This window comes from Suncus etruscus, chromosome 5, assembly GCF_024139225.1.
Source record: "Suncus etruscus isolate mSunEtr1 chromosome 5, mSunEtr1.pri.cur, whole genome shotgun sequence".
Classification (NCBI taxonomy): domain Eukaryota; kingdom Metazoa; phylum Chordata; class Mammalia; order Eulipotyphla; family Soricidae; genus Suncus; species Suncus etruscus.
This window is the reverse complement of record NC_064852.1, coordinates 149,035,965-149,174,949: the sequence shown is the minus strand read 5'-3', so window position 1 is coordinate 149,174,949 and position 138,985 is coordinate 149,035,965. Positions and strand designations below refer to the sequence as shown.

General features: G+C 42.9%; 3 protein-coding genes across 4 annotated transcripts; 2 read left to right on the top strand and 1 right to left on the bottom strand.

The window, feature by feature from the left end:
- Positions 1-35,885: 35,885 nt before the first annotated feature.
- On the top strand, positions 35,886-50,707 carry CTHRC1 (collagen triple helix repeat containing 1). The gene is made up of 4 exons (XM_049772946.1): positions 35,886-36,047; positions 40,817-41,038; positions 44,373-44,589; positions 50,544-50,707. Exons 1-4 carry the CDS (start codon positions 35,886-35,888, stop codon positions 50,684-50,686), a joined length of 744 nt encoding a protein of 247 aa, XP_049628903.1. The 3' UTR covers positions 50,687-50,707.
- A 5,203-nt stretch (positions 50,708-55,910) lies between these two features.
- Positions 55,911-71,793, bottom strand: SLC25A32 (solute carrier family 25 member 32). 2 transcript variants are annotated; one of them, XM_049773916.1, is made up of 7 exons: positions 71,615-71,793; positions 64,296-64,446; positions 62,033-62,118; positions 59,850-60,010; positions 59,430-59,543; positions 58,520-58,665; positions 55,911-57,265 (listed from the first exon to the last, which is right to left on the bottom strand). In XM_049773916.1, the coding sequence occupies exons 1-7, from the start codon at positions 71,760-71,762 to the stop codon at positions 57,124-57,126; spliced, it is 948 nt and encodes a 315-aa protein (XP_049629873.1). In that variant the 5' UTR covers positions 71,763-71,793; the 3' UTR covers positions 55,911-57,123. The 2 variants fall into 2 exon arrangements, with proteins under 2 accessions (XP_049629873.1, XP_049629874.1); XM_049773917.1 differs by having other exon boundaries at positions 55,911-57,260.
- Positions 71,794-72,103: 310 nt separating this feature from the next.
- Positions 72,104-100,664, top strand: DCAF13 (DDB1 and CUL4 associated factor 13). The gene is made up of 11 exons (XM_049773904.1): positions 72,104-72,209; positions 72,699-72,904; positions 73,605-73,706; positions 79,383-79,472; positions 82,455-82,610; positions 86,154-86,231; positions 88,380-88,462; positions 90,669-90,833; positions 95,836-95,971; positions 98,105-98,268; positions 99,518-100,664. Exons 1-11 carry the CDS (start codon positions 72,140-72,142, stop codon positions 99,603-99,605), a joined length of 1,338 nt encoding a protein of 445 aa, XP_049629861.1. The 5' UTR covers positions 72,104-72,139; the 3' UTR covers positions 99,606-100,664.
- Positions 100,665-138,985: the final 38,321 nt, after the last annotated feature.

Here is a 138,985-nt window from a genome sequence, read left to right as displayed (position 1 = left end):
AATGTAGTCCTGATAAACCAGATATATTTCATATATTATGCCTTAAAATATTAAAGAATTTTCTTAATTTTGTTTCCAGTTAAGTATTGTGCCTCTAATGAAATGTTCTGACACTTTTGGGTTTGTCTCTACTTAGCGTTCTGTTAAGATATTAAAAAGAAACAACTATGTTTCTGTACTGTATGAAAAATGTAAATATCAACTTTACCACATTTTTTAACTTTATATACAAAAACTTTTGCGTGTGTTTTTTTTTCACTAATAAATATTCTCTCTGTGAGCATGGGTGTGTTCTGTAGTAATGTCTGGTCCTCCTGGCCTAAGAAGTAGGATCGCTGACTGTGGTCTACAACTAAGAAAACAAGCAGGGTCTGTCTGTTGTTTCTTGACCACACCCAGAGATGCTCAGGGGCCCCTCCAGGCTCATTACTAGGGAGTGACTTCCTGAGGTGGTTGGGGACCAGGCTCTGCTAGAGACCAAACTCAGGCCTCCCACAGTGTGTGTTCCAACGCTTTGTGCCATCTTCCTAGCCCTAGGAACTGAATTCTTTAGATTTTATTGATCACAATTTCTCCCCACTAGACAGCTACATCTGGGGTTGATAGGGTAAAGCAAAGGGAAGCCAGGTCCCTGTTTCACACCTACATTGAGAAAGTAAACAGCATCATCCTTAGAGCTTTGGGGCCACACCTGGTGGCACTCAGAGGTTACTCCTGGCTCTGAGCTCAGAAATTACTCCTGGCAGGCTTGGGGGACCTTATGGCATGCTGGGGATCGAACCCAGGCTTATCCTGGGTCTGCTCTGTGCAAGGCAAACAAATGCCTTACCTGCTGTGCTATCTATCCTTCCAGCCTCCACCTCAGAACACTAATGAGAGGAGCTGGGGTGGGGCCCCGTGGCTGAGTTCCATCCCCTGTGCACATATGAACACACACAATAGTAATAAATGAGCAAGAGAGGGAGGAACTGTCAGGCTAAGCTCTAAAAATGAGGAATCCAGGGCCAGAGCGATGGTGCAGCAGTACGGCATTTGCCTTGCATGGGGCTGACCTAGGACGAACCTGTTTGATCCCCTGACATCCCATATAGTCCCCCAAGCTAGGAGTGATTTCTGAGCGCAAGCCAGGAGTAACCCCTGAGTGTCACCGGATGTGGCCCAAATAAAATAAAATAATAAAATAAAATAAGGAAACCAACATATGCAGTATCCCACCCTCTGAACATTTAGTAGGAAAGGGTGGTTAAGAGGTTGGCTAATGGCTTCTAACAGCCTCAGGACCAGAGGAAGAAGTCCAGGACACAGAACCATAAGCCCTAGGAGTGACTTTCATTCTTTGTGACCTCCAAGAGAAACAATTGTCCTTCAAATTAGCTACCTGAGTAAACTGAAAGCATCTCCAAGCCCCGAACCATAAAAATATTTTGTTGGCCAAAATCAACATAATGCACTCAATCTGTGTGAAAACTGTTGGTTACTGGAGGGAAGGATGAATAAGAGGCAGGCTTGAGTAAAGGGGTCTTTCTAGTGGTAGGTTATACTGGAACTTCAGGGGTGCACATGGTGAATGAAATTAAGCTACAACCCAGAGATTCTTATAGTTTCATAAACCAAAAATGAATCCACCACTCATGCAGTAAAGGATTAATATTTGGGCCCGGAGAGATAGCACAGCGGCATTTGCCTTGCAAGCAGCCTATCCAGGACCTAAAGTGGTTGGTGTCCCATATGGTCCCCCGTGCCTGCCAAGAGCTATTTCTGAGCAGACAGCCAGGAGTAACCCCTGAGCACCGCCGGGTGTGACCAAAAAAAAAAAAAAAAAAAAACAAAGGATTAATATTTAAGACATATAAAGCACTGACAGAACTTTACAAGGAAAATAACCTACCCCATCAAAAAATGGGTAGAAGGGATGAACAGAAACTTATTTAAAAAAAGAAACCGAGAGGCTGAAGAGATAGCACAGCGGTTGAGTGTTTGCTTGCACACAGCCAACTCAGGACAGATGATGGTTTGAATCCCAGAATGCCGTATGGTTCCCCAAGCCTGCCAGGAGCAATTTCTGAGCTCAGACCCATGAGTAACCCCTGAGGACCACTGGGTGTGACCCCAAAAGAACCAAAACAAAACAAAAAAAGAAGCCCAAATGGCCAAAAGGTACATGAAAAATGCTCAATATACAACAAGTAGGACTTGGGCTTGTACCTCTACATCCCATGTGCAGAGCTAAGAGTAATCCCTGAGTACTGCTGGATATGGTCTAAAAGCCAAAAAAAAAAAAAAAAAAAAGGTTCAGTATCACTAACCATGGGGGTGGGGGAATGCAAATCAAAACAATGAGATAGTACTTCACACCAGAGAGACAGACTAGCACTCACAGAAAAACAAAAACAACCAATGTTGGCACCTATGTGGGTGGGGAAGCGACCCTCATTAACTGCTGGTGGGAATATCAACTAGTTCAGTTTTTTGGAAAAGCAATATGGACATTCCTCAAGAAAATAGAATTTGAGCTTTCATACAACCCAGCAAGTCCACTCTTGGAAATATGCCCTATAGGCCTCAAGACACAATAAAGAAAAGTCTCCTATGTTCATTGCAGCACTATTCACAATAGCCAGAATCTGGAAACAACTCAAGTGCCCTAGAAGAGATGAGTGCACAAAGAAGTGATGGTACATCTAATAAATGGAATAGTATGCAGTCTTTTTATTTTATTTTTTTAGTATACAGTCTTTAGGAAAAATAAATTTGTAAAATTTGCGGATAATATGGATGGATCTGGCAAGTAACATGCTTGAGAGAAGTGAATCAGAGGGAGAAAGTCTGATAGGGAATGATTGCATTCATTTTGCACTGGTGAAGGGGGATGTACATTTTTATGACTGAAACCCAACTACAGACATTTTTGTAACCATGGTGCTTAATTAAAGGTATTAATAAGCAACAACAAAAAGAAACAAGGAGGCTGGAGAGATAGCTTGGAGGTAAGGTGTTTGCCTTGCATGCAGAAGATCAGTGGTTCAAATCCTGGCATCCCATATGGTCCCCTGAGCCTGCCAGAAGCAATTTCTGAGTGTAGAGCCAGGAGTAACCCTTGAGCACTGCCAGGTGTGACCCAAAACCCAAAACAAACAAACAAACAAACAAGTAAATAAGAGACCGGAGAGATAGCATGGAGGTAGAGCAGTTGCCTTGCATTCAGAAGGATGGTGGTTCGAATCCCGGCATCCCATATGGTCCCCCGAGCCTGCGAGCGTAGAGCCAGGAGTAATCCCTGAGCACTGCCGGGTGTGACGCAAAAAATAAAATAAATAAAATAAAATAAATAAATAAACAAAGTAGAAAAATACCAATAAAAATAGGTGAATAATACCCAAAATACAATAGAAATGGGGAGAAGGTCCTGATCCTTAGTAGAAAGCTTGCCACAATTAGGGGGAGAGACACAAGAACAGAGAAGGGATTACTATGACAACAATAGAAGTGATCATTTGAGGGGCCGGTGAGGTGGCGCTAGAGGTAAGGTGTCTGTCTTGCAAGCGCTAGCCAAGGAAGGATCACGGTTCGATCCCCGGGCATCCCATATGGTCCCCCCAAGCCAGGGGCAATTTCTGAGCGCTTAGCCAGGAGTAACCCCATGAGCATCAAATGGGTGTGACCCAAAAAACAAAAACAAACAAAAAAGTGATCATTTGGGACAGGAACTAGGTGCTGAAAGGAGGTTCATGATGCCCCTTCAGTGACAGTATTGCAAACTGACATGTTTAAAGGAGAGAAGAAAAGTGTCTGTCAAAGGCAGGCTGAGGGAGGCAGAAGGAAACTGGAGCTATTGGTGGAAAGCAGAGGACATTAGTGAAGGGATGGGTGCTCCAATATTGTGTGACTGAAACTCAACCATAAACAACTCTGTAGTTTTGTCTCTTTCTGTGATTCAATGAAGTTCAAAACAAAACAAAACAAAATATTCAGGTGGTTTTGGATTAGTGGTATGAGGCAGTAACAAATGAAAATCTCCTGAAAAAGAAAATGTCTTTCTACCTACCAAGCAAAAAGACAATTCTTGAACAAGAACTCTCTATCATTAGGGATGGACCGGAGTTCCATCCCCAGTATTCCATATAATCCCCCAAGCCTGCCAGGAACAATTTTTGAGTGCAGAGCCAGGAGTAACCCCTGAACACCACCAGGTATGGCTCAAAACAAAACAAAAGAGACACAGTTTGTTAATTTCATGCACTTTGAGAAAAACAATGAAATACACAAAGGTTAAAATCCAGCTAACAACAACAACAGCAACAACAAAATCCAGCTAACAATACCAGTTAATGGTGGGATTCAGAGCAACAGGAGCTCAATTCATTGCTGGTGGGAATACAAAATGATCCCACCCCTTTTCCACAAGTTCTTACCCCACTAAACATGACCTAAAATCTGTCTCTCCAATCATCTGACCGATATGCATATAATGCACCTTGAGAGCAGGGTCCACTCTTCCCTTATTAAATCATAGGCACATCTAGTCATTTCCTTCCCAGGGCTAACACATCCAGGAAGGAGTTGGTGAGAAACATTTTGTGGTAAAGCCTGACAAGTATTTCCCAAGTGAGATGAAGGACATCAGCAGTGTCCCTCATGGGAGAAGACACCTTTCATTATGATGTGACAAAAGCAACACTTAACTTCTCATCTTTCTCCCCAAATCTACAGTCTCAGTTGAGTTCCAAGTAAAACGTAAGCCAAATCTCCATAGGTGGAAATTTAACAGAATACCAGAGATACCTCAAAGCTATTAGGAGCCCAGAGATACAACGTGATCTTCCAGGAAATGTATAGAAAATATATGTCAGTAAAAAAGAAAATCTGAACAAAACTTGAGTTATGGTTTAGTCATTTAGCTCACTGAAATGTTCTTTTATTATATGTTTGACCATCTCTTATCTTGGTTTTTGTCTTTGAAATCCCTGTTAGGATGGACACCCTGTATGGAATCTCTTGTTTTTTCCTCTTTTCTCTTCTTTTGTCCATCTGTTTGAATTTTTGTTACCTGGTTAAGAAAAAATGTCTCAAATTTGTCTTCTAAATTTCAGTTGAACTTTTTACTTTGAATTTTTTTGAATTTTTGAATCTTATAAAAAAATCACAGAACATTTTCTTTCTTCTTTTTAAATAGTCATGCTCTGTGGCCTGAGAAATAGTGCAGCAAGTAAGGCATTTGCCATGCATGCAGCTGACCAAGGTTTGATCCCAGCACCCCATATAATAACCCAAGCATCACCGGGAGTGATCTTTGAGCACAGAGCCAGGAGTAAGCCCTGAGCACTACCAGATGTGACCCCAAAATATACAAACCAAGAAATTATAATCTTATTTTATGATTCTTTTATGTATAAAGATATATATCATTTATTTTTAAAGGTCATATAGAGACTCTATTTTGTTTTGGGGCTATTGTCAGCTGTTCTCAAGACTTGCTCCTGGCTGTACTCAGGAATCACTCCTAGCAGTGCTTGGGGGTACCATATGCTGTTTAGTCCCATATGGAGGGATTTAAAACCAGGGTCAGACTCATACAAGGCAAGTGACTTAGTCCCTGTGTTCTCTCTCCAGTCCTATTTCTCACTATTATTTGGGAAGCCAAATTTTTGGGCCACTCCTATTGATGCCAGAGGTTCATATGGGGCTGGGAATGGAACCCAGGTCTCCCACATACAAGGCATGCACTCAGCCCATTGACCTCTGTCTCTCTGGCCCAGCTTCTTAACTACTCTAACAATTTGATAGTTGTTCTGGATTTTCTACATGAATTCTCTTTCCAGCTCAATGATAATTCCATCCCTTATGTGTTAGCTAGAATTTGGAACTAGTAAGATTAAAGCAGCAGCAGCAGCAGCAGGCGGCTTACTCCCTAGTGGAAGCCTAGAGAGCCTCATTCTAACATTGGAAGTTACTATATGACAGATTTCTTTGGTCTCCCCTTCTGTCTCCTTTATTGTTGTCTTTTTGATGTTGGGTTCAGGAGAAGGTTAGGTCACATGTTCTTGAGGTAGCCTTGCTAGTGATTATTCAGAGGATCACTAATTCCTGAGGCTCACAATTCCTTAGCACTTTAGGCTCTTCCTATCCAAACTCTACACCCAGTTGGGGATGAAGAGAGGGAACTGACTATAGGAGAAAGGGGTTGGTCTAGAGAGCAAATGTCTTCACCATTTCCCGTTCATCCCATTTGCCAGAGCTCAGATCCATACCTGACTGCAAGGGAGGCTGAGTAGTGTAAGCGTGGGCCCAGGGGAGGAGAAACCAATCTTTGAACAATGTATTGACCGGTAATGTTTCTGCTTACAAATGTGATCTTGCCCACACACTGCCTAATACAGGGGTCTCAAACTGGCGGCCCGCGGGCCATTTGCGGCCCTCCATACAACATTTTGTGGCCCGCGGCCGGCCTTCAAATATCGCAGTATTCGCGATTATTTGCTAACCGAATAATCGCAATAAAAATTGCATTAGTAAGAAAAAAATCGCATTAAACATTCGCATACCCTGAGCAGTTCCGTTCGGGGTATGCAAATGTTTAATGCGATTTTTTTTCTTACTAATATGATTTTTTATTGCGAATATTCGGTAAGCGAAATCCCTTATGCGGCCCTGCCTCACCCCGACTTTGCCTCCTGCGGCTCCCAGGTAAATTGAGTTTGAGATCCCTGGCACAATATAATGCTATTCTATAAATTGCTTTCGGGTTAATCCAGGTGGACCAGATGTATTATTTTAATATTATGTTGGATTTGATTCATTGCTGGTTTCTTTAGGAAAATGGCCTTTAGAGTATATAGTAATTTTCATAAATTATTTCCTGTTTTTAATAGCAAATTTTATAATAATCCTCTGGTCAAATGCAAATAGCAGTTTCTCTTTTTCAGTCTTTGATGCAAACAATTCATTATATCTATATTTCTCATTTGAACATTTGGATTGCTTGTCTTAATGTTTCTTTGCTTATTTGATTCTGGAGAAACCTGTTTTTTCTCTTAAACACACTCTTCTCCCACTCCCAAATCCTTTCATCTTTCTTTTCTTTTTTCTTTTTTTTTGGGGGGGGGGGTCACACCCAGCAGTGCTCAGAAGTTAAACCTGGCTCCAGGCTCAGAAATTGCTCCTGGCAGGCTCAGGGGACCATATGGGATACGGGATTCGAACCACCGACCTTCTGCTTGCAAGGCAAATGCCTTACCTCCATGCTATCTCTCTGACCCCATCCTTTCATCTTTCTAAAGAAGTTTGAATAAAAACTATTTTGCATCACAAAAAAAAAATCACTATATTAGTGGTGACAGTGCTGTATATAAAAATGACACATTCCTTTTGTTAACCAAGAAAATTCACCTAAAGTATATTATAATATTATCAAGTTACACCTTATTTTACCTAAAATATCCCTAGTTCCTTTGTATATTTGTTTACAACTTGGATTTACCCCAAAACAGAGATTGTCTTACATGTAAACTTGGGTGGGACTGGCTCAGGATAGCCTGAGCTATCTTATTTGTCCTTACTACACCCAGCAGTGGTCTTGTATTCAACAAAGAGGGCAGTTCTGGCAAGCATCTTGCTCTCCATATGAAGTAGAAGACTGCCAGACTACATGTGTTTCACCTTCAGCCCGTTTTCGATTATTTCATGTGCGACCCTGATGCAGACTCATTCACTTGGGGTGATTTTACACAATATTACACAATATTATCTACAATAAAAATTAGCATGCAGGGCGGAGGAGGGAGGGAAAAAATTAGCACGCGAGTGAAATTGTAATTTCATTTTTTTTTTTTTTTGTTTTTGGGCCACACCCGTTTGATGCTCAGGGGTTACTCCTGGCTATGCGCTCAGAAATCGCCCCTGGCTTGGGGGGACCATATGGGACGCCGGGGGATCGAACCGCGGTCCTTCCTTGGCTAGCGCTTGCAAGGCAGACACCTTACCTCCAGCGCCACCTACCCGGCCCCGTAATTTCATTTTTAAAGAAGGCAGCTCTAAAACCTCAACAGAACTTTCTGAAATGCCATCGTTCAAAGAGGCTTCCTACACCCATGAAATATATCATTTCTAAGCAATATTCAGAAACACAGGTCTGAAGCAATTTGTCATTGACACCGACCATCAAATTCCCAGCCTTGGTGCTTTCTGACTCTCTTTTCAGAAATCTATCATTGCAGGACATTTCCAGGGACTGCAGATGGAAACTTTTCCTTTTGCCAAGAAAGGCACTGGGGCTCTCAGGAAGCAAAGGATAGAATTCTTCACGACCACAAGAACCCCTGCCATCGCTTTTCTGCAAGGCAAGCATAATCTTTAATAGCTCACTGCCCACAGCACAAGCAAAGGCTTCGATTCCAGACGCTGATGCCTTAATAGTGGCAGCTGTGATCTGCCATGTGCAAAAGAATGTAACTTTCATTAAGTCCCAACTGCACATGCAGGACCAAGCAAACAGAGATGGAAAGATTAAAGTTAATTCAAAGCCAGAAACAGAATTAGACACAGCTGGTGGTAGAGTAAAATGTATTGAGGTCTTCTTCTTTTTTTTTTTTTTTTTTTTTTGAGGGGGTCCACACTCAGTGGTGCTCAGGACTGATTCCTAGTTCAGTGCTCAGGTATTACTCCTGGCAAAGCTTGGGATACTATATGGAGTCCTAGAGATTGAACCTGGATGGAATACATGCAAAGCAGTACCCTGCCTGCTGTACTCTACTATTTCTCTAGCTCCAAAATCTTTACTGGGGGAACATTAAGAAAGGGAGCAACAGGGGCTGGCGAGGTGGCGCTAGAGGTAAGGTGTCTGCCTTGCAAGCGCTAGCCAAGGAAGGACTGAGGTTCGATCCCCTCCGCGTCCCATATGGTCCCCCCAAGCCAGGGGCAATTTCTGAGCCCTTAGCTAGGAGTAACCCCTGAGCATCAAACGGGTGTGCCCCCCCCCAAAAAAAAAAACCAAAAAAACAAAAAAAAAGAAAAGAAAACAAGCAACAAAAGATGATTAAAAGTAGAATGAACCTTCTAGTAAAAACACAGTAAATAAATAATGGAATTGAAAATAAATGGGAAAAAATGCTGCTAAATAAAGATATAAACCTGGAGACTGCAAAGATAGTACAATGGGTAGGGCTCTTCCCTGGTTCAATCTTCAGCACCCCCATAGGGTGCCCAAACCCCACTAAGAGTAATTATTAAGTGCAGAGCCAAGTGTAACCACTGGGTGTAATACACAAACAAACAAACAAACATAGATTAGCAGACTAATCTGAGGTTTTTATTTTTCATCTCTAGAAGGAAAAAAGTCCAAGCCAGGAAAAACGTCTAAAAATAAATTTTCTGCTTTTTCCTCTGTAAAAGGAGGGAATAAGAAAGGCAAACAGCTTATACTCTGGCAATATCTTAGAAACATTTTCTCAAATCAGTTTCTAGAGTTCATAGTTTGTGATTTACATGGGAGACATTTGAAATGGACGCCAGATTCTGCTAGACTCTGTATAGAGTCTTTTGTGTTTGGGGTTGTACCCTTTGGGGCTCTTGACACACGTGAAAAATCTTTTGTGTGTCCAGGGCATCCAAGCCCTTTGGACCTTTCCCCCGGCTGCTCTATGTATGATCCTCCCCCACCACCACCACTTAATACTCTTTTTGCATTACACCTTAGATTATGTTCAGAAACAGGCACAAAAGTCCATCCAGAGTGTAGAACTCTTATCTATCTTCTTTGCCAGAGTCATGGCTGAAGTCAAAGTGCTGGTTCCGTGAGTTTATTTCTGCAGAGGCCTTTGAGATCGATGTCTGCCTGTTGGGTTCCCTTCACAAAAAACAGAGGCTGAACATTTAAACTGCAGTGATCCACCTTGGAAAAGTGCTCAGCCCAGGAGGCTTTCCCTGGTTGTTTCGCTCCTTCCGATTGGCCCCATCCATCACTCTTTCTCAGAACAGAAACCTCCAGAGCCCACAAACAGAGTGGACCCCTGGGACAAGCCATGCTGGCATTTTCAGCTGCTCAACTGCCACCTCCGTTCGTGCAGGCGCCCCAAAAGATGAATGCCAAGCTGTGTTTCCAGAGCTGGTTTGGCAAAGCTGGAGGCCCAGAAAAAAATTACAAACAACCCAGAACTGTTTCCTCGATGGACTGTGATCACTACCCTTTTGTCACTGGGCTCTGTTTTTCTAGGCTCGCCCCACAGACGCAGAGAGGATCACGAGTTTTCTTTGGCAAGCTATATCAAAACAGGAGTGGGAAGGAAAGGGGAGCCATTAGGAAGCCATCAGTCTGATGGGGAGGGCCTAGGCCTGGGAAACAAAGTATGAACCGCCCAGGATGGAAATTCAACCAATCACTGCTTGACTAGAGCGAGTCTCCAGTTAGTTTACATATTATCACACAAAACTGGAATTGAACCCAAGGTAGAATCGCTGTGAAACCAAGTTACCTTCTAGGCAGATCTGGAGTCCACAATTTTATACAGCAGAGCCTAAAGCTGCAATCTCTACCCTCCAAGTGCTTAGTGTGATGGAGGGGAGGAAGCCAGAAGTAGAAACACAGGGAAATGAAGAGAATGACATCTAAATGTTCTCGCTGGAAGCTTGCCAAGGTATTGTTAAACCTGAAAAAAAGGAAGTTGCAGAAATATGCAAACCACCCCCATCTGACAGAACAATAGTAAATGTTTTTTCTCTTTTGCTTCATAGATAGTAGGTCCTGGAATAACTTAGTTTCACTGTAGCTGAGAAAAATAAATTCAACCCATATTGATGGAATAGACATTCGAGGACTTGCTTTCCTTATATGTGATTTCTCTGTCTCTATCTCTCTCTATCTCCTTGTCTCTCTCTCATTTGAGGGCAGGCCCAGCAGTGTTCTGGACTTATTCCTTGCTTTGTGCCTCGTGATTTCAGGGGACCATATGCAGTGCCACGGACTGAATCAGGTCAACCTCACTCATAGCAAGAGCCTTTTAACCCCTCTCCTTTCTCTGCACTCCTGACCTGTCATTTCTCTTAAAGCTGTCCTTTACAAGAAACTGATGGTCACATTCAGTGCGACCTAAATACAGTGTATTTGACACCATAAATGTAAAGCAACCCTTAGCCTACCGAGCTATCTATGTGTTTGCTAGTGCCAAATGTGAACATGCTTATCTATATACCTTAGTGCAGAGAAGACTGCAAAAGGTGGGGACTTGGGCCACCCCACTGCTGTGTTCATTATGGGTAAGGAACAAATTTTATTATTTTATTAGTTGTGGGGGCCATAACTAGAGCTTCTCAGAGAGCCAAACCATGCCGGGAATCAATCCCACATTCAAATTATGTATTAAATTTGACTCTAAATCAATCATATCTAAGTTTTTATATGGAAGTGAGCCAGAGTCAACGTTAATGAAATCATGAGAATTAAACTTAAACAATCAAACTTAAAAATGGTGCTTTAAGCTGTTTTTCTCCAGTTGGTGATCACATTGCTTGAGACTCTCTTGTGCCTCCATCTTTTTCTCTGCTTCCTTCCCAAAATGTTCAGTGGTCCAAGAACCAGCCTGCTGGGCACAGGCACACACACACACACACACACACACACACACACACACACACACACACACACAATCAAGTCCCCAACAGTGTATATCAGTATAATAATCACTATAATTTGCTTCTATATTTACAACTTTGGGTTGAGAAACTGGTCAAGCACTTTTCGAGGCAAGTTAGCTTAGTGGCTGAGATCTGTGGGTCAGGAAGAGTTCAGGGCTTTCTGCCAATGGCAATTCAACTCCTGTTCCCTAGAAATTCAGCCCCTAGAGTGAAGGGGTGGCCCTGGACACTGGGGCTGCCTGGAAGGATGGATGGAGCCCACGAATATGAGAAGAATCTAGCTGCTTCAATTTGGCTCTGTTCTAGTAGTCAAAGACCACCCTCATCTGAATTTCAACAGGATGGGTAGATCTAAACTCAACTGGAGGGAATAAGTTTCTCATCTGGAACCTATTGCTTTGTCCCCTGCTTACGGAATCAGGCCTTCTTTTCAGAATTTGACCTAGTAGCATCTCTGTAGACCAGGGAAGTTGATTTTTCTCTCTCCATATGTTTGCCAAGAGCAAGCAACAACCTGAAATTGAAACCAAATGTTCTAATTGTATAAAAGTTTCTTCATTTTTATAATTTTTGTTAAGACTCATGTGAATTACAAGTCTTTCATGTGTAAAAGTTTCTAATGGAAATCCTATAAACACCACACACAAATAAGGTCTATGAGTGCCCTAGGGCATCCCCACTAAGTTCTGCTGCTGAATCTGCCATTCATCTCTAGGGTGAAGAGACAAGAGGGAGAGAGATCCCCCTAAATGGAAGAATATGTGCCTTGCATAGACGAGGCCCTGGTGTGAATCCAATCCCCAATACTGAACGTGTTTCCCCATATACTGCAGGGTGTACTCCCTGTTGACATTAGTTAGCATTGCCAGGAATGGCCCCTTTAAAAAGCAAAAACAGAAACAGAAAGCTGAAGAGATAATACAGCTAGGACACTTGCCTTGTATGTAATTACTGGCACCCCATAGAGTCAACCAACTCCTCCAGGTGTAATCCCTGAGCACAGAGCCAGGAGAAGGCCCTGAGCACCACCAGATATACCCCCTCCAAGAGAAAGAACAAAAAATAGACTACAGCTAGGTTGGAGCAATCTTACAGGGAATAAGATGCTTACTTTGCAGCCAGCCCTATTTGATTCAATAGTGCATCTGGTCTGTCAAGAATGACCAGGGATCACTCATGAGCACAGTCAGGAATAGCTCCTGAGCACTGCTGGATGGGGCCCAGTCACCCCATCCCAAACTCAAATATAGACAAGAAGAAAACAGAAGTGACTCTTGATCTAATTAGCACTCACACGAAGAACCCTGCATTTAGTGATCCCAGAAGTGATGTGGTTTGTCTATTTGGGAATAGTTTGATGGTTTCTACAGAAGGCAAGGCTAGTGTCCAAACTGGGTTGTTTTCATTGGCATGAGCTAAAGCATAAGCTACAGTCTCTCCTCATTTGGGGAATAAGAAAGTGGTAATTCAGCAGTTGTTTAATTCTGGTGGCAGGCCTGGAGTGTTTTCTCACTGTAATGCTGAGGTGGGGACTAGCATCTCCAGAACCATACAGAGAGGGTCATGGTGCAATCATTTCTTTGTAAGTGTGTGGATCAATGTTTGTCTTACCAAAACACCTAACCAATTCGGCTTTGGATCTGGAAACAGAAGAGGCACAAAACACTCAGAGTGCTATTAATTCATCCTTCACACTAATGGGGGATGTGAATTAGAGAGAGAGAGAGAGAGAGAGAGTAGGGAAGTGTGTTGAGGATATCTATATTTTCCTCTCAGTTTTGCTTCTCTAAAAACTACTTTTTATAACCCTCTCCATAGAAACCCAGGATAACAATAAGGCTCATCACTCCTCATACGAACTCTTTTTTTGTTTTGTTTTGTTTTCTTTTAAGGGGAACTGACCTAGCAATGTGCCCTATTCTTAGTACTATTGATCCAACCTCCCCTCACCTGAACTCTTAGAAGAATCAATTCAGGATCTCAGAAGAAACACCAAGCCTGCAAAACTCCCAGGTATATGAATCTTTGCGCTAAAAACTCTGGGGCCTTTCTCATAGTATCAGACTTCACCCACCCCATACTTCTAGAAACCTCAATATCCATACCTACATCCTACAAGATGCCAGGTAAATGGTCCAGCTTCACAACTAATTTCAGAAGAGACAAAAATACAAGCCTGTAGGGTTCTGATGAGGCCAATTCAAGGGTGGATAAGAGTCTCTTCAGCCCGTGGCCTTGCGGCCAAACTCAGGAAAAAGAGGGAAGACTGTTAGCCACAGTCTTCCACTCACAGGGAAGCATTGTTAGAGCAATGAACTTGGTTTATTGAAGGTAGGGACAAGGCTCTTAAGGGTAAACTTTAGGGAAACAGAATGTGGGTAATACAGTTTAGACATTACAGCAACATGATGGTATGCAGAGACAACAGTCACAAGGTACACGGCATCATTGATTTGGATGGTATGCACAGAGAGCAGTTACAATGCCCATGGCATCATTAAATCAGGATGCATGTAAAGATAGTGTAGCAATGCTCATGGCATTATTAAATCAGGAAGTATGTAAAGACAGCGGTTGCAATGCTTATGGCACCATTAGCCTAGACAGGTTGTTTGACCTGGATGACTTTCTCTTGCACTCAAAATAGCAGGGGCACAAGTCTCTAAACAGAGTGCAGAAATCTCCTTATTTCCCGGCCTCTCTCCCCACACAAGCCCACAGGTACACTGTGTACACAGATACACTGGTCCTCAGGTTGAAAACTCTGGGGTCTTCTCAGGAGGGGGGCAGGATGAGAATTGTCCCAGTTCTGTAGATCCTGAAGCTCCTGGAACACATCTAAATTCATAATACTGACAACCCAGTCAGAAGTATTAAGTATTACAAAGTAGATGAGAAACTATTATAGAAGCCCATTAAGGTCAATAAGTAAAAAAAACAATCACACCTAAAGGTTCAATTAGCAACTCAATAAATCTTCAGACAATGACTTTAATAACCCCACTGTGAGATAAAAGAATTTTCATACATTTTCTTTTATTGAAATATTTTTTCATAATACCACTTACCATTTTCTTGTAACAAGTAATAAAAATAAATTATTTTTATTTAAAAATAAATATAAGATAATAAATAATATATAAATAATAAAAATAAATAATATAATATAATAAATATAATTTATTTAAAAATTATTTTGTGCCTGCTAAGAGTCCAGGCTTGTGGAGTGAGTGGGAAACTGGGCACAATGGTGGAGAAAAGGTCACACTGGTAGGGTGATTGGTACTGGACACTGAAAGACCAAAACAACTGTATTAATGAGCAATTTTGTTAAGCATGGTATTTAAATAAAGTGTTTTTTTTTAAGTGTCATTTCAGAAATAAATCCCTCTTCTAGAAAAGAAATACTACTTAAGTACGGAACTAGAGAGATAGTACAATGGGTTATAGCATTTGCCTTGCCCATAGCTGACCTGGGTTCAACTTCTGGCAGCACATATGCTTCCGCAAGCTCTTCCAAGAGTGATATCTAAGTGCAGAGAGAGGAATAAGCTGTGGGGGTTAGAGCAATTTCCCCAGAATCCTGTATGGTCCCCTGAACCTGCCAGAAGTGATCTTTGAGTGTAGACTAAGGAGTAACCCCTTAGCTGGGTGTGGCACCTATTCTTCTTCCAAAATAAATCAGGAGTAAACCTTGAGCAACACAGGGTGTGACCCATAAAGAAAACAAAACAAAACAAGACAAATAACAAACCCTGTATTTTACATTGAATCCACCAGGAAGAAAAAGAAAACTCACAAAACATGCTCATCACAGAGAACTTCCCAGAAAACATGGATCCGTTGGTTTGACTAAACATGTCATTTTATATAAAAGGTTTCCAAAGCCAAGAAATGATTGGCCTTTAAAGAAAGTACAAGAATGAGGCATAAGAGCTCAGGGGTAAGCCAAAAAAACTCACAACAAGACATATCAAGAATTGCTGCTAAAACTCAGGAGAGAAAAGAAAAACATTCCCAGCAGCACACATAACAGTAACACTGTCCGTAACTAAGGCACAAACAAAATAAGTTAAGTTTGTTAGAAGTTCAAAGTGAGAAATTATGAGAAGACATTTCTAGAAAACAAAGAAATAAGCATTTGCAGAACAAATGTCTCCAAAGAAGATAACTGTGCAAAATCTAACTCTAGCCATCCCTTAGCTGACAGTTCTGGTTATTGGAAATTGAGGTAGCCTAATAAAAACAGGATCACAGAGACACCCACAGTGTGGAAAGGTGAGGGTTTCCCACTAGTAAAACTGGAAGCAGATGGAAAACTGACAGAGTGAGGGAGAAGAATAAGGGAAGGATGGCAGAGAAGGCCATGACCATCAACCCCACACCCATAACTCCTTTTTTTCTATGAAAACCATCAACACATGCCAGATTCCTGTTTGTTGTTGGAAAACTAGAAACATGTCCCCATTGTTGCAATGTTGATATTTAAAATATTTTAATATATTTTTCTTAGTAAGTAAACATATTTCTATGGAATTCCCAGTTACTTGTCTTGCATAGAACTATTGTAGCTATCACTGTTGTTCAATTTTTATTGTTGTTGTGTTTTGTGTGTGTGTGTGTGTGTGTGTGTGTGTGTGTGTGTGTGTGTGTGGTTTTTGGGTCACACCCGGCAGTGCTCAGGGGTTATTCCTGGCTCCAGGCTCAGAAATCGCTCCTGGCAGGCAAGGGGGACCATATGGGACACCTGGATTCGAACCGATGGCCTCCTGCATGAAAGGCAAACGCCTTACCTCCATGCTATCTCTCTGGCCCCACATTGTTGTTTATAGTCCCTTGAGTACTTCCAGGGATCAGTCCTAAGCACAGAGCCAGGACAAGGTCCTGGGCATTGCCCAAAACCAACCAAACAACCAAAAGAATGATTGAGGGGCCGGCAAGCTGGCGCTAGAGGTAAGGTGTCTGCCTTGCAAGCGCTAGCCAAGGAAGGACCGCGTTTCAATCCCCTGGCGTCCCATATGGTCCCCCCAAGCCAGGGCCAATTTCTGAGCACTTAGCCAGGAGTAACCCCTGAGCATCAAACGGGTGTGGCCCAAAAAACCAAAAAAAGAAAAAAAAAAGAGAATGATTGAACAGTCTGCAAAGTTCTACAGAGTAATAATCCATTTCACAGCACAGGTGAGTTCCTGATATGCATCTCCATGAAACTTAGCAGTTTGATGTATTTTATTATCTTCATAGAATTTTTGTTTTGTTTTGTTTTTGTGTCACACCCGGTGGTGCTCAGGGGTTATTCCTGGCTGTCTGCTCAGAAATAGCTCCTGGCAGGCACAGGGGACCATATGGGACACTGGGATTCGAACCAACCACCTTTGGTCCTGGATCGGCTGCTTGCAAGGCAAACGCCACTGTGCTATCTCTCCGGGCCCCTTCATAGAATTTTCAAAATTGTTTCTTGACAGATAAATAGTTCCTGCCTTCAATTTTGCTAAAGAACAGTGCTAATTCCTCCATGCATAAAATTTTCCAATGTGCCATGTAAAATGTTACTGATTTCACAAGATGATATTAATCTGTAAAATGCTCGAGTTCATCTTCTGCTGTAAATTGGCTTAGAACCTGGGTTTATGAAGTGATCTGTGTCCCTGGATAGCGGTGGTGGAAATAGCTGACATGCTTGAGACCTATACCGAATTTGAAGTTAAATATTTCAAGATGGTTCAGGGCAGCCAAGTCATTGCTGCTGGTATGCAGACATGAGTAAATCAGCAAGAAAAACAATTAAAACCCTTACTTGGGATATGCAGCTTGAAAAACCAGTGTATCTGTTGAATGTATTAACTATGACTCATGAACTACACAAGTTAACCATACCAAGGAATTTAATGTTTTGCTCCTACCTCTAGATATATGGAGATCTTGGGTTTCTATCACATCACAGAAACTTGGAAATGGATTCAATTTACCAGCCAGGACACTCAACATTCAAGCCAAGATTAGGCTAAGAATGTGCCCCTATTGGACTCAGAAAGTAGGAGAATCTCCCTTATCTCTGCTTTAACTTGGCATAGAAATGAGCAAAAAAGGAAAAAAAAAAAGAAAAGAGCTTTGATGAATCTCCCTCTGCTTTCTATTTTTCAGGGCTCTGACATGCAAGAAAGAAAGATTTATGCAGCAACTCACGAGGTGGCTTGGATTCTTGGTTCTGATGTGAAGTCCAAGAATATCAGAACAAATGGAATCCTGATGACAAGTAATACTGGAAAGAAAACTGGACTTTCTCCTCTTTTTGTGAACTCCTCAGGAGCCTCCAGACTATTCAGTTCATAGCTGTGTCTCCTCCACAGTGGAGGCAGCAGGGGCTACTCCCTGGTACAGTTAGTCTTTTCTAGCACATTCCTGACCTGGAGTGTCATCCCCTAGCAGGGAAAGAGGTGGGAGTATCCCTGAGGTCTAACCTTCTACAGGCAAAATGGTCCCTTTCTAGAGGGGAGTTAAAACACTCACCATTCTTTTCATTTATTTGTTTGTTTATGTTTTGGATTCAGCTTAGACAATGCTCAGGAGTTACTTCTGGCTCTGTACTCTTGTCAGTGCTTGGGGAACCAAATGGGATGCTGGGAATCGAAACTGGGTTGGTTGTTTACTAGACAAGCTCTGTACCATCTCTCCAGCCCCACATTTGCCATTCCTGCTGGTCAATGCTGGTGGGTATTTCTGCTCAGATGAGAAGAAACTCTGTTGTTAGATTCAATAATAAAAAGAAATAACTTAAGAGGTTGGACTAGTTGACTCTCCCACCAGCAGTGGATGAAAGTTCCTTTTCTCCCACATACACATCAACACAAGGCTGTCTTTGTTCTTTTTCACAAATGTCAATCTCATTGTTGTTTTGATTTGCAGTACCATGTATGGACACTCCTCAAAACAAATTAGGAATTGGGATTCCATACAATTCAGCAATTTCACTATAAAAAATTAAATTAGGGGCTAAAGTGCACAAAGGTAGGGCATTTGCCTTGCATGCTGCCAATCCAGGACAGACCTTGGTTCGATCCCCAGTGTCCTGTATGGTCCCTAGAGCCAGGAGCCATTTCTGAGCACAGGAGTAACCCCAGAGCGTCACTTGGTGTGGCCCAAAAAGCAAAAAGAAATAAATTACTTTCTGCTATGTGGAAGGAACTGGAGGGTGTCATGAGGAGTGAAGCCAGTCAGACAGAGAGGGAACAGATATAGAATGATCTCCCTCATATGTTGGCTAATAAAGAAAAAGAGTAGGGAGCAACAAATGACCAAAAGCAACAGAACCAAAGAGAAGGACTACAGAACAGAGCTTATCTGGGTAGAAGGACATATAAGATGAGGTTTTTGGACACTGGTGAAGGGAAGTGGACACCCTTATGGAGGGTTTGGTGTTGGAACATTATTTGATATGATTATAAATCATGGCACTTCAAATTGAAAAAAAAATTTATTTATTTATTTTTTTTTGGTTTTTGGGCTACACCCGGCGGTGCTCAGGGGTGACTCCTGGCTGTCTGCTCAGAAATAGCTCCTGGCAGGCACGGGGGACCATATGGGACACCGGGATTCGAACCAACCACCTTTGGTCCTGGATTGGCTGCTTGCAAGGCAAACGCCACAGTGCTATCTCTCCGGGCCCTGAAAAATATTTTTAAAGAAACAAAAAATGATGCTTGATTTAATGGATAATCTAAAAACTATGGCGGTGAACAAAGGAAGCTAGACAGAGAAGAGAGAACTACTCAAGACTAATTAGTCCAAAAAACCCAGTGGAGGAAAGAGACTAGTCTTGCCAGGGGGTCAGATGTTATACAGGCACAGTGAATGTCTCTCCACAGAATTTGGGGCACCTGTTACTTACACTGCCTTCACCCAAATTTCAGAAGTTGACATATCAGTTATCTATATCTATGCCCTCAACTGATAGCTATTGCTCTCAAACTCAATAATTAGTCCCTCCTCCCATTTTTCTTTGCAGAACCTCAGTTCTATGCTACTTGTTTTCTTTTTTGTTTTTTGGGCCACACCCGGTATTGCTCAGGTATTACTCCTGGCTATTTGCTCAGAGATCGATCCTGGCTTGGGTTCCATATGGGACCCCGGGGGATGAAACTGCAGTATGTCCTAGATCAGCTGCGTGCAAAGCAAAGGCCCTACTGCTGTGCCACTGCTCCAGCCCCAATGCTACATGTTTTCTCTTGATTTGATTAAGCTTATTGTGGCCACCTCCTGACACTGGTGAAAGATTATTCCAGGGGTAAGAATAAGAATAAGAATAAGACTAAGAAAGGGCAGTGGACTAAGAAAGAACAGAAAAGTTCAAATTCTTCTGTTCAAGAATTCACTCCTTAAAAATAACTTGCCTATTATTTTTATGTTTTCCTTCCTTTTTTCCTTTCTTTTCTTATACTGATTTTTATAGTCTCTAAAAGGACTCCTCCCATTTTTTGCTTGTTTAAATTTTTGCCACCCCTTTTTACTTTTTCTTTTTTTCTTTCTTACCTTCAAACAGAACCCCATAACTTGAATCATCTTGTTCTGCCTCACAAATTGAGGGGGGAATAATGGAGGGCACCAAGACCAAGCAGTCATATGAACATTGAGTAGAAATAAAAAATGATCAGACTTAAACACCAAATCCAAAGCCAACTACAACAGAATCGATACCTAATCTACAACAAGCTAGACACAGAAGGGATCACTTATACTAGCAGCGGGGGGGGGGGGGGGGGCAAAGGAGGGTCGATATAGGATGCATGCTGGGAACAGAGGTGGAGGGAGGACAACATTGATGGTGGAAATGCCCCTGATTTAATGTCATATGTACCTAAAATACTACTGAGAATGAGTTGTAATCCACTTTGGTCAAAATAAAAATTATTAAAAGAAAAAAAAAGAACTTGCCATGGAGACTCTCCTCTTCTTCCTCTAGATATTGTTGCTTCAAGGGGATCTTCTATACCAGCTGTCTTCTCCTTTGGGGACCTGATGTCATGGAAACAAACCCAATACCCCAGAGAGGCAGAATAGAGATAAGCAAGGAATCAGCATGGCTGATGATGTGATTGAATCCCTGAGTTAACCCGAGAGGGAGTGGTTCTCCTCTGAACTTCCTGTTAGGAGACAAAATTCATTTCCTTGTTGTTTGATGTTACTGATTTGAACTTCCATTATTGCTGTCAGTGTATTCACAGTTATAATAATAATGATATGTCAACCCCAGAAAATTAATTTCTTTATTGAGTTTCACCACGTTGAATTTTTCATTACTACAGTAAGCACCCTAACTGATGTGCCAGTGATATGTTACCATTATCTGCTACATGAAGAAGATTCGGTAATTTTTGGTGACATTTTTTTAAGAATGTATATCTATATATTCTTCAGTGACCTTACCAGAGTTAGATTATTTCCACCATGGAAGCTTGACTCTGGAAAATAAATTGTATTTATTTTATAATTATAAATGTATTATATTATATGTCATAATTTATAATAAATTATTCTGCAAAATAAATAATTACGAGGCTAGTGGAGGAGTTTTGTGGATTCAGTGCACAGAATCACAAAACGTGGAAACACTGAAATTAAAGAAGGTACAAGGGACAAGTCTGTCACATCTGGCTGGAAAATTGTGGTATGTTCTGCCAACACATCCTTGTAGAGTCGAAATATGGGCCCAGTGGTAACATAGCAGAGCTAGATAGAGCTTTCCCAGCTGAGGACAAGAAAAAGAGCTACAGTATTTCTAGCACAAAAGGTCTGACTATAACTTCCAGTTCTGCACTGACTCCCGTTCTGGACTGCAAGAAGCACTTCCCCCTGTCAAGCTGGGGTTCAAGTTGGCAAGGATGGAGAGCAACTTGAGTCTAGGAAGGTTTTGGTCACAGGATGATCCAGAGCTGTTAGCAACTGAGCTGCTGAGTCAACACTGTTCTGATTCATCCACTTAGGTTTAATTTTACTTTGGATGACTATTTTTAGAGAAATGCTATGTTCTCAGCTAAATTGAACAGAAGGTATAAAGAGCTTCCATATATTCGCTGTTTGACATGGGCATGGCCTCCTTCCTCATTGTCAACGTCTTCCAATTGATGAACATACAGTGACAAATTGTAACAACTGGAAATCCTTAGTTTATATTAGAGTTCATTCTTGGTGTTTTAGTGTCTATGGACTTTGACAAACAGATAAGGACCAGTAAGCTTTCTTAGAGTATTATACAGAATAGATTTATTGCTTTAAAACCTCTTTGTGGGGCCAGAGATATAGAAGGTATAGTGGGTAAGATGCCTTGTATGTGTTCGACCTGGGTTCAATCCTTATCATCCCATTTCTCCCTTGAGCACTGCCAGGAGTAATTCCTGAATGCTGAACCAGAAATGATGCCAGAGCATTGAAAGGTGTGACCCAAAACTAAAACTAAACAAACAAGCAATCCCTCTGTTCTCTAATGATCCTTTCCCAAGATCTACCCTACCACTCCTAAAAACCAATGATCTATTTACTGTCTTTAGAGTTTTAACTTTTCCAAAAAGCTGTTTCTCACTGTAGTCATACTATAGCTTGTAGACTTTTTCAGATTGACATGTTTTTTTTGTTTGTTTTTTTTTTGTTTTTTTGTTTTTGTTTTTGTTTTTTTGTGGTTTTTGGGTCACACCCGGCAGTGCTCAGGGAAAACTCCTGGCTCCAGGCTCAGAAATTGCTCCTGGCAGGCACGGAGGACCATATGGGATGCCGGGATTCGAACCAATGACCAATGCCTTACCTCCATGCTATCTCTCCAGCCCCCAGATTGACGTGTTTTGATGAAAAATTACAATTCAAGTTTCTCTCAGATTTGATATCTTTTGAGCCCAATATTTCATTGCCTGGACATAGTATATAGGATCTCTTCAGCCACATATGGAAGAATAACTTGATTTCCAATTTTGGCTTCCAGTTTGGGACAATCATGAATTGACTTATGAATGTAGATTTCTGTGTAGATAGAAATTTTCAATCCATTATAACTGATGGGCTTGCTAAAAAGCATAATAAGGATCAGTTGAATTTTTTAAACCATCCAAAGCTTTTCCAAAGAGGCTGTCCAATTGCATATATTCACAAAAAATGGGGTCTTCTTTCCTCCCTACCTTGGTACTTAAGTCAAGGGTGGTACTCATGTGGAATTTGCCTTTCTAATAGGTATGTTATGATTTCTTTTATTTTTTGGGGGGGCATACCTGGAGGCACTCAGGGGCTACTTGTGGCCCTGCACTCAGAAATCACTCCTGACAGGCTTGGGAGCTATATGAGATGCTGGGAATCAAACTGAGGTCTGTCCTGGGTTGGCCACATGCAAGGCAAATGCCTTACTGCTGTGCTATCTCTCCGACCACATGATTCCTTGTTGCTATTTGGGTTTGCATCATCCTAATAGGGTGTGATGAGTGACTTTCACATGCATATATGTTCTGGTGTATTTTTCTTGGGGAGGTGTCTATTCTGGTCTTTAGTATTTCTTTTTTCCCTCAGGGGCTGGTGCACAACTAGTGATAGTCTGGGATCACACCTGGTTTTGTGCTCAGGGGACTATATGTGGTGTTGGGATTCAAACCATTGTTGCAGCACCTGCAAAGTAAATGCCTTAACATCTGCACTCTCTCTTTCTAGTCTTTGAACAGGCATTTGAATTGGGTCGCCCATTTTTAATCGTTAAAAATATATTAAACTTCATTCTGGTGGTAGATATCAAATTAGATCCATTCTCTTCCCAACCTGATTCTCTCTCTTTCAGAGACTGTAAAACTATATGCAGGCAAAACTAGCATTGTCTCAATGCAAGAATGAGACTGAACATGTGTTATACCCACCCTATTTTTGAGAGAGACCTGGTCAGTGCTTAGGGAGTTTAGGGCCCAGTCCCAAAGCTACTTGACCAATCATCCAGGGAAGCTCCAGGGTGCACCTGGTATTTCTGAGGGTTCATACAGGGACTGGATGATTGCTTCTCTAACCTGTGCTAGCTATTTGGCTTCCTGAGTATTTCTCCACTGTTTTTTGGGAGTCATACCTGGAGGTGTCCAGGTGCTATTCTCAGCTTTATACCCTGGGAATCATACCGTACCAGGGATCCAACATGGCATGGTGCACACGAAGCCTGTCAACCACTGAGCTCTCTCTCCAGCCCCAAGTGTATTTAAGAATCATGGAATTCATGAAGAAATGTCAGGTAGCCATTTGACATTTTGGCATCATGGCGACTGGAGGGGAAATCTAAAGCATGACAATAAAAAATGAGAAAACCCAAACATAAACAATTAATAGATTGTCAGATTGTGGCTTCTCCTTACCATGAGACATTTGAGCCTAATTATAGCTCATTTCTATGGGAGACCTTATCCATGAGAATGAGGAACAGTGAGTTTAAGAGCAATAGTAATTAATATAAAAGACACAGGAGTGTCATAACTAACATCCATTTGGAAATAGCCACATATTAACTGAGTTTCTACCAGTGAATCAGAGCTGTCCTTCAGGAACCTGCAGACTGCAATGAGCATAGGAAAGAGTGAGAATTAAGAAAGTCCAAGTGTCAAATGATAAAGTATCAAGAGATAATAAAATGCCTGTGATAAAAATGACTGGCCTGAAACCCAGTTCCAGTGTGTGTGTGGGCATTTCCCAGGCTCCACCCATGATTAAGAGTGTTGTGGAGGGGATGGACCTTCCTTCAGATTAGAGTCCCTGGGACTGTGCTCAGGGATCACAACTGGCAGTGTTCAGGAAACCATACATGGTGCCAGAGATCATACCAGAATCAGCCACAGGCAAGGTAAGTTCTTTAACCCCTGTACTATATATAATTTTTATTGAGACCAATGTGAATTACAAATCTTTCACAGTTGTATTTCAGGTACATAGTGACAGTGAATTAGGGCCATTCCCACCACCAGTGTTGATCTCTCTCTGCCATAGTTCCCAGCATGCCTCCTATACTTCCACCCTTAGCCCCCTGGACTACTAGTGGAACAGGTCTCTTTTGTGTATGGCTTGTTGTAGTTTGGGTCTCTTAATTCTATTGCCTTTGACTTTGATTTGGGTATTTAGGTTTGACCATTTTTTAATTTCCACTCAATGCTCCTGAGACTGCTTGGCCCCTGGGTCTCCCATCCACTTTTTTTTTTCCTTTTCTTTTCTCAATTATAGGAAGCCATCAAAATATAAGGCCAAACAAGATGATTCATGTTCTATGATTCTGTAAATAAATAAATAAATAAATAAATAAATAAATAAATAAATAAATAAATAAAGCGGATGGGAGCCCCTTCTAGAAGCTATAAGTATAAATAAAATTAAAAGAAGAAATAAAAATAAAGAAAAATATAAATAAAAAATAAATAAATAACGGGGGGGCAGAAATGGCAATATTTTTTGTTTTTGTTTTTTTGCATAGGCACAGTAAATATTGGGGAAATTTTAAAGGAAATTTCCTTGGCCTAAGAGATACAGGGTGTCTCTACCCTTGAAGCATAGTGTCTTAAAACTGACCATAGGCTCCAGACATGTTGTTAAACCTCAAGGTCTTTCTTTATGGTGCTAGGAAATGTTCTGCTCAGTCACCGTTGTCAAAGTCAATATTCTGTAATGAGAGATCTTGGTTTTTGCAAAGATCCTAGGACAAAGCTTAGAATAAAGTCTTTCTTTATGGTCCCAGGAAAAGTGTTGCTCAGTGGCAGTTGTTGTAATCAGTCTTCTGTAATTAGTAATCTTGGTTTTTGCACAGATCCTAGGATGAAGAGTCTTCTGATTTCATTTCACTATTTAGTGGTGAGGTAAGGCAACCTACCCTTAGATCAAGATTGTTAGTGTTTTCTCATCATCAGGATGTCATATGAACCTACCCTGGCTCAAGCTGGTGCCAGCACAGTATTAGGTTCTCCCGAGGGTGGGGTGGGTTTGAAACTGATGCTAGGTAGAGATCTGCCCTGTACAATCTTTCTGAACAAATTCTTGTTTTCTTTAGGATAATGCCCATTTCTTGCTTCACATCACATTTCTTTGTTTTCCTTCCTCATGTCACTATTTTTCCCCTCTTTTGTCACAACATTATCTCTTGGATTGTTTGGGAAATATTGAAAATATATTCATTTGTTATCATTTATTAAATCTTTGATAGGCACAGGAGAAAACAAATGTCATTGTCTTGTTTTAATTTCCTTTACAATACTCTGACTTATAGTTAGTTTTGTTTTGGGCCAAACTTGGCCACACTCAGAGATAATTCCTGACTCTGCCTTCAGAAATCACTCTTGTGGGGCTCTAGATGCAATATAGGATGCTAAGGATCAAATTCAGGTTTGCTACTGTGCAAGGCAAATGCCCTACCCACACCAGTTCATAATCTGGCTTTGGATCAACAGAACCATCACTCCTATCACTAAAGGGGGCTGAAGGTACAATAGCTAGATTCAGTGGATTGTATGATGGGTTTGGATATGTGGAGGAGAAATCAGGACTTAGATATATTTGGTAAAACTCACTGTTTTAAGATATGATCTTTTAAAAAACAAACCTATTTATTTGGATTCCTTTTCTCATAAAACAGGCAGTTCTTTGTGCCTTTGAAAGAATACATAGACCACAGAAACTCATCTCAACTACCCAGAAATGACTTTAATATTGGCCATTTTCAAACACTGCTCTCCACAGCAAACAATTTAGAATTTGCTGAAGAGTCCTTACAATACAGAGTCTGTTCAGAGGCTGCTGATTTCAGAACTTCTGTACACAGTGCATAATGAAGAGAAGAAGAAAGTGGATACTTGAAGGTAATTTCAGAAAAGGAAGCAGTCAGGGACAAAGATCAAAGGGCTAAAGCACATGTTTTGCATGTGAGAATGCTGAGTTCGGTCTTTGGCACCACAGGGTGCTGGATATGCCCACACACACAGAGGGAAAAATGAAAAGGAGAAAAATTCAACCACAAATAAAAGCATGGAGCAAGTTATTAATCCAAATAAATAAAAGGGAACTCTTCCAGGTCCAATACAAATCAAGACTCAGCCTCCATCACACAAAGATGCCAACTACCAAATGTATGAATACAAGAGTGGAATCAGCTTAATCTCAGGCAAGGAAATTTCTATTCTTTAGTCAATCAACATCAATCAACAATTGATCTACTTTCATTCTCATAGAATGACAAAAATTCCCATCACTCTTAGATGGTAAAAATAAAACATGCCCAGCTTGAAGTGCTGGGATTTTTTTTTTTAAACTTTATTGATTGATTGATTGATTGGCTTTTGGTCACACCCAGCAGCACTCAGGGGTGATTCCTGACTCTGTACTCAGAAACTGCCTCTGGCAGGCTGGGGGACAATATGGGATGCCAGGAGTTGAACTAGGTCCCTCCCAGGTCAGTTGCATGCAGGCAAACGCCCTACCACTGTGCTATCTCTCCAGCCCGGGAAAATTTTATTGTTCTAAGAAAATGAATGTTGACGATAATTTTTCAGCACTTTTCTTTCTTTTTTGGGGGGAGGGGTAAAAAACTCTCAAGGCTTACTAGCTAGAGTAACTGTTTAATACAAACCCAAAGTTCCTGATAATCTAGGCACTTTATAATACAGATGAAGCAGGGTCGAAGAGATAGCATGGAGGTAAGGCATTTGCCTTGCATGCAGAAGGACAGTGGTTTGAATCCCGGTATCTCATATGGTCCCCTGAGCCTGCCAGAAGCGATTTCTGAGCATAGAGCCAGGAGGAACCCCCGAGTGCTGCCGGTGTGACCCAAAAACCAAAAAAAAAAAAATACAGATAAAGCACTTCCATGATTAGATTTTATTTTAGACTCTCTGTGTCCATGTGAGCACATGGCAGTGAAAGAGGGAATTCTGTCTTCCCTCCAGAGTGCAGCTACCATTAGTGTGACCCAGGGAATCCCCAGCACTGCAGGGCCTGAACAGCTCCATGTCCTCAGGCCCTTGTACTGAACTTCCAGTCTGGTTGACCTAGACCCATAAGAGGATCCATAGGCCTCTATAGTACCTCTTGGAAGCCCAACATTCTCACAAGAAAAATATTGTTTACAAAGATAGAAATGCTGCTGAAACAGAATTTTACTGGCAGGCAGTGATTACAGGATACTTTGAAATGAGCATCATCCACTGATTCAGAAAGATACACTCAGAGAACAAGGGACTTGAGAGGCAGCAAACACTAAGCAATTTACAGCTTAAGATCTTACTGGCTTTGCTTTTCTGCAAAAAGATATAAGATCTGTGACTGACTCCCAACACTACTATGACTAGAGTATGTTAATTGACCATATTAATTTTGCTACCTGTGGACCTGATTCTATTTTTGCGGGGGTAAGAGAGTGGGGAAGGTTTGATTAACACCCAGCAGTACTAAGGGCTTACTCCTGGCTCTGTACTTAATCCTTCCATTCCTGGTAGAACTTCTAGCCTATAATATTTGGCGGGGGATCTAAAATATAGATGAAAGGGCTGGAGCAAAATTATAGAAGGTTAAGGAGCTTGTCTTGCACATGGGCCGATCCCCAGCATTCCATATGGTTCCCTAAGTACCTCCATGAGTGAGCCCTAATGTAGTCGAGTCAGGATAACCCCTGAGAATTGCCAGTTGTGGCCCAAAAACAAAACACAACCAAATTTAAGATGAAGAAAACTCAACTGGATTGAGAGTAAAGTGCAGACGTGTGTAACCTGCATATCAATGGCTTTGCAAACTCAGATGTGTGTAAGTAAGCCTAGAAGAGCAGTGCTATTTCCCCAACATCACAGGGGTTGCATTTATCTGGGAGCTATATGAGAAAGGCCTCTATGTTCTACAAAGCATCTGCACCTTACCATAGATGGTCTCTGAGACACAGCTTACATACTTTCCAGTACCATGTGATGAGCTATGTGACTAAGTTTTTGTTGGTTTTTTTGTTTGGTTGGTTTGATTTGCGGACTACACTTGTCAGTGCTCAGGGGATATTCCTGGCTCTGTACTCAGGAATCATTCCTGGCAGGCTTGGGGAACCATTTTTAACTGAAACCATATGAGAGCTGGAACCTAAGTCATAGCATACCCTACCTGCTATGCTATAGCCCAAACCCAGGTCAACAGTGTACAAGGTAAATGCCATACCCACTGTGCATCTCTCCAGACCCATGACTGTCTTGTTTTAAGAGGCCTGAGTGTGAATCCAGGATTAACTCTTAGCTGAATTCCCCCATCTGGACCCCAAACTTGCAGAGAAAGGGATCTTCTCTAGTCATGCGGCAGCACAGGAGCAACTGCAGAGAGAATACAGATGCTGGCAACACATCTCTCCTCTCCAGTCTGTTGATTGTGACACACCATAGTCAGGCTGCAAAGAGCTTCCTCTGATCTCAGCCAAAAGGCTGAGAAGCAATTGCAAAAGAGCTTCAGCTGGATTCTAACTAAGATTCACAGACCAGTTTTCTGAGCCAGCAAACCCTGTGCAGCTGGTCTTAGAAATGGCCTGATTATAGCAGACAGCACTGGCCACACTGTCCTGAAATTATTAGCCTTTTATTAACAAAGAACTTGCTTTTTCATTTTACAGTGGGTCCCACAGATTATGAAAACAGTTGGGGCTACCATTTAGTACCATTTAGATTTTTTTAAAGGGCAGGACCTCTCCAGGCTCTGTGCTTAGGCACCATACCAGGGGAACCATCTGCAGTGCCAGGGTTCAACTTAGAGTTGTGGGCAAACACCTTCACCTTTGTTCTGTCTCTCCAGCCTCTATTTGAACCTTTGCATCTTCTAATAAAGGAATATAAATTCCCTGTATTTAGGCACTTGGTCTAGGAGAAAGGGTCTAGAACTTGTCCCCCAGTCTCTCCTGGGATCATTCCCTGGATAGCCATCAGCTGAACTCCTTGCCCTCAAGAAGCCCTGCTGGGTGACCTCAGGGCACTGTCCTCTGTTTCACTCTCTCCCAGCCCTTCCAGATACCCAGAGAGACTCTGCCTGTTTTCCCTTGGGCTCAGGGGGCCTGTGCCAGAGGAGGTTTGCTTTCTTCCAAAATGTAGATGACAGATTAAAGAGATTCTTACTCTTTTCTTTTTTTTCTTTCTTTCTTCTTTCTTTCTTCTTTTTTCTTTCTCTCTTTTCTTTCTTTCTTTCTTTCTCCTTTCTTTTTCTTTCTCTTTTCTTTCTTTCTTTCTCCTTTCTTTTTCTTTCTCTTTTCTTTATTTCTGCCTTTTCTTCCTTCCTTCCTTCCTTCCTTCCTTCCTTCCTTCCTTCCTTCCTTCCTTCCTTCCTTCCTTCCTTCTTTCTTTCTTTCTTTCTTTCTTTCTTTCTTTCTTTCTTTCTTTCTTTCTTTCTTTCTTTCTTTCTTTCTTTCTTTCTTCCTTCCTTCCTTCCTTCCTTCCTTCCTTCCTTCCTTCCTTCCTTCCTTCCTTCCTTTCTTTCTTTTCTTTCTTTGTTTTCTTTCTTTCCTTCCTTCCTGTGGTGACAAGCTTGTTTCATAATACAGTTCAGGTCTTTGGTTGGTTCAATATTTCTTCTCTTCAGACACAAACTTGTTCATGATTAAGTTTCAGTCATACAATGTACAACACCCTTTACCAGCACATATTTCCTGTCCCCAGGGTCCCTAGTTTTCTTCCTCCCCCGATGCTTGCCTCTGGGGCAGGTATTTCTCTCTCTCTCTCTCTCTCTCTCTCTCTCTCTCTCTCTCTCTCTCTCTCTCTCTCTCTCTCTCTCTCACTCACTCTCTCTGTCTCTCCTCCTCTCTCCTTTTTCTATCTCCCCCTCAATCTTCCTTTTTCCTTTTAGACATTATGGTTTGCAATATTGTTACTAAAGGTATCCTGCATATCACTTTCCCTCCTTTCAGCGCCCAGTTCCTGTCCAGAGTGATCATTTCCCACTTTTATTTTCACAGTGGTCCCTTTTTTGCCCTAATTGCACTCCCCTGCTCTTTGTGGCAAGCTTCCTACCATGGACTGGTCCTCCTGGCCCTTGTCTCTATTGTCTCTGTATATTAATACCATACTTTTTTTTTAATATCCCGTAAATGAGTGCAACCATCTATTTCTATCCCTCTCCTTATGACTTTCTATGACTCAGCATACTTCCATATTCATCCATGTATAAGCAAATTCAAGACTTCATTTTTTTTCTAACAGCTGCATAGTATTTCATTGTGTAGATGTACCATTGCTTCTTTATCCTCATCTGTTCTCATGCACTTGGGTTCTTTCCAGTTTCTAGCTAGTGTGACTAGTGCTGTGATGAACATAGGATTGCAGAGGGCTTTTCTACATTGTGTTTTTGGGCTCCAAGGTTATGTCCCTAGGAGTGGTAGTGCTGGGTTATATGGAAGTTCAATTTCTAGTTGTTTGAGGAATATCTATATAGTTTTCTGAAAAGACTGAACCATTCTACATTCCCATTGGCAGTGAATGAGAGTCCCTTTCTTCCCGCATCCTTGCCAACACCAACTAGTTGTTCTTGTTCTTTGTGATGTGTGTCAGTCGGAGAGAGATTTCTTGTGTGTGTGTGTGTTAGTGTGCACTCGTGCACTAACACACATACACACATGCGCGCGTACATGCAACACCTTTGTAGGGATATAGGGGAAAGAGACCAGCAGAGACCAACTGGGATTCCTCCTCCTACAGAATCTCAAATCCAGGGTACAAGTTTTTACTTGACTGCCAATCCCACCACATTTTTAAAACTATCTTTATTTAAGCACCGTGATTACAAACATGTTTGTAGTTGGGTTTCAGTTATAAAAAAGAATGCCCCCTTCACCAGTGCAACATTCCCACCACCCAACGCCCCTCATCACACTCCTCCTTCACCCTCTGCCTATATTCTAGACAGGCATTTTATTTCACTCACTACCATTGTCATGATAGTTGTTAGTGTAGTTATTTCTCTAATTACACTCACCTGTCTTTGTGATGAGCTTCATATCATGGGCCAGTCCTTCCAGCCCTCTCTATCGCCTCTGGGTATTATTACAATAATGTGCTTTATTTTTCTTAAATCCCACAGATGAGTGAGATTATTCTGTGTCTATTTCAAAGAAAGATTTCCTTTTCCTCTTTCTTTCTTTCTTTCTTTCTTTCTTTCTTTCTTTCTTTCTTTCTTTCTTTCTTTCTTTCTTTCTTTCTTTCTTTCTTTCTTTCTTTCTTTCTTTCTTTCTTTCTTTCTTTCTTTCTTTCTTCCTTCCTCCCTCCCTCCCTCCCTCCCTCCCTCCCTCCCTCCCTCCTTCCTTCCTTCCTTCCTCCTTCCTTCCTTCCTTCCTTCCTTCCTTCCTTCCTTCCTTCCTCCTTCCTCCTTCCTTCCTTCCTTCCTTCCTTCCTTCCTTCCTTCCTTCCTTCCTTCCTTCCTTCCTTCCTTCCTTCCTTCCTTCCTTCCTTTCTTTTTCTTTCTTCTTCTTTCTTTCTTTCTTTTTGGGAATCGGCCACACCCGGTGACTCTCAGGGGTTACTCCTGGCTATGTGCTCAGAAATCACTCCTGGCTTGGGGGACTATTTGGGGTGCCAGGGATCAAACCCAGGTTGTCTTGAGTCAGCCTTGTGCAAGACAAATGCCCTTTTGCTGTGCTATTGCTCCAGGGCCAAAGAGAGATTTCTTTTCTTTTCTTTTTGTTTTTTTCTTTTGGGGGGGCACACCAGGTGACGCTCAGGGGTTACACCTGGCTGTGGTGTACCCTAAGACCCACCCATTTCTGGGAGGGGTCTTAACCGGATAATAGGTGTGACCCTACCTGCAAGACCTCCCATTCCTGGGAGGGGTCGGGAAAAAGTTAGATAAGCCTGGGACGAAAGGGATTCGGCCCTTTTTGCCCCTTTTGCCTTTTCTCTCTTGGCCCGGCTTGGCTTCCTGGCTTTTGGATCTTTGGGCCGCATGGAGCCCAAAGGGAAGATGGCTAACAGGAGATAAGATGCAGGGCTAGCAAAATATAGCTGAATGCTTAAAAGGTTGACATAGGCCACACACCTGTGGTGGCTAGGGCATAAATAAAGATGATTCTTCCTGAAGCCTGCGTGTGAGTGATTTCACCTGGGCCTGGAACTCGCCGGCTGCATGGAGGTTGCAGAGCCATGTGGGCTGGATGGCATCATCCACCATCCAGCCCCATCGTTAATTATTTAATGCAACACCTGGCTATGCACTCAGAAATCACTCCTGGCTTGGGGGACCATGTGGGACGCCCGGGGATTGAACTGCTGTCTGTCCTAGGTTAGTGCATGCAGGCAGACGCCCTACTGCTTGTGCCATCACTCCAGTCTCAAGAAGGAAGATTTCTTATGGTGAAATCTGGATCATGGACTGCAGTGCTTGGAGGGAGCCCATGCTTTCTCCCTAGCACCACACGGTCCCCTGGACACTGCCGTGTAGCCCCAAAACAAAAAAGTGAAAGCTGGGGTTGGAGAGATAGTCTAAGGCTGTGGTCAGCAACCTGCAGCTCGCGACCCACATGCTGCTCTTTACAGTTTTAATTTGTCTCTTCTGTGTGCTGATTGGCCGCTCCAGGAGTCAGGATTCTGCTCCTAACCTCTGTCAGTGGGCGCCCTGTGTGCAGCCCCGGAGGCCCGCTCCACACAGCTCCAGTCGGGTCATGTGGTATGGGGGGGGGGCGTTACTTTCTGTCTGGCACCACAGCGTTGAGGCAGCATCCATGCTACAATACAGACTGAGGAGCAACAGAGGAGAGAGCCCTGGGTGGGTCAGTGGCTGCATCGTGGTGCCTGGTGAGTCATTGTCCAGCCTGGACTCCCCATCCCCTCCCCTGTGGGCCAATATTTGTATTGGGGCCCTGTGAGCCAGAGCTTCACGCATTTTTTTTTAAATCTAGGAGCCAGCAAAATAAGTTAGTCGCCAGCTTCTGAGGTCAATATATAACAGTACCAGTGAGAACTATTTGAGTGAACCCAGCTTAAAATATCCATGATGAGCCCCACTAATTTTATAATACTATTTACACACACATAAGATGCCATATATGCGTCATCCACAGATCCCCCCCCCCATAACAATGTGCCATCCTCAGTTCCCCCATAACAGTGCCTCATCCACCTATAAATACCAGTGTGTCTTCCACAGATAAATAACAGAGGATAAATAAATAACAAGAGGAAGCGTTTTGAAATGTTTTGCTTCCTTATTATCAGAAAGCAAAGCATTTCTCCTCAAGAAGGGTGTTCACTATCCAGAATTAACAATCAGGGGATTCAAAAACTATATTTCATGGTGGATGTTACTTCACATCTAAATCGGCTTAATCATAAACTACAGGGGAAAGGAAACACAAGTTTTTCGATGTTAGAAGTTACTTTGTTTGAAAACAAATGATCTGTTTTTGCTCAAGATTTTGACAGAGAAACTTTGATTCACCTTCCAAGCCTGTTGAAACATCACCAAGAAAATAATTCTGATATTGACATTACCTATTTTAAAACAGCACTTTTAAATATGAGGGAAGCTTTTCTCAAGAGGTTTCAGGATTTCAGAAACAGCAAAGCGGCATTGGCTTTTGTTAAAAAAAAAAAACAAAAAACCTCTGGATGCCATTGTAATATAATTAAATTTTTTCCCTTTAATATCGACGCTGGCAACTTTGAAATGCAATTTCTGGATTTAAAAAACAAGGAACAGTGAGCTCGAAATTTGAATGTCTTTGTGCTTATTTAGAAAGATTGGAGAAACACAAATGTGAACTTAGTTGACAGCACAAGTGATCTGCTTTGAAAGACCTGGAGAAGGAAGATAATTTGATTTTTAACACCTGGCATAGTATTCCTGACTCATATAACCAACTAAAAAAGCTAGCGTTTGCTGTTCTTTCCTTTTTTGGGTTTACATATTTATGTGAACATTCATTTTCAAGCATGAATCTTATCAAGAGTAAATTGAGAAATCGTCTCATCGACGAGAACCTGGAATAGTGCCTAAAATTAAAAACAACAACATACGAACCTGACTTACTCAAACTATCCAAGGAAATGCACGGCCAATGTTCACATTAGCGTTTGTGACTTTGTCAGTCATTGTCAGGATGTAATTTTCTCTACATTGTAAGGCAAATTTTATGAAATTCAACGTTATCAATAAATAATACCATTCTAAAGTTTTAGTTTTATTAGTTGTGTTATTTGTATCCTCCCGACCTATGTGGATACTTGCATGCAGAATATTCTCAATAAAAACTTATCGAAACTAAAAACAGTGTACCATCCTATGTATTTTCGGTTTTTAAAATGTAGGTCTCGGGGCCAGAGAGATAGCAGGGAGGTAAGGCGTTTGCCTCTCATGCAGAAGGTCAGTGGTTCGAATCCAGGTATCCCATATGGTCCCCTGAGTCTGCCAGGAGCAATTTCTGAGCATAGAGCCAGGAGTAACCCCTGAGTGCTGCCAAAAACAAAAACAAAAAACAAACAAATAAACAAACAAAAAATGTGGCTCTCAAAATAAATTTCAATCGTGGTTTTGGCAAGATTTGGCTCAGTTGAAAAAAAAAAAAGGTTGCCGACCACTGGTCTAAGGGTTTGGGCCTGAAGTCTCAGTTTCCCACTTGTGAAAGGGTCGTGCAGAATAGGCATCTGCCTGCCCAGGATCTCCCAGAGCACATAGTGTGAACGACAGACAGCGCGTGGTACCTGGGACTGAGCCCTTCCTGGGTTGTTTGTTTGGGTTTGGGGTTTAGGGGACCACACCTGGAGGTCCTGGGGGGACTATGCAATGTAAGGGGGAATCCATGGGGGCTCCAGCCATGCAGAGTAAAAGCTGATTAAGAGTGATCTCTGTCTGTCTGATCCAGCCCTTGGCACTTACTATGAAATAGTGGTCGTCCCATGTTGTTAAATGGATCCGATGCTGATGAAAAACGTCTGTTTCCTCTCCCCCAAAAGTCACCAGCCACCCCCTTCGCCCTCAAAGGGCTTTGCTGGCAGGACTAGGGGTGGGACCCCTTGAAGGCAATCCCCACCACCCCACGCCCCTGCTCCTCCCTCTCTCCTTCCTTCCCTCCTCCGTCTGGGCTCCCACGCCCGGCAAGGGGGTCTGGTCTGCCCAGGGGTGGCGGGGCGGTGCTGGCCATCAGCTCCAGCCTATGACTCGATGGAAACTCCGGGTTCGTGGGGGGCGAGGGGCGGGTGAAAGGCTCATTGATGCAGCTCTCGGCCGGGTCCCTGAGCACAACCAGCTCCGGCTGCAGCCCCCCGAGCGCCCCTATCCCAGCCCCAGCCATGCGCCCCCTGCGCCCCGACGGCCCCGGCTGGGGGCTCCCCGGCTTTGCGCTACTGCTGCTGCTGCTGCTGCTGCCGCCCCCCCAGCTGCCGGCCTTCGCCTCGGAGATTCCCAAAACGAAGCCAAAGGCGGCGATACGGCAGCGGGAGGTGGTGGACGTGGTGAGTCCTGGGGGGACGGGGTTGGGAAGCTAGGGCCGAGTCCCGGGAGGCATCAGTCCTGGGGAGGGAGGGAAGGAGGGGTGCTGGCCCACCAGCTGAGTGTCCCCTCGCTTTGTCTGGCTCTGTAAGGGAGAAAGAAAAGGACTGGGGCTCCTGGACAGGCATGCATGGGACCCCGGAATGATAGGCCACCCCGTGTGCTGCAGAGGCAGCCTGATCCCAAAAGACAGATATTCCAGGTGCTAATTTTCAGGCATCTCCATCAGGGTGGAGGGGTGCAGGAGAGCCGGATGGGGGGCCTTAGGGGAGGTCAGAAACTGGGCCCTGGAGCTCCCTGCTGGGGCCCCCAGGGTCTCATGTGCCATTGGGGCAGCTGCCACGTCTGCCTGCATGGGGGACAAGTAACCCCCCTCTGCACAGTGCCGTCCAGATCCTTGAAACTAAAGCCTGTGAGTCATGTTGGGTCATCTCCGAGGGCTGCAATTTTCCTCGGACCACAGCTGGGGCCATGAGGGGTTCAAAGAGCTGGAGGGGAAGGAAGGCCCCCCACTCCGCCCTTGTGTTATTGTGTTGTAGAGAAGAGTCAGGCCTTGCTTTTTAGAGCTTAAGGCCACCCGGTAGAGACATCCCAGGAACCTCGGGACAATTTCCAGGAGACCAAACCTAGGCTGCTTTTCAAGAGACCTCCACCCCAGAAATCTGGGGTGACCAGAGCAAGCACCTCACTCTCTCCCATGGTCCCTGAATGTGACATGTTTTGTCTCCCAAACCAATCTGTGCAGATAAACTGGAATCTAGGTATAACTAGGCATCTCAGAGAGGAGGGGTTTTTATAATTAAAAGCTGTTGGATTTGATCCTAGCATCCCATATGGTCCTCTGAGCACCATCAGGAGTACCGAATGCAGAGCCAGAAGTAATCCCTAAGTTCCACTAGATGTAGCCTCCCCCCTCAAATAACACAATAAAAAAAAAGTTGTTATGAGTGGCTGGAATGATAGTACATCAAGTAAGGGTATTTACCTACCATCCAACTGACCCTGGTTTAATCCACTATATCTCATAAGATTGCCCTGAGCTCACTAGTAATGATTCCTGAGTGCAGGGCCAGATGTAAGCCCTGACCACAGCTGGGTGTGACCCTAAAATATAAAAAACAAAACCAAAGCAAACAGAAACCTGTTTCAAGGGCTAGAACCATAGCATAGCAGGTAGAATGTACTAAGACCTCGCGAGGTTCAGGCTGGAGCAGTGGCTCAAATGGTAAGGCGTTTGCCTTGCAGGTGGCTAACTTAGGACAGACTGCAGTTTGATCCCCCGGCATCCCTTATGGTCCTCCAAGCCAGGGGTGATTTTTGAGCGCCTAGTCAGGAGTAACCCCTGAGCATCACCGGGTGTGGCCCAAAAACAAACAAACAAACAAAAACAAAAACAAAAACAAAAAAAAGAAAAAGAAAAAAAAGAAGAAAGACCGAGGCTCCTTCCTGGGCAGGTTCCTTGAGCCTGCCAGGAGTGATTCCTAAGCAAGGAGCCAAGAGCTCTGAGAGTGGTCCCGCCCCTAAAGTATTTAGAAAAAAGAGTTTCAAATTTAAGCATGCCGGTTGTAAACTAGTTCTATGTCTGATTTTTAAATTCTGGGAAGGGAAAAAGTTTTCTGCCTTATTTCACATGCCCCCTTGTGGGGTGAATGGACGGAGCAAAAGTTGACACTGTCATTTTGCTTCATAAGGCAGAAGGCACAAGGCATGGTTTCTATTTTAAGAGTCTGGATTGTTTTTTTAAAGGCTTTACCAAACATGCATTCATTTTATGAATCTGACCCTTTCTCCATAAAATGAGTCCCTTTCCCTCTTTTCCCTCCCAAGGATTTCGAGTAGATGTGGTTTCCTCACAACTCTAGTCTGATTTGCAAGCAGCCAGGCTCAGGTGCATCCTGGAGTTTGGATTTGGGTTTTGCCTGGGGAAAAACCCTCCAGAGTCCTTAAGAAAGTTTCAACAGACCGTATAAGCAGCTTCTTTGTACAGGATCTTTCAAAGCGCTCCTTTCAGCTCCCAGCGAGCGCTGCCCCCAGCTGGTGAGTGAAAGAAACCTCACAAAACCTCCTGATTTGGCATTTTACTCGTGTGTGCAGGTTTAATATTTTGTTTTGTTTGGGGACCACACCCAGAGGTGCTTGGGGTTTACTCCTGACTTTAGTGCCCAGGAATCTTGGCAGAATTCTGGGTGCACCAGATGGGGTGCCGGGGATTGAACTGGGGATGCAAGGTAAGCAAGTACCCTATCCTCTCTCCTATCATTCCTGCTCTGGGGCTTTATTTTAAAGTGAAATAAGGCAGATGTGGATTCAAATTAGATACATTTCTATAGTTTCTGAAAGGTGAATAAGATTAAAAGGGTGAATAGAAGTTCTCAAATATGTAATTACTGATATAGAGGAGAAGGGGCTTTAGGGCCATGCTTGGCAGTGCTAGGGACTACTCCTAGCTCAGCGCTTGGGAACCAAGCAGTGCTAGGGATCAAATGCAGGGGCCTCTTGCGTACAAAACCAGAGTTCCAGGCTGTTTGAGAGCTCTCTGCTGCTCTTGACTTTTGGGGTATACAACACTTTGTTGTAAGGCTGTGCTGTGCTCTGGCATGTCCAACTGCTACTGTTGACCCCAATAGCAGCACTCTCCTTCCATATGATAGTCCAGGTGTCTTTGACATTGCCAGTTGTTCTTTGACTAGTCCAGGTTGACTGCAGGCAAGGCAAACACCCTACCTGCAATACTATCTATTGCTCTGGCCTCTCTAGGGATTATCTTGGGGAAATCAGTCAGAAGAAGAAACTGGTTATATTCAAGAATAAATTTTTCTCATCATAATTGTTTTGTGACAGAAGGAGAGAGAAATAACTGTATAGGGCAGTGTTTACATAAAACTCTAAAAAAGATCACTCAATAACTGGATGAGGAAATGTTATGTAGAAAAGGGGCTGGTGGGTAGATCATTCTTGACCTAGAACCTAGAGAAGAGAATAGAGAAGGAAATAAATCAAGATGGGAAGGAAAAGTTGGGAAAGGGAAGTAATGGGGGGACAGGGGTAGTGTGATGTGGTGATATGGAAGAGTGGTATAGCTACATCCAAGCACAGACTTAGTAACACTGATAACATGAGATCTAAACTGCAACCCCAAACTTAGTAATGTGCCTGACAAGGAGGCAGATGGGTGTGGGGTAAGGGATGAGGGATGACAGAGCATTGGGAATGGGAGTTGACACTGGTGGTGGGATTAGTGTTGAAAAACTTTGCGCCTAACACTCAACTATCAATAACTTTGTAAATCATAGTTTTTTAAAATTTTTTAAATATCTTTCAAAAATTCATAGTCTAGGGCTGGATCAATAAAATAGTAGAGAGGGCAATTGCCTTGTATGCAGCCCGGGTTCAATTCATCCTTGGCATTCTATATGGTCGGTCCCCTCTGCACTGCATAGAGTAACCACTTCTCAATGCCAGATGTGGCCTAAATCCAAAAAAAAAAAATCACATTCCTTTATAAAATACAAGGTTCAAAGGAAAAAGCAGTATATTAAACTGTACCCACTTTGAAATACAACAATTTGAAATGCATAGGCTTTCAATGAGCAGTTGGAAAAAGTGAAAAATGTGACAAATAGGGGCCGGGCGGTGGCGCTGGAGGTAAGGTGCCTGCCTTGCCTGCGCTAGCCTAGGACGGACCGCGGTTCGATCCCCCGGCATCCCATATGGTCCCCCAAGAAGCCAGGAGCAACTTCTGAGCGCATAGCCAGGAGTAACCCCTGAGCGTCACAGGGTGTGGCCAAAAAAAAAATGTGACAAATAAAAGTTCTGTGTGTGTGTGTGTGTGTGTGTGTGTGTGTGTGTGTGTGTGAATTTAAAGTTTGTGGGATAAAAAGAACCAAAGCAAAAGATGAGACACTGACCTGCAAACAAGGCTTTAGGGTCTGACCGCAGGAGAGATGGGAAACAGGTACAGCTATGTGACAGTAGGGGGCAGGACTGGCAATTTGATGGCATGTTGTGGTGCAGCAAAACTGGACGTGTAAACCATCGATATACTGTGATACCTCAATAACAATGAGAAAATAAAATACAAAGAGCAAAGCCTGTGCAAGAAAAGACTCAAAAAGAAATCTCAGTATTTTAGAAATAATTTAAAAATCAATCCCCTAGACTGTATGTAACTCAGCAGTGGAGCACTTGCATTGCCTGAGTGAAGCACTGTAAAGAGAAAATCAACCCCTCCAGCCTGACTTCTCTAGGATTCTGGTCTCCAGAGATCTACAAACAAAGTGGCTCTGGGCTGGAGACACAATACAGCAGTTAAGGTGCTTGCCTTGTGCATAAGCGACCCCTGGCAGCATCCCCCATTCTCTGAGCCCTGCCAGGACTGATCCCTGACTTCTGAGATCTGAGCATTGCCAGGTGTGACTCCCAAAGCAGCCAAACAAGCAATGAATTTCTGATCACAGTGTGGCCATTTTTGCTAAGAAGTTCGTGTCTGGGGCCGGGAAGGTGGCGCTAGAGGTAAGGTGTCTGCCTTGCAAGCGCTAGCCAAGGAAGGACCGCAGTTCAATCCCCCGGCGTCCCATATGGTCCCCCCAAGCCAGGGGCAATTTCTGAGCGGTTAGCCAGGAGTAACCCCTGAGCATCAAATGGGTGTGGCCCAAAAACAAACAACAACAACAAAAAAAAAACAAAAACAAAAAAAGAAGTTCATGTCTTTACTTTTTTCTCTCTGCTACAGTACAACGGGATGTGCTTGCAAGGACCTGCAGGCGTGCCTGGGCGAGATGGGAGCCCGGGAGCCAATGGGATTCCTGGTACCCCTGGAATTCCAGGTCGGGATGGATTCAAAGGAGAAAAGGGAGAATGCCTGAGGGAGACCTTTGAGGAGTCCTGGACCCCCAACTATAAGCAGTGTTCCTGGAGCTCTCTGAATTATGGCATTGATCTCGGGAAAATCGCAGTAAGTTATTCTGAATAATTTTGGAGGTTAGCAGAAATCTTAGGGTTTTTAGAGCTGAGTGTTAAATCGACATGGTAGTAAATTTAACTTTGCTTATTTATTTATTTATTTATCACCTAAAATTGTTTTAAATTCATAAAATTTTTATTGATTTCCCCATGAGATACAGTTACAAAGTTGTGCATGATAGAGTTTCAGTCAATGTCCAACACTCCTCCCTTCACAAGGACACAGTTCCCACCACGAATGTACCCAACTTCCCTTCTGCCCTACCCTCTCTCAGCCTATCTCTGTGCTCTGTGGCAACATTTTTCTTCTCTCTCCCCCTCACCCCATTTTTTCCTTTTAGACATTGTTCACCTAAAACTTTTTATGAATAAAAAGGGGTCAGGTAAATGACTCAGTGGTAGGTACGTGTCTGCGTGGTTTGATTGTGGGCACCCCATGCCTTCAGAATAGACCTGGAGGCCCCAAACATTGCCAAGCATGATTCTTGCAACAACTAACGGGAAAAAAAAAGGAAAAGGAAAAGAAAAAGAAGAAGGGAGTTGGAGAGATTATTCTTGCCTTGCATGCATCAGACTGTAGTTGGACATTTATCCTTATGGGGGTGGTGGGGAAGGGCTACTACTTCTTTCTCATGTAGCATTACTGAGTTTAAGGGGAGTGGGTTTGAAGGGAAATCACCTGTACTGTCCGTTGTAAAGTATCCTGCAACACTGATGGGGAAAGATGATTCAAAATAGCCCATCTGACCATGCATTTTGATGCATTAAATGATTCAGTCACTTTGATTAGTGCTTGTTTTCCAAGTAATTGACAAGTCCCATAGAATGACTGGAGCTGAATATGGTTCTATTTTAAGCCCTTTCTCATGTTGATCAAGTTCTTGCATGGTTTCAGGATCCCAATATGCCTCTTCCTGATATAACTACTCTAGGCCAGTAGCAGTGATTTGAGTTTCTGAAAACTCAGCGAGTTAAAAATGTAGGCTGTTTCTTTCTTCCACTCTTTCATCTATACTTCATATATTTATTTTTCAGTGCCCAACAGATCTGCTTTCTGTGTAAAGGAACATACACAAGCTACTATAGATTTGATTTTCATATGTAATTTCTTCGTAAGCATTTTGTGAAAATGTTGCCTGATTCTTTATGCATCTAACATCAAATAAACAAAATAACCTACAATTAATTGAAAGAGGGCCCAGAGAGATAGTACAGAGGGTAAGGCCTTAACCTTGTATGCGGCTAACCCTAAATCTTCAACACTACAATCTGTCCTCCAACCACCACTAGGAGTAGTAGTCCCTGAGCACAGAGCCAGGGATACTGTCTCTGAACAGTATTTGGTGTGGCCCCAACTTCCTTCCCCAATAAATAAATGAAATAAACATCTGACATTGGTAAATGAATTGGTTCAAACTGACTGAGTTTTTTCTAAAAGTGGCCCTTTCACTACCAGTAACAGTATTATAAACCACATCACTTTAAAAAATACACAAATGGGCTAGAGCTATAATACAGTGGGTAAGGTCTTGCCTTGCAAGCAGCTGACCCAAGATCTGACCCAAGTTCAATCCTCAGCATCCCAGATGGTCCTCTGAGTGCCATCAGGTGTGATTCCTGAGTGCAGAGCCAAGAATAATTCCTGAGCAGTGCCAATTTTGGCCCCCCAAAATGCATAAAAATTAAATAATAAAAGTGGCACTTGAACTCTGAATTCCTAATATGGCTTCAGGTTTTTTTTTTTAGAAGGAATCATAATGGCGTTGACAGCCTTCTGTAAGTAAAAGAGTATAAAACCATAAAGCAATAATTTCACAGACTGGTCAAATGGAAGAAAGTTTGAGAATTTAGAAGTGTGGGGTTTTTTTTTCTTTATTTCTTTTTGTTTGTTTTGGGCCACATCCAGTTGTGCTCAGGAGTTACTCCTGGCTCTGTACTCAGAAATCACTCCTGGCAGGCTCAGGGGTCCATATGGGATACTAGGAATCAAACCGGAGTCTGTCCTGGGTTAGCTGTGTGCAAGGCAAACACCCTACCACTGTGCTATCACTCAGCCCCTTATAAGTGTGTTTCCTAAATAACAAGAACTTATTCTGTGCTTCCCTCCATTCTGTTTGCTGTGGCTCAGAAAGAAACAAGTCAAGAACAAATGTACACAGATTGTACTAGGCTAGCGTGGTCTTGACAGAGGGCAGAGATTCTGTTTTTAGTTTTTTCAACGTCAATAGAAAATACCCAGAAAAGATTCTAGAATGAACAAAAAGCAAATATGTAGGGTGATTAACCACCATTGAGGTAAGACTGAAAAATGGGATCTCAACAATTTCTTAGATATGATCTTAAGAAAGCTACAGTTGGATTTGTTTCAGAATCATCTGTTTATCTTGTAAAGAATCTCTTTCCCTCAGTAAAAAGGTCTGCTTTTAAAATATGGTTTAGTGGGGGCTGGAGAGAATCCAGTGAGTTAGCAAAACATTTGCCCTACATTTACCCTTTGATACCTGGAACCTTATATGGTTCTCCACGCTACTCTAGGAGGGATTCCTGAGTGCAGTGCCAGGAGCAAGCTATGAATGTCACCAGGTGTATCCCCAAAACCTAATTATAACAACAGCAACAATATGGTTTGGGGGTACATGCTCCACCGCATCTCAGCCTGAAATGTGTAATTCCTTTTATTCAACCTGAGATGTACTTTCCTCCCTGAAGAAGCCTATGTTTCTTTTGGGAGGCATATTTGGTAATGCTCAGGAGTTACTGTGCTCAGGAATCCATCTTGGCAGGCTCGGGGGACCATATGAAGTACCCTGGAGATGGAACCTGTTGTCTGCATGCAAGGCAAGTGGCTAATCTATGCACTATTGCACTGGCCCCCAAGTTCCTTCTTCGGTACCCCTACCCCCCTTTCATCGTCATATTTCTACAAATAAGTTTCTCTAAAAGCAAATTGACGTCACTGAAAAATAAACAAACAAACCGTGATTGGAGCAAAGAACAGTGACTCTTTGATTTGAAGGTGTCTTTTTCTTTTCTTTTCTTTTTTTTTTTCTTTCTTTCTTTTTTTTTTCTTTTTTTTTTTTTTTTTTTTTTTTTTTGGTTTTTGGGCCACACCCGGCGGTGCTCAGGGGTTACTCCTGGCTGTCTGCTCAGAAATCGCTCCTGGCAGGCACAGGGGACCATATGGGACACCGGGATTCGAACCAACCACCTTTGGTCCTGGATCGGCTGCTTGCAAGGCAAACGCCGCTGTGCTATCTCTCCGGGCCCTGAAGGTGTCTTTTTCATTAGCATGGAGAATGCTGACGAACAATGTCTGTGTATGCTAGGAATGCACGTTCACCAAGATGCGGTCCAACAGTGCCCTGCGGGTTCTCTTCAGCGGCGCCCTCCGCTTAAAATGCAGAAGTGCCTGCTGCCAGCGCTGGTACTTCACGTTCAATGGAGCTGAATGTGCAGGACCCCTGCCCATCGAAGCCATCATTTACCTGGACCAAGGAAGTCCTGAGCTGAACTCAACGATTAATATACATCGCACTTCTTCTGGTGAGTAGTCATGGGAAGGTTGGGTGCAGTTTGGAGAGATGGAACAGGAGATAAAAGTGCTTGCCTTACCTGTCACCAGCCACAGCTCCATTCCCAGCACTGCATTTAGTATGCCTAAGCACCTCAGGGAATGATCTTTGAGCACAAAATCAGGGTCAATCCTGGAGCCTCGCCAGGTGTGGCCCCCAAATAATAAAAAAAAAAATCCAGGTAGTAGGGTTTTCTGCAAATAATTCTCAGTTTTAGTTGAATTTCAGAATTTCCTGGGCATCTTTATAAATGAATGTTTGGATTCCATCCCTGATGAAATGGGTCAGAATGACCCCAGGGGGGCCTGAGCGATAACACAGTGGTAGGGTGTTTGCCTTGCATGCGGACGACCCAGGACGGACCGAGATTCAATCCCTGGCATCCCATGTGGTCCCCCAAGCCTGCCAGGAGCGATTTCTGAGCACAGAGCCAGGAGAGTGCACAGAGCGCAGCTGAGTGTGTCCCAAAAACTAATAAATAAAAGAATAACCCGAAGGTTCAAAATCAGATTTAAAGGAAATGTTGTGGCAGCTAACAATATGATAGTGAGATTTCTTTTTCCTTTAGTTTTGGGACTACATTCAGCAGTACTTGGGGGAACTCTTGGCAATGTGCTCAGAAATTACTCCTGGCAGGTTAGGAGGGACCACTTGGGATGTTGGAGATCAATCCTGAGTCAGTCACATGCAAGGCAAATGCTCTCCCTGCTCTGTATTGCTTTACCCCTGAGTCATGAGTTTTCTTTCTTGCTCACACTAAGATTCTGGAACTCTGAAGAATCCACATTGTTGGTCCTTCATTCTATTCCAGAGAAGCTGATCCAGAAGAATGGAATGGGGAGTGTGTGTGTGTGTGTGTGTGTGTGTGTGTGTGTGTGTGTGTGTGTGTGTGTGTGTGTGTGCAGGGGAGGGTGACCAACTTCTTCAAAATCGCCGAAGGATGGTCCTGGAGCAATAGTACAGTGGGTAGGATGCTTGCCATCCCAGGATGTTTGCCATGCATGCAGCTGACCCTGGGCATGACCTTCTGCACCTCAATCAGTTCTTAGATCACCACCAGGAGCAAATCCTGAGTCTAATAGAACCAAGAGTAGCCCCTGAAGATCATTGCCAGGTGTGGCCCCAAAATAAAAATGAATTTCTGCCTATGACTCCACTGTTTTACAACACCCCCCGGGGGGGGGGGGAAAAACAATTCAGAATGCTCAGAAAGCAGATTTCTGGGCCCAGTCCTTGAGAAGGGTAGAGATGGCATAGGAATTTATAAAAGAATTTATATTTTGCTCTGTACTTTCTAAACCTACAGTAGGGGAAAGAAGCATTCAAACTAGTGGTCATAATCATGGGTGAAAAATGTTGCTCCAATTTGCTTTTTATTGCTCTATTTTATGCTGGCCATATGCTCAGCAGTGCTCAGGGGTCACCCCTGACACCATGCTCCAGGGTCCATGCATGTGGCCTGGATTTGAACGAGGTCTACCGAGCCACAACTTCATACCAAAAGAAGAACCCTCACCTTTGTACTATCTCTCTGGCCTTTATTTTGTTCTGTTTAAAGTTTCCTTTAAAGAAGTATCTAAAAAACATACCCCAAAGTAGAATGGGTAAAAGGCCAACTTGAGAGTGTCCTACCCCATGGATGTCCCCAATATTAACTTTCTGAATTGTTTTGGGATAGTGAGCTGTGGGACCATAGACTGCAAGAATCATATCATTTCCCTGATCTCTTCTCTGGGAAGTAGTTCTTCAGTGGTTCTCAAGGCTTATTCCTGGCTCTGTGTAGAGAACACTCTAGGAGGGGCTCAGGGACTATAAAGGGTTCTGGGGATGTAACCCAACTTGGCTGCGTGCAAGGAAAACACGCAACTATAGCTTAGGTCCTGCTTTGATTTCTTCAGTTTTTTCCTAAAATTGTACTTATGAATAGCTGGGGCAAGAGTTTCTGCCACCCCTTGATCATTGTAAACCAAAAACATTCTATTGTAACAAGGTTTTAGGATTCAAGTGATACAATAAGTCAAAAGAAAAATAAAGCATATTTATTCCCAAGCAATCCAAGGACTCTTCCATATCTTTCATTATCCCCCCAGAAGACTTGAGACAAAAAGGAAAGAAGAAAGAAAGAAAGAAAGAAAGAAAGAAAGAAAGAAAGAAAGAAAGAAAGAAAGAAAGAAAGAAAGAAAGAAAGAAAGAAAGAAGGAAGGAAGGAAGGAAGGAAGGAAGGAAGGAAGGAAGGAAGGAAGGAAGGAAGGAAGGAAGGAAGGAAGGAAGGAAAGAAAGAAAGAAGGAAAGAAAGAAAGAAAGAAGGAAAGAAGGAAGAAAGGAAGGAAGAAAGGAAGGAAGAAAGGAAGGAAGGAAGGAAGGAAGGAAGGAAGGAAGGAAGGAAGGAAGGAAGAAAGAAAGAAAGAAAGAAAGAAAGAAAGAAAGAAAGAAAGAAAGAAAGAAAGAAAGAAAGAAAGAAAGAAAGAAAGAAAGAAAGAAAGAGAAAGAAAGAAAAAGAAAAACTAAAGCAAAAAAAAAAAAAAAAGCTTAAACTCCAGGGAAGTGAATGCCATTACCCAGCAAGTAGAATTGTTGTTGACGATAATGGAAACACAAGACCTGCTATTTTGCTTAGTTCTCTTTCTTTTGTCAAATTCAAAATACTTCTTCACTAAGTTCTTAGGTTCATGTGTAGGAAAAGAAGACTTGTGCCTTCCATCTGAGAAACAGTCTCTAAAGTAAGAAAAATATAGATACTAACAGTAAGAATTGGGTAAGAAGTAATATGTGTTTAGAGTGGTTAATGTAAACAATTTTCTCTTATGCTTCCTTCAAGATGTTAAAATGAGCATTACTGTCTTGTTATAACATAAAAGCTCTTGTGCCCTGGAACAGTGACCTATAAATAATGCATAAATTTCATAAATTATTCAGAGAAGCACTTCCCAAACATGCTGTGGAAAGTCATTGGGCTGATGTGCTATTATTGGATGTTGAATGTCAGAAGTAGTTTGCTATTAATGTTTTTGATTAAGACATATTTAGAATTGACCCTATAATGAAATCACCTTCCTTAGCACATTAATACATATTCTTAAGGGGAAGAAAAAGAGGATCTTAGAGTCTGATAGATAGTATAGGGGTTAAGGCACTTGCTTGGTTGTACTGACCCTAGTTTAATTTTCAGCATCACATATTGGCCCCTGAGCACAGCCAGAAGTGCTCCTTGCGTGTAGAACCAAGAGTAATACCCGAGTACTGCTATGTGTCACAACACTCCCCCCCAAAAGGAATTCCCTTTTATCAGTACAGGAAAATGCCTCAAGACTTTGCCTGTGTCCATTTGCATATATACTCATCTTGCCACCTTGGTTGGACTTTATTTGGGAGGAGTTTGGGGTAGGGACCACCCCTCCAGTGCTCAGGGATTACTCTGGTTCCATGCTCATGGGTCACCCCTAGAAGTGTTTGGGGGAACTTTATATGGGAATCAATTTAGGGTTGGCTGCATACAAGCAAAGACCTTATCTCCTGGTCCCCCAATTTATATTTTAGGCATTTAGCAATCTATATTCCAATAGTACATGATCACAGCAAAGATATTACTTGAGCTAAGTAACACTTAGGAACATGACATGATCATTGAACTCTTTCTGTAGAGCTGGCATGAGTACATGCTTATCTGCTATCCTGTAGAGCGAAATGAACATGTCTCTAGGCTATAAATGTCTGGATCTCTAGGGAGGCTGCATCTAGTGTCCCCTAGAATACATGATTGAATGATCTGGTGAACACTAGTGTTGAAAGGGACCAAACCAACAGCCAGTTCCCAGGATTCTACAGGCCTTGCCTTAGGTTCACTGATGCTAACTCACTCATGGAAGGAAGCAGGTGGCCTGTCATTCATCTCCAACAGTTGGAGGATGCTGATCTGGGAGGAAACTGGCAGTCACAGATTTGTATCACTCCCATGTTTGCACTCACTGTTCCCAAGAACCTAGCTGAGCTGCCTTTTCCACCTTACAGGTACAGACATCCAAAAGGGCCTATTATTTTTGTGTATCAAAATGACCACAGGGGACATCTTTTTAATCTAGAGAACCTTGGTAACATGGAGTGTTAAGTCAACTATTAGTATGTGAATTCCAGAAGTTCTGAGAAAAGGCACTTAACACAGAGCAGAGCAGAGAAAAACAATATGTATATTTATGCTTATTTATTTTTCCACATTGAAGAAGATGGAGATTCCATGCTTGAAGGCCTGGTATAGTGATTATGCTGGAATTATTTTTTTCTTTCTCTTGTTTTTTGGGACACACCCAGTGGTGTGTTATTTCTGGCTCTTTATTCAGGAATCACACTGGGTAGGCTTGGGGGATCATATGAGATGCTAGGGATTAAACCCAGGGTACAGCATGCACCCTACCCACTGTATTATCTTGCTGGTCCCTAGGATATATATATATCCTATATATATATAAATATATATATATATATATATATATATATTGGTTTTTGGGCCACACCCGTTTGACGCTCAGGGGTTACTCCTGGCTATGTGCTCAGAAATCGCCCCTGGCTTGGGGGGACCATATGGGACGCCAGGGGATCGAACCGCGGTCCTTCCTTGGCTAGCGCTTGCAAGGCAGACACCTTACCTCCAGCGCCACCTACCCGGCCCTAGGATATATTTTAATGCTATAAAATTTCTGGATCTACTTGAAGACCATCATATGTAAGTGATCTTTTTATTTTTTGAGTTTTTGGGCCACACCCAGCAGTGCTCAGGGATCACACCTGGTGGAGCTTGAGGGACCATTTGTGGTGCTGGGGATTAAACACAGATTGAACGTGTTTCAAACAAACATCTTATTCACAGTCTTGTCTCTTTAGCACTGCAGATAATGTTTTTAAAAAAGACTTGTATAGAGAGGCTAGAGAGGACTGAATGGACTGAGTGCATGCTTAGCATGCATGAGAAAGGGGTTCAAGTCCCAGAATTACATGGTTCCCTTGGCACCACTAGGTGTGAGCCTCAAACCCTCTACCCCAATATATATATTTAAAATCTTTTATCTTATCTTTTTTTTTTTTTTTTTTTTTGGTCATGCCTGGCAGCACTCAGGGGTTAGTTACTCCTGGCAGTAACTCCTAGCGCTCAAGGGGTTACTTGGGGACCATATGGGATGCCAGGGATTGAACCCAAGTTGGCTGAATGCAAGGCAAATACCCTACCTACTGTGCTATCACTCTGGCCCCTAAATTGTATAGCAAATCAAAAATCTTGGTTTTTATTTTGTTTATTGTTATTTGTTTGGTTGTTTTTTTTGGTTTTTGGGTCACACCTGGCAGCGCTCAGGGGTGACTCCTGGCTCTATGCTCAGAAATCGCTCCTGGCAGGCTCGGGGCACCATTTGGAATGCCGGGATTCGAACCACTGTCCTTCTGCATGCAAGGCAAACACCTTCCCTCCATGCTATCTCTCCGGCCAAAATCTTGGGTTTTAAAAGTAAAGACCTCTTTCATGCATGATCAATGAAACTGCACTTCAAATTCTAGGCCATTCTAAATGGACTCTGGTTTTATGATTAAAGCCACAGTATACCTTTTGAAAATATTTAAGCAAAAAAACCTTGTCATGAATTATTATTATTATTATTATTATTATTATTTTGGTTCTTGGGTCACACCTGGCCGTGCTCAGGTGTTATGCCTGGCAGGCTCGGGGGAACCATATGGGATGCTGGGAATCGAACCTCTGTCCTTCCAAATGCAAGGCAAACGCCTTATCTCCATGTTATCTCTCCAGTCCCATGAATTATTTTTATTTCAGTGTCTGTCCACTAAATTGATTTACTATCTAGTTTACTAGATTAGGCAACTTGGCTAAATGTCTTGCTTTTCGTTCTCAAAACAGTTGTAACTTTTGTCCCCGTTTTGCAGTGGAAGGACTGTGTGAAGGCATCGGAGCTGGCTTAGTGGATGTTGCCATCTGGGTGGGCACCTGTTCAGATTACCCAAAAGGAGATGCTTCAACCGGCTGGAACTCCGTGTCTCGCATCATCATTGAAGAGCTACCAAAATAAATCCTTTCATTTTCACCCCTACCTCTTTTTTTTATTATCCTGATGAGAGGTTCATTTAGTGCTATTTTGTTTGGTTTTGTTGTGGGGGGCACCCATTTTGGTGGTCAACGGTTCTTCCTGGCTTCTCACTCAGATATCCATGCTGGCAGGATCAGGGAACCATTTGAGAGTCCGAGGACTGAACCTAGGTCAGTTTCGTGCAAAGCAAGTGCCCTACTTGCTGTGCTATTGCTCTGGCCCCATTTAGTGCTATTTTATATATTTTTTATGTATTCACCTGGATGAAAAACAAAGCCAAACCTGTTTACAAAGTGTGAATCCACACTGTTTTAAAATTCAGTATTATTTTTTTTGTTCTATTTTGTTTATTGTTTTGGGGGAAGTGGCAAGTTTGGGCAACACCTACCAGTGCTCCTGGGCTCTTTCTGGCTTGGTGCTCTGGCAGTGCTCTGGGACCATATGTAGTGCTGGAAATTTGAAACTGTGAGACACAAGGCAAGTGCCTTGCACAATCTCACTGACCCAATATTCTTTCTGCTTTCATCAAAAATAGTTGTAGGATGTTGTTGAAGGCCACTGTTTTCTTCAACATTTCTGTTTTCAGAATCCATCATTTAGAACTTCCTTGTTGTTTTCAATTCTTCCTAGTCTCTTAGTTTAGCACGTTTCAAAGCCATCTGTTTTTGTATAATTTGTGAATGATCAAATTGTTTTTGTACCTGTGAAATAAAACTTTAACCTCATCGCTCAAGTTTGTAGCACTTTATCCTTGAGAGGGAGTCAAGGGGCCCAGAGTGATAGTCCAGCAGGTAGGACATTTGCCTTGCATGCAGCCAACTCAGGTTCGACTCCTGGCATCCCATATGTCCCCCGGACCTGCCAGGAGTGCTTTCTGAGTGCAGAGCCTGGAGTAACCCCAGAGTGCTGCTGGGTGTGGCCTCCAAACCAAAAAAACAAGAAACAAAAAACAAACCAAAAAAAAAGAGAGAAAGTAAAATTCTATTTTTTATCTTTATTTTTATATTTTATTTAAACACCTTGATTACATACATGATTGTGTTTGGGTTTCTGTCATGTAAAGAACACCACCCATCACCAGTGCAACGTTCCCATCACCAATGTCCCAAATCTCCCTCCTCCCCACCCGACCTCCGCCTGTACTCTAGACAGGCTTTCCATTTCCCTCATACATTCTCATTATTAGTGACAGTTCAAAATGTAGTTATTTCTCTAACTAAACTCATCACTCTTTGTGGTGAGCTTCCTGAGGTGAGCTGGAACTTCCAGCTCTTTTCTCTTTTGTGTCTGAAAATTATTATTGCAAGAATGTCTTTCATTTTTCTTAAAACTCATAGATGAGTGAGACCATTCTGCGTTTTTCTCTCTCTCTCTGACTAATTTCACTCAGCATAATAGATTCCATGTACATCCATGTATAGGAAAATTTCATTACTTCATCTCTCCTGACAGGTGCATAATATTCCATTGTGTATATGTACCACAGTTTTAGCCATTTGTCTGTTGAAGGGCATCTTGGTTGTTTCCAGAGTCTTGCTATGGTAAATAGTGCTGCAATGAATATAGGTGTATTTTCATATTCATTAATAACGATTCTAGCATATGCATGTACAAAATGTACAGCACAGGTTTTGGATCATAAAACTTTTTTGAAGGGAGGCACACCTGGAGATACTGAGATTACTCCAGTCTCTGTACTTAAGAATTATTCCTGGAGTCATATCAGGTAGGGCACTTGCCTTATACATGGCTGACTTGGGTTTGATCCCTGGCACCCTGTATGGTCTCCTGAGCACCGTCAGGGGTGATACCTGAGTGCAGAGCCAGGACTAATCCACTGGGCATCACCAGGCATGGTTCCCCCTCCAAAATAACTGCTGGGTTGGAGCAATAATACAGTGGGAAAGGCCAACAGTACAGTGCACCAGGCCAACCTGGGTTTGATTCCCAGCGTTCGATATGGTCCCTTGTGCACCAGAGTGAATTCTGAGCATCACTGGGTATGGCCCTAAAACCCAAAAATATTAATAATAATCACTCCTGGTGATGTTCAAAGGGCCATATAGGCTGCGTAGGATTGAATCCAGACTGGCCACAGGAAAAGCAAGCACCCTACCCATTGGACTCTTCTATCCTAAGGATCATGAACAATCATGAAGAATGTCACAAGGGTTCTTGGATTCAGAATACAAGGAAAGGGTAGGTGTGGATGTCTTTCCCTACACTATTGTACCTAATAACCTACATGTAGATGTATCCATCTGGTTTTGGGGCCACAGTGGCAGTGCTGGGAACAGGGGTACACCATGTAGTGACATGGGTGTGTCTGAGCCTGAGTCTACACTAGCAAACATGTGCTCAGATTGAGATCTCTTCAGCCTGACATGCAGACTCCCCCTCCCATCCTGATAATGCTGAGCTCTGAGTATCCAAGGAGGATTGCTTCCAGCTGGCCTACTGGGGGGGGGGGGCAGGTCCTCATCCACACATTTAAATAATGCCACTCATGACCAAGATTCCTTTCCATTTTGGAATCCTACTGCTGTTGGCTCCATTTTATATGAACTCCCAAACTGATGATCCTATGTTGGGCCTGGGTGACACAAATCTTTTGTGAAAAGGCAGAAACTCAGTATATGCAGGAAAAAAATATCTTCGTTACTCTGGGGAGCTTTGATGATGGTGCCAAACATTCATTCTGAATTCATTCTTCTGCCCCATTAAATTGCAACGGTTAGTATGCAGTGGGCAGGTGGGCGCTGCCAAGAAACTCAGGCCTCACCTAGGAAAGGGGCTGGAGTGATAGTCCAGCAGGATGACGCTTGTCTGGCACCCTAGATCCTCTGCACCCTAATGGTCCCCTGAGCACTGCCAGGAGTAATCCCTGAGCGCAGAATCAGGAATAATCCCTGAGGATCATGCTGGATGTGGCCTCCAAACAAAAATACTCAGACATGCCAGGCAGCCAGTGACAGGGACTCATCACATGGATTCATTACTTCCAAATTTTAGTTTCTATTCTAGGAAGACATTTAAACATTTAGGTAACATAGAATTTCGTGTCATCTACATGTTATTTAACACATTTTAGTCAACAGCTAGAAAGGTTAAGTAAAACACTTCAATGTTTGGTTTCTCTAAGTAGTCTGTAACCATGAAAAAAAAAAAAAACCTGCTATGAAAGTGCAATAGTTTTATCTGGAAGATGTTAAATCCTGTCAAGTGCCTGCATTCAAAAAGGTCTTCAAACTTTGGTGACTCATGAATTAAAGTTTTAGCTAAGGTTTTTTTTTTTGTTGTTGTTGTTTTTAGCATGGTGTGGGAGAGACAGCATCACTTTCTAAAACTGTCAGCCTACAAGAGTAAAGTCTGAGATGCAAGTGCCCTTTCCCTACCTAGCACCCATCTCCCAGGGCCTCTGATCACACTCGCTGTGTTCTATTCAGCCTGGTCTGCTGTTTATTGCTGTTGTGGACTGTATCTCCATCTCAGAGTGAGCTCCTAGTCAATGTTTTATGAGCTTTTCCTTAAGACTTTCTAGATTCTCAGTCCAGCCTTCTTCCATCACCCCTAGGACATATGGCCATGTTTCTCTATTCTACTAATTACTTTTACCCATCAAGCACAACCAAGTTTAGTAAGGCTCCAAGAGTGCTAATATTTAGGCCTGTCTTCTTGCTCTCCTTTAACACATTGACAACTCACTGCTTTAGGAATGTGTCCTTTTTTGCTATTTTCCTCCAGCTTCCGTTTACAAGCTCAAGACCAAGCTAAGTTTCCACTCAAAAACCCTGCCTAGTTCCTGCCTCCAAGTGTAAATGATGCCTCTGCTCTTAACAAGTCCCCAAGGATCACCAGCTCCTGCCTCATCTCTGCATGCTTCCTTACCACTCACAGCTTTCCTGAGGGTTTCGTTGGGGCTAGCAGGATCACCTTTCTTACTCATCTTAGAGTATGCTCAGCTGATGTTTATTGTCTGAGCTCTTTACCTGATTGCCCATTTTCCCAGCAAGCCTGCTACAGCAGTCCTGCCCCTCCTCCCCACTCCAACCACCCCAAGCCTATTGCAATACCAACAGCCTCGTTTGCAATACATTCCCTTCACTGGGTGAGTAGCAGAACAGTTAAGCTGCTGTGGGTGTCCTACGGCTGCTACTCTACCCCCATTTGGAGGGTGGCCCTGAGCTGAGAGGCTAATCTGTCCTCCACCCCCCTTCCCTCAGGCCACATAGTAAATAGTTATGGAATGTGGGAGCTACTTTGGGACGCAATCTACAGTGTCTGATATGAAGACATGGACTCACTTTCTTTGCTTCCCTCCTTTCTTCCTCCCCAAGACTAGACCCAAGACTCCATTCATTATGCACTCAGAAACCTAACTGGCGGGTGGAGGGGGTCAGGAGGGCATTTGCCTTGAATGTAGCCAACCCAGGCTTGATCGCTCGCTTGTACCTGAGACGGTTTCCCAGCCCCAATAGGAGTGTTCTAACAGAGCCAGGAGTAAGCTCTGACCACCACTTGGTGTCCCCACCCCCCCCCCCCACACACAAACACTAAAACAAAACACCAAAACCTAAGGTTTAAACTGTCCAAAGCCACTATTTTATGGCTGAGAACTGGAGGCTGAGGGGTGGAGGGAGGTGATCTGCCTCACACCAAATGAAGAGCCAAACTGCAAGCTTTGCTGCTCGCCTTCCTCCCTCCTTGGCCTTGCTTCAAAGACACCTCCTCAAAGAGCGCCTTTCTGTCTGCCAGCATCCTCCGACAAGCTTCCCTACAGCCCTGACCAGTGTTTTGACCAGTTTTGACCAGTGTCAGGCGTGAAAAAGCAGTGGGCAGGCTGTGGTTGGTCTCCTGCTGTGTCCTCAGGGGCAGTCAGTGCTGCTGGGGCAGGAATCGGAAGTTCTTCTCCACTCTCAAAATTCTTTCAATTCAGAAACACCGTTCCTTGGCTCCTGTCCTGACTGAAGGTTTGTGAACTCTTGGGAGACAGGAATGGCCCTTTTCTCACTTAGAGGCACAGGGAAAAGTGTTCAGATCGTAACTCAAACTCTAAAAAAATAATTGCCACTTGTCTACATCATGCAGAAGCTAGTTTCAGGATTTCATATAAATTATATAAACCAGAGTATGAAAAATACATCATGTTTAATTTATAAAGCATTCCTGTATATGTTACAAAAAAATTCTAGGAAATACAATCAGGTACTTATCATTTCATCTTTATTTTGAAGTCAATGCCATTTTTTTAAAATATAAAAAAATAAACCTATTTTCAAAGAACCACCTAAATATGGCTTTGAAAACCAGTTTTGTTTAGAACAAATAAACGGTGGTACAACAGCATTTACAGATATTAATAAATAAACATTGCAACATTCTGACATCTTAGGGACCTGCAATTCATAAAAGTAAAATCAGCAATAGCTAATTATGTAACTTTGTATATAAATCTAAACTCGTGCAATTGATATAGATAAGTGATCATTTATTGGAACCTGAACCTCTAGTACCGGAAACTTGAAGGAAGAATGAAAGGTTTCTCATTTTCACTCAGTTGGTCAGCAAATGCACCCACCATTCCATTGTCTGGGGAAGGCCAGGTGATCTATCAGCAACTTTGTTAAGTAATTCATTTTATAGTCAAATAGGCTCAAAAAGGGAACACGGCCGAATCCAAACCTGTAAGTTCAGATTTCATGAACTTAAGACAGTAACTATCTATACAATAAATCCTCCAAAAAACCAAACCACCCAAAACCCCAAAACCAGATCCAGCACTGCATTTTAAATAACAGAAATGGCTCCATCACAACAAATTAGTGCTGGGATTGACTGCGATGTTGCTATATCTCAAATGAAGAGAAGTACAGAATTTCAGATTTTGTCTGTATTGTAATCAAAGCAAAACTAAAAAGCATTCACAAGAATTTCCTGATTTTAAAGCAGTCCAGTTTTGAGTAACAGCCTTAATAGTATATCCTTAAACTTCAATTTACCCTTGAAATAGCCCAGACTTTTCTCTAAGAGGCCATTTTCTTACTAATTATTGCACAAGTGGCTTTTAAAGCCAATAGAGGCCAGAGTTCGGAAAACAGCAGCAAATTCATCTATACCCTTAGAAAGCCACTAATCAGCTTCAACCTGAAGGAGAAAATGGAGAAACCTGCATAGCTCTGTTGGGTGTCAGTTCTGGCTATCACTGATGACACTACAGGCAGAGGGAAATCGAGTCGACATGGATGGGAAAGGCAAAACGCAGACAAAATCGCGATGACTTGGCAGTTTGGGGACTTCTAATGATTGCAGACCAATTTGGATTATGAATGGGGTTACTGTGCAGTATTCTTGAGTTTCACATGTCAATGTAAAGGAAGAATGTTGCTGCCTTGGCTTGATACACAGAAACTGTCATCTTCTTACTTATTTTTATTTTCGCCTCTAAGGTCAAGTAAAAAATGTGAGACGTTTTCATACACCACAAAGGTAATGCAGCAGGCTGGAGTCACTCTAATCAAATTGGGGGCAATTCCTTTGTAAAATCCACCGATGCCTTCTTTCCTTTGGAAGAAAAAATAAAAATATAAATTTAATTTTAAAAGTTAGTATAAAGATACCAAAGTTTGAATTTTTCTGGCCATTCCTGACAATGCTCAGGGACTAGGAAGTGCCAAGGATGAAACCAGAAGCTCCCACACACAGAGCATGTGCTCCTGCCCTGGGCCAGCTTTCCAGGCAGTTCAGGTTTGAATGGCACAGAATGCCAGTGTAGACACTGAAAGACATGGTTCCAGGAGTGACAACAAACTACAATAGTAGAAGAGTAGGTTCTTAAGGTCCAGAGTACAACTGTGGTTCCTGTACATTTATAAGGGTTCACAGTCCTTGTGTAAGACAAACGGAAGTGAGGATATCTCAACGTTGAATTGAAAAGGGTTTGAACCACAATCATATTTGAAATGTCTTTATTTTAATTTGGGGGCAGTACTTGGGAACTGCTCCTGGTGGAAAAGGGAACACTACTGATGCTGAGGTTTGGACTCAGGCCTCCTGCATGCCAAGGCTGTGCTCAGCATGCTGTGCTCTTTCTTGGGCCCTCAAATACCTTTAATATTTGAATAGGCAAAAACATGAACTGATGGAGGCTTTCTGAAAATCTCACAGGCTTGATCAATGCCAGATAACATTCAAATAGCACAGACACAAATAAAACATTTCTTTAGCCTAAAATAGGAATATGGCTCAGAACATGTCACTAAGATTCTCAGTAAGTAGCTACTGAATTGAGCCAGAGATTCTAAATGTTTGGCCATGGACCTTGGGAGATATAAACTGAGACTGTAACCTGAAGAACTGAGACTGCCCATACAGATACAGATTCTACTCCCCGTAGCTTCTACACCCAGTGAGGCTCAGGGGTTACTCCTGGCTATGCCCTCAGAAATCGCCTGGGGGACCATATGGGAAGCCAGGGGATCGAACTGAGGTCAGTCTTGGGTCAGCTGTATGCAAAGCAAGCACCCTACTGCTGAGCTACCGCTATGGCTCCTCAAACTAGGTCTTATATGACTTCTCCTGAGATTCAAACCATTTCAAAATGTCGTAAGATTCAAACTTTGTTTCATTAATCTGTCAGCACACTTCACAGGCAACTCATTTGTCTTGTAAAACTGTCCCAGGCAGAGAATCTTATTTTGCAAATGAAGAAATTGAGCCTCAGAGAGAATATGGTCCTAAGTAGTGTCAAAGGAGAGGCTTCCCTCTATACTTGCCAGGCATCTCCTGAGAGGACTACACAACACCCACAGGCCTCACCTCCAAGTCCTTGTGATCACATCTGACACGCCTGTATAAAACATATGCTGATCCTGAAGACGAGCTCTCACAACTTGGTATGGGTATGTTGCTGCTACAGCAAATATTTTGGACAGTGCCGCAACAGATATATATTCTACGGTGCTCTGAAACAACAAAACATGTTTTTCTTCAGGTAAGGTATCTTAAAAACTACAGAACTTAAAAGTTATACAGGAAAACAGATTATTTTAGGGGGTGGCACCTGGGACTGAACTTGTGGGCTCACACATGCAAGGCAAGTATTCATCTCTGGTTCCCCCAAAATAGATAGAATTTATTTATTTATTATATATATTTGAACCACATCAGGTTGTGCTCAGAGATCACTCCTAGCTCTGCACTAGGAATCACCATAGGAAAGCTCAGGGATCTTATGGGATGCCAGGAATCAAAGCTGGGTTGGTCATGTGCAAGGCAAGCACCATACTATCTCTCTCTGGGCCCCGGGGGGGGGGGGGTAGGAAATCTATAAATAAACCTCACTAAAGCTTTCATTCTTTTTTTTTTTTTGTGTGTGTGTGTGTGTGGTTTTTGGGTCACACCAAGCAGCTCAGGGGTTATTCCTGGCTCCAGGCTCAGAAATTGCTCCTGGCAGGCACGGGGGACCATATGGGGCACCGGGATTTGAACTGATGACCTCCTGCATGAAAGGCAAACGCCTTACTTCCATGCTATCTCTCCGGCCCCCTAAAGCTTTCATTCTTAATACAAGCTTTGTGCAATTTAGGGGTTCTATTTTCAAGATTTTTTTGGAGTTATACATGGCGGCCTATAAAAATTTAGCTACAAATTTAAATTAGCTGTAGTCAGTATTCATTATCATAGCAATAAATAGGTTAAATATATGCATATTCAAAAATCATCTTACCAACTTGGCATCTGGTAGTCTATTCATATGTTGGTTGTATTTCAATTTCAACAATTCATATGCCATAAACTGAAGAGCACCATGCGATGTTCCAAAGAGCCCAGGAATAAATCCCTAAAAGGGAACACACAATTCAAAGAGCTGAAACTATGCAGGCTTGTTCCCAGAAGCTCCCAGCATTCAGGGCAAGAAGGCGGTAGGCAGCTCTACACTGTGAATGAGCTGAAGTCTATTTGGGAGTCGGCATGGACCTTCTTACACCAGAATGTGTCAGAGACTAAAGGAGCAAGGGTGAGTGTCTGACAAAAAGGAGAGTTCAATCTTTCACTGAATTGTCTCCACCATAGGTTTGGCTTCATTTTAGGAGTGACTATGGGAAGCGAGGGAAATAACAATTATTCAAAAATGTCAATTCATTACCTTATACAATCCACGCACACCTTCATACTTATAGATCTTCACCAGCGTATCAAACATGCCTTTATACTGATGCTGTGGGGCATTAGCAACCCCATTGTACTGTAACATCAGGCGTGTTTTTGTTACCCACAGTGGGTTTGTGATGCAGAGGGTCATAGCTCCTGAAATCAGATTTAAAGGTTACTCAGCCTATGGTCCTTTCTCCATTATGCAATACAGGCAACATTTTATATTACAGTTTGGTTATAGGGAGAAGGAGGCCTAGCCCAGGTCCTCAGGCATCTGTGCATATGCACACAAAGCTTTCCTAGCTTCCCACAATCCTTTCTAAACAGCACTAGACCTCAAAAACCAAACTGTTGCAATCAAAATTATTTTATGCTCTTCAAAGAAAGTGACAATACTGCTTAAAAAAATTCAACTGGTAAATTTTCCTAAGCAGTCCTCTATTCAACTAATATTTATTGAGGTCTTCGTGATCCAGGTCTTTGATAATGACAGAATTAAAAATGAGTTGCTTGCCTTAAGGAAGAATCAGTTAACATTAACAAATCAAGGCATGTAAAACATCAAAACAGGACTTATGGCTCTTTCATAGAGTAATCTCACTTATTTGTCGGCTATAATAAAAAAAGATAAAGCATGATAGCAATATCCATAGACAACAGATAAGGGTCAGGAGGGCCAGCCCAGGGTAGAAAGCTCCCACAGAGAGTGAAGGGCAGTTAGAGTAGAAAAGGGTCAATTATGACAATATAGTTGGAACTGATCATTCTGGACAAAGTGCTGAAAGAGAAGAAAATAAGATGCAAGGCACCCCTCCATTAACAGCAGTGCAAACCAGTGTCAAAACAAAGGAAGAGAGACAATCAAAAAAAAAAGAAGAAAAAGAGAGAAAAAGAAACAGAGAAGCAAACTGCCTGCCCTAGAGACAGGTGGAGGGGAGATGGAAGACACCAGTGGCGGGAGGAGTGCATTGATAAAGGATGGTGTACATTTTATGAATAAAACCCAACAATGAACAATTTTGTCACCATGGTGCTTAAATAAACCAATTAATAAAAAAAATATGGCTCTTTGTTTCCCCCTTGAGTATTCTACACACATGAGGCATTTATAGGCTAAAATGGAACTGTATAAAGTAAAAGTACTTGAGTTGGGACTGGAGCTATAGCACATTTACTCTGCACATGGCTGACCCAGGATCATCCCGGCATCCCATATGGTTCCCTGAGCCTGACAGGAGTAATTTCTGAGGGCAGAGCCAGAAGTAATCCTTGAGCGCTGCTGAGCATGATCCTAAAACAAACAAAAAAAACCCACACCAAACTTGAATTGGAATAAAAAATTTTTTTTGTTTGTTTTTGGGCCACACCTGGTAACACTCAGGGCTTACTCCTGGCTATGCACTCAGAAATTGGCCCTGGCTTGGGGGACCATATGGGACCCTGGGGGATCAAACCATGGTCCGTCCTGGGTCAGCCATGTGCAAGGCAAACTTTACCCTACCACTTGCCCACTGCTTGGCCCTTGAAATAAAAAAATTTTAGATTTATTAAATAAAGATATCATTAAAAACTATTTTTTAGATTTACAACTTCTCTAAATTATAAGAGATTCATTACATTTTTATTTCATTTTATATTACAGCCCTCCCAGGTACTTAAGGAGCAGGGGTGGGGGGTTGGGGGGATGGCAATTTCCATGATGCAGTAGTGCTTGGGGGCTGGGATAAAGGGCAATGCATTGTCAGGGGTAAAGCTCAAGGCAGCAAGCACGCCAGGCATATGCCAGGCTATCTCCCTGGCCCAAAAGTAATGAGATCTATCTAGAGTAATCAATAAAAAATACCTACTTTTGGAACTCTCATTTAAAATTTAATTAGCATGGTTGAATGTACATACTTAAACTTAGATAGTCAAAGGACAAAGGCAACAAAATAAAAAACAAGTGACAATTGAGTTGGAGGGATAGCTCAGTGGTAGGGCATTTCTTTGCCTTGCACACGGACAACCCGGGACCAACCCAGGTTCAATTCCCATATGGTCTTATGAGCCTGCCAGGAGCAATTTCTGCCTGAGCAGAGTCAGGAGTGATCCCTGTACGCCATTCGGTATCGCTCAAAAACTAAACAAAGAAAAAAGAAAATTGAGCTGAAAGTTATGTCTATCACAATGCCTTACCAGCTTCAGCAGCTGAAACAAGATATTCCGTTGCTTCTAACTGTTCAGCTCTTCCTTCTGTCTTATAGGATTTGATGGCATTGTAACTACAAGAATGAAACAGGAGTTTAAATAGATGTCATAAAGCAGTCAAGTTTCTCCTAAAGTATGCATTAACAACAGCACCCCAAAACAGCATAACAGAATCACAACATGAGACCTTGTCTGAAAGGGATCTGAAGTGTGTTACTCCGCATCTGCTAACCCTTCTCCACAAATGTCTAGCCATTAACAAACCTACACTCACACTCCTCCTTAATAAGCATAATAGGGAAAATGGAAGTGGGGTATATTGTGGAGTGACTAGGCAGAGATGGTGCATGGGGTAGAAAAAGTCCCTAGTAATTATGAGCTGAGCACCCATGTCCTGGTACTATGACCGGCACCTGCACAATGATTACTAATTAACAGACCAACAAGTAATTATAACAGAAGGACAAGGATGGTATCCTAAAAGAATCAAACCTAAGATAGAGCTCACTAAAATGCTTGGTGTCGGAGGGATTGGGTGAGCAAGAAGAGCAAAGTTCTGATAAGGATAAGGAAGTGTACAGGGCAAACCAGAGCCTTGAGTGGAGAGCAGGCATCTGGGCTCCAGTAGGCCAGAAAACAATAGTCAAAGCTCTTCATCAGGGAAATTAAATCAATTTCCACTTCCCTTGTGGAAGACATCAATTAATTTAATTCTTCCACACTACTTGCTAATATCAACCTAGCCTAAAACAAATGCAGTGTTTTACTTTGAGAAAGTCTCAGCACCTAACTCTTAGAGTTAAATCACATTAAGGCTTGTCCTTAGAAACACTCTTTGAAGAACCACAGCATTCTGAAATTCATAACAGGATCATATTTATAATTATCATTTCCCAAACCCAGGGATGTCTCAAAATTTAAAAGAAACGTTTAAAAAAATAGGGTTGAATTCCATTTTACTTTCACTTAAAAATATTTTTAGGCGGATAGTACAGCAGGTAGGGTACTGCACGCATCCTTGGAGTCTGCACACATCCAACCCATGTTTGATCACTGGCACCAATATGGTCCACAAACAGAGCTAAGAGTGAACCAGGAGCACAGAGCCAGTACATTCAGAGCATGCTGGATGTGACCCCCAAAAAACAAAACAAAAGTTTTAAGATTGGTTTGAGATCAGTCAAACAGACAAAGAAAAGAGGGAAAGGGAATATACTCAATGCTGTTTTCCTAAGTCGTTTAAAACATAAGCCTCCCGTTCCTGCATGTCTGGCCATATCTCAGAGTTAAGCCAGTGTTAGTGTTATCTCAGAGATAAGCCTTTAGTCCGGGCTCCTGCATTAGAGCAAGGTGACTCTGTCCCCATATCCTGTAACCCAGTAAGGGGGATGTAATGGCAACAGGGTCTACTGAGTTTCTTCATGCCAGAGTGGCTATTTCACATGGCCAACAGAGAAATGAAAGGAGCCAGCAAGGCCCACAGTAGAGCAGAGCAAGTAGAGATCAGGGGAACCTGCCCAAAGCCAGTCAGGCATGGGCTTTTGATGACCCAAGGTCTGTGGTCCTTTGTTATTCCAACTCTAGCATGGTACAGATGAATTGAGTATCTTCCTGAGGTGACTGCAGACACAGCTTCTTTAAGTGTTTCTCCATCTCACTCTTTTACCTTCCCATTAATAATTTCCATCCAGAGGCCGGTGTGATAGCACAGTGGGTAGGGCATTTGCCTTGCACATGGCTTAACTGAGTTTGACCCATGCAATCCCATAGGGTTCCCTTAGCCTGCTAGGAGTGAATTCTGAGGGCAAAGACATGAGTAAACCCCTGAGTGCTAACAGGTATGGCCCAAAAACCAAAACCAAAACCAAACAAAATAAAAATAAAGCAAAAAAAAAATCACCAAAACACATCCTTCCAGACAGTGGTTTGAATCCCAGCATCCTATATGGTCCCCTGAGCCTGCCAGGAGTGATTCCTGAGCGTAGAGCCAGGAGTAACCCTTGTTCGATGCTGGGTTTGACCCCAAAACCAAACCAAACAAACAAACAAACACAAAAACAAAAAAACAACTTCCTTCCAGATCAAATGCCTCTGTAGTAACTGATAGTGAAGGGAATAAACTACTTGGCTCTTTATCGCCTAATTCAGAAAAGTGAATTAAATGATATCCTTTGCTTTATCAACTGTCACAAAATATCCTAAACCCCCAAATTTCTTTTATTTATTACTAAAAGTCTCTAGTTGTACTTACAAGAAAAAGTAGAGTCCCCACGATAAGCCTGCACCCCACACATTTGGGGTAACTCCTTGGTAAAGTCCCCGCAGTCCATCAAGTTTCCAAATAGTAGTCAAGCAGTGCACAATTCCTTTATATTTCGGCCTCAATTCCAATCCATCACTTACTGCAGTCAAGGATACACAAAGTTAGAGCATGGAACCACAGGGATAAATATATCAGTAGTCATATCATGGAGATAGAAAATCTCTACTTGTATGAGATTACTTTCCTGAAGAGACAGTGCAAGGTTTTCTTTTATTACTTGAAGAAGTCATTTAATCCTGGCAGTATTAAGTAGCTCAGTAATAGATGACAGCATTCTCTCTACACATCAGCGTAGAGATGTTGACTTTCTTTTTTTTTTTTTTTTTTTTTTTTGTGCTATTTTTTTGGGTCACACCCAGCAGTGCTCAGGGGTTACTCCTGGCTCCATGCTCAGAAATTGCTCCTGGCAGGCACGGGGGACCATATGGGATGCCAGGATTCAAACCGATGACCTTCTGCATGAAAGGCAAACGCCTTACCTCCATGCTATCTCTCCTGCCCCTATGTTGACTTTCTTATAGAGTTCGGGCCTTATCTCTAATTTTAAAAAATATTCATTTGTGAATAGATAGTATTTAATTAAACAAACCTACTTAGTTGGCATTGCTTGGGGTAAAGGAAGAACATAAACCTCAGAGGACACAAACTGACCCTGGAGGAAGACTGGCCTCAATACAGATGTGCTTACACCAAGTTGGGAGCATGGGGACATGCAGAGAAGGCTGCAGGAACAGAGGATGCCACACCCACCCACTGGGTCTGGAAGAGGCTGGGGAGTGGCAGGAAAAAGAAGGGAGGACACACCACAGTTGAAGACACTTATTCTCATGACTGGCTCTGGAAGTAAGTGGCAGGACTGAGACAAACAGACAGCTAGTGCTGTTGAGGAGAAACTCTCACAAAGCTCAGTGCATGGCTGAAGAAAAACAGGCCAGAAATATGGGTAACTGGGTTCCAATTAGGAACGAACTCAGTGGCTCTACCCCAATGTCTCCTTTCTATACTGAAACTCTCACTCCCAGGTGACTCTAGGCACGGGATTGGAAGGAGCAGTTCTGATGAAATGGGGTCACATAGTGGAGCAGAAGTCAACAGTCCAGAATCCCTCTAGAGAGGGAACACCAGGACAGGACTAAAAGTAAAGAGCAAAGACCTCATAAGGACACAGGGCACAGGCGTCAGGAGCCCAGTGAAGGCTTTGTCCAAACCAGCCCTGCTGCCCCTTGACCTCAGACTTCCAACTCTCAGAATCATGAACAATGTACTTTCTGGTTTAGCACCCCCATCCTGAATCTGTGGAACTAGTTATGGCAGTCCTGGCCAACTAATATTGGCCTAACTGCAAAGGTTCTGAAAACTACACACATGTTCAGCTATGATTTCAAAGTTCATTTCCCAAATGTGGGACCAAGTGTGCTCCAATAATCAACACATGCATTTTAGCAAGGAAACCTTGGCGGTCCAGACAATGACTTTGGAGGTGGGAATAAGAAATTTATTTGAGAGTGTGCGACCTGTAGCAAGATAAAATGATTTCCTACTGTGGGTTGTGTTCAACTAGGTTCAAAACAAAAGACAGCTCTTAGCAGTCATCCCTGCCACCACCAATCTCTTCCAGGCTTTACACACCAATAAGTCAACTTGCCTATCTCTGAGAGGTTCCACAAGGCCCCCTTATCAGTAAATCCGCCCCAAGAGATAACTAGGAGCTTAGGAGGGATTTTCTTTTCTTCACCTTTGCAACCACAGCAATTGCTTGAGTACGAGGTCAAGGGCATTTTGGGTGTTCTCTTTAGCTGCCTTGTCAGCAATTCTTTATCCTCTGAACCATTCTTCTTTGGGCTGGTTTCATATTATGCCCCTGGATTTTCCTACTACTTCTTTCTCGCCAAATTTCTCTTAAACTTCCATCTCTTGCCCACGCTTTACTTTACTTTATTTATTTATGGTTTTAGGCCACACCTGGCAGCGCTCAAGGCTTACTCCTGGCAGGCATGGGAGACCATATGGGATGCCAGGAATCAAACTCAAGTCCGTCCTGGGTTTTTAGTACAAAGCAAATGCCCTACTGCTGTGCTACCACTACAGCCCCTTAAATTATTTTTTTATAGGCACTTCTCTGTTCTCAGTCACTAAGTAATTCAGTAATTCAAATGTCCCTGTTTCTCTACTTTTGACCTCATTCCTAAAGTCCTGACTTCTGTTTTTACAAGGCATAAAAGATGTGCCACTTGGCAGCTTCTTGGGAGGGGAAGATTTTATATCCACATGTAGTTTTGATGCTTTAGCTATACCAAGCCACTTCTTTTTCAAACACACAGCATTGATTTTGACTACTATGCAGTCAGACTTCTGGATTTGAATTTGAGTTCCAACACTTCCTGTGTGATCCTGAGTTAGTAATCTGATTTCTCTCTAAGTTTTTTTAGGCCATGCCCAACAATGCTCAGGCATTATTCCTGGCTCTCCACTCTGGAATAAATACTGGCCATGCTCAGGGGGGACCAGATGGGGTACTGAGGATCAAACCTGGGAAGGCCACAGCCCTACCCACAGTGCTATGAATCAGGACCCAACTGATTCCTATATCTAATCTTTCTCATTCATTAAATGGGAAAGGTAACAAAACAATTCTTCTGAGAATTACAAAGGATTAAGTGAGTTAACATACAAAATGCCTGTAAAATCACACCTGGCACATAACAAGCACATAACAAGCCTTCTATTATATCACAAACTGACCATAGGCTACTTTTCTCGCTGGGCTCTATGATTTAATTCCTCCAATTTGTGTGTTTTGGATTTAGAAAATTACTGTTTAGTGTTTAGTGGGAGACAGGGGAATGGAGTCTCATCTGAATTTCTTCTCCTGGTTCTATAACCTCTGGAGGAACTCCAGGGACCTCATATGGTGCCAGGAACTAAATCATGGTCACAGCTGACACAGCAGCATGCAAGGAAAGTGACTGAACTCTCTATTGCTACGTCTCTCTGGCCTAAAAACCACCATATTTTAAGCCTCAATCACATTCTTTATTTCTTAGGCATCTCAGTATTCTGGAGATTTAAAATTATATGCTACAAGTAGAAGAGGCTCCAAGGATCATCTCAATCAACCTGGGAAATTCAAACTTGGAAATCAGTACTGCCACGTGCTGTCATCTCTTTCACCTAATCTGACTTCCAGTCTTCCCCAGCTTCATTTCCAAGCACCACCATTTGCCAGACCCGAATCTGCTTCCCCATCATTTGTCATTTTTGCAAACTGTCAGCCTTGTAGATGAGGGTGGTTTTCGACTTCAGAGGGCAGTTCCCGCCCTCTGTAAGAAGGTGAACAGGTGCTTCAGCTTACCCCTCAATAAGGCAGCTCCCCTTGCATGCTCTAAGCATCTCAATCACACCTCCAGGCCCAATTTGTTCTTGCAGCATTTCTTACATGAAAGGATTCCTAATCTTTCTACCACACAAAATACCTTTGAGCTTCAAGTTACAGCTGAACTTGCCAAAATAATCCAGGCTTGGTTTAACAAACCCAGGTCAATAGATATTATTTGACCAGTTTAATTTTATGAAAGTATAAAAGCTAGTGTTATATTGAAGGCCAGTAAATATTTTATTTTCAATTATTTATCTTCCTAATTTTCTTTTTTTTTTTCATTAGTTCACAGCAACCCTGTGGCCATTATCACAAAGCCCTATTTATTTATTTATTTATTTATTTATTTATTTTTTTGGTATTACATCTGACGGTTTTTGGAAGTTGTTCCAAAGGTGCTCTTTTTGTTTTTGTTTTTGTTTTTTTTTTTTGGGGGGGGGCCACACAGGGCAGTGCTCAGGGGTTACACTAAGAAATCTCTCCTGGCTGGCTGGGCTGTGTGTGTGTGTGTGTGTGTGTGTGTGTGTGTGTGTACCCCGACCATATGGGATGCCAGGGATATATGTGTGTGTGTGTGTGTGTGTGTGTGTGTGTACCGACCATATGGGATGCCAGGGATGTGTGTGTGTGTGTGTGTGTGTGTGTACCGACCATATGGGATGCCAGGGATGTGTGTGTGTGTGTGTGTGTGTGTGTACCAACCATATGGGATGCCAGGGATGTGTGTGTGTGTGTGTGTACAGACCATATAGGATGCCAGGGATCAAACCCAGGCCCATTCAGGGTCAGCAGCATGCAAGGCTAACATCCTAATACTGTGCTATTATTCCAGCCCCCAAAGGTGCTCTTTTTATTGGGGGGAGGTGGTAGAGGGGATGCTGGGTGGTGCTCAGGTTTATTACTGGCTCTGTGCTAAGATATCACTCCTGATGGGTCTCGGGGAGCCATAGATGGTGGTGCCAGGGATCAAACTGGGTCAGCCATTCACTAAGCCAGTAGACTCTAGAATTACCTAATAGGAAAGTAAGTATAAAGCCTACAATTAAGACAAGTTCCCTGAGGGGAGGAACTGCTTAGGTGCTTGTTATCACTTAATTCAGTCCACAAACACGATAATAGATACAATATGGTCTCCCATGCCTGCCAGGAGCTATTTCTGAGCAGACAGCCAGGAATAACCCCTGAGCATCGCTGGGTGTGGCCCAACCCCCCCCCCAAAAAAAAAAAAAAAAAAAAGAATAGATAATAGATACAACCTGACAAATCATAGAGAGATGGACAGACACAGAATGATCTCAATGATAGTACAGGCAATAAAGAAACAAAGTAAGGAAATAACTAATGCCAAAGGCAATAGAAACTAAGAACTAGGGAACCTGAAATTGGTAGGAACTTGCCACTGACACGGAAGGAGATTAAGAATTAGTACAGAGAAAGAAAAGAATGAAAGAAACAAAAAAAATGCCTGCCATAGAGACAGAAAGGGTGGCAGGAGGAAAACTGGGGGGACATAGAGGGAAGTGGATACCGGTGAAGAGATGGGTGCCTACAACAAAATTATAAATAACTTTATAGTTCACGGTGGTTCAACAAGAACAAATATTTTTAAAGTATTAACCGGGTTGTTATCACTTAATTCAGTCCACAAACAGTGAGGGAAAGAGTTGATAAGAACAGATATAACCTGACAAATCATAGGGAGATGGACAGACAGAGAATGATCTCAATGACAGTGCAGGCAATAAAGAAACGAAGTAAGGAAATAACTAAGGCAATAAAAACGAAGAACAAGGGAACTTGTCCTTGGTAGGAACTTGCCACTGGCAGGGGGGTTGTTGGTCTCACACATACCCCAACCGGTGTTGCACCTAAACCACTTGTGGGCATCTACCGGTTAACTCTCAAAGTCAGAGACAGCATGGAGGTAAGTAAGGCATTTGCCTTGCAATCAGAAGATCGGTGGTTCGAATCCTGGCATCCTCTATGGTTCCCCGAGCCTGCCAGGAGCAATTTCTGAGCATAAAGCCAGGAGTAACCCCTGAGCGCTGCTGTGTGTGACCCAAAAACAAACAAAAAAATTGAGCAAACTTTTTTGCAAAGACATTTTGTTGCAATAACAACAACAACAACAACAAAAAACCCTTGCCAGATAATTACCAAATGGCTGCATCGAAATCACTATTAGCAAAAATCATTAACATTAATATCTTTAACATCTCTCTACCTCCCGAGGGCTTCTCCGAGTTCATCCCCTGAAATTTCAGCAAAGCACTTAGCGGATCACACAAGGTCCAACATGTGGACCCTCTCATCCAAACACCCTGGACCTTTAGCACGACAGCTCCAGATGTATCCCCAAACAACCAAGCCCCTTTTCTTCCCAGTTCCTCGCTGGGGACACCGAACACGTGGCTGGGGTGTCAACGAGGGGGGGCGGTTTGCGGGTACAAAGAAGTCAAGATTGGGGGGGGGGAGACGAACACGTGGCCGGGGTGTCAGCGAGGGGGGGCGGCTTGTGGGTACGAAGAAGTCAAGATTGGGGGGAAAGATACCTCGCTAGGAGCTCCCCTTCCTAAACCCTTCAGGGCCCTCCCAAAACCTACAGGGGCGCGGGCTTTTTTTTCTTTCTTTTCTGGCCTTGGGGCCCAATCCCTTTTATCCGAGACGCCCTCCACTAGGAGTCCCCTTCCCAAACCCGCCAGGGGTCCCCCAAAACCTACACCCGGGTGGGGGAAAGCTTTTACCCCTTTTCGCTTTCTCTTATGGCCTTGGGGCCCAAGCCCCCCTTCCCAAACCCATCAGGGGTCCCCCAAAACCTACACCGGGGGTGGGGGGGAGAAAGCTTTTATCCCTTTTTTCTTTCTCTTATGACCTTGGGGCCCAAGCCCCCCTTCCCAAACCCATCAGGGGTCCCCGAAAACCTACATCCGGAGGGGGGAAGCTTCTATCCCTTTTTTCTTTCTCTTATGGCCTTGGGGCCCAAGCCCCCCTTCCCAAACCCATCAGAGGTCCCCCAAAACCTACACCCAGGGGGGGAAGCTTTTATCCCTTTTTCCTTTCTTTTATGACCTTGGGGCCCAAGCCCCCTTTCCCAAACCCGCCAGGGGTCCCCCAAAACCTACACCCGGGTGGGGGAAAGCTTTTACCCCTTTTCGCTTTCTCTTATGGCCTTGGGGCCCAAGCCCCCCTTCCCAAACCCATCAGGGGTTCCCCAAAACCTACACCGGGGGTGGGGGGGAGAAAGCTTTTATCCCTTTTTTCTTTCTCTTATGACCTTGGGGCCCAAGCCCCCCTTCCCAAACCCATCAGGGGTTCCCCAAAACCTACACCGGGGGTGGGTGGGAAGCTTTTATCCCTTTTTTCTTTCTCTTATGGCCTTGGGGCCCAAGCCCCCCTTCCCAAACCCATCAGGGGTCCCCCAAAACCTACACCGGGGGTGGGTGGGAAGCTTTTATCCCTTTTTTCTTTCTCTTATGGCCTTGGGGCCCAAGCCCCCCTTCCCAAACCCATCAGGGGTCCCCCAAAACCTACACCGGGGGTGGGTGGGAAGCTTTTATCCCTTTTTTCTTTCTCTTATGGCCTTGGGGCCCAAGCCCCCCTTCCCAAACCCATCAGGGGTCCCCCAAAACCTACACCGGGGGTGGGTGGGAAGCTTTTATCCCTTTTTTCTTTCTCTTATGGCCTTGGGGCCCAAGCCCCCCTCCCAAACACGCCAGGGGTCCCCCAAAACTACACCCAAGGGGGGGGGAGAAGCTTTTCCCTCCTTTTTTCTGTTTTGGCCTCGGGGCCCAAGCCCCGTCTAGCGCCAAATCCGGTCGGTTCCAGGGCAGCCCCCGCTTGCCCCTCGGCCCCGGGTCCGAGCGGGCCTCACCGGCGAAGCGGATCTTGACGAGGTCGAGCGGGTGCAGCGCGAGGTTGGACAGGACGCCGCCGCTCACGCCGGCCACCAGGTTCTCGTAGCGGACGTGGCGGAACACCGAGCCCCGCGCCGCCGCCGCCGGCTGCGCCTGGCCGCTCATAGGCTCGGGCTCCGCGGCGGGGGGGACCGGCGGGGCGCCCGGGGCCGGCGACGCGGGACGGCTCGGAGGCGGAGACGCGGCGGCCGCCACCTCGGAGCACACACCGCGCTGCACGAGCCACTTCCGGCGCGTGCGCACACGGACGCAGAAGCCGACGGACCGGCGGGGCCGGAAATGGGGATTCAATTGGAAAAAAGCCAGCACCCCGGAACCTTTCTTACAGGGCCTCACGGAGCGCACGGTCGTAAATCGCCGACGGCTTCCGGACACGTGACAGGAGACCGGAAGTGCCCTCCAGGAAGGCGGAAGCTGCGCGAGCGTGGGGCAGAGGGGGCGGCGGCGGCGGTAAACTGGGTCCGCGTGGCCCCGTTGCCAAGATGAAGGTGAAGATGCTGAGCAGGAATCCGGACGACTATGTCCGCGAGACCAAGTTGGACTTACAGAGAGGTGAGGCCGAGGACGTGACTGGGCTGCTTTCAAAGTCCCTGTGTTGGGGTGGGAGATAGCATGGAGGTAAGGCGTTTGCCTTGCATGCAGAAGGACAGTGGTTCGAATCCTGGCATCCCAGATGGTCCCCCGAGCCTGCCAGGGGCCATTTCTGAGCATGGAGCCAGGAGGAACCCCTGAGCGCTGCCGGGTGTGACCCCAAAAACAAAAAGAAGAAGAAAGAAAGAAAAAGACTGTGGCAAGTATTAAGTGTGTGATGTTTTTTGTTGCAGTGGTCCTCAAACTATGGCCCGCGGGCCACATATTGTATTTGTATCTGTTTTGTTTCTTCATTGCAAAATAAGATCTATGCAGTGTGCATAAGAATTCGTTCATAAGTTTTGTTTTTACTGTATATTCAGACCCTCCAATGGTCTGAGGGACAGTGAACTGGCCCCCTGTTGAAAAACTTTGAGGACCCCTGGTTAAGAGGAACTGCTCTTGTTTTAGTCCCCAGAAACTACGACCCAGCCTTACATCCTTTTGAGGTCCCACGCGAATATGTCAGAGCACTAAATGCCACCAAGTTGGAACGGGTGTTCGCCAAACCATTCCTTGCTTCTCTGGATGGACACCGAGATGGAGTCAACTGCTTAGCAAAGCACCCCAAAAGCCTGGCTACCGTCCTTTCGGGAGCTTGCGATGGAGAGGCAAGTGTGCGCTATCCATGGATGTTTGAAGCCAAATGGTTATATTGCAAATATTCTTCCCTTTAATGTTGCCTGAATTGTTTTGATTTCATTTTTTTTTTTTTGCATCTGGTTTTCTTTTATTTCACCAGACTAAAACTGTTTGCCTATGAACTATTTCAGTAGTTCATATCCAAAGTTAAAAGCTTTAAAATGTAATAGCAGGGGCTGGAGCGATAGCACAGCGCTCATGGGTGTTTACCTTGCCTAGGTTCAATCCTTGACATTCCCTATGATCTTCTGAGCCTGCCAGGAGTAACTTCTGAGTGTAGAACCAGGAGTAATCCCTGAGCATCACTGTATGTGGCCCCAAAACAAAAAAAAACAATCAAAAAAAGATAATTGAAAAAAATTGTAATAACATTTAAGGCTCAGGTTGATAGTCAATAATAAATCATGTTTATACTAAAGGGATTTAATTGTGAAGTTTTTATCCACAGAAGCTATTATTAATAATTCAGTATTTAGTAATTTCCTACTCTAGTAAATATGTGCATTGTATTATTTTAATCCAGAAGCTTGTATTTGTAAGTCTCTGGTAGGGTGAATTACTGCTTTTGCAAAATTGAAATTATTTTTCTTGAAACATAATGCTCTTGTACTTGGACATTTTATATTTATAACTCACTGAAATTTCCTGGTATGCTTTTATTGTATGTAGGTTAAGATTTGGAACTTGACTAAACGGACATGTATTCGTACAGTACAAGCACATGAAGGTTTTGTGCGAGGAATATGTACTCGATTTTGTGGGTCTTCTTTTTTTACGGTAAGTATAGCAGACTTAACTTACTGCCACCTTTCTATATATATATCACTGACCATTTTCTCAGTTCATGCATTTATTCCAACGCCTGAAATCCTATTTTTGTTTTGTTTTGTTTTGATACCCATTCGGCTTTCCCCTTACATTATTTATTTGTGTCGTTCCCCCCCCCCCCCCCCCCCCCCCCCCCCCCCCCCCCCCACCCCCCCCCCCCCCCCCCCCCCCCCCCCGTGAAGCCTATTGGTGCTCAGAGCTACTCCTGGCTCTGCTCATTCTAAGTACTGTTCAAGGGAATACACAGTACCTGAGATTGAACCCCAAGTCTCAAGTATGCAAGGTTTGGGCCCCAACCTGTTAAGCTATCTCTCTAGCCTTCCCCTCTACTTTTAGATATTTAAAAATAAATATTTCAGGGACCAGAGTTATAGCACAGTAGAAAGGACATTTGCCTTACATGTGGCCCACATGCGTTTGATTCCCGGCATCCCATGTGGTACCCTGAGCCTGCCAGGAGTGATTCCTGAGTGCAATAGGAGTACCTTGAGCAATGTCAGGTGTGACCCGACAAAAACAAAAAAATTATTTCAGCATGTTATTTGGGGGGGGACACACCTGGTGATGCTCAGGGGTTACTTTTGGCTATGTGCTCAAAATCACTCCTGATTTGGGGGACCATCTGGGACACTGGGGGATCAAACCACAGTCCCATCTAGGTCAGCTGCGTGCAAGGAAAACGCCTTACTGCTGCACCATCATTCTGACCCCACAGCATATTATTGAACTAATATTCTGAAGGGCACCCAAAAGTACTAATGCATAGTGGGGCTAGAAAGATGGCTTGGGGGGCCGGAGAGATAGCATGGAGGTAGAGTGTTTGCCTTGCATGCAGAAGGACGGTGGTTCGAATCCCGGCATCCCATATGGTCCCCGAGCCTGCCAGGAGCTATTTCTGAGCATAGAGCCAGGAGTAACCCTGAGCGCTGCTGGGTGTAACCCAAAAACAAAAAACAAAAAAAAAGAAAGATGGCTTGGTTTACTCTGAAAGATTTTCAGTGTGAAGGCTAAACAATTTGTACCTTGGTAGTAAATTATTGAAGCATATTTTTATGTTAAAATACACAAAACACAATTTAGCATTCTGATTTCAAATGCCAGGTCAGTCGCATTAAGTCATTCACATCAAGTGACCATATTCACTGCCCAATTTCACAATTTTTATCTTCCCAAACTGAAATTCCATTACATTAAACAAAAACTCCCCAGCTCTCTCTCATCTCTAGTCCCACTTCTATACCTATATTATTTTAGATGCTTCATTTCAGTGGAACTGTGTCATATTTGCCCTTTTACATGTGATGTTTTTTCACTAAGTATAATGCCCTCAAGTTTTATCTATGTTGTACATTTCAGACAGAAATGAATTTCTTTTCCTTTCTCAAGCAGAATACTACTCCATCTGTGTGTATGCTACATTTTTTGTTTTTTTGTTTTGGTTTTTGGGCTGCACCTAGTGACACTTAGCGGTTACTCCCAGCCATGGACTCAGAAATCACTGCTCGCTCAGGGGACCATATGGGATACCGGGGATCAGGTATCGAACACAGGTCCATCCTGGGTCAGCTGAGAGCAAGGCAAATGCCCTACCGCTATGCTATCACTCCGGCCCTAACATTTTGTTTTCTATCAGTGGACCTTTAATTGTTTTCTTTTTTTGTCCTTATAAATATGTAAACATGAGCCTAGCACTATGTTTTGTATTTGTGGAAGGTTTTTAAAGGGAATTGTTAAAAGGTACACTTAAAGATGGTTTATTTGATGACAGTGATTCATTTGGAGACTTTGAGTAAATGGTGATGCAAGTTCACAGTAGAGAGAGAAGGAGTTGTTCAGGTCTAGAAATTTTTTCAAAGGTTTGACAAGCTTGATTGCTGAGCAGAAGCGAGTTCTTTTGAGGGAAGGGAATCAGGATTCCCCAAGGACTGTGGACTGAGGTAGTGGACTGAAGACGCCTGCAAACCTTCTCAGACTAGTGGGGTTTGCGAAAAATTTGACAACAGCGAAAAGCTTCAGAAAGTTCAGTGACCAAAAGTGAATTCAGAATCCACTGTGTGATGAATTCAAGGTATTGCATTCTCACCCTGTGTTGCATTTCTCAGGCCAAAAAAGGGGCTGTTAGTGGGAGAAATTTTACAAATTTAGTTGTGGATACACTCAGACCACCCACTCAATGTGTTGTTCCTTAGGCTTGCTCAACAGTGGTTCTGTCCACAACAGCTGAGTAGCATGCTGGATGCCAAAGCCAGATTGCCAGGGTATAACAAGGGAGAGTGATCTCTGGGGGAGCTGCTCTCACCCTTCCAGTATTTGAGGGAAAAGATACAGACTTACTTGTGCTCTGTCAAAGAGCTTTTTGTTTTTGTTTTTGTTTTTTTGTTTTTTGTTTTTGGGCCACACCCGGCGGTGCTCAGGGGTTACTCCTGGCTGTCTGCTCAGAAATAGCTCCTGGCAGGCACAGGGGACCATATGGGACACCGGGATTCGAACCAACCACCTTTGGTCCTGGATCGGCTGCTTGCAAGGCAAACACCGCTGTGCTATCTCTCCGGGCCCTGTCAAAGAGCTTTAAGAAACAGATGTTTGTCTTAGATTTGAGTTTTGGTATAAGGTAAAGCTTATTTGCTTTCAAAAACTAAAATGGGCAGGGAGGGTCCTTTCTTAATGTAAACCACGGTTTCATCCCTGCTCCTCAGGAATCTATCCTGGTATTGTTACTGCTCAGGGGACCAAACCTGAGTGTGCCATGTGCAAGGCAAGTCTCTACCCTCTGTACTATCTCCTGGCTCCCCATGCCCACTGAATCTTGATGTGATAACAAATAGTCCTTAATGTCTCTGTCAACTTAAACAGTGCCTTGAATATTGGGAGTGAGCTAGGTGGAGAAGCAATACTGAATAAATGGCCTGTCTGTGAGTTCTCTTGGGAATGCTTAGGCAGTCTTTAAGCTTGGACAGTCTTTGCCGTGTTTGTCTCCTTATGTATTTGTATCACTCTCTGTGATTGACCCCCTCAGTTACAGAGATCTAAGGTGCTACTCTGATTGGATTTTTGGGATAAATTGTTTGATTTTAGCAGAATGATGTCTTGACTAACATGAAAGTTGTTTAACTATAACAGCCACTGAAAAACTTTAGGGTCCTTAAGAGTTTTACAGGTCCCAGTTTGGAAACAGCAGACTTTTGTTTCTCGAAATTTTGGGGGTTTGGGGGGAGGGGCAGGGCCACACCTGGCAGTGCTCAGGGGTTACTTCTGGCTCTGTGTTCATGGGACCATATGGGATGCCAGGAATCAGACCCAGATTGGCCACGTTTAAGACACATCTTACAGGCCCTGAGAGATAGCACAGTGGCATTTCCTTGCAAGCAGCCGATCCAGGACCAAAGGTGGTTGGTTCGAATCCGAGTGTCCCATATGGTCCCCCGTGCCTGCCAGGAGCTATTTCTGAGCAGACAGCCAGGAGTAACCCCTGAGCACCGCCGGGTATGACCCAAAAACCAAAAAAAAAAAAAAAAAAAAAAAAAAAAGACACATCTTACCTATTCTGGCCCCTGTTTCTGGAAATTTTTATTTTGTAACGAGGAACTTTTCCCAATGCCAAATTATGAAATGCCATTCTCATAGCATTTCTATTTTTATTGCATTTTATACATTACAGTTGTTGGAATTTTTATTTGCTTTTAGTTTTGCGACAAAACCAGGTAATGTTCAGGGCAAACTCTTGGCTGTGTGCTTAGGGTAGGACTTGTAGGATCAGATGGGGTTCTAGGGATCAAACCTGGGTTGAATGCAAGGCAACTATAGCTCTACCTGCTGTACTGTATCTTCAGCCTCATGGAATTTTGTCTGTGTTAGACATTTTTAACTACATGCCATCACAATACCATCTTTTATTCTTTGATTTTGAATCATACTTGTCGGTGTTCAGGGGTGAATCACTCCTGGCTCTGCACTCAGAAATTACTCCCGACAGGTTTGGGGGAACCATACGGGATGCCAGGAATTGAACCCATGTCCGCCATCTGTAAGGCAAACATCCTGCTGTGCTATAACTCCGACCCCAATACCATCTTTTTGCACCCCATTTCTCTAATGTGTGATAATATCCATATTATATTGGCCAGTTTCTGACGTTTTTGTTATTTTTCTTTTTCTTTTTTTTTTTTTAATATAATTTTTATTTTGATCATAGTGTCTTACATATTGTTGACAATAACATTTTAGGTACATATTTACATAAAATCAGGGGGGATTCCCATCACCAAATTGTCCTCCCTACCCCTCCGTTTTTGTCCTACCTCCCATTTCCTCTTCCCTCACCCCCAGGGCGGCTAGAATATGTGGTCCCCTCTGTATCTAACCCACTACTTAGTAGTCTTGCACCTGTTTGGTCTTGATGCCTCCCTTATCTCCCTCTCTAACTGTAGGCAGGACTAGCTAGTTCAAGTTGCGTGGTTTTGCCTGAAAAAGAGAAGATAAATAAACTGGGGTAAGAGTCTAATACTCCAAAAATGGGTGGAATCCTTCTAGAGGCTCTCATCATCGATTTGGGAGATGAAGGAGAGAAAGAAGGTGAAACACTGCACCAGTACCAAAAAAAAGTGTCAATTATCCAGTGAGGACTCCAGCTATATCGATGAGCACCACAAAAAACAGACAAAAAACAAAGCAAAAAAAAAAAAACAATAACAAACAAACCAAAAACACGCCATGGTCTTGAAATAAGAAACATGGCATAGCACATAACGAAAGAAAAGAAAAGAAGAGAAAAAAATAAGTATAATTGGGGACAACGATTTCAATAATCACACCCAAACAGAGAAATCGACCAAAATAGATAGGTAAATAAAAATAATAATAACAATAATAAATGAAGGTAAAAATAAATATATATATAAAATAACCAAGGTTTAGTGCTTTTTGTATTTTTGTTTTTTCCCCTCCTGCCCTGGCACAGTAAATATTGGGGTCATTCGAAAAGGAATTCACTTGGCCTAAGAAATATGGGGTTTCTCCGTCCTTGGAGTATACTGTCATGGGATCAGCTCTAGACTTTGCTCAGGATCATTTATTCTCCCGGTGGTGTTTTTTTGGTGTGTGGAAGACTTCTGTTCTGTCCAGGGTGATACACTCAGAGCTCTGTGTTTAGAGGTCTCAGTATCTGCACAGATCCTGAGGTGGGACTTATGATGAAGTCAGTCTTTGTGGTTCTAGAGGTTCTGTTACCTCAGTGTCGTTTTAATCCATCTTCTGTGGTTTTTGTTATTTTTCTACTTGTATTTTCTTTCTTTGTACTTATACCAAATACTTTATGTATTTGTCAGATATTTACTATAACAAGATGTTATTAAATATACTAGAAAATGGATGGGGTCGCAGTGGTGGCACACACTTTAAGGTCTGCCATGCATGTGCTAGCCTAGGACGGACCGCAGTTTGATCCCCCAGTGTCCCATATGGTCTCTCAAGCAAGGAGCTATTTCTGAGCACATAGCCAGGAGTAACCCCTGAGTCACTAGGTATAGCCAAAAAATCAAAAAAAAAAAAAAAATTGGAGCACTTTAGTTTGATATATGCATTGGTGAGTTTGTAACTGTTCATTGTCATTATCATGAATATTTCTAGGTTGGTGATGACAAAACTGTGAAGCAATGGAAGATGGATGGGCCTGACTCTGGAGAAGAAGATGAACCATTACATACAATATTAGGAAAGGTACTTAAATGAGCACACTCATGCAAGGGTCTTTCACATACTTAGCTGTCATGGAAATTTGAATCATTTCAATGACCAGAGAAGATTGTAAATAAAAAAAAAATCATAGAATTGGGACTATAATACATAACTTCCGTTTAAGCAGTATTTAATGAAATAAGGTTCTTTGCAGGTAAAAAAAATTCGGACTTTTTTCCCACATGAAGTAAGTTTTGAGCTAGATGGTACAGTGGAACATTTCTTGTGATAATGTCATTGAGGGAATGAGAATATAGCTGAAGAAGGTGAGAGAGGTGAGAGGGCACAGGGAAAAGGTCAGAAAAGTGAACTGGAGAGTACAGTGGGTAAGGCACTTGCCCTGTACTCAGCCAACCTGGGATCAATTCCAGAGCTGCATATTGTTTCCCATGTATCGCCAGGAGGAATCCTTAAGCATAGAGCCAGAAGTAAGTCCTGTGTGGCCCATAAACCAAAATAAATAAATAAACAAAGAGTGAGAGGCAATAGAAATAAATGGCATTGTTTGATTTTGACTTAGTTCATTGTAGATCTTACAAATGCTCACAATTTCTTAGGAGAATCCATTAGGAAACCAAGTTGCCACTTTTTGCATAAACCTCATCATTTCTTATAACATCCTGCAAATTGATTTAATTATAATATATATGTATAATTTGGAACATTTGGCCTATTCAGGTTTTATAATATATAATATTTATACTTGGATATTAAATAAAATTCTAAAATTAGATTTAGTTTTTAAATATATGTTAAAAATCACTTTTTATCATTTATTATAGCTAGGATATATTTAGATTAGGGCTGAGGAGAGAGCTTGAAAGGCTAGTATATGTATTTTGCATATATATATTTAGATTATGCTTCTTAAATTCTAAAAGGTTCTAAATGTTCCTAAGGGACTATAACAGCTATAACAATGTGTAATCGCTGTGATAATGTGTTATAGAAATGGAAATAATTTGCACTTGGTAACAATTTTGATTCCTAAAACAAAATTGGTTTTGTGCTTATAAAATGTCTTTAGGAGTTCTAAAAGTTCTTGTTTATTTTAAACATTTAAGGTTTTTAAGTATTTTGTCTATCCCTTATCTCTCTGATATTGAGGGTAATTTCTTTTGTTTTGGGGCTACAGCCAGTGATGCTCAGTGGTTACTTCAGTCTCTGGTGGGCTTTGGAGACCATATGAGATGCTGGGGATCAAACCTGGTCAGCCTTATATAAGACAAGCACCTTACCCACTGCTTTATTGCTCCAGCTCCTTAGATTAATTCTTACTAATTTTCTTTTTTCATCCCTCCCTACCTCCCTAAAAATTAGTTTATGTTTTTTTGTTTGTTTGTTTGTTTTGTTTTGTTTTTGGGCCACACCCGGCAGTGCTCAGGGGTTACTCCTGGCTGTCTGCTCAGAAATAGCTCCTGACAGGCACGGGGGACCATATGGGACGCCGGGATTCGAACCAACCACCTTTGGTCCTGGATAGGCTGCTTGCAAGACAAATGCCGCTGTGCTATCTCTCCGGCCCCACTAGTTTTCTTACTAATTTTATGAGTAAATAATAATTAGGAATCTGGGTGCCACTAAGAATTCTTTAAAACATTGACCCTGGGATGTGGCTTAGTGGCAGTATACCTACCTGATAACCAAAGGCCCCAAGTTTGATCCCCAGCACCACCCAGATACAGTTACAGTCCCGTGTGCAGTCTCCTGTGTACTGCACCAAGTGTGTGTGGGCACCACGAGTAAAGTTCAGGTACTAGGGCCCAGAGAGATAGCACAGCGGCGTTTGCCTTGCAAGCAGCCGATCCAGGACCAAAGGTGGTTGGTTCGAATCCCAGTGTCCCATATGGTCCCCCGTGCCTGCCAGGAGCTATTTCTGAGCACACAGCCAGGAGTAACCCCTGAGCACCGCCGGGTGTGACCCAAAAACCAAAAAAAAAAAAAAAAAAAAAAAAAAAGTTCAGGTACTAAATATGTGTCCCATCCCAGTCTTCTCAGCAAGAACAGGATAAAGAAGCACACCACTACGTGTACCTTTAGTTTGGTTTACAGATACTTTTTCTACCATGTACAAGGGGTCTTGTGCCCCATGCACAGAGCTCAGGAGTTACTCCTGACTCTGAACTCAGGACTCACTGCTGAATGATGATGTCCATACGTGATTCTGGGAATTAAACGGGTGTTGACCCATGCAAGAAAAGTACCTTAACCTGTGTTCTGTACACATCTAGCACCCGGCCCCTTCTAAAATTTAATCTATTTGTTGGTATCTATATTTCAGTTCTGGGTATTAATATTTCTTGTGTAAAATGTGGAAGTAATTTTTAATTCATTATTTTAGCATTTCGGCACTTGCTTTTTAAGATTCTTCAATACTTGATTTAAAAATATTTTAGGGCTCAATAGATAGTATAGCAGTTAAAAACTTTTGCTTCGCTGGCTGACCCCAGTTTTGATTTCCAGCATCACATGTTTCCCAAGTATCACTGAGAGTAACCCAGTGTACTGAGCCAAGAATAGTCCCTAAGCACTGCTATAGGTCTGCTTTCTATCAAATACTATCAAGTAAAATTTTTTATCAAATAAATTTTCAAACTTAAATATATCTCTTGTTAATATTTTTCTTCCTAGTGTATGGAATAAGAAATAGCATTTTTTATGATAACTATTTCCTCTTGAACAGGAATGTTCTTTTAAAATGAGTGGTCTCACTTTAAAAGGGAGACAGATGGGGGATGGAAGGAAGCCTGGGGTCTTAGGTGGAGAAAGGTAGAGCTGGTGGTAGGATTGGAGTTGGGACATTGTATGAGCCTGAAACTATTGTCAGCAACTCTGTAAATTTCGGTAATTAAATTTAACATAAAAGATTTAGTGGGAGTATATGTAAACAGATCTACAATAATATTCTGTAGATTTGCAGTATCAGTGGAAAAAGTAATCTCTAACATTCCTTTGCTTTTGTAGACTGTTTACACAGGAATTGACCATCACTGGAAAGATGCCATTTTTGCCACGTGTGGGCAGCAAGTGGACATTTGGGACGAGCACAGAACGAATCCTGTTTGTTCAATGACCTGGGGATTTGACAGTATAAGTAGTGTCAAATTCAACCCAATTGAGGTGCGGTTCCTTTTTGGAAAATAATTTTACTTGTTTCCTTGTTCCTTTATAATTTCAACTCCCTCTTAGGAAGATTTTGAGTGCGTGATATGAAAAATGTGCAGGATTTTCATGGTATTCCAGCTTTTGTTTGGTTTCCCCAGTTATTTCTGATTAGCTCTCAGCGTATTTGCCTTCTGTTTAGTTCTTGTGTTAGGCCTGTTAGGGGAAGGTGGGTGTGTGTGCTTGAATGGTAGAATACAAGCAGTTACTCTCCTGTGGAATTTCATTTTAACTCATGGGCCCCAGATCCCACTCTTGAACTCTTTTTTTTTTTGTTTTGTTTTGTTTTGTTTTTTGGTCACACCCAGCAGAGCTCAGGGGTTACTCCTGACTCCATGCTCAGAAATTGCTCCTGGCAGGCTCGGGGGACCATATGGGATTCCAGGATTCGAACCAATGACTTTCTGCATGAAAGGCAAACGCCCTACCTCCATGCTATCTCTTTGGCCCCTCTTGAACTTTTTTTAAATGCTCATTTTTCTTTTTTTTTTTTTTTTTTTTTTTGGTTTTTGGGCCACACCCAGTAACACTCAGGGGTTACTCCTGGCTATGTGCTCAGAAGTCGCTCCTGGCTCGGGGGACCATATGGGACACCGGGGGATCGAACCGCGGTCCGTCCAAGGCTAGCGCAGGCAAGGCAGGCACCTTACCTTTAGCGCCACCGCCCGGCCCCTTGCTCATTTTTCTTAACTGTGTGCAAGTGTTTGTATTTGTAAGTGATGAGTATGCCTGATGCATAATGAGACGTGCCCGATTACTATACTACATATCAATTAGTTACTGATGTATTTCTTTGATCAGAAATTTGAATTGTGGGGCCTGGAGCGGTGGCGCAAGTGGTAAGGTGTCTGACTTGTGCGCACTAGCCTAGGACAGATGTGATTCAATCATTCAGCGTCCTGTATGGTCCCCTAAGCCAGGAGTGATTTCTGAATGCATAGCCAGGAGTAACCCCTGAGCGTCACAAGGTGTGTCCCAAAAATAACAAACCAAAAAAAACATGGAAAAAGAAATTTGAATTGTGACTTCTGATTCCTTCTAGGCTAAAGGAAAGAGATGGAGATTAGTTATCGTTTATTCAGATTTATAAAAGGCAACTTATTCCTGAAATTTTACCTTTTTTTTTTTTTTTTCTCCCTTTGGGGGCTACCCCTGACTGTGCTCAGGGGACCATGTGGTTCCAGGGATCAAACCTTGGGCTCCTGCATGGGAAACATGAGCTCTGGCCTGGCCCTCTGTACTCTCACTCCCTGCCCTCCCTGAGGTGGTTTTTTTTGGGACACTACAGTTGGTGGTTTCATCTGGAAAAAAAAATGGAGATACTTTTTCCTAAGAGAGAAGTGACCTGATGTTGAAACTGAGGCCAGGGGTTATCAGAAGATCGATGCACTGGATGGTGGAAGAGGAAATCCTGTGGTGCATATTTGATACTGAGACCCAAGCTGGCAGAGGAGGGTTGAAAGGCCAGGGCAAAGCGGTCTGATATGCTGGAAGGTGGCAGAGGACATGCTTCTTGCCCTGGCTCCTACCCAAATAGCTATGTCTGTGAGTGGCCCCATATTTAGAGCAGAGGCTGGAGAATGATGGCCCAGGAACCTGCTGCCTGGCACTGTCAGTACAGTTGTACTGGACACATCAGCTTAGGTGTCATTTGTAGCATCTTGGTGGCAGAACTGATACAGCTGCCAACATCATGGGGATCATGGACCACTGAGCCTAAGTAGTTTCTCTGCAGCCCTTTCCACACAGCCTCGCTGAGCTACCTTTAACTTTCATCCTCACTCTTCCACCTTGTCCTCCTGTGGTTCTGTGGTAAAGTGTGGCATGAGAGGGCAGGCGAGCTGGGCAGGGTGAGGCCATGCTGGCTTCAGGTAGGAGCACGCTGCAGAGAAATGTCTGTCCTACTCGGTGTGTACTGGCCTGGCCTGTGTTTCCTCCCTGCCTTTGTGTCTTGGCTCTGACCTTCTACACGTCACAGTTTTTTCTCTCTATATTTGCTTCTTTATTTTTAAAATGAACTTAATTATATCTGTTGGTATAATTCGTCGGTCTGTTGTGAGTGTAAGATGTGATAATATATACGAATATTTTTAAAAGGTGCTATCAAATTTAAGATGCTGATGTTATTACTATTTAAAAAAAAAAAGCCACAGTGAGCAGACAGATCCAATTCTTCCTTCCTTGACATCCATCTAAATTTGAAATCTTGGGCTTCTCCATTTTGTGAACTCCTGGGTCAGAAGAGCTGACTCCAGTTCTAAAATCCTAATGAATTGTAAGTGATGATTTTGGGATCGTGTTTTTTAAGTTTGTCACTGTAACAACCCAGTTTAGCTGTGTGCTTTGGTGTTTAATTAACCTTATGAACTGATAAAAAACAAACTGCTTATTCTTATTCCATATTAAACTTCATGGTAAGGGTGTGTTGCTATGAAGAAGTGAAATGCATTGTATCCTCTATTCACGAATAATTTTTATGTTGCACTATTCTCATAGAAACAAAAAAAAAAAAGTATGCTGCACACATTGCCACATTGTTTCATGTGAAAATTGGCTTACAAACTAGGCAGAGTTTTTTTTCCCTACATTGCTCAGGCCAGTCTTTATGTCAGTGGAACATGGTCAGACCTTGTGACATCCTGAGAGTAGAAGGTTAGATATAGAGGGTTTCAGAAAGGCCATGATTCATGAGTTGGGTTTCCAAAACCCAACTGGCTTCCTCCTAGGACAGTAGTATAGTAGCTAGTGAGGTGTTTCACTACAGCATGGTTACCACTCACTGGAATAGAACTAGGCAGAGATCACAGTTGTAGCATTCATTTTATGTGGTGTATTTCATCTGGGTAAATGCATGTGGCAGAAACTGACTAGTGGTGCAGTTAGTGGACAGCAATGGGAAGTCTTAAGTCTAGGCAGACAGAGAAACAGTAGGTTTGGTTTCGTGCCCCTTGTGCATGTTGCATGTTGATAACCTGACAGATACTTGAAACTTGGGCAGTGAAGCTTAGTTTTGCTTACATATGAGAAAATGTGTAGCTGCTAACCAAACGGTCGTGTGATTAGGGAATATCAGCATTCAAGTGTGAATTCTTATGACATTCCCTTGGCTGTTTGGAGGCAGTCAAGTTGACATAGGCCCACATGGTAGTGTTCGCTAAGAATACTTCTTTAGCTCCCAAAGCGCTGGGTGCCAAACAGTTAAATGTACATCACTTAAATGTTTATCAAGAAGTATAAAGAAGTTCATGCTTTTTGACTCTGATGTCATTAGTGAAATGTTAGACTAAAGAAGCATCTTCAATTTGATGACTTTTAAAAATGTGTGGAAATGTTGATAGAAATATTATTTATAGGGATAAGAGCTCTGGTACAGGGGATAGGACGTTTTTCTTGTATGCATCCAACAGGGTTCTGTCCCTAGCACCCCAGTTGTCCCAAAGAGGGATTCCTGAGCACAGAGCTAGGCTGGCTTTTAATTGTTCTTTATTATCTTATTTTTAGACATTTCTCTTGGGAAGTTGTGCCTCTGACAGGAATATAGTATTATATGACATGAGGCAAGCGACTCCACTGAAAAAGGTGAGTTTCCATCTCTCTTTGGCTTTAAACATAGAGATAGTTGTCAGAGTATTTCTCAGTGAATCAGAAATATGCAACAAGCATTTGTATGGGATTAATACTTTGTTTTGGTTTTTGGGCCTGAGCTCAGAAATTGCTTTTTGTAGGTTCAGGGGAGCATATGGGATGCCTGGGATCAAACCAGGGTCTGTCCAGTGTTGGCCACATGCAAGGCAAACGCCCTGCTGCTCTGCTATCCCTCTGGCCCCTGGTTGAATATATTTTTAAAGAGAGATTTGCTTCAGATTCCAAAGTAATCATTCTAGCATTTTCCCAGATTTCTCTCTTCTTTTTTTCTTTGAAATCCTTAAATGTACTCCAGGTCCTCTCCTAAACTTTGTGCCTCTAGTATACAAGCACCTAGATAATAATGAGAGACTGAAAGTTCTAAGTGAGAAAGTATGTATATACCCATGACTTCACACTATTTGGTTTGCATGACTCATGTGATATTTAGCTCCTGCAGGCTTGCTAACTAATTGACACAGGAAGCTCTGATTTTTGAGCTATTTGCTGATGGCAATCTTTTGCTTTGTTTAGACAAGCTCTGTCCAAGGGAACAAATTTCCCAACAGTTCCAAAGTAAGGCATCACTCCAGTATTAGTTGGCAAAGTTAATGTAAGATTTTTGTTTATTTTCAATTCTGTAACTTACCCAGTGTGCTCAGGGGCTGCTGCCATCTCTTTTCTCCAGGGTCACTACTAGTAGTGCTCAGAAACCAGGCAGTGCCCAGGGTGGACTCGTTTTTTGAGCCATCTCCCAGGCCACTGATAAGATCCAGAGGGAGGGAGAGTCCTAGCAGTTTAGAAAGGACTGCTCTTCTGGGTGTGGGAGTTTCAGTTGCCCCCAGCAACTGAACACCAGGGCAATAATCACAAGTGAAAGTCCTCAGATACTTCTGTAGTTCCCAAAGCACTGGGTGCCATCATAGCTTCACTGATAAAAGAAGGGAGTGTGTTCATGGACGTTAATTGCAGAAAATAGGAACATCTTTCCAATTGTCTGAATCATTTTTCTCCTGCCTGTGCTGGGGAGTACAGACATGAACTCTGGACTCCAGTGTCCAACTTTCAGCTTATGACATAATCTGTGTTTCTCCTGTGAAATAGAAATACTGAAAACTGTCTATAGCACACTGGGGAGACTAAGCGCCTTGCTGTTGGCATTTAGTGGAGGATGCTAGTAACATGAATGAGTTGCTGAATAAATAGTAGTTTGTATCATGCCTGTATAGCCCTCTTGTTTCTTTCTTTTGTGTTTGTTTGTTTGTTGAGGGATCACACCCAGCACTTCTTGGAACCTACTCCCAACAGTGCACTCTAGTTTGCTCCCAGTGTGCTCTGGACCATGTAGTGCAGGATCAAACTTGGGCTCCCACATTCAAAGCCTGTGCCTTGTCCTTTGCCTATTTCCCTCGTCCTGCCTTTATAATTTTTCTATTTTGGATGGTGTAGGGACTTTGGGCCATACCTGGTGAGACTCAGGAGGTACTCTGGGCTCTGCATTTGGGATCACTTCTGCTGGTGCTCTGGGGAACATAGGGTATGCTGGGCATATAACCCAGGTCATTTGCATGCAAGCACCCTACATGCTGTACTATGGCTCTGGCCTCACGTGTGACTTATTTTTTTAAATAAGTCATGTTATATTCACACCACACACACACATATATATATGCATATATATATTATTAACCATGTGTTAAGCATTTTTTGAATGTTTACTAACCTGTATATTTAGCAAACAATCATAATTGATTTCTTTTTCTTTTTGCTGTAAACCGAGAATAGTGCACTATTATACAGTTCCTAATTTAATTTTTTTTTTTTTTTGGTTTTTGGGCCATACCTGGTGATGCTCGGGTTACTCCTGTCTAAGCGCTCAGAAATTGCCCCTGGCTTGGGGGAACCATATGGAATGCCGGAGGATCGAACCGTGGTCCTTTCTTGGCTAGCGCTTGCAAGGCAGACACCTTACCTCTAGCGCCACCTCGCTGGCCCCTCCTAATTTAATTTTAAAAGGAAGGAAAGCCAATTAAATGGGAAATGTGTGCATTTTTTGAGGGAATTAATTGCATTTGATGGGTTAATATAGACTTTTTCTTGCAGGTCATCTTAGATATGAGAACAAACACAATTTGTTGGAACCCTATGGAAGCTTTTGTTTTCACTGCAGCAAATGAAGATTACAAGTATGTTGGCCTCTTTTCCAACACACTTCTATGAGAGAGAGCTCAATTGTCAAAGTCTTTACTAATGGAATAAGTTTCCCTAGGTCAGAGTTCTTCATATGTAAGTTAGAAAAGTCATTTATTTTGTTAGAAGAAAAAAATGTGTTTCCCAAATGGGAGAACTTCTTCACAAGATTTTGCACTGTTTTCAAACTAATGTGGGCTAGGACAGTGAGCTTCAGCCTTGACCAAGTCTGTCCTGCATCATGTTTTCCCTGTGAAACCTGGGGAAGGCTTTCTGGCAAAGGCAGGAGGCCGAGGGAGTGAACCTTCTGCACCCAGCACCATCCCAGCAGCCCTGCCTTTGGGGATACCCAGCACCACAAAAGAATTTGTGATCCTCTGAACACCACAACCAAAATGGGCAAGTGCATTAGCCAAATCTGCAGCCCCAGTGAGTTCCCTGACCAAGTGTACGCTACTCCTTCCACTGCAGAAAACGGGTAAGAAAGGTCAAGAGCGACTGAAGGCTGCAGAGACAACTTAAGGGTTGCAATCCCTGATGCTGCCTAGTTTCCAATAGAAATGATTCCTGAGCACTGCCAGGTGTGGCCTGAAATCTTGTAAATAAGTACAATGCAGCTTCATTGGGTCGTAGTCAGCCTCATTTCTAAGTTAAGTGTGTCAACATTTTTTCCTTCTCTGATACCTAGTTGCTCAGTTGCGAGGAGCATCTGGTCCCACAAGCCCAAAATGTTACCTTGGCCCTTTGCAGAAAGAATTGGCTGATGTCTGATGTAGTCTATAAATAATGACTGAATCGTGCCTGTTATAATTAGAACCTTCCTGTGCAGTGTATATATAGCACTTCAGGTGGCTGATGCTCATGTAGTCATGCTATCACCTTTGCTTCATTAAGACAAGAGGAAAATACTGTTTCCTTTTTTGCCTTTACATCTACAGGTGTGTTGTTTTGTGACTCCATGAAGATAACTTAGCATTATCGACTTGGTTGGGATATTATGATTCCACATATATGCTTTTAAAGTTGAATTGTTTCCCACTAGATAGCTCATGCTCACCATATGTATCACCAATAAGAATATAAATCGGTTTAAGAAAAAAAGAAGAATATAAATCAGGGGGCCGGAGCGATCATACAGCGGTAGGGCATTTGCCTTGCATGTGGCTGCCCAGAATAGACCTGGATTCAATCCCTGGTGTCCCATATGGTCCCCCAAGCCAGGAGTGATTTCTGAGCATACAGCCAGGAGTAATCCCTGAGTGTCACCAGCTGTGGCCCCAAAACCAAACGAAAAAAAGAGAGAGAATATAAATCGGGAAAACTTTCTTGGAATGACTTGTTGACTCAAAAGCCTTAAAAATTATTAGGTCTTTTGGAGCTAATAAATTACTTGGTGGAATTGCTACTGATTTCTCGAATCTGTGTTAATTATTGGACTTTTATTTAAGAGATCTTAGAGCTAGGGATGGGACTCAACAGTATATCATTTTGCCTGTATTCATGAGACTTGGTTCTGTTTCTGGCACTGCAAAAACAATTAAAAAGGAAATTATGTATAATAACAAAACATTGGAAACTTCAAAAGTAACTATTTAATTTGTATTTAAAAATAGAACCGTTCAGGCATTTTCAAAAACTAATAGAAAAGGTTTCATAGGAGACTACTTGGAATATCAAGAATATTTGAAGCTTTAAAAAGTACCTCAATCTTATAAAATTTTATTCCGGGTTTTTTTTTTTTTTTTTTTTTTTTTTTTTGGTTTTTGGGCCACACCCGGTAACGCTCAGGGGTTACTCCTGGCTATGTGCTCAGAAGTTGCTCCTGGCTTGGGGGACCATATGGGACACCGGGGGATCGAACCGCTGTCCGTCCAAGGCTAGCGCAGGCAAGGCAGGCACCTTACCTTTAGCGTCACCGCCCGGCCCCTTATTCCGTTTTTTAAAGTTAGATGGTGAGAAGATTAAAAAGAATCTCTTTTTGTTGAATTAAGATGTGAAGTTTTGTGCTTTGTTTTTTTGAAGTTCCCACATTTTCTCAAAGAAGGTTTCGATGGAGATAAAGATGGAACCTTAAGGAATAATTAAAGTTGCTGCTAGTTTTGCCTTTCACTCCAGAGTTCAGAATTGAGCCTTTTGCTAACCTCAGTACCACCCCTGCTTTCTTCTAAAGCAGTGTGTCCAGTAACATGCTCTCCTTTGCAGCCTGTATACTTTTGACATGCGTGCCCTGGACTCTCCCATGATGGTGCACATGGACCACGTGTCTGCCGTGCTGGATGTGGATTACTCACCCACCGGGAAGGACTTTGTGTCTGCGAGTTTTGATAAATCCATCCGCATCTTCCCAGTGGATAAAAGTCGGAGCAGGTTTGTTCTGTGCCATGAACATCATCACTTTCTGTGTATTCACCATCACCTTGATCATCACCGCCTTTTAAAAAAAGTATTGTCTGTTTCTCTCTCTCTCTCTCTCACTCTCTCTCTCTCTATATATATACATATATATGTACACACACACACACACACACACACACACACACACACACACACACACACACACACACACACACACACTGTCCCATTATCAAAGTCACTTGCCAGAATGGTACCTTTGTTAGGATGCATTTACTTTTCTTCATTACTTGATCATAGTGTGGGTTGGAAGAAATGCATGATTTTAGTCTGATAGTGGAAGATTTGGTTAAGTCTTGCCCTACTAGCTTAAGAGCGTTTATTGTTTATTTCTTGGTTTGGGGGCCACACCTGGCAGCTCTTAGAGGTTCCTCCTGGTTCTGTGCTTTGAAATCACTCCTGGCAGGCTCAGGGGCACAAATGGGATGCTGGAAATTGAACTGGGTCGGGGATCAAAGACCATTGCAAGACAAATGCCCTTTTTTCTGTGCTATCGCTTGAGCCACTAAGAGTGTTGAATAATGGTAATACTGTAGTATATGCTTTCTTCCTCAGACTTGATTCCTTTACACCAAGGTAAAAATAAGCATTTCAATGGTCAGGACCATTCTCTTTCATTCTTTGTAGTAGAGGTAAACTCTGGGAGGGCCCAGCAGTGGGAAGTCGAAGCACATAGCTGAGACTGTCCCCCTGGTGTCTCTTCTCTTAACACAGAGTGTTCACATCATGCTGACATTCGTATAGCCTCTTCCTGCCAATAGAATATATTGTTGTCTTGTATATTTTTGTGCTGAGATAGTTCACAGACAGCTATGGCTTTTTTTGTATTATGGTTTTCCAGGATAATTTTTGTTTTGTTTTGTGGCCATACCTGGCCTTGCTCAGAGCTTACTCCTGACTCTGCATATGAGTTGCTCCTAGTAGGCTCTGGGAACCATGTGAGGTACCAGGGCTCAAACCCAGACCTGTGTGTGAGGCAAGTACCTGCAGTACTCCCTCTCTAGTCCTTTCCAGGTAATTTGGACTGCACTTCATTTATTTTTTCGGCTTTGCAGCTCTAAATCTGACTCATCCTCTTTCTTCCCCAGCAGTCAGGCAAGGTGGAGATAAGCTGGGAACCTAGAGTACAGAATGTCAGGAGTTATTTGTGCCAGTACCTGCCTTGCACCTGCACCTCCCTATGCCCAGCCTATGTTTAGAAACCAGAGCTACAAGCCAACACCCCTAAGCGAGCAGCTGACCCACCACTTTGCTGAAGTACTTGTCCACATGTTCTTGAAATTCTACTTGTGTTGGTTGCTACCCCCGGTGTCATCATGACTCAACAGTGGGTTATTGTCATCATCATTGCGTATCTGACTGAAAGGTATTCGAGGGGCTGGAGAGATAGTCCAGAGGTGAAGGCACTTGCCTTGAATATGGCTATAGTCCTGAGCCTGGTTCAAATCCCTGCTACCACATGTGGTTCCTCCAGCAGTGTGAGCATGGCCCCTGAGTATACGACTGAGGATAGGCCCCCTGCCCAGAGTAAATAGATGAAAGGAACTTGTGTCAGAGGCATTCTGATGAAAGGGCAGGGGCTTAGAGGGCAGTAGCACAAGCCTTGCACATATATGGCCCCAGGCTCAAGACTGCACAGCTCCCTAGTTTTCACTCGCTATGGCCCTGATAGTCCCTGATACCAGAGAGGAGGCTCTGAACTACCAAGAGTGGTCCCCTTGCTCCCTCCAAGGCCTTGGGGTCCCCACCTTTCTGGCTCTTCCTTTGTAACTAGCTGCCACTTCGCACTGGCATGAGCAGTGTGTTGGGATTGTTCACTCAAGCACAATGCAGTGTTGATCCTTTTTATCTCACATCTCTGGAGAAGGTGGAGAATTGGGTGTGGTTCTTCCTCATTTCATTTGTACAACAGTTAGTGGGGAAGATCATGGGGCTGACACAAAGAATGGGTGAGATAAACAATGTCAGCAGTTGTGATCTTAAGGACCTGGTAACTCAGTTTCCATAGGATCATTCTTAGTTGAGGGCCCTGGTAAATATCTGAGAGGTGATCTGACTTTTGTTTTGTTTTTGTTTTGCTCCCACTCAGTGTTCAGGGGTCACTCATGACTACACTTGGGAATTATTCCAGGTGGGCTTGGCACCACGTGGGATGTGGGCCCAATCAAATCAGAGTCTCATGCTAGGCAAGCTTCCTACCCACTATACCTGCTAGTCCCTATGGTATGGCTGTTAAAAGACTCAAATTGTCTGAAGTGAGTTTTTATGCCCACAGAATGGCCTTATGACATCAGTTGAATATGTCTCCTTTTTTTTTTTTGGTTTTTAAGGTCACACCCAGCAGTACTCAGGGTTTACTCTTGACTCTATGTTCAGAAATTACTCCTGGCAGACTCGGCGGATCATATGGGATGCCAGGAATTGAACCCTGGTCGGTCGCATTAAAAGCAAATGCACTACTGCCCTATTACTCTGGCCTTCAATTGAATCTTTGTTTTTGTTTTGGGGCCATAGCCAGCAGTGCTTAGAGATTACTCCTTTCTCTGCACTCCTGTTGGTGCTTGGGGGACCTTATGGGTGCCAGAGATCAAACCCAGGTAGACTGTACAAGGCAAACAAATGCCCTATCCACTGTACTATCACTCTGGCCTCTTAATCAAATCTTTTGTCTGAAAAAATCCCAATATATGTGTTCTCTCTAGGGTTTAGGTGCTGTTGCCTTCCCTCAGGCCTTTGCCTTCAGCCCTTTAAGAGCCAGTCTTTATAAGGAGGAAGGGGCATCAAGTTCATGCTCAGGGGATCTGGGGCCGCTCCCTAATTCTTGGACTATCAGGCCAACAGTTCATTGCTGAGGCCAAGGATCTGCAGAGGGCTCTCTCCGGTAGTGTTCAGGGCTATGATGTGCCAGGCCTGAGCCCAGGGTTCTGCATCATGCCTGACCCAATGTGTTTCTGTGACCCTGGGAAAGCCCGTTCAGTTTGTCCCTGTGGCCTGCTCTTGATTCCTGTCATTGGAAACATTAGATACGACAGGCCGGGCTTTAACTATCCTGCATTTTAGTGATGCTTTCCTTTGAAAGCCCTGAAAATGGTGTGTACATCTTAAAATAGACTTTGAGTAGGTTTTCAAAACTCCACTTGGACCTTATTTGAAAGTAAGTTTCTTTCTGCAGCTTCATTCAGTAGTATTAAGCAAATGAATCCTTTGAATTCAGATAGTATCGTGTTTTTTTTTTTTTTTTAACCTGGCACATAAACATGCTATTTTGAAGGCATTCAAAGGTAGAATAGTGTGGTTTCTAAACCTAGAGTTTAGCATCCCGTACAGATCATCAGGAGGAGGTCCAGTTGGTCCAGGGACAGCGCTTTGCAGTGTGAGGGGCCAGAAACCCAGCTGCTGTTATGGCATCTCCCACATTTACCTTCATTCCTGCAATTGCTCTGGATCAAGGGAGCCCATAGGTCAATACAGATGGTTGGAAGGGAAAGATGGTATGAGATGGTGCAAGTAAAGCATTGAAAAGGAAAAGCCTGGGGCTGGAGAGATAGCACGGAGGTAAGGCATTTGCCTTTCATGCAGAAAGTCCTTGGTTCGAATTCTGGCATCCCATATGGTCCCCTAGCCTGCCAGGAGCGATTTCTGAGCATGGAGCCAGGAGTAACCCCTGAGCGCTGCTGGGTGTGACCCAAAAACCAAAAAAAAAAAAAAAAAAGAAAAGAAGAAGCCTGGATCATCTCCTCTTAGTCATTGTACCCTGTTCGTCCTGGTAATAATTTGTTAAGGAAATGTATCTGTTAGAGGCCAGGATTGAGGACTGGGTTCAGGGTTAAGAGGATTCTGTAGGGTGTAGTGGTTTGTGTTAGACCTGATGGTAGGTGGTCTTCACAGTGCAGAGTGGCTGAGCTCATTTCTGCTCTTCCAAGTGGTCCATGCTGTGCAGCCATTTCAGGGAAGTTGGTTTTTCCAGCATTTTGTGTCTTCATTTTTTCCTGACCTTGTCTTTTTCTTGATTTTTAGTGCTCTTCTTAACACTTCCCAATATAGTCTCTCCTGTGAATTCACTTAGCATGTTTCACAGTCTTTTCAAGGAGGAACGATAACTTGTCGTCTCCATTTATGTCTGACCGCACGCACGTCCTTAGACTCTTTTAGCCCTCTTGCCTGCCCTTCTCTTCTCTTCTCTTCTCTTCTCTTCTCTTCTCTTCTCTTCTCTTCTCTTCTCTTCTCTTCTCTTCTCTTCTCTTCTCTTCTCTTCTCTTCTCTTCTCTTCTCTTCTCTTCTCTTCTCTTTTCTTTTCTTTTTAGAGCTGTACATCAAATCTCTACTCAGTCTAGCTTTTTAAAAAGCTTAACTAAGACAACTCACATAGGAGATGAATATATCTGGATTTTTTTCTTTCCGTTTTATTGTATTTACTTTAATTTCTTTCCTGTAATAAGGGAACATGTAGCTGCTGATCTGAATTGATTTGGAGGACCTTATTAACAGTAATTCATTTCAGACCCAGAAAGATAGCTTTGAGGCAGGAAATCCGGTTTCTGTGTGGTATTTTTTGTGAGATTTTTTGAGATTCTAGACTAGATGTACCTTGTTATAGTGATATTTCTTATTGGATTATAACTGACCACTGACTTTTTAAGTTCTCAAAATCTGTGAATTTAATTTAGTAAAAGTAGATGAAAAGAAATTGGAACTTCCTTTTGTACTCTCTTAAGTACTCAAAAATGGTATCTTGATATTTGGTAGGGAGTAAAGAAATCTGTACCAAATTATAAGGATTTTTGACATAGTTCCCTTTTATTTTAAATTTTAAGTTTTGGGACCAAGATTTATGGTACTGCTTGTGATAGGGTTTCATGTATGCCTTTCCCCGCTAAAAAATTGAGTAAACTCAGTTCCACTAACCAGGGTTTAGGCTGTGTGATTTGAGAATCACCATGACACTTCTTGTTTGTAGGGAAGTCTACCACACAAAGAGAATGCAGCATGTCATCTGTGTCAAGTGGACCTCTGACAGCAAGTACATCATGTGTGGCTCCGATGAGATGAACATTCGCCTATGGAAAGCCAATGCTTCAGAAAAACTGGGAGTGGTAAGAGACCTCTGTGGCTCTCACAAAGTGGGTTCACATTGAGCTGGAGAGCGTAAAGAGCCATAGGTGTTTGGTTCTAATTGTCATGGCTGCAATAAAGAGAAAGTTAGCAGCCAAGTGGACAAGCCTCTACTGAGGTTTCCTTTTTGTTTTCTGCCCAAGACTTCTTTATGAGTTTGGCTGTTTGCTCATATTTGAGTTGTCTCAAGACTGTTTTCATTGGAAAGGGACAATGCAGAATTTTTTTTAAGCAGTTTATTTATTAATTAACTGTTTTTGGGCTACACTCGGCAATGCTCAGGGGTTACTCCTGTCTCTGCACTCAGAAATCATCCTGGTAAGCTTGGGGGACCATATGTGATGCCAGGAATTGAATCAGGTTCATCCCGGGTCGGCCGCATTCAAGGCAAATGCCTTACCACTGTGTTATCTCTCTAGCCCCACAATGCAGAACTTGGTTAAAGCTTTGAATTAAAATACCTGTTCTGTCAGAGGGCAGGATATCAGGCAGACTGTTTTGACAGTTCCCCAGTTTCTGCATGGAAAGTTTTTTTTTAAGAAAGGTCTCAGGTGATTTACGAGCCAGTTTCAGTGGGTACATGCAATGGTGACTGGAGTGTTCCCACAGTGCTTGGTGCTTGATGGGTGTTTGGGAAACCAGTAGAGAGTTCCACAGACAGACAGACAGACAGACAGACAGACAGACAGACAGACAGACAGCCTGAGAGCTCAGCCAGGCTCTGGCATGGAGTTAACATGCACACAGGCCTGGCCCGTTACTGCGCTTCTGCCTTAACACTGCTCAAGCTCAGAAATGCCTGATGCAAGTCCAGCATTCTCATTCTTCTGGCCATTTATCTGGCTCTCAGTCAGCCCCTGCTTAGGTTCATGAAATTTGCTGAATGTCTCAGGTTCAGCAGACTCAGAAATATAGTTACTGTACTCTTGGTTTGCTATGAAAGGATTCCACTCATGCACAGCTGTGTGAAAGAGGTGTCATGGCCTAGGGATGGAGGTCCTCTCCAGGACACCCCTTTCCCCACATCTCCATGCATGACGGGGAGAGGGAGTGGGGGGGAGATGATACGCCCAGAAATACATACACACACACTCTCTCTCTCTCTCTCTCTCTCTCTCTCTCTCTCTCTCTCTCTCTCTCTCTCTCTCTCTCTCTCTCTCTCTCTCTCTCTTATCAGAAACAGATACTTATTTTAAGAAGGAAAGGATAGTGTGAGAGTTATTTTTCTACTTAGCTCCAATTAAAAAAAAAAAGATAAAATAGGCAGTAATTGAGACAGTTTTATTTTTTATTTATTTATTTATTTTTGGTTTTTCGGGCCACACCCGTTTGATGCTCAGGGGTTACTCCTGGCTAAGCGCTCAGAAATTGCCCCTGGCTTGGGGGGACCATATGTGACACCGGGGGATCGAACCGCGGTCCTTCCTTGGCTAGTGCTTGCAAGGCAGACACCTGACCTCTAGCGCCACCTCGCCGGCCCCACAGTTTTATTTTTGATACATGCTTAGCTTTCAGATCATCAGAAGGGCCTTTAATCTGGTGTCTTTTTCACATTGGTGAAATGCTGGTTGTGACAGAATGAAATGTTTTCTTTTCAGTTAGAGTTATTTTTGCCGAGAAATAATGTAATTGATGGGATTGTAGTCGAGATAGTACAGCGGGATGGGGTGCTTCCCTTCAATACAGCTGGCCTGAGTTTGAACCCTAGCACTGCATATGGTCTCCTGGGTTCCACTTGGAGTGATCCCTGAGTGCAGAGCTAGGAGTAAGATCTGCTCATAGCCAGGTAGGGCTCCAATTCCCCCCATTGCCACCCCCAAATATGAGTGACACAGTATGTCCTTGTGTTACTTAGGTCTTAGGGATCTGTCCCAGTTACTCATACCATGCACATCCCAGCCCAGTCGCTTCCCACCTGACTTGACCATGTTAGTGCATAGCTAATTGTACAGGAACTGCCTGGGGAAGCACCACAAGTCCCCCTACCCCCAAATTGTTGTGAAGAAGAGTCTGTACACCTCTCATGAAAGCCTGCCAGGGAAAGGGTCTTGCTGTGTGGGAGGCATGCAAAGACCACTGCTGAATGATTAAAATTTCAAAATGCTGGTTTGCAGCTCACGTCACGAGAAAAAGCAGCCCAAGACTATAACCAAAAGCTAAAGGAGAAATTTCAGCACTATCCTCAAATAAAACGGATCGCCCGGCACCGACACCTCCCCAAATCCATCTACAGCCAGATCCAGGAGCAGCGGGTGATGAAGGAGGCTCGGCGTAGGAAGTACGTGGGACCTTCTATCCTCTCCCAACCCCCCAACTCAGCAGCGGAGCAGGACACCGACTCTGCTCTCTCAGAGATGTGGCTGAGAGTTCTTGGGGCTTTGTTCTTTCTCCTGGTCTAAGCAAGATTGTCTGAGAGTGTGGAAATTGCTCATTACTTATTCTTTCTTTTGGGGGGGGGGGTACACCCGGCAGTGCTCAGGGGTTACTCCTGGCTGTCTGCTCAGAAATAGCTTCTGGCAGGCACGGGGGACCATATGGGACACGGGGATTCGAACCAACCACCTTTGGTCCTGGATCGGCCGCTTGCAAGGCAAACGCTGCTGTGTTATCTCTCCGGGCCCTACTTATTCTTTTTTAAGACAATTTAATGGAAAGGAAATTTTTAAGAAACTGTTTCTGCTTTTACTTGTAAAAAAAATGTTGATAGTTGTTTGATAAGTGATTTCTGGTCTGCTAGAGAGAACTCAGTGGGCTGAATAAGCACATGTGAGGCCCCAGCTTCAGACCCATCGTTTGGTCCTATAGCACTGCTGGGAGCAATTCTCACACCCCTGAGTCCAGCCCCATAACTAAGATAAAAGAAAAGGAAAATATCTATAATGCAGTTGGAATAAAGAAGAGGGACTTTCTTCATTAGGATGCAGAGAACTCACTTAAATCTTTTTCTCCTGTGCTTTGTTGTAGCTTTGGGGTCTGAGGCAGAACACGGCTGCCCCTTTTCCTGGAGTGCTCATGCTTCATGGAGTCTAGGATTCTTTCTCACAGTGTCATAGATATCAACAGACTTGACCTTTGTCCTTTTTCAGTTGGACCATAGGAATGATTATTTTACTCTTGTTGGATAGGTGCTGAGTTTGAATAATTTTGAAGTATTTGAAAGAAGCGAACCAATTTTTGAACTAATGTTTTTTTTTTTTGCCTTTCTTTGACACCTGCAACTAGCACCTACCCAGGGATGGTGGTTCCTTGCCTTTGCGGTGCTTTGCAGCTAGCTGAGCCTCTGGAGTGGTGACAGCAGCTCCAAAGTCCCTGCTTCCAACTCTGAATGAAGAACACTGCTGACTCGGGCAGTTGGCAAAAGTTGATACTTAGCTAATTTTTACCTACCCATATATGAAATCTTCTCATATGCCAAGTTTTCCAGCGAAGAATAACACTTTATTTTTTTTTTCTGAGAAAGATGGAGGAGAGTTTAAGACAGTTTTTCATAAACTTGCTTATATTTGTGTGTTTTTGTTTATTTCTAGGGAGGTGAATCGTCGCAAACATAGCAAGCCAGGATCGGTGCCAATTGTGTCAGAGAAGAAGAAGCACATCGTGGCAGTCGTAAAATAAGATCTCTCTCTATTGTGTGACTGTTTCTTACTTGAGGTACATGCACTCTACAAATAAAAGTGCCACCTCTCCCCCTGTATGAATAGAGCTTCAATGCAGCTCATTTTAGCCACCTGGAAAAATCATGAAAGGTGTGAATTTTATGGAAAAGTCCTGGAAGTTTGGTGGGCTGTTGTTACCAAAGTGTTATCCTTGGTTTGTTTTCTTATTTCATTGAAGAGAATGGGATTTGCTAGCTCAATTTTGGCTCTTAGATATTGCAGAGAATGGGGCTGGCGCGGTAGTATACAGCAGGTTGGGTTCTTGCCTTGCACGTATCTGACCCTGATTAGATCCCCAGCACCCAATGTGGTCCCCCAGCCTGCTGGAATGATCCCTGTGCACAGAGACAAGAGTAAGTCTTGAGCACTGCCGGTGTGGCCCCAAAACACAACAAACAAAACAGAAATTGCAGAGATCACTTGGACATAGAGTATGGGAGCTTTGAGAAAATCATGGTCACAAGTTAAAACCCCTGGTGTCCCAGTGCGCCAAGCACCCAGTTTCTGCGTTCACCTCTGCAGAAAACCATTTCCGGCCACTCTACAGCTGGTTGTGGGTGAGCACTACATCAAAGGATATCGCCCAGCATCACTGCAATCAGTAAAACGGAAACGCTATACATGAGATTCATCGAAGAGTAAACCTTGGTGTGCACTGTGGCAAGTGAGCATCACAGCAAAAAATGGAGGAGCACTCCAGCAATCAAAGGAAAAGTAAGGGGTGTTGGGGAGACAGTGAGGCAGACTTTATTGAGACCTCAGGTGCTTGAATTGTCTTTAAGAGCAAACATTAGCTTTAACATTGTTCTGAATGCTTGTCATGTGCAATGATTCTGCTGGTAACTATATGTAACACATAGAGAATTATGTCAGGTCTTTAGTTAATTAAATTAGTTTCCCATGATTATTGGTCTCTTTGCCTTTGAGCAAAAGGATCAGCCTCCCTTTGTATCACATAATTTTTATAACTATCATTATAATTTATGGTCAAGATAATAAACCCTCATTTTTCTCTGCATTGTCACTGCAATCTGTCTCTGCTAAATGATTTCTCTTTGATCTCCACTGAATCATAAGTATTTTCTGTGTGGACAACGGTTTTGAATTTTAATAGACTCCTAAACCCACATTTTTAGAAATTTTAAGGAGAGATTTATATGTAGTAAAAATGTAAAGGAAAGCATGGATGGTCAAGATTGTATAGGGAGGAGTTAGAGAAAGGTGACAGGAAACCTGCGGAAAGATTTTTTTTTGGGGGGGAGTAGGGACACCACATTGCTTCAGCCTGCTGGTGCTGGGGTGGTGCAAAGGTATTGGGATCTCTGGGCATGCCATGTGTCTGCCACTTGAGCCACATTGTGTTCCCAGCTCATTTCTTGAACTATTTATATGTTTTTTAAATCTTAGATATTATTTATATACTTCATTCCTTTTGTTTGTTTTTGAGCCACACCCAGGCTTAAGGATTACTTCTGGCTCTGCGCTCAGAAGCTCAGAAATCACTTCTGGCAGTCTTGGGGGATGTGGGATGCCGGGGATCAAACCCGGGTCTACTGCCTACAAGGCAAACACCCTACCCACTGTACTACTGCTCTGACCCCTCATCTTATTTTTCTTTGAACTGAGAAAAGATCAACCATTTACCCAGAGAGATTGTACAGTGGGGCGGGCACGTGCCTCACTATTGGAGGGCTAGAGTGATAGTAGAAGGGGTAAGATGCTTGCCTTGTATACAGCCAACTCAGGTTCAATCTCCAGCACAACATGTGCTCCCCGAGCCCCACTCCTGAGCATTGCCAGGTAGGGCCCCAAAACTGAAATGATCATTGTTGGAAAAGAGAAATAATACATCAGGTAGCACATTGATCTTGTACACGGCTAACATGGATTTGAACCCTGGCACCGAATGTAGTTCCCCAAGTCTCACCTGTGAGTAGTACCAGAAGTAAGCCCTGAGCATAGCTGCAAGTTGCCCCCAAACCAAAACAGTGTACTGGCCATTCCTCTCTCCAGCTTTCTTAAGCACCCCACTTATTATGCATTTGCATCTTGGGAAATAAAGCATGCCCTTAAGTTCAATGCATTCTCCCCTTTTCCCTGTTAAGATTTCAGCCCTCTGGATCAGGTACTCACAAAATCCAATCCCTGCCCATTGACACGTGCTAATTCTTGTAGCTCTTTTGAGTATGCAGGAGTGTGCAAGTTTCTTCCTGTCTCGTTAGGTCCAAACAATCCCCAGCCAAGCAGTGCCAGGTTCTGACCTGCCTTGGCCTAGCAGCTTCGGAGTGAGGGGCGAGGGGTGGGAAGTCTGCAGGGCCCTGAAGGAAGGGGGGAATTCTCAGCAGGGTCTTTTGTGATGTGGGCTTGCTCCTCATTGACATGCTTAGGCCACCTCCAAACTTTAGGGTCTTGGGTGTTTAGATTTTCAGTGCCCAAATATTGGAGCATCACACCTCATACTTAAGGGTTCTAGGTTTTGTTTTTCCTTTTTTATAGTTTTGTTTTTATTTTATTTTTGCTCAAAGCATTGCAATTTATAAAGTTCTTTATAGTTAAGGTTTAGACATACAGTGTTTTAGTACCAATCCCACCACCCGTGTTCCCAGAGTCCATCCCATACCTTCCTTTACCCACCAGCAGTCTGTCATTATAACAGACGCCTTTTTAAATTTAGTTGGTGATGTTTGGGTCTTATGATTTTATTGTGTTGACTTTGTAGTTTGAAGATTTAGTTCTGTCCTTTCTTAACACCACCGATGTACCTGAATCCCCTTGACCCCTGTCCCCCATTATTTCACATGTCTTTCTCCTCCACACATTTCTTTCCTTCTCACTAATAGATTAAATGAAGGATGCCAGAAGAACAGAGATAAATACAGGACAATATCACGTGTGACATATTTAGAATAACTGCCTGAGGGAATGCAATGGTTTAAATGGGGGTTGTCTAGAACACTAGGGTTCTAGGTTTTCTCATATGGCAGGCCTACTTTGAGCACAGAAATACATTAATAGTTGGGCTACTGTAATCAGATCTCAGGTCCTCCTACTCCCCAATTGCTCTGCCCTTTTACAGCAAGAGGAGGAAAGAGCCACTTGGTGATGTCACAGATTCTGACTTGTTCTTTGCCTTTCATGGCAGATGGTCCTTAGTTTCCCAAGGTTTTTCTGTAGGACATAGTACAGCTTAGGTCTGTGGAAAAAGTGCTCTCCTGATTGTTCAATGCTGATTGACAGCGTCCAACAACACTCAATTTAGGCACCTCCAGCAATTCTGCTACTCTCGGTGGGGCCCTTTGAAAATCAGGGATGATTTAATTTGATGCAGGATACAATGAAATTGGGACATGACTAATAGTCAAAGACAATAGAAACCAAGAGCATGAGAACTGGTCTTTTAAAGGAAGCTTACCAGTGGGAGTGGAGGAGAGTATATGTCAGGAAAGGGACTGCTGCAGCAGTGATAGAGGGTATTGGTCACTCTGCTGGATGACATGTTGCTGGAAAGCTATAAAAATGATGTGCATGCTTGTTACCCTCATGGCCATGCATGGTGCCTAAAGGGAAGGAAAGCAGAAAAAAGCATGGGGGGGGGGGGGCAGGACACAAGAAGAAATGGCAGTGGTGGAGGGAAGTTGACACTGGTGAAGGGATGGGTGTTGGAACATTGTATGAAACTCAACCGTAAATAAAATTGTAATTGATGGTGGTCTGATTAAAAAATTAGAAAGAAATAATAAAAATATATTTGGAAGGAAAAGTAATAATAAAGTCAGATAAATTCAGGGAGAAAGTTGAGGTTTTTTTTGTTTTGTTTTGTTTTTGTTTTTGTGTCACACCCGGCAGTGCTCAGGGGCCACTTCTGGCTCTCTGGTCAGAAATTACTCCTGGCAGGCTCGGGGGACCATATGGAATGCTGGGATTCGAACTACCATCCTTCTCATGCCAGGCAAATGCCTTAATCTTTATGCTAACTCTCCGGTCCCTGAGAAAGTTGAGTTTTGTCTTCAGAGTGCATAGCTCTGACTTTTAACTTCTGCTGCACCAAGGACAACTTTGTAACGGAATCTATGGTGATTCAATTAAAGAATTTATTTATTAAAATAAGCAAACTCTTTAGACAAGCGGTGAGCCCTGGAGAGTGAGGCCTGAACCCCACAGTTATGCCTGCGTGGCCCTTAATCCAGTGGATACATTTGGGGCCCCCCTCCATTGCCTATCCTCCAAGTAGAGCGAGGGCTACAATTGGGGGCTTGCGGCAATCTTTCTACTTCCCCACCTTGTGTCGCTTGATTTTAGAGCTGTCTTCACTCCTGGCTAGGAAATCACAGATCAGGGATTGCTGCACAGTAAGTTTGTGGTCTTATTTTGAACTGATGTATGCGGAAGGGCATTTTATTTGCAGCATGCAGTATCTAAGTGTTAGCCTTGTTTGAGGAGGAAACAGATAACAGTGCTTAGGGCTCACTTCTAGTGGTGCTTGGGGACTATCTATGGTGCCAGGGATCAAGCCAGTGTTGGTCATCTGCAAGGCAATTGTCTTAGCCTCTGTTCTATCTCTTTGGCCTATAAAGTGACCAAGACAAGAAATGAGTGGTACACCCTGTCACACTGGGCACTGTATGGGACAGAAAACTTAACTGTTCTCAGCACAGATTGGTTGGTGGTCTGGGGGTACTTCAAAGGATTCAGCGCATTCTTCGAATGCAGGAGACCTGGGTTTGATCCAGGCATTGCATGGCCCCATGAGCCTTAGCTGGGAGTGGCTTCTGAGTATTCTCCATTGACACCCAGACACCAAAGACCTAAATTAGTAAATAAACAAGTCTTTTAGGCCTCAGTACAGAGTACAACATGCCTTGCATAAGTGGACCTTGGGTTTTATCTCAAGCATCACCACGTTTGGTGAAGTTCTCCTGGATGAAAATATTAAAGTTATTTATATAGTCATTCATATCATGCCTTGATTGAAATTAGCTCATTGAAATCATTGATTCAGTAATTAAAAATATGGCCACACATGCAAAAAAAGGCAGTCATGTAGTGAATGAACATTGATGGAAAGCAATGTTAGAAGTACCTTTCCATTTTTTATGATGGGGGTAATCATTAACCTAATAATTTGCTTTTGAGGGAGGGGAATGTATAGATCAGGAATGACATTAGGGCCGGAGAGATAGCATGGAGGTAGGGCATTTGCCTTGCATGCAGAAGGATGGTGGTTTGAATCCCGGCATCCCATATGGTCCCCCGAGCCTGCCAGGATCGACTCTTGAGTGTAGAGCCAGGAGTAACCCCTGAGCGCTGCCGGGTGTGACCCAAAAACAAAACAAAACAAAACAAAAGGTTAAATCTGGAACTCAGCTATGTATAACTTTGAAGGCACAATGCTTTAGTGAAATAAAATTTTATAAGGAAAAAGAAGCTGTCTTGGGGTGGAGAGAGTATTGTGAGGAGGGTACCTGGGACCAATCTCTGGTGTCCCATATGATCCCTCTGCTCACTTCAGGAGCAGTTAATTCCCGAGCTCAGAGCCAGGAGTAACCCCTAAATGTCATCAGACGTGGCCCAAAAGCAAAAATAAAATTCCACAACAACAAAAACAATAAGAAACAGCCTTGGGGAGGGGGGCGGGCAAAGCACTCACCTGGCACACAGTTCCTCTGGATTGATTTCTGGAATATGGTCCAGCCCAGAGCACTCAAGCAGGAGTAAGCTTTGAGCACAAAGTTTGTAACCCCCAAACAACAAAAGAGCCTAGGGCTGGAAAGATAGCTCAGGGGTTAAGGTATTCGCTTTGTATTCATCAGAGCTGGATTCAATTGCCAGTTTCCTAGATCATCCCTGAGCATCACTTTATGCTGCCCTGGAGCCCCCTCAAACATCACCATGGGGCAGGGACTCTGGGATCCTTAGCACTAGCATTGAACTACCAGCTAAATGGTTGAGAATATCCAGAAGGGCTGGATGGCTAAAAAATAAAATAAAAAAAAAAAATCCAGTTTTCCTTTTGCTTCATTCCTTTCTAACCATGATGGGTTTCTGCCTATTGAAGGCAATGAGCAAGGATTTTCAATGCCAGGAAAACCTTAGATCTTCTGAAGCCAGAATTCAAACTTAGAGCCTTTGAGGTTGCTTCTAATTCATTAGGAAATAAAATCCAGGTAGGAAAGCTTCATTAGCCAGTAACATCTGTTCTAGACAAGAACCCAGAGGGAGGCTGGGAGATGTGGTGCCCTACCGCCTTCCCTGAGAAGGCCGAGGCAGCCAGGGAGGCCAGAGATGCGCAAAAGGCCAGTTTGTGTCTTTCCCACCATTCTCTATCACCATTTATTCTGCTGTTCCTCTTCTGTTGTTTTAACTCATTTTATTCTTCTAAGTATTTTGGCAGCTTGGCCAAGCAGAAGTCTATGTACCTATTACCTAAACACTGGTGGAGGGGGCACTGCCTTCATCTTGCCAAGGCATTAGGGACAAGTGCCTTGAAAGGATGTGCCACCTGCTGAGTCACTGGCATCCCCTCCTGCTGCGACCTGCCGTTTCCATGGTGACATCTCCATGCACACCACACTCCATGGATCCTGTTTAGTTAAAGTACTTAAAGGCATGAGCTATCCCCTGCCATTCAATATTATTCATCTGGGGAGGAGAGCATTATTTTGAGCCTCTGGAAATGAAATGTGAACATTCAAAATCTCCTGGAGAAACATGCAGAGACATGTTTTCAGAAGTGGGGTTACAAGGGCAAATCTTCAAGGAATGAAAAGGGATGGTGGAGATGCAAAGAGATCTCTGGAGAAGGAACAGTGATTGTAGAGACAGTATTTATAATGGTAACTCAAAAGGAAGGACCTGAGAAGCAATTTGGGAGTTAAGGCAGAAATAAGACCCGAGAACTGCCTGGTGTGGCCCAAGCACCGCTTCCTCCTCCGAAAAAGAGAAAAGTTGCATCAGATGCCTTGTGATTGCTGTTTGGTCACTGCTCAGCTTCTGGAGAAAGCATATATGCTCTATACCACTGTATCCTCTTTTCTTCCTCCCAATTCCTTTTTAGCGGTTAGAGGGGGCAATATACCTTTTGCTGCCTCTTTTTTGAACTCCCAGACTTCTAGTCTATCCTGCTAACTGCAATGGGATGTGTAAGGGTAATTTGGATTAAGGTAGGGTCTCTAGAACCTCTTAAAAGGATCTCAACCACCATCCTTTCTCCCTGGGGCTCCAAGCTGGGTATCTGGGGTGAAAGACTGCAAATCTTAAACAGCTCTAACCAAATCAGCTTCCCCAAGATTGCATCTGGCCCTACCTTCAAGCTCCATGGTGACTCTGGGGGTTCATGTCTTTCTGTCTCCTACATTGGACCATTGTGCCAAAACTCCCTTCCATACTCTGCCCCACATGAACCCATGAGCCCTGGGATTCGCACCAACTAAGCCAAAGCCCTGCTGAGAGTCCCACAGCCCAGACCCTCATATACCCAACTGGCCTCGCTTCCTATGGCTAAAATCCCAGCATGCTTTGCCCTTGAGAACATAAACAGCTTGAGTGTATAATTACCACAAAGGGGATTTTATCTTCACCTTAGCAAGGATAAAATAGAAGCTCAGCACTGAGGTGTCGGCCTGCTAACAAGTTCACAAAACCTTGCTTTGCAGGATTTATGAAGCTTTTTGTTGGCTTTAACACCTTTACTTCCACAGAAAGAAACTTATTTCCCCCAAGGGTTTCTTGAGCAAACATCACAGTATTAGGTTGGTGAAAAAAATAACCTTAAACATGATCTTGCTAAGGTGGATAGATTCAAAATCCTTAAGTGGTAATTCATATTTCTCAAAATCATTTTACATATATGGAGAGAACCCTATGGTTTTACATTTAGTATATACTTAATAAATTTACATTACATAACTTATATAATATAGTATTAAAAATATGAGTATTTATACATGGAGGGGGGTTTTGAGTCCCCACTCTGAGGTGCTCAGGGGCTACCACTGGCAGTGCTCAGGGGACCTTGTGGTATTGCAAGCAACTTAGAGTCAGTCACATATGAAGCAAGTGCTTTAACCTTAATTTCTATTCTATCTCTTGGGGCCACGCTTGATGATACTCAGGGTTACTCCTGGCTCTGAGCTCAGGGATCACTCCTGGTATTTCTCAAGATGGTGCTGGGAATCAAACCCATTTCCAAGGCCTGAACATTCCTTGCTCTCTGCTCTCTTGAGCCCATAAATATTAGCTTTTTCCTTTATATTTTTATTAAAAACTTTTTGTTTTTGTGTATGTACTAGGTTTACTCCTGGCTCTGCACCCAGAGATAACTCCTGATAGACTCAGGAGACCATATAGGGTGCTGGGGATTGAAACCCAGGACAGCTGCGTGCATGCAAGGCAAGTGCCCTACCCGCTGAACTATTGCTCTGCTTCTAATGATCTTTTTAATTAAAGAACTCACTTGGATTTATATATATGATCATAGAATCTAGACACTCAAATATACAAGTTTCAAGCTAAAATAGAATAACCAAGTAATTAGAGCTAATATCGCTGAGCCCAATTTCAATTCTATAAGGAAATAGGCCAGGAAATTATTTTATAGAAAGCAATCTTGTTAATTAGAGTCTCTCCAGGTGAAAGGCAAAGCTTTGAATAGCATTCTCCTTTCTAATTTATAATTAATGAACTCTATTTCAAATGTAACAAAGAGAGTTCCTGTTTGTCCATCAGGACTTTCAAATCTCCATCACTCATTTTACAAAAGACAAAAAATGGTATGTTCTCTAGAAGAGGGAATATTAAGCATAAATAACTTTAGGGCCAGGATGTGACATGAGAGGGTAGAGCAGATATGTCGCATGCACTGGATTTGAGACTTGATACCAAATGACCTCACAAACACAGGGAATGGGCCTGGTGGCCCCCCAACATAACTGGATGTGTCCCCCAATTTAAAATAATTTTAAGAAACATGTTTTATATAAAATTGAAGTAAACATGTTAGAAGAAATAACTTCCTACAAATCCCTTTTTTTTATTTTGTGGGGTTTTCTTTGTTTGTTTGTTTGTTTTTTGGTGGGAGGTCACACCTGCCAGCATTCAAGGGTACTCCTGGCTCTGAGCTCAGAAATTGCCCTTGGCAGACTCAGGACAATATGGGAAGCTGGGAATTGAATCACCATCTCCTGGGTTGGCTGCGTGCAAGGCAAATGCCCTAGCACTGTGTTATTTCTCTGGCCCCTCCAAATCTCATTTTTGGTTTAAAATAGGGTAGAGTAGGTATAAGACATTTGCCTTGCTTGTAGTTAACCCAGGTTCAAATCCTGCTAGTACATATGGTTTCCCCTAATCCTTACCCCTGCATTGCCAAATGTGACCTTCTGAGCACAGAGCCAGGAGTAACCTAGAACATAATCAAGTGTGTTCCAGCCTCTTACCCCAGTAAAATAAAATCAGAGTAAATACTGCATAAGAAATTAAGTATTTCTAGGGCCTGAATTATTGCTCGAAGGGTTTAAGATGGGAAAATCCGGGTATTGAGGCCTGTTAACACATGGCCCCTAAGCACCAGCTTGGAATAATACCTCGGCACTACTGATATGGTTAAAAAAAATCATGGGGCTGGAGCAAGGAGGGCTTTTGCCATGCACTTGGCTAATCTGTGTTCTATCTGTCATCCCATATGGTCCCCAGAGCCTGCCAGGAGTAATTCCTGAGCATAGAGCCAGGAAATAACCTCTGAACATTGCCAGGTGTGCCCTGCCAAAGTATACATTTAAAAAAATTAATTACTCCAAATCTATCTTTATTTTAAAAAACAGAACATTTGGAACTATTGGCAAAGTACTACATATCTACCAGACTCTAGGATTTCATGTATAAAATGGGCATATTAAGAGAGGCATACCTATACCTCCCAAAGCAGATGTGGCTCTCACGTCTCTAAAGCCCTAAACTTAAATTCTGCATTGTCGATAATAACACTCAGTTTCTGTGCGCATCGTGCAAAAGGTACCCACCTTCTTGGGGTAGCGCCTATTGTTTCCATCCATGGACTCTGCGCGTGTCTTTCTTGGCTGAGTCAGAGCCAAACACCACCTCTTTCTGATGGGTGCAGTTAGTGGAAGCTTCTGTAGGGTTTGGAGCTGGGCTAAGGAAGGTCAATGAACACAAACTCAGGGGACTCCCAGTATCTCTCCCAGAGGACAGAGAGGATGGTTCTCACCCCCTAAAAAATCACTCTTGCACTTAACCTTCCTGCCCTTTCCCTAGACCTCATTAAATTTTGACCCTGGGTATCCAGCCTCCTGTTCGTTCGGAGGGGCACAACCAGTGATTCTCCTGGCTCTGTGCTCAAGAGCCACTCCTGGCAATGCTTGGGGACCCTATGAGATAGGATGCAGGTCAGCTGCATGTAAGGCAAAAGGTCTACCCTCTATACTATTGCTCCAGCCTCATGCTTTTTTCTTTTCTTTGTTTTTTTTGTTTTTTTTTTTTTTTTTTTTTTTTTTTATGGGAGGTGAACCAAACTCAGTAGCACTTGGGGGTTACTCCTGGCTTTGTGCTCAGAAATTATTCCTGGCAGGTTTGGGGGAATCCTATCTGATGTCGAGGATTGATCTTGGGTCAGTTGTGTGCAAGACAAATGCCTTTTTGTTCTACAGGTGATCTGTGCTCTCTCTTTCCAACACATCCCTTTTTAGCTGAAAGGAACAATTGTCTGGAATGATGATTTCCAGAACAGGAGCTGAGTTCTTGGCCACTTAACTCATTAGGACATTTCTTTGACTGGTCACACAGGAAAGCATTGTTGGGTTGTTTTGTTTTGCTTTGGGGCCACACCTGGTGGTGCTCAAAGCTTATTCCTGGTTCTGTACTCAGGGGTCACTCCTGACAAGGCTCAGGATGGGATGCCAGGGATTGAACCTGGCTTGGCCAAGGCAAGCACCCTACCTGCTGTACTATCTCTCAGCCCTATTCTTTTTTTTTCTTTTTCTTTTTAATTTTTCTTTTTAATTATGAGAACAAGGATGCAAAGAAAGAGGACAAGGTGAAGTTACAGTGGAAGAACAATCACCCATAACATAATTCTCAGAAGTCCACTTGCTGATATCTTAACTTTGAAATTTCAGCCAAAGAACATTAAGATAAATAAGACAGAATCCATGTACAATTACTTTGTCCCTCAAGTCCCAAGATTGTAACACATTATAATATTTCTTAACAGCACACAATGCAATCTAAAGCCATAAAGCTTAAGTAACTCCTTAAACATTACAGGAATAGTATTTTCTTACATTTCCATATACATGCATATTAGCTTAAGTTAACCTCAAATTTTAAGTGAGTTCTTTTTAAGAATTAGAGTCAAAGGAGCATAGTAAAAATGGTGTTAGAGTGGCAATTGTTGTTTGCATAGGCCCACCAAAATATGAGGGACATGGAAAGAAATAACCTTGGCCTAAATACAAAGAGACCCGACCCCTGAAGTTTCTTGGCACAAGACCAACTCTAGGCTCCAGGCAAGCTAGATCGTCCAATCCAAGACATTGTCTGTAGTGCCAACACACTTTTATTTTTGACACAGTCTCTGTTGTTGGTATCATGTTTCTGTAGTAAAGATCCTGGAATCTGCATATTCTACATTGAAGTCAGGATGTGGAGTGTCCTCTCCTTTCACCTCACAATCAAAGAGCAATGCAGGGAGCCCTGTCCTGTAAGCAGGTCGTTGTTGTTGTTAAGTCTTCTCAGTGTTAAGGGAAGTCTCTTTTGAGCAGGTCGATGTCTGAGCAGTGTAGGGTCTTCCGTGGTAGAGGATTGCTTCCAGGTGATGTTATAGACCAGCCTGGATGTTTCGTGGATGGCTTCCCTGGTTCAGGGGAGAATGGAAAATTCAGCCCTATTCTTAATCCTGCTGCTTTCAATATTCTCTCTCCATCTTTGGCTTTTGTCTTTCTGAATAAAATGTGGTAAGGAGGCTTTTGGGACCAAGCCACAAGTGAGAGATTTTTTTCTCACCCTTCCTTTTAGACATAGTGATGTCAACTGATGATTAATATCACCTGGAAGAGGTAAGAAGCAAGCGGACACTTTTAATATCTTTATTACATTTTTATTATTTATTACATTTTTTTTAATATCACCTACAATACTTTTTATTTATGTCACTTCTAATTGTAGTTTTCTCATTTTCCCTTTCTGACTTTTCTGACTAACTGTGCTATCATTTCTTTGAGCTTTTTAAACACCGTCCCTCACCCTGGAGTCACTAAAGTCATTCTGTGAGCTTTTAGCAAACTATTTGTTACTGGCAGATCCTTTTTTGTTTTGAATTTCACTCATTGAGTTTGTTGGGCATCTGGGCATCTTCCCAGTGTTTATTGTACTCCTGCTGTGCTGAAGATGAATCTTTATAAGCAGATCCTTGTTAGTCTTTGAGGGAATAGGCTGAATGTTGCTCTTTTCTTTCTCACCTAGAAAGGTGAAAAGGCAAATAAAGGGACTGCAAGTATGGAGGAGTAAGCAGAGGTCTGAGATGTGGAGTTAGCTCTGCTGAGATCAGTGAGATCTGACATGGAGGTTGTTGAGACCCAGCTACAAGGGGGAGGGAATCTGCCTCCAGGTACAGAAAAGTCCTAGAAGGCTAGAAGAGCATGTAGATGGTCTGAGAGGTGGAGCTGGACTTGCTATTATTTTTCTTTAAACAAGAGTTCAGTGGGACCTTTCAAAGAATAGTAAGTCCTGACCATTGATGATGCCTTTAGACTGCCTGCCTCTGCTTCTGGAGGGGCTGTTGTTCCTACCAGAGCTGTTTGTTTTCTTCTCTCTTTTGCTCTGTAATCCTGCCTTGCTCTGCCCAAGATCCTTGTTGCATCTCTTAATGCAACATGTGCCCATCCCCATTCCTGCCAATGGCCCACTCTTTAGCCCTTGTTGATTAAAAATATAAAATATAATGAGTCCACATGTTGGGTGAGGTTGCCCCAGGCACTGTGTTTCTATATGCTTAGGCCGACAGGTCTGATGAAGGGTAGTAGCAGAAAAACTATTCACAAGCAGTCAGTTAAAGTTTCATTGGAATCTGCTTGCTTTTATTCCATGGTCCTGTCCACCATCAGTCTCTCTCAGTCTCTCTCTCTGTCTCTCTCTCTGTCTCTCTCTCTGTCTCTCTCTCTCTCTCTCTGTCTCTCTCTCTGTCTCTCTCTCTCTGTCTCTCTCTCTCTCTCTCTCTGTCTCTCTCTCTCTCTCTCTGTCTCTCTCTCTCTCTCTCTCTCTCTCTCTCTCTCTCTCTCTCTCTCTCTCTCTCTCTCTCTCTCTTTCTCTTCTAATTTTCCAGGTGGGAAACAGGAAGTTGGGGGTAAGGTTACAAGCCCTGATGATCAAGGAAGGAGAATCCGTTGAAGAGGGAACACAATTCGTGTTCCAGATATTACTAGCTGGAGAAATAGTGCAGAAATTCCTGTGTGCTGTGTGGTTCTCCAAGCACCACATCCCATTGTGCACCTGGTTGACTGAGATTTACTGAGCATCTCTGAGTGCAGAGCCAGAAATACAGCCTATGTATGGCCAAAAAGAAAAAGAAAGAATTACTGAGAGTGGCCTATGGGTTTCTATAAGCACCTATGAGCAATGCTTGGAAGCCAGAGGAAGAGGAGGAACACAAATTCAGGACAAAGTGTTGGATCTGTGAAGGGAAGAAAAGGCAGGAAGAAAAACTAATATGATTCTTACTCATTTTGCTTTGAAGGCAACAGATAGCAGTGTTCAGAAGGAGCTATTTCTGGCTCAGACATGACCCCTGGTGGTGCTTGGAGAAACCATTTGTGGTGATGGGGATCAAACATGGTTGACTCTTTGGAAGGCAAGTACCTTAACACCTGTCCTATCTCTCTGGCTCCCCGTTTCTCCTGTAAGTGTAGATGTTCTAGCCAGTCTCTTTCTTTTTCTGGAACTTGTTTAAGACAGAAAAGAAAAGAAAAGAAACTCCGGTCTAACTTATTGTCCTCAGCCCTTATTTTCAAGTAGACTCAGGGACTGGTGGTGTTGACTACTAATGTCTGCACATCCACAGAGTTCATCTTATTAGAGATGTTTGGTGGAATTTGTTGAATTTCTTCAATTGATATTTTTCATCAGTTCTTACTCTGCTTACAGTAAGATTTAAAATAATTTCTTGTGAGCTCACGTGGGCACTTACTCACAACTTCCAACTTTGTTTTATTTACTGGATTACTCCGTGAGTCAACCATTGATCTTTTATTTGTTTAGAGGCCACATTTGGGGATGCTCAGAGTTTATTTCTGCCTCTGTGCTCAGGGATTACTCTAGGTGGTGTTTGGAGGATCATATGGTTCCTATCTTTCCCCCTTTCAAGAACTGGCCTTAAAAACAAGCTTTTTGCTAGTTCATTGCAGGCCAATGAGGGGCTTTTTGTGTCTGTTGTGTATGTAAATATTTTAGGGGATTATTATGTTACTGACCCTACCCTGATCGGTGATTGTGCCCTACCCTAGGGTGTGACCTGGCATTCTGCCCCCACCCTAGGGTGGTACCTGATTCTGGGGGATAACAACAAGGGTCTGTGGAAGGCGAGAGGCTTTTGGCTGGAACTTATGCTGAGTCTTTGGACTTCAGTCTTGTCCACCAAATAAAACTATTATTTCCACAAGCCTGTCTGCGAGCTGTTTACCCACCGTTTCACCTCAGAACTGGCAGCTGGACAGGGTGGCAGACGCATGCTCTGAGCTGGAGGAGAAAGACCTCATCCTCCATCCCTCCTTCAGTCAACCTCTTCAGGGGCTGACTTGCAACAGTGTCATATAGGGCAAGTGTTAGCATTGGGGAGCTTCTCAGGGATGGAGCTGTTGGCTCCAAGTGTGATTTGCATTCATGAAACAAATAGAAACAACATTTCCAGATAATAGTTGATAACAACTGTTCTCCATTCTTAAATTCTGCTTTGTAATTTGTCTTCAGCAGTATATGTGCACCAGAGAGTTAAAGTGAATCAGTAAAGCCTTATTAGGGGTGTAAAAAAAACGCTGAAGAAGCTTGGCTGGGGCCCTCTGCAGTCTGAGAACGGTCCACAAGCACAACACCCCGCTCCCTCTCTCCACCTGGACACGCATCTAACTTCTCCTCCCATTGGCCTCCCTCCCTGCCCCACCCCACCCCACTGCTACCTGCCCTGAAACAAGTCAGCATCACTCCACTAATTAGTGTGGTAATTACCCAGTGCTGTGACTATCTTTGGCTGTCCTTGACTTTCCCTGTCTTGCCATGAGTCATCACATCCTAAACACCTCCTATTTATCTTTTGGTTGCCCTCCTCTAGAGAAAGAAAGCCTGCCCTTTGGGGCTCTTGTCTGCTACGATGACCAGGCTGGTCATGATGCTCTCATTTAGCTGGACCGTGGGCCGCACACTTCAGAGGGCCACACACTTGAGCTTGCTAGGGCCCACCCTCATTTAGCTGTGCAGCTGCCATACATCTGGCTGTATGCTGAAGCACACTTACACACTGGGGTGGGGAGCCAGTGGGAATGTGTGACCAGGGCTCTAGAACCACGCTCAACACGTACAGATAGTACCAGGGATTAAACTCAGCCCCATGCTTGTGAAGCTGGTGCCTTTAGCTATGGAACCATCTCTAGACCACTCTTCCTTTACTGCAGTGGCAAAGCCAACCCTCAGTGAGGTGCTTATGTTGGGCTTGTTTCTGTTGCTTTACTTAAGGGTCTAGCACAAAGCCGAATAGGACATCTTTGCAGGATGAGTTTTTTGTTTGTTTTTATTTTTTTGGTTTTGTTTGTTTGTTTGTTTGGGGGCCACACCTGGTGGCACTCAAGGGTTACTCCTGGCTCTGTATTCAGAAACTGCTCCTGTCAGGCTCGGGTACCATATGGGATGCCAGGGATCGAACCCGGGTCTGTTCAGGGTCAGCCACTTGCAAGGCAAACACCCTACTGCTCTGCTATCACTTCGGCCCCCATGAGAAAAGTTGTTCAACTTGATAGTGAAGGAGAGCAGAGATCTGAGCTTTGGGAACAGATTCCATAGACCTTCTCTCCTTACCTGAAAGTCTTCGTAGGACACTAGTGAGATGTATATGAGTGCTGGAAAATACAGGTGTTACCACATTGAACTCCATCACAGGCTCTTATAACTTCCCTAAATTTAGAGAACAATTCTTCATTTTTTTCTTGAGTTCCTCGGTTCTCAACTCCTGGGCCTCTGTTATTTAAATATGAATCCCTTTGTTAGGGCATTTGCTACAAGATGTTCTGTCTTCCCTAACCCTGACTATTGCCTCTGTGGAAGACAGACTGGATTCTGTCCTCAATACTAGCCACCACTTCTGACCTTCCGTCTCACGGATATTGAGGAGATGAATGGCTATGATTAGAATTCAGATATAAAACATGGTACTAGCAGAGTTTCCAAAGGGGATGTGTAGAAAAGCTATCTGAAGATGAGCTTTATGAAGATTTTGTTTATTTCCCAACCAGGTCATTGCCCAATGGCCAAGATTGTAGATATGGTAGATAAAAAATGCACAAAGCATATGTGAACATCACATTATTAAAGTCTAGGCCATGAACATAACCCGAATGTACAAAGATGTTGGGATAAGTGAGAGATTGAAAAATAAAAAAAGGTTGTCATAGAGATGGTTCAACTACTCCTAGCTATGGGCGAGCTTATTAGAAATTTATTTCCACCTAGAAGAGAGTGCATTTGCCTCTAAAGAGTAGTATGTAGAGATTATTTCTTTCACGGTTACAACTCAGTTCAAGCATAAATGTTATATCTATAAACTTTGCATCACACCTAGAAAAACCTTCGTTCTTTGGCTAAAATTTACATTTATGTGCAACTTAAACATTTATGTATAATCCTAAACATTTATGGCCAAGCTATTTTTTTTTTTTTTTGCCTTAGAACTCATGCTATAAAAGTTCATGCCCCGAGATGTTCCAACTATCTTTCTGGAAATCAAGTCTGTTCCTACTCTTAGCTTCATTTCCTTTGAAGCTCATATTTGATTATAGTATCCCTCCCCATCACACACTTTCTTTTTCAAAAGCAATCTGAAGTCTTGCCAAAGAGGCCTCAGCACAGGAAATGCTTATGAAACATGGAAAACACATTTAATAACTCCTAGTAGCCAGTCAGCAGGAAGATGTGCGCCTGGCAATATTCAGGTCCTTAGTAGCCATTTCATCTCTTCTTCCCAATGCAGAAAGTAATTACAAACCCACAGCCAGGAAATCCTGCAGCCGAGCTGCAAGCAGGAGTTGCAGGGAGAAAACTTCTCAAGGTGAAGTTTATTTTGCCTGGTGGAGCCAGATAGGGTTTGTGAATAATGAAGTTTTGCTGTTGTTGGTTTTTGTCAATTGAATGACTTTTATGGCAGTGTTGATCTGACCTGAAATATTGCTGCATAAATTTATTTTTTGTGTGTGTGTAAAAAAGCAAAAGATTTGTATTTCCCAGGGAAATAATTTCTCTTTTCATGCTTTTGGTGATTCAGTTGCAAACTCCCCTTTGTCCAGGCAAGGTTTAGAATGTTTAGATAATTGTTTTCTTCCATGATGTTGTATTGTGTGTGCGCTAGTGTATAGGTTTAATTGGGCTAAATAAAAGAGAAAGAAAGATCTGGTTCCCCAAAAATCTTGGACTCCAAACCAGGATCCTCCGCACTAGAGTTTTAAATTGGGATGAGTAACAAATAATCCTATAGCTGATATCCTGTCCTCTATTCACCACTCCCCATGTCAATGTTTTTCTCTTCGATGTAGTAAAACTTAAGGAGATGATAAGAATGAAGATTTCAGGGCTGGAGAGATAGCATGGAGGTAAGGCATTTGCCTTTCATGCAAAAGGTTGGTGGTTCGAATCCCGGCATCCCATATGGTCCCCCAAGCGTGCCAGGAGTGATTTCTGAGTGTAGAGCCAGGAGGACCCCTGAGTGCTGCCAGGTATGACCCAAAACCAAAAAAAAAAAAAAAAAAAAAAAGAATGAAGATCTCTCTTTTAGGGCTGAAGAGGAAACCATTCCGGGCTGAACAGTAGTTTTCCTGTCCTCTGCCATGCAGTGGAACATACACTCCACCTGCTTCCTGGGCGAAGAGAATCAGACACAGAGGCCAGCAGTATTCATGGTCTTGTTTATTGTGCACAAAACCTGCCACTGCTTTATCTAAGAGACTCTTTCATTTATAGGTAAGGAGCAGCAGCCAGCAGTGAAATCGGACTAGCCTGACGCTCAGTTTCACCCTTGGCACCATCCCAGCCCCACATGGGAGATAGTTTGTCCACCCCCTGCTACTGAAAGGGCTTGTCTACACCCACTCATCCCCACCCCCAATGCTGGAGGGGGCCAGGAGGGCGTGTTCTGAGGTGGTGAAAACAGGAGTCTACCAGAGATTTGAGGAACCGTTTTCTTTCAAGATTGAGGGATGGGGTGGGCAGATAAGGTGGTTAGCACTACCCACAATCACCCTTTTTTTGGGGGGGGGGTGTTGGGTCACACCCAGCAGCACTCAGAGCTCATTACTGGCCCTGCACTCAGAAATCACTTCTGGCAGGCTCGGGATCATATGGAATGCTGGGGATTGAACCAGGGTTCATGTGCAAGGCAAATGCCCTACCTCTGTGCTATCACTCCAACCCTCACAATGACCACCTTTCTTTCTCCCTCCAGCCCCCCTTCTTTAAGGTAGATTGGGGCCACACCTAGTAGTGCTCAGGGGATTAATCCTGGCTCTTTGCTCAGGAGTGACTCCTGGCAGTACTGGTGTTTCAAACTGGGTTTGACCTCATAGAAGAGAATCTTCCAAGATACTGTACCCTGGACTCAAAGTCTGCTCCTGTCCCTCTATCTTTTCCTCCTCCTTCTCTTTTTTTCTTCTTCCACTTTTTTTCTCCTCTTTCTTTCTCTTTCTCCTCTTCCTCTCCATCCCTATTCTCCCCTCCTTTCCCCTTTTCCTCCCCATTCCCTTTCCCCCCCCCCCCTCCATCCTCCTTCACACCCTGGGGCACTCAGGAGTTGCCCTTGGCGGTGTTCAGGAGACCATATGAGATGGTAAAGATATAACTGGGTCTACTGTGCTCCCTCTGGCCTAAAAACCCTGATCTTTTATCCATCAGCTTTCAGTGTGAACCCAGATATCTGTCCTTGTGACCATGTACTGGGATGCACAGTTCAGATTGTGAGGATGAGGACGGTGGCTTGAGAGTGACAAAGCTGGCTGTTGTCTTTTTTTTAAATTAAGTTACCTTGAGATAAAGAATGAAAACATTGTTGACGGGAGTGGAGAGATAGCACAGCATTCCTTTGCCTTGCAGGCAGCTGACCCGGGTTCAATCCCCAGCATCCCATATGGTCCCCCAAGCCTGCCAGGAGTTATTTCTGAACATAGAGCCAGGAGTTAACCCTGAGTGCAACTGGCTGTGAGCGTAGACCCCCCCAAAAAAGTTGTTGACAGTTGAGTTTCAGTCAAACAATGTTCCAAAACCATCCCTTCACCAGTGTGCGCTTCCCTCTACCAATTTCCCCAGTTTTTCCCTGTCCTCTATTCCCCACTCCCTGGCCATTGTCTTTTTGAAAAATAGATTTTAAAAAATTATATCAACATGACATGTACAGTTACAAAGTTGTCCTTGACTAAGTCGGCCATACAATGCATCATTGTCTTTAAATGCATCCTTTATCCTAGGGGGAGGAACCTGTCTCCTGTTACTGTTCCTGTCTCCTGCTCTCCAATGTCAGAGTTTGTTTGGACAGTGGTGGGGAGGGACTGGCATTGTGAGGACTGGAAGCTATACTGCAGCTTGAGTCCCACAGTGTCAGGGCTTATCTGGGTCACCTGAGCTGTGCTCAGAGCCACACAAGGGACTAAGCTGGTTGATGTTTTGGGGACCATGTGGTGCCTCATGGAAGCTCTGCACTCTAGTCCCTGTTCTCTGTCCCTCCAACCCCTCATTTCTGTAGGTTTAAGTCAAGTGTCATTTGCTTTTGTAAACTCTGAGAGCCCAGAAAAGCATCCTAACTAAACAAGTCTTGGTTTGACGTTCAGTCTGAGCACTAACTCCCCAACCAAAGGATAATTAATACTTTCCACTTTCTTTCTGCCTATTTTCGGTCAGATTGTTCCATGGTAGTCATCATGAAAAGTCTCTCAATTTTTGGGGGGAGGTGCTGGGATCAAACCCAGGGCCTCATGTTTAAGAGGTATGTGCTCTATTGTTGAGCCGCACCACCACCACCAGAAGGATTTTTCTGCACCCCTTTATTTCTGTTCAGTAAATAACTTGGACCTTTCTGCCGAAAGATAGAAAAGATGTGATAGTTTGGTGTTATGCAAACATTAGCACATTACGTGAATGAGCATGTAACACAGTTCAAGAAGCGGTAATAGTCTTTAACGGGTTTGAAAATGAGACCAATTATAGACCAAGATGGAGAACATTTAAAGTTAATCCCATTTAATCAGGCTTCCGGTGGCAGATAATATCAAGGCATTTTCTGGGGAAAGTTAGTGAAACTTCTATTAAGTAAAAAAATACCTCTTCCCTCTAAGCATTGTTTTTATTTAAAAAAGATTATTTTTTTAAAACTTTATTGATTGATGGATTGATTGATTGGTTTCTGGGCCACACCCAGTAGTGCTCAGGGGTTAATCCTAACTCTGTACTCAGGAACTACCCCTGGCAGGCTGGGGGACCATACAGTATGCCAGGAATTGAACCGGGTCCCTCCTGGGTCAGCCTCATGCAAGGCAAATGTCCTACTGCTGTGCTATCTCTCCAGCCCACTCTAAAATTCTTTGTTTTGTTTTGATTTTGGGATTTAGCCCAGCAGTAGTGCTCAGGAATTACTCCAGGCTGGTTCAGGAGACCAGACGGGTGGGTTGCCAGGGATTGAATCTGGCTACATGCAAGGCAAATGCCTTGCTTGCTGTACTGCTATATTGCTCTGGCCCACAAGCATTCTGACTATTCTACCTCCATTCATTCAACATGTCCTGGAATGTTCCTGGACAGACAATATACACTGAAAGCTCATCTCTTGCAGACTTCTCCTGGTCCCAATTAGTGCCTCCCCCAATAGTGGACACTTGTCTACAGTTTCTGAGCCGTCAGCTGCAATGCCTCGAACCTATCAGCTTCATCATCCACACGATCAAGTTCCTCAGGAGCACTCAGTCCCTTCAACAGGCCAGTCAGGTTCCAGTCCATACCACATGTTCTAAACTGATTCTCCATCAGTTAGGGGGATGCAGGGCTGAATAATTCATGCCTATATAACAGAGAGCTCAACTTTGAGCAGAACACATTTATGAAAAGGGTTCTGCAGAAAAGTTCACTATTTATGACGCTTTGGAAAACCATTTTAACAGGCTATAGACATCATCAGGTATCGAGGGTCAAATTGGGTTGCAAGGTTCGTGGATCTGGAGTCCTACTGTGCATGTCAGATCACTCAAATACCAACTTTTTTTTTGTTTTAATTGTGGTTAAATTCACACATTAGGGCTGGTAAGGTGCATGTACTGCATGCAGCCAGCTCCAGTTCAATGTCTGTTCAATGCCACTTAGATGGCACCACCAAAGTGATGATCCCTAAGTGAGTATGGAGAATCAGGTGTAGTACCACCAGGTGTAGCCCAAAGAAACAAAACAAAACAATAACGAGAAGTTCACATACAATAAAAGTGAACCAGATGAAAATGCACTATTCAATGACTTTTGGTATTTCAATATGGTATAAGAATTTCATGAAAATTAGTCAACACCTTCTCCCTCCATCTTGGAACCATCACCAAGGTGCCTTTTCTCTCTATGCTTTTATCCTGATATTTATAGAAATGGAATCATATACTCTTTTGTGTCTGATTTGTCTCACTTAACATAACGGTTGGTGTTCCTATCACAGCAAGTCTCAGAATTTATTTTGATATCTAATACATATTCAATTATATTTATATACCACACTCAGTTTATCCATTCATCTGCTGGTGGAAATGAAAGTTTTTTTTCCCTGTTGGGTTATTTTGAATAGTGCTTCTGTAGATAGTTATGTACAAGCATTGGTCAGAATATCTATTTAAGATTCTTTTGGTTAAGTAAACTGGAGTGGAATAATTAGATAATATGTTCATTTTATATTTTGCTTATTTTTTTGTTTTGTGATTTGCTCTACTTGGTGTACAGTACCTGTGCTACTTTGCAATACTCAGGTGCATTGTATAAAAGTTCTAATTGGTTTGTCTTCTTCCTGGTTTTGTTTTCCTATTTTTTTAAGTTGTAGTCATCATAATGGGTCAAGTGAGGTGAAGTGGCAGGAGATTATGGCATCAACTTGGCTTTCTAATTTGTAATGATGTTGGGCACCTTTTCATGAACCTGGGAATATTAGCCTTAGATAAATGTTTCTACAAGGTATCTTTTCTGTGTGGACAGAACTGTGGTGTTGCTCAGAGGTTACTCTGGACATGGTGCTTGGGAGACCATTGGGTGCTAAGGATCAAATGTGGACCTTGCATGCAAAGCATGTGTAGTAGCCTTGAAATTCTCTCCCTGGCCTTTATTCCAATTCTTCTCCCATTTTAAAATCAGGTCATTTGTCTTTCTGTTATTGTTCTTAAGCTATCCTGGATAAAAATCTTTCCTTGAATGAGTATAACTGTAGCATTAGTAAATACTTTTTCCACTAAGGTGGATAGTTTATCAGTGTGTGTGTGTTTTGTGTGTGTGTTTGTGGGGTAAATAAGTGGGTGGGCACTCTGGGTGGTACTCAGAGATGCCTGGTAGTACCTGGTCAATTGGGCCGGATAGCTCAAAGTTTGGGCCCACTGTTGCTAGGGGTCACCAGGTCCACACCTGGGCAGTGCTCGGGTTGTTTATTTTTGTGACAACACCTTTGAATGAATACATAAGTTTTTATTTGGATGAATACCAGTATATGCAGTATTTTTCTCTTGTTGTTCATGCTTTTAGGGTCATGACTGAGAATTCATGTCTAAAGCTCAATTCATGAAGCTTGACCACTGTTTTCGTCTGAGACTTTCATAAGCATCAAATGCTTGTGTGAAGTCAGTACAGCATGGCTGCCAAAGTAAACTTCACATTTTAACATGAGAGTGAGAGAGAGAGAGAGAGTGAGAGAGAGAGAGAGAGAAAGAGAGAGAAGAGAGATAATTCCAGCCTTTTGGCTTAGAGCACTGCACAATTCTATAATGTCCTGGAATCTACTCTGTAGACAATCACCTTGTCCTCTCAACCTCACAATGGCAAAGATCATCAACCCTTACACTGTGTGAGGCAGGACCAATGGGAAACTCCATGGGAAGGTCAGTAGCACACCTGAAAGACAAGTGGGTTGTTCAGCAAGATGCTGTGTGAGTTCACAGCACGGACCAATATTTACTGTAGTCTCAAATTCTCTGCTTTTTATGCAACTGCTCTCAGTTTCTTTATTTTTTGTTTGTTGGTTGGTTTGCTTGCTTTTTAGTTTTGAATACAGCCCATAACACAGAATGACTGCTCAAGGGTCACTCCTGGTGGTCCTCAGGGGACACAGATGTGCTGGTGATTGAACAGTTTGAGTGCATGCAAAACAAGCACTTCATCTAGTCTCTAATGTCTTCCTTCCTTCCTACCTTCCTTCCTTCCTTCCTTCCTTCCTTCCTTCCTTCCTTCCTTCCTTCCTTCCTTCCTTCCTTCCTTCCTTCCTTCCTGGCTCCTTCCTTCCTTCCTTCCCTCCTTCCTTCCTTCCTTCCTTCCTTCCTTCCTTCCTTCCTTCCTTCCTTCCTTCCTTCCTTCCTTCCTTCCTTCCTTCCTTCCTTCCTTCCTTCCTTCCTTCCTTCCTTCCTTCCTTCCTTCCTCCCTCTTTTTTCTCTTTTTCTTTTCATAGAGGAGGAAAATTGGGACCCCCCCCCCAAGTGCTCATGGCTTTCTCCTTGCTCTGTGCTCTGGTTGTGCTTGGGGAACCATATGCAGTACTAAGAATTTAACTAGCCCTAGCTACCTAAAAGGCAAATTCCTTAATCCCTGTAGTATCACTTGGGCCACTCCTATGTATCACTGGTGAACCTTCATTCTCCTAAAATAGAACTAATCTTTTAACACTATTGTACATTTAGGGGGCAACAAATTTATTCTAACTTCATTAGTAAGAGGTTGCTATTTTCCTGTAATTTTTTGGTGTTGCTTGTTTTAGGGGTCTTGCACAGAAATACTCAGAGGCTATCCATGGATCATTGTTCAGGGGTCACTCCCAGTAATGCCTGGGCCATCTGAGGCTGCTTTACAAGAAAGGATAACAATTCAGAGTGGCTGGCATTTCTGTCTGCCAACTCCGCCTGTTTGCACCAACTTCTCTCTCATGAAATGAATCTAATAGGAAGGATAATGGTTGATGATGCATTTGGTGGAAATTCAGTAACTGTGTATTGGGCAGGTCCAGGAAGATCAGCTCATCACTCATTCCCCCCCACTCACAGCATGAAGAAATCTGTATCTAAAGAGCTGGGACTGAGAGAGCACAGTGGGTAGGGCCCTTGCCTTCCCTGTGGCTGACCAGAGTTTGATCCAGATTATTTTATAGCGTCCCTCAAATCTTGCACAACCACGAGAAAGCCCTGAGATCAGCTGGTGTGGCCCCACATCCAATACAATTCTCTTTCCAAATGGTTACCTTTGACTAAAAGCACTGGTTTTGAACACTGAAAAAGTAAGCGTTGGCATCACACATGTAGAAGGAAGTTAGAATGTTTTTGTTTTCTCTAAAAAAAAAAAAACAAGATAAAGGGGTCCTTGCATTGCATGCTGTCAGCCCCAGTTTGATCTCTGGCACATAAGGATGCCTGAACATTACTAGTCACTTCTGAGTATGGAGTCAAGAAAAGTACTTTCCAGGAATGGTCCATCCACCTACCCTTATCCTCCACCACCCCTCCAAAAAAAGGAAAAAGAAAAGAAAAGAGACACAGAGCTGGAGCGGTGGCACAAGTAGAAGGGTATTTGCCTTGAGTGCGCTAACCTGGGATGAACTGCAGTTCAATCCCCCAGCATCCCATACAATCCCCCAAGCCAGGAGTGATTTCTGAGCGCATAGCCAGGAGTAACCCCTGAGCATCACCGGGTGTGTCCCAGAAACCAGAAAAAAAGTAACTCTTATTCATTGCTGGTGGTAATGCCATCTAGACCAGCCTTTATGGAAAACAATATGGAGAGTCCTCGAAAAACTGGAAAGTGAACTCTTATATGATCCAGTATTCCACTCCTAGGGCTATACCCTAGGAACACAAAAATGCAATTCAGAAATCTCTTTCTCACACCAATATTCATTGCAGTGCTATTTACATTAGCCAGACTCTGGAAATAACCAAGATGCCCTTCAACAGATGAATGGCTGAAGAAACTGTGGTACATATACACAATGGAATATTATGCAGTCGTCAGGAGAGATGAAGTCATGAAATTTTCCTATACGCGGGTGTACATGGAATCTATTATGTTGAGTGAAATAAGTCAGAGGGAGAGAGATAGACACAGAATAGTCTCAGTCATACATGGATTTTAAGAAAGATTAAAGGCATTACTGCAATAAGGTCCAAAGACAATAGAGTTAAGAACTAGAAGGGCTGGAAGGACTGGCTCACAATTTGAAGGTCACCACGAAGAGTGGTGAATGCTATTAGGGAAATAACTACACTAACAACTAACATGACAATGTCAAAGAATGAGAGAAGTAGAATGCCTGTTGTAAATACAGGCAGGGATGGGAATGGAGGGTGGGGGGCATTGGTGGTGGGAATGTTGCACTGGTGAAAGGGGGTATTCTGTTTATAACTGAAACTCAGCAACTACAAACATGTTTGTAATCGTGGTGTTTAAATTAAGATTTAAGAAAGAAAGAAAGAAAATAATGAAAAAAGAAAAAGAAGGAAGAAAGAAAAAAGAAAGAGAAAGAAAGAAAAGAAAGAAGAAAGAAAGAAAGAGTAAGAAAGAAAGAAAGAAAGAAAGAAAGAGGAAGGAAGGAAGGAAGGAAGAAAGGAAGAAAGGAAGAAAGGAAGAAAGAAAATAATGAAAAAAGAAAGAAAGAAAATAATGAAAAAAGAAAAAGAAGGAAGAAAGAAAAAAGAAAGAGAAAGAAAGAAAAGAAAGAAAAAGAAAAGGAAGAAGAAAGAAAGAAAGAAAAGAAAGAAAAGAAAGAAAAAGAAAGAAAGAAAGAAAGGGAAAGGAAAAAAGAAAGAAGAAAGAAAGAAAGAGAAAAGAGACTATAGAAAAAGTGGTTTCTAAGTGGATATAGCTTTTCCCTTCTTATGCGGTAAATTACCCATGAATTTTGGCAAATAATCTACTTTAAATTTCAGAGAATATAATTGGTTTTCACTGGTGGTGTGCCATGTTGCCAATGAAGAATTCTTTTTTTTTTTTTTTTTTAAGTTGACACTTTCATGTTAATGTGTGTTAGAAAAGATCCAACTCGCTTATCCAGCTCCTGGTATCTTGGGGCTGAGGCTTGAGCAGAGTGTCTCATTGTCTTAGAGAATCTTGTGAAACGAATCAGAATAGAGATGGCGTAAAGGCAGAACAGGGACAAGAAAGGTTGTCCCCATAGACAGATATCTGGGAAACACCTTTATTTTTCTTACCCAAAGTAACTGTTTCAGCAGCATTTCTACCTTAATGGAAGATTAAATCCCCTCATTCACCGCAGCACTTCCCATTCCCTGCCTCTGTGTGGATAAATGCTTATCTGTCATTGCTTGCCATTACAAATGATCAAGTTGGTTTGCAAGAAAAATAAAATGCTAACTTTGGCAAACCTTGCCAGGGATGGGGTGTCTCCCAATCTTCCTCCTCAGCCCAGAATCCAGATTCAGCATTTATCACTAAATACATTCTCCTTTGACTGCTTGCTTACTCGAGCAGGCTTTTATCAGCAGGGCTTCCTGGCCTTTTCTCCCCCCTCTATTCCTCTCTGGTCATTTCATCCCTCCCCACACTTCCGTATTGCAATTTATTTTTCTATCTGGCACTAAACGTCCATCATTCCCCTAACTCCTGCTGCGCATAGCCACTCTCTCTCTCTCTTTCTCTCACTTTTCTCTCTTTTTCTTTCCCCTCATTTTTACTGCCTTTTGCCATACTGGGTAGAAATAATGGTGAGAATATGTGTAATTACTAGTTTTTTTTTTTTTAAATCAATTGAAGTGTAGCTTTATGCTGGCCCTATTCTAGCTAGGTACATGCTAACCAAACCATAGTTGACTCTCTGTAGTCCAAAGCACCTTTCTTTGGGAAGGCTGAAGAAATCTCTTTGCTCTTTTGTTTTGTTTTGGGTCACAGCAGTGGTGCTCAAGGTTACTCCCAGGAAGCTGGGGGACCATATGGGATGCCAGGGATTGAACCTGTGTTGGCTGCATGTAAGGCAAGCACCTTTTCTACCCTCTATACTATCACTCTAGCCATATATTTGCCCTCTTTCCTTCTTTTTTTTGGTCTGGGGTTAGTCTTCCAGTCTTTTTTTCTCTTATTACAAGCATAACTATAGATATTGGACAATGCAGAGAGAGAGAGAGAGAGAGAGAGAGAGAGAGAGAGAGAGAGAGAGAGAGAGAGAGAGAGAGAGGTTCCATTTGGGACTTGTTTAGAAGTCATTCAAAGGTGCCATTTTTATTGAGAAAGTCAGCTAGTTTGGCTAAGGAAGAGGTTTGGGCCATGTCCAGCAGTGCTTAGCCCTTATTCCTGGTACTAGGCTCATTCCTGGTGGTGCTTGGCATCAAACTGGAGTTGACTATATGCAAAACAAGGGTTTCAACCCCTGTAATAGAAGAAGCAAACTTTCCCTCCACCTCATCCATCAATCTTGGAGTTTCAATTCCTTGGAGGCAAATTGTGCCACTATACTCAGATCCATGAGGCTCTACATCCACAGCCCAGATCTGCCAAAGGAGGACCTTTTCTTATTCAGATGCTGAAAGCCAAGTGATCTTTGCTCTCTAGGGTTTTGTTGATTAACATTGTGACTGAAAAATGATACCCATTCCCAGTGTGTGTGGAAATGTAAGGCAAGAAGTATTGAAACCTAAATGAGCCCAAGAGAGAGAAGAATTGAAATGTACACGGGCTCAAGTAGCAGCAGATGAAATGTTCTGGGAGCAGGGGAGGAAGGTCTCTGTGAAAGTGAATAAATTGAAAAAGAAGTTCCCTCAAGATAGATTTGGAGAAAGTTGCAAAAACCTGGGAAACTAGAGCATGGTTTCTAGGGCTGGGAATGAGGATACCAGAGCATTCATTGGAGACATACAGTAGCTTTGCACAGAAAAGTTATAGGCTTGCAAAGAGGAAGCAGCAGCTGAAATGACTTCATTTGCATGTACCCGCAGGATCTTGCAAGAAGCAATTGGATGGAGCGGTTTAGGATGGATCTGAATAATATTATTGCCCAAGCAGTGGCAGGAGGTGGCAGGTAGAAAGGAAGTGGCCTTCATCTGAGACACAAGGACTTGTGGCTGAACTGGATGGTCAGCTAACCTGGCAGAGAAATTGGGAGTAAATGTTGATTTAAATGGGGGGTTTCTGAGTTAAAAAGCCTATAAGCTGGACTGAGAGTCTATTTTTGGTCCTCTTGGTAATTCAGATCCTGAGATTTCCTTATGGAGCAGAACAAAGTCACATTGCACCCAAAGTGGCTGACCAGACTGAGATAATAAGACCCAGAAAGGAGAAGCCTGCAGAGACCAAAAAAGACATCAAGGAGAAAGCAAGTCCAGGCAGTGGGGGGTGATGGGAAATGCACCGGTTGTGGAGTTGTAGGAAAATTCTCTTTTAGATATATTTGTTCTGATATATTTTTGTCCCAATGTATAGAAATATCTACAAAGGCTTACATGGGGTTACTAGGTCCTTTTAATAGCCTTTGAATCCTGGGAGTGAGCTGAGGTGGGTCAACATGCAGTGTTCCCCCAACTTCAATGCACACTGAAAACCAATTATAACCAAGGTCAAAATAAAATGCTTTTGGATATATTTTTCTTCCAACCCAAACTTGCCCATGAAAGAGGTTAAAACAAAGAAACACACAAAGTCTTTTTTCTCTACTTTCTACCACTGTTGCTTGATTCTTACACGAGTCCTGTTTTTAGTAAGGTTTGTGAGGAAGAATATAGTCTTGATTGCTTATTATTTGGGTGATTAATAATATTGGGGTACCCAAGAGTTAGATCAACGGCCTGAGTGCATGTCTTACATGTGGGAGATCTGGACTCAATACTAACCCACCAGATGTGACCTCTGAGCAAGAACCTGTGTTTGCTAGACAGACATCTAGAAATAAGTATGCTTAGCTAGAAAGTTGATAGTCTGAGAAGATGGTCAGAAGAGGTGATTTAAGGGTTCTTAATTATTAACTACTGGCACCCTAAGGGAACTCCCTTTTGATGGAGATCCTGTATTCCCTCTTGTGTCTACCTGTCTATCAGAAGAAGACAATATAGAGACTTTTGCATTAGCTGCCACAGCCACCTTGAAATAAAAAAAAATCTAGTCAGGTTAGATTAACATAGACAGGCAAGTGTTAATTGTTGCTCTTCTTGGTTTACTAGTTGTTTTTTGTTTGGTTGGGTAGTTTTGGCCACACCTGGAAGTGTTCCTGGCTCTGTACTCAGGGGTCATTCCTGGAGGTGTTCAGGGGACCATATGGGATGTCCGGTATCAAACCCAGTTACACTCTACTGCTGTGCTACTGTTTCGGCTTCTGGGTTTACTGGTTCTAAACAATAACTTGGAGAATAGTCAGGACTCTTAGTTCATAAGGCTGTGAACCTCTGGCCCTGTGGTTTTCTGTCTTATGTCTTATTTTCTTTTGGGGAGGTGTCACACCTGGCAGTAAGAGGGGTTATCCCTGGCTCTGCACCCAGAAATGACTGCTTGTAGACTCAGGGAACCATATGAGATGCTGGGAATCAAACCCAGGTTAGCCACAGGCAAGGCAAGCATCCTTCCTCCTGTACTATCCAAGGCCTTGCCTTGTTTTCTTAACCCTTGTGGTGCTCCTGCTTCAGGCCCTTTTCAAGGGGAGGAGGATCCTTGCAGATCTGGGTATAACACCCCAGCACCACTAGGTATGTCCCTCCCAAATTATTTTTTTTTGTTGTTTTTATTCTGGGTGGGTGAAACACCAAAGATATAATTTTTTGGGGGGTTATACCTGGTGGTACTCAGGGATTATTCTTGCACTCTGCACTCAGGGGTCATTCCTGGTGGTATTCAGGGGACCATGTGGAATGCTGAGGATCTAACCCAGGTCAGTTGCATGTAAGGCAAATGCCCTACTCACTATGCTACTGTTCTGGCTCTGCCAAAGATATAATTCTGAAAGTTTTTCCTCTGACAAGACCAGTTCTATTTTAAAATCGTTGCTTTAGTTGGGCACATTTTTGAAAAAGCAAAAGCTAGTAATCAAGTTCAGTGGTAATCATAGCAGCATAACATTCTATCCATGGTTGTAGAAAATATTCAAAACTCATTACAATGTATTTATTTAAATATATAATGAACCAAGCAATATGGCAGCAGAGTAAGACCTTCTCTGAGCTAAGAGACTCAGTGTAGGTGACAGAGCCAATTTAGTAGGGAGGAAGAGCGGGGGGGGGGGGGGGGACTTTGCATAAGGAGAGCACCTGGCTCAGGAATCATTAACACCCCAATCAGACAAACCTGGGGTAATCTCATGGGGTCTTTCCTTAATGCTCTGACCTCAACTCCACAATGAGGTAAAGATGAGTGTGGGACAGCTGGAAAGAAAGGAGAAAGAAATGATGCATATTTTTCAGTCAGAAGAAGAGGATTTCATTAACACACACTTGGCACAAGAAGTGTAGATGGAATTTTTGTTGTTTATTTGGTTTGGTTGGTTTTTATTTGGCCACACCCTTAGCCACTCTGGGATTGTTCAAATATTACTCATAGCTCTGCACTCAAGGATCACTACTGGCAGGGCTCAGGGAACTATATTGGGTGCCAGGAATCTAATTTGGGACCACCATATGCAAGGCAAATGCCCTACCTGCTGCCACTGTACTATTGTTCCAAGAAATATAGGTGGAATTTGGCATTTGAACATTTACATGTGGAGAGCCAGTGGGTAAGGGTAATTAATAGTTTGATGGGAGGATAAGAGGGATGAGCCACATTAAAAAAAATTTACCTACTGTGTTTGTCTTCTTCCAAATCTGTTCATTGTAGTTTAGTATTAGTAGTTTTATTCCAGTTGTATAAACCATTATGGTTTTGATGTCTATAGTTATCACAACTCACTGCCATCAAAGTTTCCAAGACTCTCCACTTATGTTTCTTCCAGAACACTTATCATCCCTCACCCACTTTCTTTACCGCTCCTTTGCCTGGTATTTTCAATTATACAACCCAAGGTCAAGGATTTGTTATTGTTCAATGCTGTATTACCATGTTTTGTCTCTCTATCACAGATGAGTGAAGTCATCTATTATTTGTCCTTCTCCCTCTGACTTAATTCATTTAACACCCTCAAATTGTTGTATCATATTCCATGGTGTATATGTTTATTTATATCTGTGTATAGATATAGGTATATCAATGTGCCTAGATTAAGATATAGATAGATATGCATTATCCATTTATTATCATTGGACACTTAAATTATTTTCATTTGTGTTATATTTGTGTGTGTTTTTTTTTGGGGGGGCAGTACCCAGTGGTACTCTGGAGTACTCCTGACTTTGCACTTAGAAATTACTCCTGGCATGGGGCATTTGCCTTGCAAGCAGCCAACCCAGGACCAATGGTGGTTCAAATCCCAGCGTCCCATATGGTTCCCGTGCCTGAGCACAGAGTCAGTAGTAAACCCTGAACGCCACCAGGTCTGACCTGAAAACCACACACACGAAGAAGGAGGAGAAGGAGGAGGTGGAGGAAAAGGAGGAGGAAGAAGAAGGAGGAGGAGCGGGAGGAGGAGGAGGAAGAGAAAGAGGAAGAAGAGGAAGAGAAAGAAGAGGAGGAGGAAGAGGAAGAAGAGGAGGAGGAAGAGGAAGAAGAGGAAGAAAAAGAAGTAGAAGAGGAAGAGGAAGAAGAGAAGAAAAGAAGAAGAAGGAAGAAGAAAAGAAATAAAAAACCAAAAAAAAAAAAGGGGGGGGGCCGGGCAGTGGCACTAGAGGTAAGGTGCCTGCCTTGCCTGCGCTAGCCTAGGACAGACCGCGGTTCGATCCCCCGGCGTCCCATATGGTCCCCCAAGCCAGGAGCGACTTCTGAGCGCATAGCCAGGAGTAACCCCTGAGCATCACCAGGTGTGGCCCAAAAACCAAAAAAAAAAAAAAAAGAAAAAAAGAAAAGAAATAAGAAGGAGAAGGAGAAGAAAAGAAAGAAGGAGGAGAAGAAAAGAAAGAAGGAGGAGAAGAAGGAGAAGGACAAGAAGAAGGAGGAGGAGAAAGAGAAGGAAGAGAAGGAGAAGGAGAAGAGAAGAAGGAAGAGAGAAGAAGGAGGAAGAAGAAGGAGAAGAAGAAGAAGAAGAAGAAGAAGGAGGAGGAGGAGGAGGAGGAGGAGGAAGAAGAAGAAGAAGAAGGAGGAGGAGGAGGAGGAGGAGGAGGAGGAAGAAGAAGAAGAAGAAGAAGAAGAAGAAGAAGGAGGAGGAGGAGGAGGAGGAGGAAGAAGAAGAAGGAGGAGGAGGAGGAGGAGGAGGAGGAGGAGAAGAAGAAGAAGAAGAAGAAGAAGAAGAAGAAGAAGAAGAAGAAGAAGAAGAAGAAGAAGAAGAAGAAGAAGAAGAAGAAGAAGAAGAAGAAATAATTACTCCTGGCAGGTTCAGAGGACCATATAAGATGCTGGGGGGTTGAACTCGAGTTGGCCAGATGCAAGGCAAATGCCTTACCCACTGTGCTATCACTCTGCCTTCTCCCATTTTAGTATTGTACCCAGTACTGCATTGAACCTACATGTTTTGAATGGATGTTTTGTATTATAGGGGTAGATGATAAGAAATTCTTCTCAATCTTAATTTCCTACTTCTTCTGAGTTTTGTCATTATGATATTAACAAGTGCCAAGTCTCATGTTGAAAGGGGCCATATGTGGTGGATACCTAAAAGTTTCCCTTAAGGAAACTTAAGGGAAAGTAAGTGAAATTTACTCTCCCTCTTTTCACTTCCATCTTCCTTCCCAAACAGAAGAACTCGAGAGACACCACTTAAGTGAGATTCAAGTTGTCAGCCCTTACAAAAGACCCATGGTACGCACGGCAGTGCAGGATGCTCCATCTTATTCTTTCAAATCTGAATGATAAACTATCTGAGTAAAGTAATCTTGGGAAGCACTTCAGTGTTTATTAAAAATCACAAGCCCCATTTTATTTTGTCACATGAAGCTCACTTGATAAATCTATGACTTATGTGATTTTCTTTGTATGTAAGTTCCTTCTTTGATCTTGCTGTTTTCAATACATATATGTATACTGTTTACATATATCATTTACATATCACATATTATATACAATATAATATATATTGGCTTGGGGACCATACCTGGTGGTGCTCAGGGGTTCCTCCTGGCGGTGCTTGGGGTACTGTATGCCAGGGATTAATCTCTGGTCATTTGCTTGTAAAGCAAACACCCTACCCACTGTACTATCACTCTGGTCTCTGCTGTCAATATTATGTCTTTGTATTGGGCTTTTGTTTTCTGATTACAGTGTGTCTCGAAGCATTTTTATTTGGGTGTATTCTGGTTGGGATCCTTTGAACCTCTTGAATTTGATTGCATGCAATACTCGACTCGGGGAAGAAATTCTCCTTCAGAATTTCTTTGTCGAGTGGGACTTCTCTGAAAACCTCCTTCCTATTCCTCAGAAAGGCCAGTTATTCTTCTACTGCTCCCCTTGAACTCATCTCATCTGGCATGCTGCTGTTTATTTAGTTTGAGCCTTTCCCCCCCTCTAGTGTTGTTTCCTAAAGATTGGCTGCATTTCATCTTGGAGCTGGTTGATTAATTTTCTGAAAGGCCTCTCGAATTTTGCTTATCATTCTTGTGCAGGGACCACACATGTCTATGTGTGGTTCTAACTGAAGCAATGGTGCAGTAGAGTGAACTCCCTGAGAGTCATTGTAGATGCCACCTTGGCCTATGGAGTAGCCCAGTTCCTACCTAAAAGGCTTTTCACTATCTGTCCTTCATGCACTTTGTCACACAGACCTGGACTTCTAAGGAAAACACCTCTCCAGTGGGTGTCAGCTCCCCATGTGTCTGGAGCTTGTAGATATCTTAAGCTGTCCTGGCACACACCCAGTCCTTATTGGACTTAGTCTGGTGTTAGTCCCTGTGCTGTTCACGAATTATTCCTGGCTCTGTGTTTAGGAACCAGCCCAGCAGTGTTCTGGGGACCATAAATGCAGTTCTCGGGATTGAACTGGAGTCGGCTGTGCGCAAGGCATGTGCCTAACCCTGTCTCCTAACTCTCCAGTGACACACTTTAGCGGCTAATTAGAGAATTCATTGCTGAGAATTCTTTCCTCCTTGCACGGTCCCTGCTGTCTCTTCCTCCTAAATTCTGCCACAGCTGAGCCAGTGTTTCTGTCCTCCTTCTCCTGGCACCCTTTCTTCATATCTTCGACTTTCTGTGTATTTGGCTATCCTTGGGTGTTTTTTTTTTTTCATTTTTAATTTATTTAAAGAAAATGCATTACATGGGGCCGGGCGGTGGTGCTAAAGGTAAGGTGCCTGCCTTGCCTGCTCTAGCCTTGGACGGACCGCGGTTCGATCCCCCGGTGTCCCATATGGTCCCCCAAGCCAGGAGCAACTTCTGAGCACATAGCCAGGAGTAACCCCTGAGCGTTACCGGGTGTGGCCCAAAAAGAAAAAAAAAATAAAAATAAAAATTAAAAAAAAATAAAAAAATAAAGAAAATGCATTACATAATTGATATAACTGATCATAATACATTTGTTTTAGAAAGACCAAAAGCAACATGATTTAAAAAAAAACAAAACAGAAAATTGAAAGAAAAACTAAGAGATGGGAGAGAAAGAAGAAAAAGCTCAATAGCAAGTATAATTTTGAAATTTATTGAATTACAACGAATTCATTAGAGCACCAGCAGAAAGCTTAGTAAGCCCTCTCTTTTTATTTTTTAAACAAGGATGAGTTAAAAAAAATACAGTAATAACAGTATGAGAGTGGCAATTGTTGTTGTTTGCATAGGCCCAGCAAAATATGGGGAAAATGGAAAGAAAAAAAGCCTTGGCCTAAATACAGGAAACCTTATCCCTGAAGTTTTCTGGCATCAGACTGACTCTGGGTTCCAGTCATAACAGGCTGTCCAACTCCTGAGTCATTCTCTGTGGTCCCTGTGAAACTTTTTCACACATTAGCTGTTATTGGTGTCAGGTTTCTGTAGTTAAAGATTCTGGTTTCTGTGTATTTCCTTCATCAAAGTCAGGATGATGTGGAGCATTCACTAGTTTCACCTCACCATTAGATGTGGAACGTCCTGCTCTGCAAGCAGGTTGTTGCTGTTGCTGAGTCGTATGGAAGTTAAGAGAACACTCTTTGGAGTAAGTCAATGCCAGGGTAGCAGTAGGGTCTTCCCTGGCAGAGGTTTGCTTCCTGGTGGTGTTATAAACAATTGTGGTTGTTTCTGTAGATGGTCAGTGATTCAGGGATATATGGGCAATGCCCATTCTTCTGAGGTCTGAGCCAACTCATTATGCCAATGTTCTATCCTCATTGGGATCACTCCCAGCAGTGTTGAGGGGCTACACTTGCTCTGCATTCAGAGATAACTTCTGGTAGGATTGAGGGACCATATGGGATTCCAAGGATTGAATCCAGATCAGTTATGTGCAAGGGAAATTACTAGCTCTCTGTTCTCATAATATTTACAATCTTGAAAGGAAGGTCTTATTTTGCTGCTTATACCATTTTTACTCTTGATTAGGATGGAAACAATATTCTTTTTTTTTTTTTTTTTTTTGGTTTTTGGGTCACACCCGGTAATGCTCAGGGGTTACTCCTGGCTATGTGCTCAGAAGTTGCTCCTGGCTTGGGGGACCATATGGGACACCGGGGGATCGAACTGCGGTCCGTCCAAGGCTAGCGCAGGCAAGGCAGGCACCTTACCTTTAGCGCCACCGCCCGGCCCCGGAAACAATATTCTTGCCAGCTTTTTGCATCCTAGATGAAGTGGAATGATGTCGACTTTTCAATATATTTGCTTGGTGCTTGGTAGCAGGAGAAACAGGCAGGTATTTCTCAAAAGTGGTTGTGAAGGGCAGAGAGAAAATATGAAAAATCAGGTGGTGTCTGTGTTACCGGTAAAGTTGAATAAATGGGAAATATTTCAGAGTGATAATAAAGTAGAGAAAAATGCTGATAGTCTGAAACAGCGAATAAGAGCAGTGGGCAGTAAAGGATGCTCTCGTTTACTGTGTGTGTCTGTATTTGGTAAAAGCAGAGAGCTGAGCATACTTCGAAGCATCAGCTTCAAGCTGATGGTCATGCTAGTTCAGACTCAATTTCCTGCTCTTTGAGCCTTGTAGGTAAGTAGAATTTTTTTCTGGAACCTAGTGCTTTTCCTTTCCTTTCATCTTATGCAGTAAACACTGCTGTGTGCTGGCTTGATTCACAAAGAAAAAACTCATTTTTTTTAGGTTTTTTTTTCTTGTTTCTTTAATTAATTATGGTTTGGGGGTCACACTAAGAGTGCTCTAGGGCTACTTCCAGCTCTGTTTCATTGTTGTTGTTGTTGTTGTTGTTGTTGTTGTTGTTGTTTTTGGGTCACACTTAGTGACTCTCAGGGGTTACTCCTGGCTCTGCTCTCAGAAGTCACTCCTGGCAGGCTCAGGGGACCATATGGCATCTGGGATTCGAACCAGGGTCTGTCCTGTGTTGGCCGCATGCAAGACAAATGCCTTACCACTGTGTTATCACTCCAGCCCCCCCGCTCTGCTCTTGAGGACTGTATGGTACAGGGGATAAAATCCAGTCCTCTGCATGCAAAGGTCAAATGCAAATGTATTAAAGACCTTGATATCAGACCGAAACACATAAGGTATATACAACATAAGGTATATGTGTTCATAGGCAAAACATTCCATGACATTGAGACTAAAGGCATCTTCAAGGAGGAAACAGCACTCACTCTCCAAACAAGTTGAAGCAGAGATAGGCAGGTGGAACTATATTAAGCTAGAAATTTCTGCACCTCAAAGGAAGTAGTGACTAGGATACAAAAGTCATCCACAGAATGGGAGAAGCTATTTACTCAATACCCATCAGATAAAAAGCTAATATTGAAGATATACAAGGTACTGACAGACCTTTACAAGGAAAAAAATCTAGAAAAGAATGGGGAGAAGAAATGAACAAACAATTTCTCAAAGAAGAAGTACAAAAAGGTTGGAGCTGGAGAGATAGCATGGAGGTAGGGCATTTGCCTTGCATACAAAAGGATGGTGCTTCAAATCCCAGCATCCCATATGGTCCCCTGAGCCTGCCAGAGCAGTTTCCAAGCATAAAGCCAGGAGTAAACCCTGAGCACTGACATGTGTGACCCCAAAACATACAAACAAACAAACAAAAGAAATACAAAAGGCACATGAAAAAATGCTCCATGGGACTGGAGAGATAGCATGGAGGTAAGGCATTTGCCTTTCATGCAGAAAGTCATTAGTTCAAATCCCGGCATCCCATATGGTCCCCCGTGCCTGCCAGGAGCGATTTCTGAGCGTGGAGCCAGGAGTAACCCCTGAGCACTGCTGGGTGTGACCCCAAAACCAAAAAAAATTGCTCCACATCATTAATCATCAGGAAGATGCTAATCAAAATAACAATGAGATACCATCTCATGCCACAGAGACTGGCACACATCACAAGGAATAAGATCAATCAATGCTGGCAGAGATATGGGGAGAAAAAAGAAACCTCTCATTCACTGCTGGTGGGAATGCCATCTAGTACAGCCCTTATGGAAAACAAAATGGAGATTCCTCAAAAATTTGGAAATTGAGCTCCCATATAATCCAGCTATACCACTCATTGGGATATACCTTAGAAACTCAAAATTGCAATTTTGGGGAATTTTGATTCTTCCTTACACCTTTTTCATTGCAGCACTATTTACAATAGCCAGGCTCTAGAAACAACTAAGATGCTCTTCAACAGACAAATGGCTAAAGAAACTGTGGTGCATATACACAATAAAATATTATGCAGCCATCAGGAGAGATGAAGTCATGAAATTTTCCTAAAATGGATGTACATGGAATCTATTATGCTCAAAGAGAAAGAGACAGAATAGTCTCACTATTCTATGGGTTTTAAGAAATTGGAGCCGGTGAGATAGCATGGAGGTTGAGTGTTCACCTGGCATGCTGAAGGACAGTAGTTTGAATCCCGGCATTCCATATGGTCCCCCGAGCCTGCCAGGAGCGATTTCTGAGCATAGAGCTAGGAGTAACCTCTGAGTGCTGCTGGATGTGACCCCCCCAAAAAAAAACAAAACAACACCAAAAAAAAAACAAAAGAAAAAGAAAAGACATTATTGAAATAACTCCCAGAGATGAGGGCCGGAAGGATTGGCTTACTAAATGAAGCTCACCACAATGAGTGGTGAGTGCAGTTAGAGAAATAACTACATTGCAAACTATCATAATAATGTCAATGAGTGAGGGAAGTAGAAAACCTGTCTTGAATATGAAGGTGGGGGAGGAGGGATATGGGGACTCGGGTGATGGGAATGTTGCACTGGTGAAGAGAATGTTCTTTATATGACTGAAACCTAACTACAATCATGTTTGTAATCACAGTGTCTAAATAAAAATATTGATTTAAAAATATTTTAAAAACTGTTACTTGATCTTCTGAAGTTGCTTAGAAGAGTCAACAAGAAAAAACAAGCCTGCTCAGATTTCTGCATACAAAGGGCTAGAAAGTGCAGGTTATAGGAAAAATGGGACTTGAGAGCCATTTTGGGGGATTGCAGTAGATAACCACTCTTGGGGGTGGGGTGAGAGAGAGATTCTGCAATGGGCCCTTCACAGATAGACTAGTATTAGTACCAGTGAAAAACTTGAAAAGCGAGTTCCTGTTGTGCTCACCCATTTTTCAGACAAGCAAATGCAGGCACTGGACAGTTAGGTGATGTGGCCAGGGCAACAGGGCTCTTAGTTGACTAGTCTGGAGTAATTAGCTCATGGTCTATGTAGTCTGGTCCTGCCATGAGACCCTTTCATTTAGGAACTCTCACTAGGAGGTAAGCACATTCTAGAGTTGAGCACATTAAGGAACAAGCCCTCACCCACACAGCTGA

Coding starts and splice junctions, on each gene's coding strand:
- SLC25A32 (XM_049773916.1), bottom strand. CDS start 71,762: ATGAGCGGCCAGGCGCAGCCGGCGGCGGCGGCGCGGGGCTCGGTGTTC. Junction 64,447..71,614: donor CGTCAAGATCCGCTTCGCCG/GTGAGGCCCGCT, acceptor CCTTGACTGCAG/TAAGTGATGGATTGGAATTG. Junction 60,011..62,032: donor TGTTTCAGCTGCTGAAGCTG/GTAAGGCATTGT, acceptor ATCTGATTTCAG/GAGCTATGACCCTCTGCATC.
- DCAF13 (XM_049773904.1), top strand. CDS start 72,140: ATGAAGGTGAAGATGCTGAGCAGGAATCCGGACGACTATGTCCGCGAG. Junction 86,232..88,379: donor AAGCGACTCCACTGAAAAAG/GTGAGTTTCCAT, acceptor TTTTTCTTGCAG/GTCATCTTAGATATGAGAAC. Junction 98,269..99,517: donor AAGGAGGCTCGGCGTAGGAA/GTACGTGGGACC, acceptor GTTTATTTCTAG/GGAGGTGAATCGTCGCAAAC.
- CTHRC1 (XM_049772946.1), top strand. CDS start 35,886: ATGCGCCCCCTGCGCCCCGACGGCCCCGGCTGGGGGCTCCCCGGCTTT. Junction 41,039..44,372: donor TTGATCTCGGGAAAATCGCA/GTAAGTTATTCT, acceptor TGTGTATGCTAG/GAATGCACGTTCACCAAGAT. Junction 44,590..50,543: donor TATACATCGCACTTCTTCTG/GTGAGTAGTCAT, acceptor CCCGTTTTGCAG/TGGAAGGACTGTGTGAAGGC.